Source organism: Macaca fascicularis, chromosome 9, assembly GCF_037993035.2.
Source record: "Macaca fascicularis isolate 582-1 chromosome 9, T2T-MFA8v1.1".
Lineage (NCBI taxonomy): Eukaryota > Metazoa > Chordata > Mammalia > Primates > Cercopithecidae > Macaca > Macaca fascicularis.
Window position 1 is genome coordinate 109,681,827 of NC_088383.1, and position 142,510 is coordinate 109,824,336.

The 142,510-nt window shown below is 50.2% G+C and overlaps 1 protein-coding gene across 22 annotated transcripts; it reads left to right on the top strand.

Moving 5' to 3' along the window:
- The first annotated feature begins 8,851 nt into the window (after positions 1–8,851).
- On the top strand, positions 8,852–102,632 carry PAX2 (paired box 2). 22 transcript variants are annotated; one of them, XM_045361387.3, is made up of 13 exons: positions 8,852–9,190; positions 19,608–19,718; positions 23,206–23,374; positions 24,154–24,351; positions 53,014–53,099; positions 54,748–54,867; positions 60,444–60,512; positions 79,883–80,058; positions 82,543–82,669; positions 97,682–97,783; positions 97,936–98,018; positions 100,035–100,121; positions 100,568–102,632. In XM_045361387.3, exons 1-12 carry the CDS (start codon positions 9,166–9,168, stop codon positions 100,119–100,121), a joined length of 1,353 nt encoding a protein of 450 aa, XP_045217322.1. In that variant the 5' UTR covers positions 8,852–9,165; the 3' UTR covers positions 100,568–102,632. The 22 variants fall into 22 exon arrangements, with proteins under 22 accessions (XP_045217322.1, XP_045217323.1, XP_015312069.2 ...); XM_045361388.3 differs by having other exon boundaries at positions 100,587–102,632; XM_015456583.4 differs by lacking the exon at positions 97,936–98,018.
- Positions 102,633–142,510: the final 39,878 nt, after the last annotated feature.

Sequence of the window (142,510 nt, forward strand, 5' to 3'; positions counted from 1 at the left end):
CTGAGGGCATCTTGGAGAGGGGCAAGACCTGACTGGGAAAAATCAGTCTCTCAACACAAAAAACACTTCTTGGCGTGGGGGCCCTAGAGCTTCCTAAAGGGCTGAGTGAGGGCTGGGGAGCCCTGCAGCCTCACAGTCTTGGCTAGTCTGCCTGCAGCAGTCAGATCTGAGTTATCTGATTTACAGGCCCTGGGCAGACAAAATAGCAGAGTGTGGAGGGAGTGAAAGGGGACTGACGCGAGGATCTGGAAGGCAGAGGGTGGAGGGCTCCTGTGTTTCACCAACTGATGTCCTTAAAGAGTCCTCTCAGCCACAGCCGGAATGGTTTCTTCCCCTCTGACTTCCCTCTGGGGACTAGGAGTATCTAATACAGCATATGCTTAAAGAGTGTAGGTTAGGGAGGCAGTAGGTGGCAAAGGTAAGATCTGAACCTAACCTTTGCCACCTACTCACTGTGTGATTGTGGGTAAGTTACTAAAGCTCTCTGTGCCTCAGTTTTCCCATCTGTAAAATGGGATTCATAACACTAGGTGACGGTTAAAGGAATTACTACTTATAAAGCACTCAGAACAATACCTGACATGCGGTCAGCCCTCAGACATGTTAGTTGTTTTGTTGTTATTATCATTAACTTTGCTCCAGTGGAGTACAAGGCCTTTCCTCTTGTTGACAACTTTTCCAGAGTATCACTACATTACTGCTCTTTGTACCCCTGACACCCTGTACCTGTGCAGGAGACAAAGCTCAATCAATGCATGAAGAAGTCCAAGGCTTGGGTGGGGGTAGGGAATGAAATAACAGGATGAAATGTGTTCTTTCAATGTGCCAGGAAGATAGAAACTTACTTAACCTGACCAACAATTCTATAAAGCAGAAATTTTTGTCCCCATTTTATAGATGTGAACACTTAGGCAGAGTGAGTGCCTAAGTGCCACGGGATTTGCCCAAGGTCACATAGCTGGTACATTTCAGATCTGAGAAAGGTGGAGTCCATCTCCAGACTGCTGACTCCATCTTCTACTCTTGCCTGCTGCTTTCTCAGATGTCTTGGGATTAGTGAGAAGTTATCATCTTCTGTAGTGTGCATTGTTCTATGAGACTGCCCGGTAAAGGGTGCATGAGGTTGGGAGAAAAACCCATTTGTCAAGTGAGACAGGACATGTGGGTCTCCACTTCACAACCACTACAGGTGAGGATTTGCAAGGGAAGAGGGTTGGAAGGTAGAGGGGAGGAATCAGAAATGAGATGAAATTCACCCAGAAACCTAGGTTGACCTTAATTTAGCATCTCACCCTACAACACACACACACACACACACACAATCTGTGACCATCTTGTTTCTGCCTGTCTCATCTAATGCTTCTATATCCCTTAGACTTTTTTGAGGCCTCACATCTGCTTCTGCAGACCACTCACTCAGTCTCTGATGCTCTCTCTACCTACAGCCCATTGTCCATAGAGTCTTTCCCTTCCAAATCAGATCTTTTCATTCCTCTGTTGAAAAAATCTCCCAGCAAGACATGGTGGGTCACTCCTGTAATCTCAGTGCTTTGGGAGGCCAAGGTGAGAGAATCACTTGCCTCTAGGAGTTCAAAGCCAGCCTGGGCAACATAGCAAGACCTCGTCTCTACAAAAAATAAAAAATTAGCCAGGTGTGGTGGCATGTACCTGTGGTCCTAGCTACTCAGGAGGCTGAGGTGGGAGGGTTGCTTGAGCTTGGGAGGATGAGGATGCAATGAGCTGTGATAGCGCCACTGCACTTGACCTGGGTGACAAAGTGAGACCCTGTCTCAAAAACAAAAACAAAACAAGCAAGCAAACAAAAAAATCTCTCAATTGTGTCCGTGACCTAAAGGAGAAAAGCAAAACTCTTAGCAAAAGTGCTCCTTGCTCTAGGCCTTGCCCACTTCCCAGCCTTATTTCCCTTACTTCACCCATATATTGGCTTCACAGAATCCTTTCTCCTTCCCCAGCTAGGTAGGCTGTTGCCCCGCTCCCCGCCCCGCCCCATGCTTTTATCTTGAGGTTCCTTCTGCCTAGGAATATTTCACCTGCTTAGCTCCTGCATTTAGTGGACATCTACTGATCTTGAAAAACCCCATTCCCTTTACAAAGTGTTCCCTGACACCCCCAATTGCCTTTCTCTGTATCCCCAGTCACCTTTATCTTGACCCTTTCCTAGAATTTATTGGTTGATAGCTCTGTCTGTCTTTGCAACCAGGTAATGTCTTCCTTGAAAACAGGGCCAGTGTGTGATTCACCTCTCTAGCCCCAGTGCCCTGATCCCGGTTTACTGACTGACTGGTGCCTTGATTCTCTGAGTTAGCCCAGCTCGGTCGCTGCCTTCCTACTTCCAAAGAATTCTGGTCTAGGCATCAGTTGCACTCTGTCTCCATGCAGAAGTAAGAACTGATTGAGCTACCAGTCTCCTTCCTGGACGTTTTTTCTGTTTTGTTTTGTTTGTTTTTCCACTCCTCTAGTCCAGCTCTGCAGCTGACCCATCAGCCAGTGCCAGAGGAGGGGACAGGAGAAGAAAGGAGGAGCAGAGTGGGTTGGACCAGGTCGACCCAGAAGTCTCAAAAGGCTGGAAAATTTCAGGGCGTTTGTCATCCCAGGGGCTGCCTAGTGGGCAGGGAAGTCTTCCACTCTGTGACCCCGGTCTTCCTCACACAGGAGCCTCCAGCGGTCCTGCTGGGGTCTCAGTCTTCAGCCCGACGTCCTGGAGGCGCCAAAGCACAGGGGCTCAAAATGGTGAGGCCGGGAAACTGGGCGCTCCCACCTCTGTCTACCCGGAGACCTAGTCAAACTGAAGAGGGAAAGTTCCCTAGCATCCTTAAGCCCTCCTTTTCATCTGGTCTGCATTTCCACTTTTCACTGCAATCTGCTTCTCTTCTGCACCGCCCCCTCCCCCCCCAACCCTTCTCCCATCCCTTTTCCTCCCCACCCCACTCCTGCCCCCGCTTCTTTCTCGTCTTCTTTCTTCCTCCCTACCCTCTGGCCTGGGGACACTGATGCCAGAGCAGACCCTGGGAGCGGGCAGAATCTGATCCGCGTCTCTGGGTCGCAGTGGGAAGGCAGCTCAGGAAATGCGCCCTCCGCTGGCGCCAGGTGGCGGTTCTGGCTGCGTTACTTTTTCCTTGCATCTGTGGCCCGGCGCGCCAGCCTGGACACGACATCCGCAAGAAGGGAGTTCTCCCAGGGCCGGCTGAAGAATGAGAAGTCCGAGCTGCGGGGACGTTGGGGTTCTATGATTAGCGGCCACAGCCTGCCCAGCCCGGGTTCCCGCCTTCCCACCTCCCTTCGCAACAGGGCTGAAAGTCCCAGGCGCCAAGAACGAGCCGTGAACCTTTTATCTATCCGTCCCCTTCCCCGACATGGACCCAGGATGACACCCCACACCCAAACACCACTCCTTCCAGGGGCAGATGCTCCGGCGCGTCCCGAGCCCGGAAGTTCAACTTGGAGTCCAGGTCCGCGCGGGACCCCGCCTAGCGCCCCAAGCGCACAGGCTGAGCGCCCCGCCCGGGCCTCCTGGGTCTGCGGCCTCAGCGCGAGAGCCCTGGCCCTCCCCGCCGCAGGGCGCGGTCGGGGAAGCGCGCCCTGCAAGGGAGTTTTGTAGATAAACAAAAGCTTTCGCTCTTCTGGTTTTATTTTCTTTATTCGCCTGTCCCTTCCTTCTTAATCTCCCTCTTCGCTCTTGTTTCTTTAACTTATTTCCCTCCCTCATTTTCCCTTTCTTTTCGTTCGCTTTTCCTTGTCACTCTCCTGGCTGTCTCCTGTCTCTGTATCTCCCTCTTCCATTTTGGTCCCTTCTCTGCCTTTGGGTCCCTCTCTTTCTCTGGCTTTCCCTTTCCCGGGCCCCTCACTCTTCCTGGGCTAGGGTTGCGCCGTTTCCCTGCATCATTTTTCCTGGCTCCGCCGCCTCTTTCTCACTTTTTCGTTCTCCCGGCGGCCACCGTCTGGCGGGCTTGGGTCCGGCTCCCCCGCCGCCGCAGTGATTTATTCGCCTCACCCGGCGGAATCAGGTGCTGAACTGAGCCCCGGAACGAGGGAACAGATTTCTCCCAGGAAAGGTTTTGTGAACTAAACGATACTAATTACAGGGTGGGGGATGCGCCGCCCGGGAAGGGGAGGCGCGCGGGGCCGAGCGCGGCCGGGGAGGGGAGAGACCGGGGATGGCCGAGGCCCTCCCGGGGCACCTCCCCTGCACCTCTCGCCCTGGCTTTCGCCTTTCCCTGGGAACTTTCCTGTCTGAGTTAACTATTAACCGCCGGCGAGAGGCAATTTTCTTCGGAATTCCAGCGATTTCCTTTTCTCGGTGGACTCAGATTAACATGCAAACGGTGAGATGTTCGGCTTGAGTCTACGCGCGGGCGAAGATGCCTCTGTCGCCCCAAACAGTGTCCTTCGCGACGGCGGAAAACTACAGCCCGCCCCCGCTCCCGTGCCTGCTCAGGAAGCCGTGACAAAGCCAGTGCCCGCCGGTGCCCAGAATGAAGGTGGAAAAAGCCGAGCGCTCCTGCTCGGGGGCGGGGTTGAGAGGGGGAGATTAATCCGGGCAAGCCAAGGGGACCTTAGACTTGCAACCAGGGCCGCCACCCGAGGAGCCCGCATGCAGGGACGCTCCTGAAGGCTTAGGCAAACCCAGGGAAATGCCCTCCCCTGCCTGCAGAATCCCCACGCCGTCTCTTACTTCCTCCCTCTTTGCCACTGCCGAGCTTACACGTGCACACACACACACACCCCTCTCTGTGACCGCAACAAACTTTGTGAAACTTGAACTGCTGGGTGCAAACTTCACGCCCTTTTCTCCTTTCCTCTCTTGCCTGGGCCGGCTCCTCCTGGAGCAGGGAGGGAAGAGGTTCTTGGCCTCCAGACCTGGGAGAGGAGTTTCGGAAAGTCAGGGCCCGCCTCGCTGTGACATTAGACCCTTGCCACCCCACCAGACCGACGGACACTAAACACATTCCTTGCCGGAAGGAGCTAGTAGTTGCAGCGGCCAGGCTTGGCAGGTCCCTGGCCAACCACCCCGCCACTGCCCTGGCCGGACTTTCCCAGGGCGTTGGTCTCCTGGTTCCTATTAAGTCGGGGCTGTCCTGGGCTTGGAGCCCAGGTTCAGGGCTGTCAGCCCCTTGCCAGCTGTCTGAGCTCTCTGCCTTTCTAGTTTATTTTCCCCCAGTTCTCGCCCTGGGTTAGCTCTCTCCCAGCCCTCCACCTGTCTCCGTCTCTGACTCCATCTCTGGCTCCATCTCTGGCAGGGCTGCCACTGTCTCTCTGTCTCTCCCTGTCTCTCTGTCTCTCTTGTTTGTTTCAGCGCGCGGACACTGATTGCGCCTTATGAAGTTCTAACTGGTTTTGTGTCAGGAAGATCTTTCTCGCTGCTACCCAGCCTGGCGTGACGGATTAAACATCAACTAGTTAAATAAAAATTAATATCAACTGCCTCCTAACTTCTAATGTCATGTTGTTTATAACTAATGAACTGATTAGGGGATAAACACATCACGAAGACATTCGGCTCTCCTGCCTGGGCTCTGCTGCCGCCTGGTACCCACTCCTAAGCATTGCCTGCGGGTTGCCAGGCCAGAAGCAGTTGGGGTAGGGGGGTTGCTGGAGGCAGGACAGGCTGGAGGGGCTGAGAGCTCCCTGGGGCTTGCTCCTCTTCCTGCCTTGGTCTCTTTCTTCCCTTTCTCTCTTGTTTTTCCTTCTCATTTCCTTCCTCTGTACATTTCCTCTTCTCAGTCTCTCTTGTTCCCTTCTTTCCTTATTTCTGTCTCCCTCTCTCCCTTTTTCCTCCTTTCCTCCCATCCATTTCTGTCCTCCTCCTCTGCCCTGTACTTCTCTGCCTCTGTCTCTGGTAGTGTTTCTCTCTCTCTGCCAGTCTGGGCCCTGAACCCTTCCCTCTCTGGTTCTCCTCTCTTCCTCCCTCTATTGGAGTTTCTGCCTCTCTCTTCCCCCTTGTTCCCCACCATTCGGATTCATTCCTCCCTAGCCAGTGCAAAGCATAATGATGACCAGTCCTTGTGACTAGGCTTCTGCCCTGCTACAAAGCGGGAGGCTGCAACCTCTCCCTAGCACCTTGGTGGAGACTGATGCTCCTCCCTTCTCCCCAGCTATTTAGGGGAGAAGGGAGGGAACTAGAAGAAGTGAGGGTCCTGTTTGTTATTTCTCCTGTATTTGATCTGGAACAGGAGTGAGGAAATAAAAAATGATTTTTTGAAAACTTTTGCTTTTCATCTTGTCCCAGAAGCAATTAATACAGGCTCAAGTGCTAAATTTAATTTTCAGGAAAAGAAAAACTGCCCTGACACCTCTCCTTCAGGGGCTTCAGCTCTCTCGCCAGCTAGCCCCAGCCTGACCTGAGCAGCCTCCTGCAGGGCCCTTTTCCTAAAGATACTTAAACTAAATCACAATTGTCATCATGACAACAATAAGGCAGAGAAGCCAGTAATCACAGACCCAGCCCCAGTGATTATTTTTTCTCCTAATAAGCTACAACATTTAAACTTGGTTTGCCCTGGACCTCAGGGTCTGACAAGACAATAACAACAGAAAAAGCTTTTAAAACCAATTTAGCACACGTGAAAATGTAATTCTAATGAAGAATCAATAGGCTGGCGGATCATTTTTCCTGGGACTCCTTGGAGAACCCGAGAGAGACTTTCAATCAATGGGGCGGGCAATGAGCAAGAGGGCCCAAGAGACAGTGCAGGACAGGGGTGAGGGCCAGGAGACAAAGAGAGGCTGAGCCTGAGGGAGGAGGCTGGAGGGAGTCTGAGGTACAGGGCTGGGCCCTTTGACTGACATCACTTTGCAGGCTTCCGGAGGAAGAGTATCAGAGCCAGAGGTAAGAAGTCACCTTCCTCTTCATGGCCCCTCTGGTACGCAACAGGCGACTTTGCACAATGGCCTCAGCTCCCTTCCCCTGATCCTAGGCCCCGGCCTTGGCACTGCCCCAACTCTGGGCCCTGTGCCCAGGTAACTGTGACCAACTGGCTCAGGAGCAGGCAGGGGACACTGAGTACGTGTGTTGTGTGTTCCCAGTTCAAAACACTGGCTCCCAGTGGGTGCTTCCCTATGTATGGGTCTGGTACATTGGGCCTCAGTTCAAGTCTCTGATAGAACAGAAGCAAAAGCACTGGAAGTATGTGTGGTCATACTTCACAATTTACAAATCACTTACACACATACTGTCTCACGAGAAACCTGCTAGAAGGGCAAGGATTATCATCACTATTTCAGAGAAAAGGCCACAAAAGGGCACAAAGAGCTGTGCAGTGAAGCTGAGACTCAGCAGGCCACAGTCCCTGTGTGTGAGTGGGTGTGGTTCTGAGTAGGTGACAGCGAAAGGTTAGTTACATGTGTGATCATCTCACATGTATGCAATGGAGGGACCACACAATGACGGTGTGAGATTTTTGTGTATGTAACTAGGGTCTCATGTATACATATTGCTCTCCATCCCTGTCCTTGGAAATGTTGCTCTGTGGATAACAAAGTGAAAAAAAAATTTTTTTTCGCTTCTAAGTATTTGTGGGCTTGGGTTGGAAAATCACTGTTTGATGAAAAATAGAAAAAAAAAAAACACCATGGTCTCATATTTTAAATCACAGATATTAGTAAGATGATAATTTGGCCACAATTTGCCTCAAAGGGTAAAAAAATCATATGTCTGTAGGAAGATATTTAAATTTTAAGTCACAGAACCATATTATAAGTCACAGAACCATTTGCCTCTGGGCTCTTGTGCCCTTCCGGCTTCCGTCCCTAGTTATACAACCTTTCTAGAGGAAGCTCAGCTGAAGTGGTGGGATCCCCTTTCCAATTCCTAAGGAAAGTTGGCCCAGTGGGCCTGGTGAACCTGCTGCCTGGCTTGCCTTGGGGCCTTCCTACCTGGGGCCTGGTGGGGTATGCTCAAGATGGGGCCAGCCCCAGCCTCTGCCTGCCCACGGAGGCTTGCCCAGCACTTTCCTTGATAGTCTCTCAGTGTTTCCCCGTAAGTGTGAGCCAGGCTGTGTGAAGTGGGAGGCCCATGGTAAGTGGGTAGGGGTATTAAGTGGAGCAAATGAAGAAGGGGAACCCTGGGGCAAGCAGGAGTGGGAGCTGTGGTCCTCAGGAGGTGTGTGTGTATCAGAAGTAGGAGTACAAGAGGGTACAGGTGAGCAAAGGGGGTGTGAGAGTTTTAGGGAGAGCTTGGGGCTAAGGTGTGAGAGGTGTCAATTCCAGGTTGAGAGGGAGTGATGTGGGGCAAAGCTAAGGTGGGCCTTTCATCAGGGTTGGAAGTGTCAGTGTGCTGGGAGAGGAGGGTGTGAGTCTGAGGATATAAGAGATTTGGGACCAGAATGCTGTGGACAGGCATGGCTCAAGCGGGTGTCCCTGTGAGTGTGGCAGGAGCTTGGAAGGGGTGAGTTCCTCCTTCCTTTCCCCCGGCCCTCGCCGTCTCTTTAAAGGCAAGGAAGCCAGAACTTTTTTCTTTTATTTAGAGTTTAAAAATAAAAAAGTTCCTGGAGCAGGAGAACCTATGAGGGATTTAGCGAGCACTTCCACACTGAACATAGTGGGGACAGGGCCCTCCGGAACCACCGTGTGGCCTGAGAAAGTTAGGGCACGTCTGTGGAGATCCTGGAAAGGGAGGCTGGGACTCGGGGTTGTGTGGCAGGCTGTGGAGCCTCACGTTCCAGAAAGTGGGATGAGGCGAGAGCTGAGTGTGGTGGGGAAGGGGAACCGCACAAAGTTGGGGAGTACGCAAGAGCCAGGCTGTGGGACTGGAGGGGGGCGTGTGACAGTGAAGAGGGGGTGGGGTGAGAGGGTGTGCCGGTGTCTAGTCTGGGCTGCGGTCCGTGGGCGCCTCAGGCAGCGAGGGTGGCTGCTTGCCTGCGGCTGGCTGGGGCCTCGGTGCGTGTGCGCGCGTGTGCGCGGGGCGGAGTACCCGGGGCTCCTCGGGGTGGCGGAGCCTCGGCGCGGCGGGGAGTGAGAGAGCCGGCGCCGGCGGAGCACACAGCCGAGGCGGCGGGCGGCTCGGGTTATCTGAGCCGCTTGGTCTTGGGTGGCTGCGCCCAGATCTCCGGGCGGCGGCGGCGAAGGCGAGACGCGTTGTCCGGCCGCGGAGAAGCGGGACAGCCAGACCCAGGCCCAGGACGCGGCGGCGGCGGCGGGGAGCCGAGCATGGAAGAGCGCGCGGGTCCGGCAGGTAAGAGCGGGAGAGACCCATCCGCGCCTCGGGCGAGGACGCGGGGAGATGGATGGGGGCGGTCAGGGCCGGGGCAGGCTCCTCTCCTCTTTCATCCCTGTGCTCAGTACCCAGCGGGCTACTGTGAAGGCTGGGGACTGAGGCTCTGCGGACTCTGGGGCCTCCTGGGCCGTCCCTCCCGGTATCCTCTAAACCTTCTAAAAACTTTCCACTCAGAAAACGTGAGTTCTACAACTTCGCCTGGGCTCTTTGCAGAACTTTGCTTTTTCCTTTCTGTTGTGTGTTTAGTACTTTCTCCTTCTACTTTGGGCGTACAGATATTTTGCACAACTTCCTCCAAGTTGGGAGCATTGGGAAGGCCTTAGCTTCCACTAAGAAGGGAGTGTGAGCTGGGCCTATGCCAGTGGGTGGGGAAACACTGTGTATACCTGTGTGTAGGGTCTTGTGTATTCGATTGTGAACACTAATGTAGATGAGCCTAACCTGTGTAGGGATAAGGCTCTGCCCGCTGCCCCCCACAAATCCAGGGCGGCATGGGGAGAGGTGGCAGGCCCCAGGGGACCCAGTGGGGAGAGGAATCTGAAAATGCTTACCCAAAGGGCTAAGAGAGTAGAGTGCTGCTCTCTTTTCCTTTCTTCCTTCTCCTGTCCCCCAGGGCTGCCAACTCAGCTCTGAACTGCCCTTTAGGTGCCCTGGTGGTGTACAGCGGTGGGAAGTCAGGCACCCAAGTTTAGTTTTGGACTTGGGGGAGGGAGAGGGTTGGATCAGGTTTCCAGAGTTTTCCAAATAATTCCAGAGAGGTCAAGGCCTAATTTGAGGCCTTTTTTTGCCTCACTCCTAACCTTTCCCAAATTTCATTCCTTGCTCCCCTCTCCCCCAGTTCAGATTCCAGTTGTTTCAGCTGATAACCCAGGTCCCACCCCCAGCCCTACCCTTGATCTAGCTTCTTGACCCAATCCCTGGGCTGTACCCAATTCCCCTCCTAGGGCCTTGTCCCCACTGGGAAATCTGAACCCCTGGAGTGTCAACCGTGGCCACCTGAGCTTTTAGGGCTCTGGGCACACCCTGTGCACCAGAAGTTTAAGTAGGGAGATCAATAGCAAACAGTTGTAATGATCTAATTAATTATGACAAAATTAAAAGCGAGTACAAAATCAATCTCTGATGGTGTTGAAGATGGAATTCAATTGAGAGCCCATCTGTGCACCCCCTCGACCGTATAAATATTCAGCCCAAGGACAGACCTAACGTCTGGGCCTTCCTGAGAAACTCTCTCCCCTTTCTTCCTCTCTGCACAGGGCTTCTCTCTCCCAAACTCTTTCTGAATCTATTTTGCCCCTTGATGCCTCCTGTCCCCAGCCCTCCTTCCTTCCCTGTCCCATTTGCTCAAGCTCCTGAGACTCCCACTTTTCCATTTTCCCTCCCGGCAGGCGCTCTGCCTGCATTGCAGGCCTGAGGTTTGTGAACCAGGTTCTCAGTCCCAGCAAGTGTCCCAGCAAGGCATCTAGGCCCCCTCCCCAGGACCTCGGGAAACAGAAGGCAGTGTGATGGGGGGGCATCCTTGAGTGCCTGTCAGGGTCCTTATTCCAAATTTCCAGGCGCTCAGGATACTCCAGAAGAGACCAGGGCACTCTCCACTTACCCAGGGACGCCTGCGCCTACTTGTGCCTGACGGGTTAGGGCAGACGCTCCCCCGGCGCGCGTGGCAGAGCGGCCAGCGGTCGGGTTCCGCACCGCACTCCCTTTCCCTTCCCTCCTTTCCCTCCTTTGCCGGTGCATGGCTCGTGTTCCAGGCAGCAGCAGCAGCTCCGGGAAAGGTGGGGAGGAGCTGCGGAGCTGGGCAGGAGACAGAGCTGTGTTTGGGAAAAGGAAACCGCACTTCGAGGCGGCCCCACCGAGTAGAGCTGCTGAGTCTTACGCCCTCCCAGCCGCCTTCTCTCTTTGCCTCTTTCTCTTTTCACCGCCTCCTTCCTCGTCTCTTCGTTAGCCACGTTTGGCCGGGGCACAACTCCCTGGAGGCCCTGCCTCCCCTAGACGGCCCTGAGCCCTTTTGGACCTCATCCGGCTAGTTGAAAATGACAATGACAGACGCGCGTGACCGAACGTGCCTGCCAGACGCCCTGGCGCAACTGCCGCAGCCGGGTTTGCGAAGGATGCGGGTTTTACTTAGTCTCGCTGAGCCTGTTTCGGAGCAGCGAAAACCATCAGGAAAGGGCGAGGGAAGGAGGAAGGGGACTGAATCAGCAACTAGGGCAATTGTGGCCTTCAGCTATCGCTGCCTATACCCCCAGAACTTACAAAAATAAGCCATTTTCTATGCCCTCCCTTTTTCTGTGCTGCCCTGTCCCAGCCGGATCTCTGGCTCCCTGACGCTAGTCCCCTGCCTTTGCCTTCTGGGGCCCTGAGCTCCCTCCCTGGCCTGTACTGAGTTCCCAGGTTTCTTTCTACCTTGGGAGACTTCTCCTCCCTCTCCCCATTCGGGCGTCAGGTCCTCACAGCCTGGGGGAGACACAGCCTGATGCCTCCCCGCCCTCTTTTGCCAGGCCTCCTCACCCCGTTATTAATTGCTGTGTTGACCTGCAGGATTGATTGGCGGCCCCGCTGGAAGAGGCTGCGGAGGCCTTGGCCTCGGAGCAGCCTCTGCTGAGGGCAAAGGGGGAGGGGGAGGTGCTGGATATGGGTCCCCAGCTCCCACCTCAGCCCCGCCTGGAACATAGCTATCTGCCTAAACATCCTTCGCCACCCCCCTCGCACTTTTTACACACCCTCAGAACACGCAGGCACACTCCCACGATCCCCTCCTCCAGACGCTCAGCCCCCAAAGAGACACATCAGAAATTCTCCTTAGTTGATTCAGAAATTGAAAGGGGCTTCCTGCCTCCATCAGTTTCTTCAATGTATTCGTTATCCGCGGGTCTAGACCTCCCAGCCGGTCTAGACCTAGCGGAGTGAACTCCTGGGACCTGAGTTTTTTTTTCTTTCCAAGATTTACTTTGCAGCTTTTCTTTTTTAGGAACAGTTACAGAAAGTTAAGAAATAATTCTGGATGCAGGTGACCCTTAAAGTCTCAAACCAAAGCATTTTTTTTTCCCAGAAAGAGACCCTGTCCTGGCTCCTGAGGGATTCGGTTCAGCCCTTTTGTTTCAAGTTCGGGAAACGGATGGCTCTGGGCCTTGGAGGGCAGAGGCTGGAGTCGCCTGGGGCAGGGGTCTCACCCTACAGCGAGGGCCCTTCTTCCCCCTTGCCCCGCGGGCCTAATCCGTCGCGCGCGCGCGCGCGCACACACACACACACACACACACACACACACACACATACACACGACCCCCATAGCCACCGCAGCTCCCAGCAACAGCCCTAGCCCCTACCCGAGGCCCCAAGACCGGCGGGCCAGGAACCCCCGGGACGTCCCGGCTCCAGGCTGGACGTGGGCGGAGGTGGCAGGAGTGGACAAACCCAGGCGGGTCCCACGACGCCACTTTCCTCGGGTCTCTCCCTGTCTCAGTCAGCCGCTCTCGCCCCTGGTCCCCTCTCCCCTGCGTTCGGGTCCTTTGTCTCCAGCCACCTCGCAGCCTGTCACTGCCTCGGCGGCCCTGCCCTTTGGGCCTCCCGGTCTCTCTGGCGGGTCCCCCTGCCTTACCAGCTCCCGGCTGTGGCCTGCTCTCCGCCTGCTCCTCACATCCACACAGCTGCTGGGAGAGGAAGCAGGGAAGGCGGGCGCGCCGCGGATGGATCCCAGACGGTAGATTTGGTGCCGACTCGCAACTCCCGGGAAACTCAGCCCGGGTCCTCCCGCCCCTCTCCAACTCTCCCCAGCTCCGCCGGGTCGCGCGCGCTCACCCGCGGGGCCCCTTCCTTTCCCTGTATCTCGGCTGTGGCTTTTTCGCTCCCTCTGGTCTCCCGACCTCTGGAGTGTGCTCCCCTGGCCCTGCGCTCCGTTCCCTTTCGGCTGCCCCTGGCTGTCGCGTGTCCCCACCCTCCGCAGGTCCCTCGGTCGCGGCGGCGATGACGGTGGCGGTAACGCCGGGGATGTCCTGGGTCTGCCTGCACCGTCTCCCTCGACCACAGCCCGATGAGGCCGCGGGCTCCGGGCCCGGCTGCTAAGAGAGTTAATCATTACTTCGCCAGCGACACTCAGCCTCCCTCCGACTCTCTCGCCTTGCCTAGGGGAGGAGGGGAGGGGACAGCTGGCCAGGTGGGGACTTCGGCTTCGCACAAACCAGCCTCTTCAGGCCTCCCAGAGACAGGTGGTGGCTTCTCAGTTCCCTCGGCAACTCTCTTAGGTCCTCTTTCTTCCCCTTCTGTCTCTCGCTCCTTCAAGCCTCCTCCCAGCCAGGCCTCTCCCCACCGTCTCCTGTCCGCTCTGGCTTTGACTGATTAACTGCAGGCCCTGGGAGGACCAACTTTCTTTGTTTGGAACCGGACCGGACGGGATTTCCTTCCCTAGGTCTCCGCCAATGGGCCAGCTCCTCCCGACAGTTTTGGCGGACTGGCTGAAGAGGACCGCGCCTGAGGCCACAATTAACCCGGCTGTTGGTGGCGGTGGTTGGGGGGTGGTCAGTGAGGAATTTAACCGATCCTCTAGCAGCTGCGCTGGTGCAGTTGGGAGGGGGGTGCAGGAAATGGGAATGGAGGAGTGGCAGGAGGGATAGACAGAGGGAAGAAGGATAAACCTGGACAGGTGTGGCATAACCAGTGGAAAGGGAAACAAACAAAATAAAACAAGAAGGTGGCGCGGGGAGGAATCCCCAGTAACCTTTATAGGATTGAAGTTGGGTGGAAAATGCCACCTCCTGCCCTGCCTAAGCACTCAGATCCCTCCTTTACCTCTTTGTGGAAGGGTAAGAGTTCAGAAAGCTGGGCATTTACTCCATAATCTACTATAGAAATGTCTGGGTTGCAAAATGCCTATTGATTAGCTCCATGGAGTAGACAAGACAGGCGTAATTATCCCCATTTTACACGTGAGAAAACTGAGGCTCAGAGAAGCAAAGGGACTGTGTATGTAGTGGCTGTTGCTTTTTCCTGTAGGCTGTGGGGTGAGTGGACCCTTTAGCTGTGCAGAGGTCCATGGGTATCTAGGGAGGGGATACAGGCTGTGTCCAGGTCTGAGCCAGGAGTACCAGGGCCTCATTGGGTTTCCAGCCCCTTTAGCTTGTTCTCTGTTGGACAGGACTTTCATTCTTACTTTCTAGACCTGCTGGCTGGGTTTCTCCCAGATTCACTGTTTTTTCAGTTCCCTAGTAGAGTGGCCCATGGGCGGCAGCCACCTGGCTGGCCCGTGCCACTAAGAGGCAGCTTTGGTGGCCAAGTGGCTTGCATTGTTGTTGCTCCTCAAAGGGCCTGTGAAGGGCTGGGCAGGTCGCAAAGACCTCTTGTGAGGGGAAGCTAGATTAAAGGGGGAGGGGCCCTGGAGGATAAAGGCTCAGCACGTGCGCCTGGACTCCACAGGACCAACAGACCGAGCGGGAGGGGCCAGCTGGGAGTCAGGCCCCCCGGGCTTCATGCAGGGAGCCCAAATATTGGGAACAAAAGCAGGAAAAGAAGAGTGAGAGCAGGAGGGAGGGAGGGAGCGAGGAAGCAGAAATTAGGGGGTCTTAGATGAAAAAAAAAAAGAAAGTAGCTTAAGGGGGAATGTGCTGTGGAGTGTGAAATTGCAGCCCATGGTGCTCCATATTGTACCAGAAGCTCTTCCAAAAAAAAAAAAAAAAAAAAAAAAACCATCCTCCAACGTGACCAGAGGGCCAGGCAGGGGGAAGGGCGGGGAGAGAATGGGGAGGAGGAGGGGGAAAGGCCGGGCAGGAGCCGGTCATGCCCCTCTGCGGAAGGGGCTGGGATGTAAGTTTCGGCTGCCTGGGATCTGACAGCCGAGGGTATGCGCCCTGGGGTGCGCCGGGACCCAGAGGGCGAGTGAGCCTCGGTGGCAGGCTCTGGAGTTCGGTTGTCAGAATAACTTTTATTTTTCTTTTTGGTGGTGACTTCCAAAAGTGGGAATAATCCAGAAATGAAGCTCAGCTGCGGAGCTGCAGCTCTGCTCTCCCTCTCTCCCCTCCTTCCTTTCTGCTTCTCTTCCCTTCGGACTAGTTTTCCCCCCTTGGTTCTAAACAGCTTTTTCCCCTCTGAACTTTAATGCGTTTAATTTGGTCCGCGCTGTGGGGAGCATTTCCTGGGGAGATGCATTTAATTTCGGAATTTCTAATCCCCTTCCTCAGAGCCTGGCCCTAGCTCCCCTAGCCGCTCCCCGGGCAGTGGAAGGAAGAAGGCAGTTCCTGGCCTCGGGGGAGGGGCGAGGCTGGGATGCTCCTGCAGCCCCCACCTGTCTCACCAAGGCCCAGCCGCCTTCCCAAGCTGCTGGAGGCCGGGTGCCTGGGCCCTGGGTCAGGGCCCTGCAGGAGGAGGGGAGGCAACCACACTTCTGCCTTTTCTCGCTTGGGCAGAAAACGCTGGGGCCAGGGAACTGGAAATCGGAAAATGGGAGAAAGGGTTTCTGGAAGGGAGCATGTGTGGGTGGCAGCGGGGCAGCGGACTGGGTCTATACTGGCACTTCACTTTTGCACAACATGCCCAGAAACGCATTTGAGAGCCCGGGAGTCGCGCTTGGCTTGGCTTGGGGCGCCGGTGCGTTGGTACACTCGAGGTGCGGGGTGCCTATCCGCCACCCCGACACCTACACCCAGGCAGAGCAGGCGCGGCCCAGCCAGACAGCCAGGCCAGCAGAAGCTCGGCCTGGAGGGCGGAGGCAAGGGTGGGGGCCGCCAGGCGCCTGGGCAAGCCTGGCAGGGAAGAGAGCCGAGAAGGCAAAGGAGCCGAGATCCACAAGGAAGATTTATTGGGCAGATCAGATGCACAGAGGCGGCTAATGAAGCAAATCCCGAGATGGGTATCAGAGCAACTCCCCAAAAGTTTATTTGCCTTTAAATTTCCGCAGGGAGGCGGGCGCCTTGTTTGAAGTGTAAATGCCCCTAGGTTGGGGGGTGGAAGGACCGCTTTGAAAACACCAGAGAGAAAAGGTTCATTTAGAGGCGGACGGGAAAAGCAACCAACCCTGACAGGTCGAAGCCCGGGTAGTGTTTGGGGTTGGCTTGTTTTCTTTCTTTTCCCCTTTCCTCTTCTTTCTTCCCTTTTTTCCTTTCTTCCTTCCCCCCACCCCTCTACTAGGCTCTAAAGAAGAAAGAGAACAGAAAAGAGGGAGTCAGAGGAGCAGCCAGTGACTGGATGAAGGCCAGCCCTTCATCCTGGAGCCCTAGGAGAAGGCAGAGCTTTGGAGAAAAGGGGTTCCTAATCACTAGGGAGCATTACTCTCTAGACCCAGGAATGGGCTGGAGCTAAGGAGGAAGCGGCCAAGATCCGGCTTGGCGGCAGAGTGAGTGTACAGCTAGTGCAGTGCTGGGGAGAGGATCCCAGGAGCAGGGGGTACTCTCAGGGACTACCTGGGAGTGGGACTTTCGGAAGTATCTTCACTCCTCAGAGGGTGCATGTGAAGGACAGGTGTGTGAGGACAACTTCCAGCACACTTGGTGCTTTAAGTCCCCTTCTCTACAAAATGGAAAATCCTTCTCACCCAACATGTGAACATGCTTGTTGTGGGCACCCACATTTCATGGTACTTGTAACATAGGCACATGCCTAGCTGGTTCTAGAAAAATCTGTCTCTGTGTGGAAGGGGGCTTCTACTCACAGCTTTGTTCCTCCAACAGTTGAGATGCCCTGAGACAAATTCCTGAATGACCAACTTGGAGGGACCTGGGGCAAAGGTTACTTTAGTTCTGAGCTCCTGTAAGTAAGAACCCTTTCTCAATGTTCCTTTCACCCCAGTTCTGGGTTAATTACGTCCCAGAGGGGAAATCCAAGGCTGTGCTAGCTAACACCACCTGAGATCCCCTGCACTCTGGCTTGGTAGCTGTTCCCTTTCGGCTGCCCGAACTGTTTTCCTTCTTCGCTCCCTACGCGAAGTTAGTGCGTGTTAGTGGGGTTGTGAGGCCAAAGCAAACCCGGGAGCGCCATCTGCAGGCCTCTAGAGGAAGAGACTGACCTTAGGGGCTGGGCCCTGCGCCTTCAACCTCTAGCCCAAGGGAACCAACCTGCCTAGCCACCCGAGGGAAGTGGGGTGGGGGCTGGGAGGGGCAGACAGGGAGGAGTGTTTTCCTCCCAGACTACCCCGCAGGTGGAAATAAGCTTATTGGGCTCTGGAGGATACAGGAGGGAAGGCAAATGCCAGGATCCCAGCGGACCCAGGCCCCACAGGAGTGAGGTTCAGAACCCCGTCCCGCTGAGCTTGTTCTGAACTCCTCCTGAGGAATAAGGGCATCCCGAAAACCCGGTACAAGACGCCCAGTAATAGTAGTCAGGCTGAGTCGGGCTGAGTCAGGCAGGTGCATCTCTCCCCATCCTATCTGCCGCCCAGGCTCCGGCCAGAGGGAGGGGAGCGTGAGTCCGCCGCGCTTCTGCGGGGCGCCCGGAGCTGCAGACAGGAGCTGGAGGAACCTCGGATCCCGGCTGCAAGAGCGCTGCGCAGGCTTCGCCGAGCCGCCCTTTCGCAGACCCAGGGAAGCGGGGGGAGGGAGCGAAGGAGGGGGAGAGAGTTAAAACATCAGCTGAAGTGCCAAGATGATTTATGAGACGAGGGAAAATATTTCATAAAGATCTCTCGGATATTCTGTACTTAACCAGTTAGGAGACAAAGGGCTTCTCCTGCCTGGTGCGAATCCCAGCGAGCAAGGGAGCGAGTGCTGGAGAGAGCTGCGGAGGCTCTAGCAGGAGTGGGGCCGGCCCCGTGCGTTGCGCCTCCTGCGCTCGCCCGGGATCCGCCGAGCTAGCAGCGGGCGGCGCTCAGCCGCGTCCGCAGCCTCCTCTTCTCCCCAGCCGGGGAGAGACAGCCTCGTCTCCCGCATCCTCTGCCGCCAGCGACCTGCCGCTTCGAACTGTATCCCTCCCTTGCCCCCGTCCCCAGTCACCCGAGGGTTCAGAAACCAAGTCCCCCGGCTCTCCCGCCATCCGCTGAGTCCCACCGAGGCAGGTGGGTACTCGCTGGAGGTCTTCAGCTAGATTCTGAACCAAGCGTTCTGGACTGCCCAGACCCGGTGGGCAAGAGGACTGGGGAGGCCCTGCGTGCAGTCGCATGGAACGGGAGGGGACAAGACAAACTGCTGGACACTTTTCCGTGGAATGAGAAGTGGGGGTGCGTGTGTGGGAAGGTACCTCCGGAGGGAAAGGCCAAAGGGAAGGACCAGAAAGAGAGGAAGAGCCGGGAAGGAACGGAAGGGAACTCAGAGCCGTGGGTGGTGGGATTGGGGTTAGGGATGCGCACTGGGCCCGGGGCCGCGCGGCCCAGGCGGGCACTGGCTGGTGGATGGCAGGGCTGGGCGAGTTAGAACTGAGAGCCCGGCTTCAGAGAGCAGCGCGCTCCAAGGCCCTCTGTCGTTACCTGAATATTCATTAGACTGGCCACTCTTTATCCTTATCTAACGTTTATCTTATCGGCGAGTTTCGTTTCTCAGTGTAGTTTTAATCCCGGGCTCCCATTCCCTCTCCCCCGGCCCGCTCCCCTCCCTCCCTCCTCCTCCGCCGGCTGCTCCCTCCCTCCCTCCCATTTCCCCCTCCCCTACCCTCCCCTTTGCCGGCACCGGAGTGACAGGCGCGGGGCCCTCCTCGCCGAAGCTCCGGGCTCCGGCGCTGGCGAATCACAGAGTGGTGGAATCTATTGCCTTTGTCTGACAAGTCATCCATCTCCCAGCGCGGGGAGGGGGAGGGGGTCTGGAGGGGGCTTTGCAGCTTTTAGAGAGACACACACCGGGAGCGGAGGCTCCAGTCTCCGGCCGAGTCTTCTCGCAGCCGCAACCCACCTGGGGCCAGCCCAGCGCTGCCAGCGCCACTCGGCTCCCTCCCTCCCTCCCGGCCCTTCGGCGGCGGCGGCGTGCGCCTGCCTTTTCCGGGGGCGGGGGCCCGGCCCGCGCGCTCCCCTACCGCAGGCGCCTGCTCGGACATCCCCGGGATTGCTACTTCTCTGCCAACTTCGCCAACTCGCCGGCACTTGGAGAGGCCCGGCTCCCCTCCCGGCGCCCTCTGGCCGCCCCCGCCCCGCGCGCTCTCCGACCACCGCCTCTCAGATGATCAGGTTCCAGGGGAGCTGAGCGAGTCGCCTCCCCCTCCGGGCTTCAGCCCTGGCTGCAGCTGCCGCACGAGCCATGCGCCCCCAGTGCCCCCCGGCCCGGCCCACCGCCCCGGGGCCACTCTACTGACCGCCCAGCCCCGAGCCCCGACGGTGACAAGTTGCGACTACTGCGGTTGCGAGCTCCGGCCAGCCCGGAGGAGCCCCCGCGGGGAGCGCAGTGCTGCGCCCCCCGCCCCCGCGCGCCCCGCAGCAGCCGGGCGTTCACTCACCCTCCCTCCCCCACCGTCCCTCCCTTTTCTCCTCAAGTCCTGAAGTTGAGTTTGCGAGGCGACACGGCGGCGGCGGCCGCGCTGCTCCCACTACTCTGCCTCCCCATGGATATGCACTGCAAAGCAGACCCCTTCTCCGCGATGCACCGTGAGTACCGGCGCCCGGCTCCTGTCCCGGCTTGGGGCTCTCCGTCCCAACCCCGTCCAGTCTCGGCGTGGCCCCGGCCCCTCGCGCTCAGGTCCCATCTTGGAGGCCTCCCTGGCTTCTCCTAGTCCCTCCTTTCGTTCTTTCTCTTTCCCTCGCCCGGTGTTTCTAATGCCTCCAGCTTCTCTCCTGCCTTCTGTCACCCATACTTACCTCTCTGCCTGCCTTCCTACCTTCCCTGGTGCCTATCACCTGTCTTTGCTCTTTCCATCCGCTCCTTCTTAGGTCATGGTTCCAGGGCTTCGGAGCCCTGGTTCCAGCCACCCTTTCCCCAGTCAGCCTCTTCCCCTGGGCTGGAGGACAAATTAGCAGGCAGTTTTCAGGGTGTTGTTTTGTTGTTTTCTCTTTTATCTCTTCCTCTCTTCCTCTGTTTGCCTCCCTCTCCTGTCTCCCCACATCTTTACCTTTCTCAAACTTAAGAGTCGTGGGGTCCAGGAGACTCCAATAGTGTTCAGCCTCAGTGTCAGGACAATTGGGCAGAAGAGTGTGGGGGTGGGGTGCCCCCTTCTGACCCTCATCTCTCAGCATCTCCAGGCCCTTCCAGCCCAGCGGAGGCTTCTTGTGGGCTGGTTGGAAATATTTTCTTCCTTTTCCTTTCTTTCCCACCCCTCTTCCCTTGCCTTCTCCTTCCCTTCACATTGGGAATCCCAGGTTGTCAAGATAGAATGGTCATCTTTCCCTGCCTCTGCTTGGGGGATGCTCTAAAAACAAAGAGGGGTTCCAAAAGGAAATCGAAGTCAGGGAGAGAGCCAGCAGCGCAGCCTTCCAGGTGGGCCCTCGGCAAAGTGCAGCTCTGCTCTCAGCTCTGGAGGCTCCTTGCCTAGACTTCCGACTCCCCATTGAGGATCGTGCAGCCAGCAACCTGGCCAGGGGGTCAGCAAAGAGCAAAAAATGAGGGGGAAAGAACAAAAGGAAAGCAAATGCCAAAGCTGAGGAGAAAGAAAAAGAGAAATCCAAACACAGGAAAGGAAATTAAAGAAAGAAAGTTGAAATGATGTTACAGAAGAAAAGGGAGAACGGGAGAAAAAAATAAAAGAGGGAATTATTTTAATAAAATTTGAATTTAATTTATACCATGTCTTTAGCTTGAAAAACTATTCTGAGATTTTTTTTTTTTTTTTGCAGGCTTTTTTTTTTTGAAAGATAAAATTCTAAATAGAAACTCCTCCCTATCTGCAGATTAATAATTAAGGATAATTTGTAACTTTTCACAAGGAAACTTTAGACCTGGCTTGGACCTGTGTTTAGGACAAGAGAGCCAAGGAGGGAGAGCTGTGTTTTTCGCTAAGCATATATTTAGCGTTGGGGGGGCGGGGGCCGTTTAAAAATACTCCTGGGATAAAATATATTTTCCTAAGTAATTTCCAAGCGCAGGAAAGCCGCGCCGAGGGCATCAGGCCGCTGCGGGTCTCGGAGAGCCGGCCGGAAAGCCTCGGTCCTTTTCGGGAGGAGTGGAACCGGGTCCACACGCCGTCTTCGCCCAGCCGGCCTGCCTCTCGGCCCGCTGCCACAGCTCTCGTTCTCCTTTTTTGCGGATTCCGCCGGGGATCCGCCGAGTCCTGGCTGCCCGCGGGGAGCCACTTTGAAACCCAAGGGTTTCTGCACCGACCAAGCAGAAGGTGGTCGGAGGGAGAGAGCCGCAGCGTGGGCCCGCCGGCCGGTGGACTGGCTGGTGAGACACCGCGGCCAGAGTCGGTGCCGGCGGCAGTGGCGCATTCCAGGCCCGACTCAGCGCCGGCTCGCGGCAGTCCCCCAGCCCTGGACTCCCGTGTCCCCTTCCCATCCCCACCCCTTAGATTGGGGCTGAGGGGCCGGGCCCTGAGCCCGGGGAGGCTGAATTATTCATCTTTAATCTGCCCGCAGCTGCCGCCTTTTCATACCGGTAACGCGAGTTCTCCCGGGGCCTAAATTATTGATGGTCGGGGTTTGGAGGGAGAGGAGGCGTGAGGAGTGGGGCTAGAGATAGGGAGATTAACGGGGTGGGCACGGGGGTAAAAGAAGAGGTGCCAGTCTCTCCCAGCAGCCCGATCAGAGGCCTTTCCCCAGGGTTTCACCCGAGCTTGCTCTAGGTACCCCCCACCTGAGAAAGGGACGGGAGGGAAATGAGGGGGGCACAGATGTCCCCGCTTTCTCCGAAACTCGCGTGAGGCTAGCGGAGCAGGGGCTGCAGGTTGCCAGCCTGGGCCGACCCGACTCGGCCTCTAGAAGTCTCTGCGCTTGGATTGCTCAGTAACTGCAGCTGCGGGTTGATCGCTCTGGGTGCAGGATTTCTAGACTGCTGTAGGCCAGGGAGAATGGGGCACGAGGAAGCACCCTGAGGCCTAGTACCCAGTGGCCACCTCGGCTACGAGATCGGGAGCCCGCGCTGGAACCGGGTTGGAAACCCCGTGCCCTTCTCTTTGCCCGGAGAGCAAAGCCCGAGCCGCTCGGTTTCCTGGGAGGCTGCCGAGGTCTGAGGGGTCAAAGGGACGCGAGTCGGGTTTGGGCCGGCTACACAGGGCGCCCCGATAGTTATTAACCCGCCGGCGCGGCCTATGCCGTGCTACCTGGGCAAGACGGTGGGCCCCAACCAAGCTCTGCGCGGTACGGCAGGCAAGCGAGCCCAAGCAGCCGGCATTCTCTGCCTGCTGCCTGGAGCCCCTGTCGGCCGCCTCCCTGTCACTGAGCGCAGCAGACCCCGGGTGCCTGCCTCATCCGCCTTCCTTGCTCCACTTTAGATACTAAGGAGGTGAAAGAGAGATACGGTCCCCCTACAGATAAATAACATTAGAAAAACTTCCCATCAAAAACAAACAACACAGGAAAAGAGGTAGAAACATTCCGATTACAATTTAATACTTTTTAGGAAAGAGGCAGAGAGCAAAGGTGTGTGTGTGTGTGTCAGGCACTTATCCCCTGTCTGTGCTTGGAGCTCGGATGAACAGTTAGCCGAGCCCCGACGCCCCCAAATCGTCCGCCTCCAAGCCTCGCACGCGCGGACAGCTCCCTGGTTGCCTGCGGCGCAGGCGGGATGCTGCTTCGCACTAGTCCAGTCCTCTGCCTGGCCCTTCCTCTCCTGTCTTTCTTACGCTCTTGCCGCTGGCATGAATTCCCCTTTGGCATTTTCTCCCCTCTCCCCTCTTTTCTGTCATCTGGTTTCTCTCCAGTCCCCCCTTCGCTTTCTACCTTGCGTCGCACGGCCTGAGTCGCCCTCTTGCCCAGCCCCCCAGTCTTCTGCCCAGCGTCCGCGCTTCCGCGTCTCTAGGGCCGGGCGGGTTCCAGTCCCCACTCCTCCGCGTGGTCGTGGGGGTCCACCACCTTTCTTCTGAAGTTCGGCAACATGCCCTTCCGCCCTGCCTGCTTCCTTCGCCCGTCCCGGGCCGCGGACCCTGACTAATGGCTGGTCCCTGCTGTGTGTGGGGTGTTGTGTTTTTTTCTTGTCTCTCCCCAGCAGGGCACGGGGGTGTGAACCAGCTCGGGGGGGTGTTTGTGAACGGCCGGCCCCTACCCGACGTGGTGAGGCAGCGCATCGTGGAGCTGGCCCACCAGGGTGTGCGGCCCTGTGACATCTCCCGGCAGCTGCGGGTCAGCCACGGCTGTGTCAGCAAAATCCTGGGCAGGTGAGGGCTTCGCAGCTGTCCCGTGAGACGCCTTGCCTACTTCCCCGGCCAGCCCTGGGCCTCCGGCCGGAGGACTTAGCCAAAAGTCCAGCCCACCAAGCCGGAGAGGGAGATCCCCAAAGGGGTCTGGAGAGGTGCTCCTTTTGGAGAGAGTATTCAGACGGTGGCCGAAGACCCAGGAGCGAGGGTGGAGCAGTGTCACCCAGTGCCTGCCCTGCCCTTGGTCCCTGGCGAGAAGGTCCCTGGTTTCCGGCTTCAGAAAGGGAAGGATGACTTTCTTAATGGAGTTAAGGCAGACGTTGGGTGCGGGACATTAGAGGAATGGGGTGGGGATGAAAATGGGTCCCCGAGAGGAGAAAAAGCAGCATTTGGGAGGCAGAAGGAGGGTCCTGGTTCCCATAGATGCTCTGTGCCCAGTAGGGAAGGGTTCAAGGTGGTGCCTCAGCCCTGGCCTCCCGGAGACCTTGCAGCGCTGTTCCTTTTGCTCTTCCCAAATGAAAGGCTGGGCTTTCACGCCCACGGGTGCCTATTCGTGCTGGTGCGCACCCAGCCCCTGGTGTGGCCGTCTCTCCGGAGGGATGGTACCCCTTGTCCTCCACTCCGCGGCACTCCTCGTCCTAGCTAAGCACCCTCAGGAAGTCAGCTCAGTCACACTGGGCCTTTTCCCTCCACTCCGCTGCCTCGGCGGGCGGGAGAGTGGCTCAGCAGCTCTGGAACCCGCAGCCCGCTGACCCGCCACCGTCCACTTCTGGCTGACCCCGCCGGCTTTCCCGGCGCAGGTACTACGAGACCGGCAGCATCAAGCCAGGTGTGATCGGTGGCTCCAAGCCCAAAGTGGCGACGCCCAAAGTGGTCGACAAGATTGCTGAATACAAACGACAGAACCCGACTATGTTCGCCTGGGAGATCCGAGACCGGCTCCTGGCCGAGGGCATCTGTGACAATGACACAGTGCCCAGCGTCTCTTCCATCAACAGGTGAGCAAGGCACCCGGGTTTTCAGGGCTGGACTCCAGTTCCTGGCTCCTGCCTGCAGGGGTGTCCCACACCCAGTCTGTGCTCTTTGTCCAGCCTCTGCCCTTTCTCCCTGCTGCCAGCCCAAAATCCTTCCGTCAGGGAAAGGGGACCTGTGAGGCAGAGAGATCGACAGACAGACAGGGCTGTCTGCAGTTCAGGGCTGGGTATTCCCTGCCAGGCTTCTCCCGCAGGCATCCTGGAAATGAATCCAAGTGTTTGTGGTAATTAAGACTCCAAGATTACAAGCATCCAGCCTTGGGATCTAGAGACAATCACAGCCTGCAGCCAGAGCCTTTAAAATGACCAGTGTCTATTCATCCCGCCAAACAGACTGCCCTTTCTAAAGGCTGCTCCTTCCCCAGGGGCAGCCGCTTGTCCTGGTTCCTCCACCCTCCCTGCCAGTTCCCACAAAGCTCACCTCCCAGGAGCCTGGTCTTGCTAGCCAGCTCCACACAAATTTCCGGCCTATAAGCACTGGGATCCGGGCTTGCAGAACAAATGCCAACCACCAGCCAGCAACTGGCAGGGAGTAGAGGAGCTGGACAAGAAGGGGGTGCCAAGCAGGGAGGGAGAACTCCAGACTCTGAGACTGAACCTTGGGTGGTACCCTCAACCACCTATGGTGCCTGTCTCCAGACTGTCTTTGCACTGATGACAGGCTCACACACATGAGGACACCACAGGGCTGAGTCAGCTTGATGTATAGGATATTTAGGTCTCCTGGTCTCCAAACCCCTCCAGCGTGCTCTCAGGGAGAACACATGTGCACACTCCATTCAAGTCCACACTAGCCAGTGTGCCAATATGCCTATCTGTGGTAGCTACAGAACATACAAGCAGCATTGGGCTGGTTTCAAGATCGCAGAACTGTACAAACAGACAGTTGTTCACAGAGTCCCTGCACAAGTCACACACCAGTCAGAAGGAAGTCCCAGACAGCCTTGGCCCCCCATATTAAGACACCCCAAAATGAAAAGAGGGCTAAGCATTTCATAACTTTGTTATTTTTTGCATTCTTCATAAGCTCATTATCAGGACAACTAATAACTCTGATGGTGCCTTATTCTGAAATTGGCATCACATATCAAGGATTTTAAAAATATTTTGCAAATGATATGGAATTATCCCAAATCATCCTGAAAACAGCAGGTAAAATTAGCTGGTAGAATGTACCTTGGCTAAAGAAGATTCCCTCTGCCACACTCATGCTGTAATGTACTGCGAGGCGACCCCAGAAATTATCCCAGTGTGTGCCATCTGTATTAAAATGGTTATTCAGATATGAACAGGGTAACATAATACTGATCAGCTAATTATACACCCTCCGAAAACCCTCCAGCTCCCTGGGCCTGGCTCAGCCAGGTATTGAAAGCGTAGCAATTTGACATTCAGATACCTTCCAAAGGAGCTGGAGAAAGACGCTGGGTGGTTTGGGAGAGGAATAAGCACTTTGCTTTAAAAGCCAGGAGAGGAGGCTGGGGTAGCTTTGGACTGAGGCAAGAGTGGCACTTCGGGAGGGGAAGGGGACAAAGCAATGTTTTACGAGCCATGTAGAGACTCAGTCTCTTGGCTGACTGCTGGTCTTGGGAGTGAGTTGGAACTGAGATCTCAAGAGAAGAACAGCCAAGGGCCAAGAGTGGTCCCGCTGTGTGCAGTGTTGCTGGGACTGGGTAGTAGTCTTCTGCAGAACATTTAAGAGAAATGCTTGTTGTCAGTAATAGAATTTGCAAGCCCTTGGAGAAACCCGAGTCATGTAGGATTTAGGTAATTTGTTTCTCTTGAATGGGGTAGAGGAGTGGCACAACAAGTCAGGTGTGGTGACCCTGTCCAACACCCCCTGCCACTCCCCCCGACAACATGCACTCCTCATTGGCTGAGATGATTTTGGAAGCTGGCTTAGGCATAAGTTTGGAAATGCTTTCATCCTGAAAAGCCATGGAGAGCAAGGGCCAGGTGACCCCAGGATCAAGCTCCAGAGGTCTTGAGGTGCACCCACCAGAATTAGGACAAAGTAGACAAATGAGCCACCAGTGAGATGAGGGTAGGGAAAGAGTAGCCTCAGCTTGACAGCTGTGACAGCTGTAGAACCCACCCAGCACAGAGCCCTGTCACCTGAGGGGCACACAGGCTTCCTTTGGGTGTGGAGAAATAGCCATCTGTGGGCAGGTGTTGCTGGAGATGGAGAGGGAGTAGGAGGAGAGGAACAGGTAAGCCACTAACCATATGGGCAGCCCACCCTGGGTCCGCAGTTAGGCTTTACGGCTGGCTTTGTCTATAAGGAGCAGGCAAACTATTCTCAATTTTGCTCTAGACCCGAATCCTCTCATGGTTCATATTTTGGAAAGAATTCTGGGGATTTCCCAGTGTGCTGCTGAGTTGGGGCTGGAGAAATCCACCTCGGGAACCATGCTGTCATCTTCATCCCTGTAGGTACTTTGCTCTGAAGAGGGAAGGTTTATCTGAGATGTGTTGTTTCATCCAAAAACCTGATAAAAACAGGATGTTTCTGCTGGTTATATCAGAAACTTTGCCTTTTATCAGTTTTGAGAATTCTCACTCACTGTAGGAAGAGCTTGGAGATTTTCCTGTGTGCAGAAAGTATGGTGCACCGGGGAATGGGTGGTTCTTGAGTTTAGAGCTTTGTTGGTTGTGACCTGCCCACTTGTGTTGGGTGCTTTATAACAGTTATGAGTAAGGTTGTGCATGAGCTGGTGATTGGCAAGAAAAGAAGTCCACACATGCTCACCCACCTGAGCCAAAGGTTTTTCAACTTCTCCTCCCCAAAACAGATGCTGTCGCCGCACTTGAAATATGCTGTTATGGTTATAAACTAAATTGCTTTTTCACTCTTTAAAAATGGTTTTGGCATTCTCTGATCCTGTTGCGATAAAGGCGTGGCCATCCAGCCTGTATTTTCCCCTAGCAAATCCTCAGAAATGCCTCTCTGAACCAGAGGACTGGGTCAGGAATGCCTCCCCACTCCCACAGACCACCGTCAAAATTCCCAAGGCTTGACTGGGCTCCTTAGCACGTGGAATTTATCTGAATCTTTCTAAATATTGGGTTACTGATGGCTGAACATGGAGTTGCCAGCTCTTTGGTTTGTACACCGCTGCTGTAAAGGGCGGGTGTTTATAAACAGGGGACTTTAGATTGAAACCTGGTGTGGGAAATGGCCTGGAGAGGGGAGAGGTGGAGGGAGATCCATGCTACTGAAAAAGGAAAAAGTCACCTAGTTACATCGCTGAGCAGTTGTCTAAGCAGGAGGGATTTTCCTGATTATATGCCAAAGTCTTCTGGTTTGGCTGTTACTCTGGGCAGAGAATACAGCTCCTTTGAAAGAACAGGCACAGACCCCAAACAGAGTCTAGGGTTACTGACGATCCCCTGAGGGTGCTCTTTTGGGAAAAGCCGACAATAAGGGTGTCACCTTCTAACTTTTTTAGCTTGCCTAACACTCTTTGGAGTCAGGACACTCTGTGCCCCTAGATCTTTGGAGTGGACCCTGCCAGAATCAGCTTCTCACGGATCTCCCACTATCCACACTCTCTCTTAGCCTGTTAGGCTCTAGGTGAGCACATTCATTCTAACAATGGCAACCTAGGGCTGTGTTAAGGAATTCCATCCTGTGTCATTTGGGTGTCCCTCTTCTGTCATTCTCAGGTCATTGTTCCCCTTGGGTCAGGCAGTGGGGTGACAATGGTCTACCAATTGTTCCTTCAGAGACCTTTCCAAATAATCTGGGAGCCATTCATCCTAGCCCAGGGAATGTTGAAGATATGTTCAGGGCTAGAGTCTGTTTCTCCCTCTCTGAAACTCAGGTTCCAGAACATTGCCTATTCAACTCTTGGACCTGTCTTGGCATGAAGCTGGGCCAGAGGGCGGTACTGCTCACTGCATCTCCATACCTTTGCAGCTGTTTGGTGGTTAGGGCTGTTGGTCTCGTGGCAAACAGACAGGACAAGTTGGAGAGTTAAGAAAAAGACTTCTATCCACACAAGAATGGGAGAAACAAGGACAGGGAACTCGCCTTCTGTGGCCTGAACCTATCAGATTGGGCCCACAAATAGCAGACCAATGCACCAGTTTCTGTCGGAGAAGCCTTGCTTACCTGTCTTTTCCCGGAGACAGTCCCCTACTGTGAGGTTGCCCATCATCAGAATAACATTTGAAACAGGCGTGATGGTTGAAATTCTCATTCCCTAAAATGAGCTAGAGTTGTCCTCCTGAAAAGCCTCTTTTTGTTTTTGTAGTTGTTTTAGCCTGGGCTTCCTGGCCCTCAGTCCTGTTGGTCTGACTGTCTCCCCGTTGGCTGGTTCTGTGGGTGTTCAAGCTACAAAAGGGGTTTCTGGTGATAGCAATGGCTGGTCGCCCTGCCTTCCTACCTCAGCTGGCGGCTCTCGAGAAGAGGCAGACAGGAGGCATTGGGCCTGACAACAGCTCCAGGTGCATTTCACAAGGTGATGCAAAGAAGAAAAGAGAGGAGAGGGAAAACCCAAAATAAATAAATAAATAGTGTCCCAACTGTTCTGAGAACTCAATAAAACAATCACATCAAATATGAAGCGGCATAAATCTTGTGTCTGCACAGGTAACCTACTCAATTGCTTTTATTATCGCTCAGGCTGCCTCCATTTATTACCGTTCATGGCCTGGGCAAAGGAGGCTGCATGGAGGGTGGTCTCCAGTGCAATCCTACACCCTGAGAGGCAACAATCAGCCCATACAGCCAGGGATTTCGATGGGAGCCCAGGAAGGGCCCATCTGTCTGCATGAAAACCAATCAATAACTCTGTAACCAGAGCCCTTGTCACAGGGAAATGGACAACACAACAGTTCAATAGAGGGGCCACAGGGGGAATTAGCCAAGTGGAGATGGGGCCAAACAGGAGCAGACCTTAGAGAAGGGAAACAGGGGTGCCTGGAATAGGGGAGATTAGGGAGGGAGTGGGGATGTGGCAGGGGAGAGCAATAGCTTCATATGCATGTTGGTATTAGATGGGGAGTATTGTGCAACATAGACCCAGGGAATGAGAGGCAATGTTGGAAGTTGAGGTGGTAGGGAACATGTGTTTTAGGCAGCATTTGGGAAATGGACTTGTTCTGGTGCACATGGGATAGTGTGACTATGCATGATGGTATGTGCTTGCGGACTAGAATGTTATAGCTTCTACAGAAAGAGGAACAATAATAGTAACTGGTGTGGAAGATTAATCACACTTCCCACCCACTAACACCCTCTCTGAAAAGGGGTTTTCCTATGATCCCACATGGGATAGAGGTCCTGCTTCCCAGTCTTCTTAGTAGGACTGATGAGGGAGCCCTATTGTTGGCTCCCAGCTTCTTAGGTGTCCAACAATAGCTACTCTGCAGGTTGCCTCTTAATACTCAGGTCTATCTTCAGCCCCCTCCTTGTGTCTACCTGGAATTGGAGTTTTTATATTGAGAGGAAAACGATGGTGTAAAAGTGATGTGCATTCAGTAGAAATCATACTTCAAGTACCCAAACAACCATTCTGTTTTTCACTTTCAGTACAGTATTCAATAAATTGCATGAGATATCCAACACTTTGATATAAAATAGTCTTTGTGTTAGATGAGTTTGGCCAACTGTAAATGTTTTGAGCATGTTTAAGGTAGGCTGGGCTGACCTATGACGTTCCATAGATCAGATGTATTCAATGCATTTTCAATGCACAATATTTTCTTTTTTTTTTTTTTTTTTTTTTTTTTTGAGACGGAGTCTGGCTCTGTCGCCCAGGCTGGAGTGCAGTGGCCGGATTTCAGCTCACTGCAAGCTCCGCCTCCCGGGTTCACGCCATTCTCCTGGCTCAGCCTCCCGAGTAGCTGGGACTACAGGCGCCCGCCACCTCGCCCGGCTAGTTTTTTTTTTGTATTTTAGTAGAGATGGGGTTTCACCGTGTTAGCCAGGATGGTCTCGATCTCCTGACCTCGTGATCCGCCCGTCTTGGCCTCCCAAAGTGCTGGGATTACAGGCTTGAGCCACCGCGCCCGGCCAATGCACAATATTTTCAATGCACAATATTATCGAGCCATTGCCTTATTGTAAGTTAAGGAGCATCTGTACGCTGAAAAGAATTTCTTTTTCACTTCCTATTCTTTAAAAGAATGTGGTATAAAGGGTGCTCATCCGACCTACCAATTCTCTGCATCCCTGCTGTTTCTTCTTACACTTCCCCCACCCCTCCAAGCCAGGTGTCCAGAGCTTAGATTCTTGCAGGGGAAGCAGCTTCAGGTGCAGCTATGCCCACTGCAGCTCCCCAGCCATGCAGGTGAGTCTAGAGAAGGGGAAAGGGCTCCTGAAACTGAGGAGTAGGAAATAGAGTCTCACAACCAATGCCCAAATAGCAAGTGAAATATTAGACAGCTGAAAAATTAAATCATGTTTGGCTTTTCTATCTACCACTGAACTACTAGGTTGAGATGGTTTTCTCTTGTGGAGCAGGCTATTTGTTTTGGGGCTAGCAAGGCATGGCTTGAATATATTCATGATGGTTTGCAGTGTAGAAGTTGATATCTTCTGTGTGTGTGGATTTGTGTGTGTTTGTGGGTGCCTACCTAAGTCTGCTTTTAAGTGAAAAGGCTCTGAGGCCAAGAGGAGAAAAGGGAGGAAGACTCACAGGACATGACCTGCAGTCACAGGCAAGGCTGGACACCTTGTACTTGTACTGGACACCTTGTAATTGGCAAGTAGTCATTAGGCCACTGGGCGAGGTGGCAGCAGCAATAAGGCTAGGCTGAAGATTCCTCATTTCATAATCTAGGCAAATTGGAGCCTCATTTTTCTTCAGTTATTTGCATTGTAACACTCTGTAGTCCAGTTAACCCCCGATAAGAGGGGCTTTGCTACAGTGATGCCACCTTTGTGATGAAGAGCTGTGCAACCAGCTGTCCATCCTCACTTTGACACTTGGGTCCCAGCCTTGTTGGCAGGATTAGTTAGGGACCAACTGCATAAGCAGCCAAGAAGATGCTCTTCCCAGCACAACCCTTCTCCAGAGCTGTGGTCCCGCCGTAGGAGGCATGGCAGCAGCACTGGGACACAACGGCAGGCAGAGCTCACACCAGGGCCAGCCTGCAAGTCTTTCCTCAGTAATCCAGGTGCAAGGAGCATAGGGAAGAGGCTTACTGTTTGTGAGAAATGCAGAGCTGGCCACTGCAGAAGGCTTGGGGTGTAGGTGAGACATGATGTCAGAGGCAGCCGCCTCAGACCTCCTGAGGAGGGCTGGGCACAGGAGAGGTGTTGAGGGTATGGGAAGCTAAGGAAGAATGGTCTGGCCCTACAGGAGAGGGAGCAGCCTCTTGTAGGCTGGGAACTCTCAGGTAAGAGAGGAAGTGTGCAGGAAAGAGTAGACAGACAAGGCTGTAGAGCCAGGGTCCCCTCACGGCACATCCGCGACAACCATGGGAGGAATTAAGCCCTTTCTTTTGCTTTCTGAGAGACAATATAATGAGAACAGATTCTGTGTCTTCCAAGAGAGAAGGAAAGAGAGAGAAAGAGAGCAGGGCAGGAGGAGTGAGTCAGGTGCCATTCTATTCTAGAAAAGTTCAGATTTATTGTAGGGATGTTGGGGAAAGGAAAGCAGTGCACAGAAGTCCAGACTGGGGTTTGCCGAAAGCAATGATGGAGATGGGATGGTTCCAGGAATCATGAGCACAAATGACTCCTGGGCACCAGCGGAGAGAGGTTCCAGAATATAAGATGAAAAGTGGCGAGAACTGGACAAACAGCTGGAGCACATGGGCCCAGTCTACAGGCAGTGATGTAGGAAGACTGGATTTTTAAAAACTCTGTGCTGACCGAATAAAACACATCTTTGGGCCTGATTCCGTCCAGTGGCCAGCATTCAGCAGCCTTTGGTGGACCTGACTGGATGGACTTATCTCTCTGCCTTAGACCAGGGCAGTAACATCCGTGCAAGTGGAAGGGGCTGGGACATTTGCTGGGTCCCTTGGTCCAGAAGCTCCTGGGGAAGGGAATGGAGGAGAGATTATGACTCTCTATAGCCAGAGGAGGAGAGGTGGGGTATGCGTAGGGAGGGGCAGAAAGTGAGGATGAGGACTGGGAGAATAAGGCAGGAAGCAATGAAGCTGAGAGGTGGAAGGGCGCTGCCTTGGGCTGGACAGGGTTGTTCGGGATTGGAGCACATGGCTGAACAGAATGTAGCACTGCAGAGCCTGCAAGGGGAGCTTAGATCTGCTCATCCAAGCTGGGACCTTCGGTAGCCCTGCAAGGTCTTGGGGGTGGTGGGAGGAAGCCCAAGCTCCAGGCAGCTGGTAGTACAGGCTGATGGGCCCCGAGGAGAGGCCCAGAGGTGATGAAGGAGAAAGGGGAAGAGGAAGGTGAGCAGGTTTCTGAGAAGAGTGTGGAGCGAAGGAAATGGCATGGGAGGGAAAGCGGCCTGGCTGGAGTTATGCAGCCCTTTCTGAGAGGGAACCTCGTGAGTCTGCCACACGGCCTGGCTGTAGCTCCTCTCGGCAGGCTGTGAGGTAGGGCAGCAGTGGCTCCAGCCTGGTCCCTGGCAGGCTGGAGAGGGAGAGTTGTAGAGCAGCCAAAAGGGAGGGAGGGAGGCCCCTGCCTGCTGGGGGTTCCAGATTCTAGAGCTGTCTCCACCCAGAGCCTTTGGCCGAGTTGCTCTGGACTTCCTCCTCTGCCTGCCGTCAGTCCTTCCTGAACCACAGATTTCTCTCTGCTGCCACTTGGAAACAGAGCAAGCCAGGAACAGGACCCATGGCTCCTGGCAGGGCTGAGGCAGGGCAGCAGGCTGGGAGGACAACTGTGTTCACCCTGTAGGCACAGTAGAGTCAAGCAATCAGAGAGGAAGGATTGAAGAGGACTGGGAGAGAGGGGAGCAGACAGAAAGGGAGAACAAAAGCGGCCCCTGAGCATGAGCAAATGGGAGTGAGCCCTGGGGGCTGCTCTTCCTGGTCCTGGTGCTCCCTCTTGGCTTTGGGGTCTTTGCTCAGCCCAACTGCCCAGCCCATACCTGGCAGGCAGGTGATAGAAGCTGAAAGGCATGAGGATTCTGCAGGCAGCTTCTGGCCTGCTGGACATGGAGGCAGTCAGGAAGGAGACACTCATATCGCCCCTTAGTCCAGAAGCTTTCATCCTAATTTTGAAGGTCAAGCAGTGGTGCCTGCCTTAGCGTGTTGTCCCAAGAGAAGTTAGTGATGTGTTGGGAGCCTCTGTGCACGGCTCTGCTTTGGAAAGACTATGTGTGCTGGTGGTGTCTAGCTAAGCCTGCCTTCTATGCCCTGGGAAGCTGTCTAAATGGCTCTGGCTCCCAGGGAGCTCTCGAAAGGAGTCAGTCTTGTCAAACTGGGAATTGGTGGTTTGCTATTCAGAAGGCTTCCGGCTAAAGGGATTGTTTGGTCCCAGAATGAAAGTCCCTGCTATCACTGCCTGTTTGGGATGCTAGTGAATGTTCCCTGGAGAGTACATGGTTGAAGGGACAGTAGACATCCTGATGGGTCAATGAGCAGGGGTCCTGAAAGATACACACAAGGCCCCGACACATCTGGTCTGTGTGCATGCACATGTTTGGGGATGTGAACGCTTGTGAGCAGTGTGCATTTGCTCTGCTAGATGAGTGAACCAAGATGTGTATGATGGCCAGGGTGGAGGGTGCGTGTAGTATCGCACTAGGAGAACTGGAAGCACTTGTTTCGTGTGTGTCTGCTGACGTCCTCAAAGGGAGCATGTGTTTAGGCAGAGACAAAGATCAAGATAGTTACCTCCTTTTATCATTTGCAGAGTGGATACCACACTCCCTTCCCCTAGTACCTTACTTTTCTTCCTCTTTCTCCTCCTCTTCGTTCCTCAGGTTAGCTGGTTTGGGTTAGGGGGCCAATCTCAGAAGACTCTAATTAAAGAGTGAGGAGAATCTGATAAGATAAGGAAGGCCATCTTTCCTCTAGGAACCAATGGAGGTTTCATGTTCCCCACTCCCCGCTGCTTCCCCGAGGAGCTGACACTAGGGCAGGCAGCCTTCCGACTGTGACTGTCTGGAGTCTGGGGGAGCCAGAGAGAAGGAGGTATGACCGGGGTTGGGACTCGGGTTCCTTACCCCATTTGCAATGGTCCTGGAAGGGAAACCCTAGCAGACTCCAGATGAGAGTGAGGGGAGGGTAGAAGAGACACGGCAGAAGACGGGAAGAGAGAAGTGGGAGCCAGATGTGATCAACACAGACATGCCCCGCTAAGGCCTAGTTTTTGGCCACAGAAATGGACTGTACAGGGTGGGGTGTGGTATCTTTTTTTTTTTTTTTAATTAGGGAGGGGGCTATGAAGTCATTTAGCCCGTCTTTGGGGCTGAGCACTTAGCTCCTGCACAGGGTACAGCCCTGGTAAGGTTTCAGCTCCTCCTAGAAACAATGCTCACCGGCACTCTCGACCCTCTGCCCTCCCACCCAGCACATGTACTTTTCTTCTTCCCCCACCCTCATTTCCCCTGAACTTGGCTCTGTGGATCAGGTCACTCCTGGCCCCGTGGAGACAACCAGGAAGGCCATGCAGACTCCCTTAGGAGATGACCTCCCAGGGTGGGTACAAAAAAAGTTGAGAGAAATTCATTTCATGGCCAGTGGCTGCTTAGAAAAGGCGATTCCAGCATCCGAATGTGATAAATGTTAACTGAGCATTAATCGCATTAAAGAGGGCCCTATAAACTTTTCATTTCTAATTAAATTCGTCCAGTGATGCTGCCCAAGCGAGTACTCTGGGCCTTTGTTTATGTGGAAAATTAAAATGCAAATACAATGGGATTTATTTCCAGGAGTGGAGTGATGGTCTGGCCCCTCTGGCTACTGGTCTCCAGGCCTGTCAGGTCAGGTGACTGCTTCTTTGGAGGTGCTGTCCCCCTGGTGACAGATTCTTGTGTGAAGGGAGAGGCCAGAGTTCAAGGTCAAATAGAGTTAGTAAATGGGGAGAAGATGTGGAAAGAATTGAAGAGAAGGAGAAAAAGGCAATAGATTACTAGAAATATAGGGAGTCATTGTTCTGGTTTCCCACCCTCCTTCCCCACCAGCTCACACTTCTAGGAGTATAACCCCCAAAACCGTAATTGTGAATATCACCACAAGCCTCCTCTGCAGCTATGAGATGAAGGGGTACATGGGAGAGAGAATTTGGAGGAAGCAGCCCTGCCAGGCTCGGCATGATGGCTCACACCTATAATCCTAGCACTTTGGGAGGCTGAGGCAGGAGGATCGCTTGAGCCCAGGAGTTTGAGACCAGATTGGGCAACATAGTGAGGCCCATCTCTATTAAAAAAAAAAAAAAAAAAAAAGAACTAAGTGGCCATCAGGAAGGGTCAAGGGCCTGGATTTATCTCCAGCAGTTTGAGGGTCAGCTGCCGTCCACATTAGGGTTTCACTGGGCTCTTCCTGCCAGTGCCAAGTGGCATTGACATGGGGCAGTGAAGCATAGAGGCACAAACCGAGGAGAACATTGTGCATGCGCGCCTGCACGCACGCAGCCTTCTTGCACATAAGGAGAGCCAGTTTCTCATAAGAATAAACAAATGTCCCTTGCAAGGAGTCCTTTAGTGCCATGATCTCTTTGATAAAAGTGGTAATCCTAAATGGTACTGAATGGAACAATCTAAAGTTCCTATTTACTAAAAACATAAATTAAATCGAGGGGAGAGAAAACCTGCATAAGAAAAATTAGTTGGATATATCAGTTAGAGACACTGAAAGATAGCTATGCTGCTTTCTGGATAAGGAAGTTGTAAATAGCATTAAAAAGTCAAGCAGGAAAGGAAATGGAGGTAGGAGAAATGATAAAAGACAGAGCACTAAATCACAAATAGGGGTACATGTACAAAGTCACAAACCGGCTTTATGCCAAGCTTTGCAGAATCCACAGCTTGGACTGACAATACATAGTGATGTTAAATGCACAGGCACGCAGGCTTCCAGAGAGTGTCAGTATGCAGAGGGTGGACTGGTCGCACCATGGGCAAGCTGTTGTCTGTGCTGGACTCTGGGATTGATCCATCGGTTCCTCCATGCAGGGATCTGATTGGGTACAGGTCAGTAGGCAGTCGAAGATACAGCTGTATGAGGTTTTTAAAGGTCTTTAAACACATGAGTCTCTTGTGAGCTGGATCCACCTTCTAATGGATCTCCAAGGTAGCAACCCATTCCCAGAACACTGCCTGCTTGACTGGTTTTGTCAAATAGCTGCTACCTCTCTCCTGTTTTGTCTGTTTTATTCTGGGCTATTCTTTTCCTTTTTAGTGTTCACTTATGCCTCTTGGAAATGCATGAGCACTTGCTGACAAACAGGTTAATGACTGTGGCAACTCCCAAACATCTGGATGGAAACCAAAACTTTAGTCAATCATCTATAAAGGTTGTCGATATGATGCCAAAGATCTGGCGATTTAGAAATGTCCACATAATTGATTGAATTTCTCAGTTTTTCATCCAGGCACAGAATCAACACATTGGGAAACACCTGTTTTCAGAGAAAAATATTCCAGGAAACAAAGTGTTTTGGTTAGAAAACATCTTTGATGTGTTTGAGTCTGATTTCTGGCTTGAAAGGAGGCTGGGCTGGGCTCTAAGTCAAGTGGAGATCTGGTGGTTAGAGTTGTTAGTATTGGAACGAGCACAGCTGGTGAGAGGTTTCCTTCCCCGAAAGTCGGGGCCAGGAGGGCAGGTCCCTTTGTCCAGAAGCTTAGGCTGTCTGTTAGGCCTGGTTTCTCTAAGGGACTCCACTTTGCCATTTTAAGGGAGACTGTCAGGTTCTTAATACATGTGACTTTTTCTTCATTTATCTTTTCATTCATCCATTCAGAAGCAAGTAGGTGCTTAGCAAACACCTACTATGTGCCAGGCAATTCACATAAAGCTATGTGGCATAGTGTTAGAAAGCAGGCTCTGGGGAGAAACTGCCAGAGTTTGAAGCTGGCTTCCCTACTCACTGGCTAGAGGGTACTGGGTCCATCTCATATCCTCTCTGGTCCCCAGTTTCTTCACTCATATAATGTGGCAGATAATCATGTAGGTCTCTCGTAAGTTCTCGTGAGGGTTAAATGAGTGAGTCCACATAAACCTGCTTAGAATTGCACCTGGCAAGTATTAAGTGCTCAATAAATGCTAGTTATTATTATTGCAGTAGTAATCATCAAGTCTGTATTTCTTGTTATGTGTCTGTTTCAGTGTGTATGCATTCTGCTTTGTGTATACACACACTGAAAATTTTTTTTTTTTTTTTTTTTGAGATGGAGTCTAGCTCTGTCGCCCAGGCTGGAGTGCAGTGGCGTGATCTCGGCTCACTGCAACCATTGCCTCCCGGGTTCAAGCAATTCTCTGCCTCAGCTTCCCGAGTAGCTGGGATCACAGGCACCCGCCACCACGCCCGGCCGATTTTTGTATTTTTAGTAAAGACAGGGTTTTACCGTCTTGGCCAGGCTGGTCTTGAACTCCTGACCTCAGGTAATCCGCCTGCCTTGGCCTCCCAAAGTGCTGGGATTACAGGCGTGAGCCACCATGCCCGGCTGAAATATTTTTAAGTAAAAAAGTTTGAAGAGCCAAAAGGATATTCTGTGAACAGAATTGTGTATCATGAATGCCAGTGAGAATCGTAGTCTCTCGTGAGCCCAGATGGATTTAGAAAGAGGACCCACTCAGTGTGTTTCCAGAAAAAAAGACCCTCTATGATTCAGTAATCTGACCATTGAGCAGAATTTAGTCAGATAATTGTCCCTTTGTCAACTTTGAGAGCCCAGCCCTTGTGTGTGTGTGTGTGTGTGTGTGTGTGTGTGTGTGTGTGTGTGTGTGTGTACTTCATATAACTGCACACTCCTTCTCTTGGATGAGCCCATTATTGCTTGAGGAATTGAAAGTTAGCATTTTCTGGGCTTCATGGCATTTTTGTAGGTTGTGGCGCTTTGCATTTTGTAGGTTTTTTAAAAGATAAAATGAAATGGTAGTGGGGAAAAATCCTTATTTGATGCATTTGAAGTGTTCCACTGGTTCTTAAATGTCATAGAGGGGAGAGGAAAGGGAGGTAAACAGGAAGAGGACGGGAAGAGAGGAAAGAAATGGAGATAAGACAAAGGAAGAAGAAAGAGGAAAGGGAGAAGTGAGCATATATTTAACAAATTCAAACCAAATCTGTCTATTCTTGTCTGGCATGTCTGGATATTCTAAGGAAGCATGGGAGTTTGACAATCATTGCAGTTATTTCCATTGCTAAGGAGTAAAATTTTTTAAGAAAAAAATTTCAGGAAAAAATTACTTTGGGCTTAATCTATTTGATGCAATGGCTCCAACTAACTGGACAACTGCAAATTCTATTTATTCTTTGCCTGACAAGAGTAAAGATGAAAACCAACGTTTCCCAAACTCCCAACTCCCAAAGATGTGTTTCTCATCTTTATGGGAACTTTCATGGAACAAGACTGAGGTGCGATCCCATTCTTGCCTCAAGTTCTCCCTGCCCCCTTGGCTTAGTTAGGTGACCAAGTTCAGCTCAATGGCCATAAGACCCACACCCAAATACCTAAACAGTCGCTTATCTGATACCTTTTATACCTTTTGCATCGTTCTCAAATTCATAGATTTCATTATTCCTCATTTATGCCTATTAGCTGGTAAAGGTTCTGATTTTAAAATTAGAAAGTAAATGTTTTTAATGAACAAAATTAGAATCCTGAAAGCTCAATCATCCTTACATTTTTCTTGTAGTATGAAACAAGTCAAGGGTTGCCTATTCATTACCGGATGCAGGGCCAGATGCTGCCCTCTGTGTGGGCATGGGCAGTGGTGAGCTCTGTAAACCCCCAGCCCCTGCCACTGCCCAGATGGCAGAGAGAGAACTACCCTCTGCCCCTGTGCTACTTGGCTGCAATTTTTGCACTTCTCTGCTTAAAACACACACACACACACACACACACACACACACACACACACCTTAATTTGTCTTAGGATTTTATGTACACTAGCACATATGTGTACATGTTTATACACATACATAGGTCAACCTTATGGCTGCTTTACTCAGAAAGCCTTTATATTTATCATCATTATCATCATCGTAGTGGTTAGCAAGTGCTTACTACAGTAGGAACTATTATAAGCATGTTACATGCATTAATTGATTTAAGCATCCTAAACAACCCCATAGGGCTTTATAGGATTGTTATAGATGAGGTAGCTGGAGTACAGATAAGTTAAATAACTTGCTCAAGGTCACAGGGTAAGTAGCAGAAGTAGGATTTGAACCCATGCAGTCCTGGCTCAAAACCCACATGCTTATCCCCTATGTCATACTTCATATCTACTTTGGATCAAGGGAAGTGCAGGCATAGGCAATCTCTTGGGGAACTCTGTATATTTTGCAGTCTCTTACAAGCTCAAAACAGGGACCCTGCACCCTAGCAGATGGTCACACCTCTGTGTGTCTCTGTAGTCTTCCATGGTGTGTGTTCCTCAGTGCAAGTCACTGCTGAGCCACGTCATCTGGAGATACTGGGAAGGAAGAAGATGCTAATGGCTAGAGCCACAGAGTAGAGTGGAATGGGGATTCTTAGAACTAGAGTTTATGCTGCTGTTCCCATTGGGATTGGGAAGTTTGCCCCCATCCATCCTCTTCTAACTGCAGCAAGGATCTGGACTCTCAATTGGCATAAGGTTAGGTCTAGGGGCTTAACTCTCCAAATCAGGCAGACCTGTTCTCGTTTGGTAAAGTCATAACTGTTCAGCAGAGCAGGGACATTTGCTTCCAAGAAGAAAAGAACCGTATTTTTGGTCATCAAGAAGATATTTGTCCTGCATCTCTAGAATCTTCCTTCTGAAAAGCAGCAGTGCAAATGACCAGGCCAGAGTAAGCTAAAAGAGCTAAAGGATGGATCCTCTCACCCACAACCGCACCAAGAAGGCAATTAAAGCAATTACCGAATCGTACACCACCACCCAGATCCAGCATCGTTACTCAACCCACATCACCAAGGAGACATCCATTAACCTAATCTCTAAGACATACATTAGGGAAAAAAGATGCTGATATGATCAATGAACACAATAATTCAAAGCAGAAACACAGACACTGCCACCAAACAATACTCACATTCCTCCAACTCAGTGTTACACAAAGTGCAGCCACCTCAATACAATACCACAAAACACCAAGTAACAAACATTAAGCCAGCTGCCGGAATGCGTCAACACAATGCAACAATACAAGATAATGCGCAACACAATTCAAACTCTGCATCCCATAGGCACACCCATACCCACAGGCTGAAATCATGTGGCCACTTGAGCCACGTGGGCAGGCACACACAGAGAGAGCCAGTAGCGCAGCACCCAATTCTCCTGCACACCCAGCAGAAAACGATCGCAGCTGCAGTCCTCCCAAGCACAATGCAGCCTGCCAGAAAGCAGCAGCACCATGCCGTTTCTCCAGCAGGTGTATGTGTCCAGACCATCACCTCTAATAAGGCCTCTGGGCTCTCATTGCTAGTAAGAGAGTAAACTGTCCCCTGAGCCTGCTTCCTGAGACAGGACAATTCAGTTCTATCTTGGTTGGGATTTAATAAGACTTCACTGTTACTGAAAATGACAGAGCTCCAGGGATAAAGGGAAAGGTGGTGGTGGGAGGAGAGCTCACCAAGCTGGGTGCAGGAATCTCCCTTCCTCTACCCAGCCCTACCTTCTGTGGCCATTCCAGAGCCAAAGCCCTCTTGCTGGGTGTTCATGGAGTATCGATTCAGTCTGCAAGCAATTTTAATATTTCTTCAGGGACTTTCCAGCAACAGCACAAGTCATTAATTCACCCTCCCAAATTGCTTATTCAATAGCAGGAACATGGCTCCTGAATAAAGTCCCAGAATTTATGTGACTCGCACGAGTCAGGAGGTCAAACAACTGTTATGGAGCGAAGTTAAAAATCCAAATAAAATATTGACACTTTTTTGGGGAGGGGGAGGGGGGGAAGCAAAGGTATTTAAAATAGGTTTTTGTTGCAATGCCCCCAGGATAAAGAATGGAAGGAGACTGAAGACAAGTTGGAGTTTATAAAATCAATGGAATTTATTGCACAGCTACTTGGCATTTAATAATTCTCTCATTTCCACATCCCCCTCCCCCACCCCATCCTGGCCATAGACAGAGAGATACACAGGTATACAAATGCACATTTATGTACATCAATACTGGTGCATGGACCAATATAAAAACATGATTGTGATGTGAAAATCTCAAACACCCCGGGAAGGGAACAGTGATGGTGTAGTCTCGCTGTAGTTTACATATTTGACAGAAATGGGCATAACTTGGCAGGTATTCATGAAGTAGGTTTTGATAAATATATCCACTATTATAAATCTTAGATCAATGCATTGGAGCAGACCTGAATATAAAGATACACTAATCATAGAAATGGATCCTCAAAACAGAAATTGAGAAACATCTATATGTAGTATCATCATGCAATCATGTACATGATTTGGAAACTAGATAGGTGAAAATAATTTGGAAAATTTGCCCCCCAAACCTACCAGTGCATATAAAATTCACTGAAGCCTATAGCCACTTAATCTAAAATTGTGGTTTGTTTGTAACGCAGACATGATGCTTATCAAATACAGCTATGGCACATGCATGGGAGAGAATAAGCATGTTTAAAATCACAGCTACATGTGCTCTCTGTTAATTGTCTACATATATAATTGCTCAATTTTCCAAAATCGTGGATATGAAAAGGCTGAAGGAAAAATTTGTTCATGTCCAAATAGTTAATATATATATGTGTGTGTATATATATATGTATATATATATAAATTTCCCAAAAAGGTCAAATGGTTCATTCTACAGACATTGAAGTCACAAGCCTGGATCCAATGTCTGGCTCTTACCCGATGCACATGTATAAATAAAAAAATAATTGAAAAAAAATAAAAACCAAACAAACAAAAAAATTCTGGCTCCAGTGCTATTAAGCATGTGACTTTGGGCAAGTTGCTTGGCCTTTCTGTTGTTTCTTAGGCAAAATAGAGAGGATGGTTATTTGATAGAGTTATGGTTGAATTCGAATGAGAAAATACATTCATTATAATGCCTGTCATACAGTGAATACGAAATAAATGATAGTTATTGTTTTTACTATTATTAAATTCAGCTCTTCTATTCAGGCCTAGCCTCTCAGAGATTCTACCATCTGTTCTTGATATGACTGACTTATTCTATTCAATGGTTAGCAGCATAAGTTCTGGAGTGAGACACTCAGATTTAAATTCTGGCTGTGTTACTTAACAGTTGTGTGACCTTCTGTAAGTTACCTAACCTCTCTGAGTCTCAGCTTCACACCTGTAGGTTATGGACAATAATCTCATAGGTACTTGTGAGAATTAAGTTAAATAATCTGCATACAGTGCTTTGCGCAGTGCCTGGTACATAGTAAGCATATATTGGCCCACTGTGTCCCTTAAGATTCTGTCATTGTTATTATTGGCCAGGCGCAGTGGCTCATGCCTGTAATCCCAGCACTTTGGGAGGCCGAGGTGGAAGGATCACTTGAGGTCAGGAGTTTGAGACCAGCCTGGCCAACATGGTAAAACCCCGTCCCTACTAAAAATACAAAAATTAGCTGGGCGTGGTGGTGCGCACCTATAATCCTAGCTACTCGGGAGGCTGAGGCAGGAGAATTGCTTGAACCTGGGAGGCAAAGGTTGAAGTGAACTGAGATTGTGCCATTGTACTCCAGCCTGGGCAACAGTGTGAGACTCCATCTCAAAAACAAACAAACAAACAAACAAAAACAAAAAACAAGAGCATATTATTGTTATTGTTAATGATATTCATTTGTTATTGAACAAATAGTTATCAAGTACTTACATTATACCAGACACCATTGCTAGGTGCTGGGGAAAGACAGTCATGAGAAAAATAGCAGTGACATCTGCCCTTGCAGAGCTCAGAGTTCAGGGAAGGACTCTACTATGTGAATTGAGTAAGCAAGAAAACAAGGTTTCAGCTCTGTGCTAGACCCTGAGAGGAAGAGGGAAACAGAGAGAAATAGATTGGAAAGCTAGGATAGAGCCAGATTAGGGAAGATTTTGAAGGCTGGGCTGAAGAATTCTGAATTTATCCTACAGGTGATAGGAAGTGATTGTAGGGTTTAGCCGTATCACATTCTTTCAAGAAGAGACAGGGAAAGACTGATGGACTGTTTTTGAATGCCTAAATAGGTGAGAGGTAGGAAAGGCTAGAGGTAGGGAGGCCAGGCAGTCACTATCAGGCCCTATATCTGCTCCTGCTCAGGTGACTGCAGAGGGAGGTGGGCATGCCTGTGGTGGGACGGGAGTAGGTGATGGACAGGTGCAGAGTGGGAGACTTGATCCCAGCAATGAATCTATAGCAGTACCTTGTTCACCTTATATCAAGCAGTCTTCAAGCCTCTGGAGCTTCCCAAGAAGGACCATGGGGGTGGACAGCTGGTAGACTCCAGCTCTAGCCAGAAGCTCTGACAGATGAGGGCAGGGCCAGTGGTGAGAGAAGCTAGTCTGATCACGCTCTGGGCTTGGCATGCACCGCAGACTGGTTTCCAAATGGTTAGTTAAACACATTGCCCCTTAATTTTTAAACCTATGCATATCTTGAAGTTAAATCAATCCATATGCTTACCATTCATCATATAAACCATCACTATTGCCCCCTTGGGCCAGCCCCATGGCCCATCGAGCCTGGTAAATTGTCTCTGGCCTGGGCTTTCAGGGGCACGAGGTGGAAGGATAATCGCCCTCAATGCCAGTCTTTGAAGGCTAAGTTGATGCAGAATATATGCCTGGTATCTAAGTAACCTACTTGGAATTTGGAATTTATCATCCTGGAGTGTACCAAAAACCATTTTGAAATTATTTCAATTTTTGGCCGGGTGCGGTGGCTCAAGCCTGTAATCCCAGCACTTTGGGAGGCCGAGACGGGCAGATCACGAGGTCAGGAGATCGAGACCATCCTGGCTAACACGGTGAAACCCCGTCTCTACTAAAAAATACAAAAAATTAGCCGGGCGAGGTGGCGGGCGCCTGTAGTCCCAGCTACTCGGGAGGCTGAGGCAGGAGAATGGTGTGAATCCGGGAGGTGGAGCTTGCAGTGAGCCGAGATAGTGCCACTGCACTCCAGCCTGGGCGACAGAGCGAGACTCCGTCTCAAAAAAAAAAAAAAAAAGAAATTATTTCAATTTTTAACCTATGGTTTTGTTTCCACAGAGCAACTGATAGCTTATTAAATTTTGGTGACTATGTCAGCTGGAGTCAGGGTAAATAGATGGAGAGAAACGTGGATTGATAGAGTATGAGAAAGGAAATTTCTTAACTCACTAAGACTTCTTCCCAACTCTCCCAAGGATCCCCTTGAGAAACCAACCAGAAGGATGGTTTCTTCACCTCCTGACTTAAGCTAGTCTTCTCAAATAGAGTTCAGAAACTCTAATTCAGGTCTGAGGTGGGACCCGGTGATTTGCATTTTAGCAAGCACCCCGAGGGATTCTAATGCAGGTAGTTCAAGGGCAGTAGTTTGAGGAAACCCTTCTGCCAGCTTTTTGGTAGGACTTTCATTTCTTGGAGCTCAGCTATGACTTCTGAGAGTCAACAAGAGTTGACACATTTGGGAGGAACCGTGGTAACCTGGAACCCGTGTATGCCAGCAACATCCTGCCACAGCCAGAATGGAAGGTCCTGCCCACAATTCTGAAGAATGACCTGACCCTTATCAGTGGCCATGTCCAGAACCCTGCCTGACATATGGTCAGTTATCCAGACTGAAACTTGCAAGGCATGTGAGTGAGCATGGGCAAAAAGACCTCTAAACTCAACCCAAACTGCAGCCAGAGGTTACAAAAACAGAGTGTGTTAAGTGATTCAGGCCTGCCTTAAAGGAAGCCACGTGCAGAGGAGATGCTGTTTCCTTTGTGTTTCTGTGGAGAGGAGGAAGTAAATTTCAATTTTTCAGTTCCTGGGGTATACAAGGGGGGAGATTCTAGCTCCTTAGGGTTCTCAGGAGTAGGGACCATTTCCAGGAGAGGTAAACACTTCCTGGGTGATCTAAGATATCTCACTTAAGGTTCTGCTGTGAAAAGTCTCCCGCTGTTAGTGTTGCTGACTTGCCTCGGGGCCAAGCCATGGATACGTGCCTGATATAGGCAGCTCTCAAAGACTTGAGTTGAAGCGATAACCACTTGCATTAACTGGGCAAAATATCCCTCGCTGAAGCAAATGTCTTCTTTTTTTTTTTTTTTTTTTTTTTTTTTTTTGAAACGGAATCTCACTCTGCTGCCCAGGCCGGAGTGCAATGGCACGATCTCTGCTCACTGCAACCTTTACCTCCAGGTTCAAGCAGTTCTTTGCCTCAGCCTCCCCAGTAGCAGAGATTACAGGCACCCACCACCACGCCCAGCTAATTTTTGTATTTTTAGTAGAGACAGGGTTTCACCATCTTGGCCAGGCTGGTCTTGAACTTCTGACCTCATGATTCACTCACCTCAGCCTCCCAGAGTGTTGGGATTACAGGTGTAAGCCACCACGCCTGGCCACAAATATCCTTTTTAATACCTTTTTTTTTTTTTTTTTTTTTTTGAGACAGAGTCTAACTGTGCAGCCCAGGCTAGAGTACAGTAGCACCATCTCGGCTCACTGCAACCTCTGCCTCCTCCAATCCTGGGTTCCACTTCACCATTGCAATCGTGGGTTCAAGTGATTCTCCCACCTCAGCCTCCCGAGTAGCTGGAACCACAAGTGTGTGAGACCCTGTCTGGCTAATTTTTGTATTTTCAGTAGAGATGGGGTTTCACCATGTTGGCCAGGCTGGTCTCGAACTCCTGACCTCAAGTGATCCACCTGCCTCAGCCTCCCAAAGTGCTGGGATTATAGGCATGAGCCACCACGCCCAGCTGCAAATATCATTTTGTTCTCTAAGATGATCGAGTTTATAATGCCCAGGCTGCCTGAGGCCACTGGCAGAGGCCCCCATGACCACTTGTCTGACTTAGTGGGCAGTGGGGCCAGCTAATCTGGCACATTCTCTACCCTGGAGTGCCTTTGATTTACTGAATCAGGAAAGACTCTCCCCATACCAGGGATTAAATATTTTCTGCAAAGACTCTAAAGTGGGCAGTTTACTCCAGGACAATTTAAGCTGATTTATACATGTATATAACACATATATCCAGATACTTGACATCTTGTTCCTAAGAGCAGCCTGCCCCAAGCCTGGTCATGTCACTGGTTTGTTCAAGCTCTGCCAGGAAGTAATTCTAAAATTGGGAAGCAAGTCTGTTCTAGACAGCAGGAAAGGATTTCATGGCGACAAGCTTGGAGACCCAATGTACAGGGGTTGTCAGCAGTTGGGTCCAGCAGGTGTTATTAGTCCCATTTTCTATTGAGGAAAACTGAGGTTCAGGGAAACCCCTCACCCTTCATTTCTCAGAAGGGACTGAAAATAGGAGTTAAAATATGGGGCCTTTGGGTGTCTCTCTCCTGCAGGCAGTCTAATTTATCAGGTAAGGGATTAGTCCCTAGGATTAGTCTACCTGAATTCAAATCCCAGATTTGCTATTTATTAAATGGGTGACTTTGGGCAAGTTGTAATAAGCCTTGTGTGCAAAATGCATTGTTGTGAGGATTAAGTGAACTATTTATTTGAAGTACATAGAACATTGCCTAACATGTAGTAGATACTCAGTACACAGTTTTTTGTTTTTGTTTTTAAACTAGAGCCTCTCCTGAGGAAGCATTGCTCCTAGAAATCCTGCCCAGCCTAGTCCTGTAAATGCTGCCACCTTACTCCTCCCAAGGTGAGCTGTCTGAGGTCACCTCAATGCTAATAGGACCTCTTCTTGTCTCCACCTCAGGGAGTTTTTGCACACCATTTATTATCATATAATATAATACAATATAATATCAGACATAACATAACATAATATGATGGGTAGGTTAACTTGGAAACCCTGAGGCGGACTGTGGATGGATGGATAGATGAATAGATACATTTGTACTAAGTATACATACATTATATCATTCTATTGATTTGTAAAAAGTTCCCGGTCTGCCTGGCTGTAATGAGATTTTTGAACTTTGCGTGGCGATCAATGAGAGGAATATTATTGGCCTGGAGAATTGATATACCTGCTCTCAGTGGCTTGTTCTGCTCCCAGGCTGCCCCGGCCCCCCAGGTGTACGATTCCAGCAGACACTTAACCTTTTTTACAGTGTCATCAGGCTAAAAGGAATCTAATAGTGACACAGGACTTGTGCTCAGCACTCTGCCACTATTGCTTTCCTGTCACAAATAATTTATAGCCTTCTATTTCCATCCATGAGCCTGCACCCCAGCCCTGCCTCCTGCTTTCCCCCAGCTCCCAGGAATCAATAAACTCACATAGCCACGTTGGGACTTCAGGGTGCAAGGAGACAGACAGACATACAAAGAGAGGGGAAGTGGAGAGAGGAGCAGAGAAAGAGAAGAGAGAGACAGAGAGTGAAACACAGAGAAAAGAATGGGGAAGGAGGAGGAAGAGAGAGAGCAGAACTAGAAGAGGAGTAGGAATGTCTGGTGCTCTCTTAAAAGGTGGAGGGCTTCTCTCTTTCTTCTTGAGTCTAACGCAGTGTTAATAGGAGTCTCATACAGGGCTTTCATTCTTACTCACAGAGCCTGAGATGGTGTTGATATCCAAGTTGGTGAGAGGTGGGGGTCTTCCAGGAATTTAACCAATGAGGGAGTGGCCTCCCCACCTGCCCTGTCATCCTTTGCTCTGAAGTCCTGCCACGACCCCCTGCCATCCCTTGGGTACCCTGTGGATCCTTGCCAGTGACCCCAGTGGGGCTTGGTCCAGTCCCCAGTCTGTCTTCTTCAGAGTCTGACGCAACCTCCTTTTGGGTCGGATGTTGCCACCGCTGCTGCAGTTTCTTGTCTTCTCAATGCTCTTCCCAGGGTCTCAGTGGCACCTGCATTGACCAGTCTGGGGCATACTGGGTAGGGAGGTCTCCTGCCTGCATCTGGCTCAGCCCCTAAATTGAAAGCAGCTGGGCCTAGGGGTCACCCGTAGGAATAATAATACTGGTCATCATTGTTGTTATAGGTAGCATTTATTGAACCAACCATCATACTAATCAATTTACATGGAGTGTCCTATTTAGTCCTCACTACAGTCCTATGAAGTGTATGGTAGTATTATCTTCTTTTACAGAGAAGGGAAAAAGAAACTGCCAGGGGTTTCACAGGCAACAAGTAACAAAGCCGGGATTCAGACTAAGGCAGGCTGAGCCCATAACCCATACCCTTCTTCCTTTTGCTGCTCTCACTCCCTTGGAAGTGTGGGAGACTCTAAGTGCCTGGAAGTCCCCATGCGGGGCCCTGGCCAAAGCCCTGGAGATCCCCAGGAAAGGGCGAGCTCTCATCAGAAATGGTGGAGGAGAAAGAGTATCTTGTGAAGGAAAGAGAAGTGGGGAGCGGGCACCCTGGCAGGGCAGTCTCTCTGTAGATATGGAAAAATGACACCTCCCAGCTTCTGAGCAGAGCTGTGTCCTCCAGGGTCCCGGCTGCACCCTCCAGGGATCTATATCCAGAATTTGACCTTCCAGGCTAAACCTGCCCGGGGCCATGGAGGTTTGGTGTGTGTCTGGCTATCTTGTGAGGCCAAGTATGAAAAAGAATTGGAGAAGGAGGAGGAACATGGGGAAATGGTATCAGGCCATCATCATCAACAACTACTTTACTTCATTCATCCTTTAGCCCCGAGTGAAATTGCCATGAGTTGTTGGGTTGTCCTATGGGAGACAGGAGGACAATGGATGACCATCAGATTTCCACGATCCCAGTTCTTAAATTCTCCGAGATCAGCTCTAGGTACTGGCAAGTGCCCATTGCCTGAGGTCATGGATGGACACCAAGAGCATTAGTAACTCACAGCAGGCACCCTGCCCAGCTCCTCCTCCATGCACCACCAAGCCGCTGTCAGGGAGTAGTGATTTTCCATCACTTGCTGCCTCAGCTAAATTTGCACCAGTGCCCTAGGGGTCAGAGGCTCTGGGTAACAAAGACAGAAACTCCCCAAGCCCATCCAGTTATCTCTCTCAGCCAGCCCCACCCCTGGGGTTCCCTTAGTCAAGAGCCCATCAGCCCTCAAGCCAGAGCCACCCACAGGCCCAGTGAACTCACAGAAGCTTTTGCTGCAGTAAACTAGGAGCAGCTACTCTGAGCTGCTCAGCATCTTTCTAGACTTTTCTTGTAGGTGATTGTACACCACCTCTCAGCTACTATCCAATCTTTTCCATTGTGATCATACTCCAAACCTTCCCTCCAACTCTTGGGAGATGACCTTGCCTTCTGCTTTGCTGAGAGATAAAAACCGTAAAAGCTCCTTTTCAAAGCTTTGGTCACCTGAAAATATGCCATCTCTGGCTAACACTTCCCTGGAGTCTGCACTCCATTTTTCCTTGTTCTCTCTTGCTCTGTTAATCATCCACAGTCCCTAAGGCAATTTCAGTCTCTTCCTCTTCACTGGTTCTTCCTCCTCAGTCTACAAGCTTATCCAGGTCTTTCCTACCCAGGAAGTCCTTCCCTCCACTTAGCTACCCATTCCATCCTCCACCTTCCACACTTTCCTGTCCTTTCCTTTTCCAAAAACTTCTGAGGCAATACTCTCCGTTTACCGCCCTGCCTCGCTTTCCTCCCTATGCATTCCCTAACCTTGTTCTGTCTGGCTCCTGCTCCACTTGCTTTGCTGAGACTCCTCCTCAAAGCCATTAATGGCCACCAGAATCCCAAATCTGTGCCTCTTCTTGTTCCCAATTCCTTTCAGTCTCCACGTTGCTGTTGGCACTGCAGGTCATGTTTTTCTTGAAACATTCTTCTCCATTGACTTAGGTGAAACTGACCTATCTTGGTCTGCCATTTCCTGTGCAACCAATTCTCTGACTCCTAGGCAAGGTCAGTTTCTTTTCCCAGTCCCTGGAAGTAAATGTCCTCCAGTATCCACTCCTTAGGCCTCTTGTCTTTTAAATACTCCTTTCCCTGGTCCTTGACAGTCTCCTAAATCCATACCTCTTTGCCTGCTGATGCAGGGGCATTGCACCTGGACGCTCCTCTTTCATCTCAAATGCTGTACATCTAGGACCAACACTACCACTTCCCTCCAACACCAGTCACCTCCCTACAGCCTTATTCCTGACCTGCTGATGTAAACTCCACCAAGCTTCCAGTTACACAAAACTGAGGTTGTAAAGCCATGGTTGACTCCAGTTGGTTGCCAAACTCCGGCCATTCTGCCTTCCTCTTGTCTTGCAAATTCTTCCCTTTCTTTCCTGAGACCAGCTCCATATCGCCTCATGCCTCATGTATATGTATGTTGCTTTACTGGGATCTGTTTGTACAGATACCCCTCATTTAGAAATCACTCATGGTTTAAGACCCTCTAAACCTGGTTCCTACATGTTGGGGGCAGGATGACAAAGTAACAAAAAGCATAGATTTTAGAGGCTGCGTTCTGAGTCTGCCCTAATTGGTACCGTGATATTTTTTTGAGACGAGTCTTACTCTGTCACCTAGGTTGGAGTGCAGTGGTGCAATCTCAGCTCACTGCAACTCCTGGGTTCAAGCAATTCTCCTGCCTCAGCCTCCTGAGTAGCTGGGATTACAGGGGCATACCACCACGCCTGGCTAATTTTTGTATTTTTAGTAGAGACGGGGTTTCACAATGTTGGTCAGGTTGGTCTCGAACTCCTGACCTCATGATCTGCCTGCCTCGGCCTCCCAAAGTGCTGGGATTACAGGCATGAGCCACCGCACCCAGCCAGTAGTGTGATCTTGAGTGAGCTACTTAAACTTGTCTCAGTTTTGGTTTTCAATTTGCAAAATGAGGGTAATAGTCTCTACTTTGGAGGTGGTTGTGCGAATTAACAGTAATATATATAAGTCATATAAATTGTGTATAATATTGGCACATAGTAGATGCTCAGTAAGTGGAAAATGGTGATGGTTCTCATCACATCCAAGTTTTTACCCTTGTTTCCTCTTAGTCCTTTGCCTGCCTCCACTCTTTCTGGCTGACCGCTCTGGGCATTAACCCAGAAGGCAGCAGGTTCACATGGCTTCTGCTTCCACCAGCTTGTGATGCCCTCCCCTCTACTTCTTTGTTCATCTTAGGATCAAGTTATTTTTTACTGGGGAAAGAGACAGTGGAGATCCTGTAGTCCAACCCCTTCATTTACAGCTGAAGAAACTGAGGCCCAGAGAAGTTGAGAGATGAGACCAAGGCTATGTGGCTTCTTAAATGCAAAATCAGAAGCAGGACTCAGGGCCCCTGCCACGTAGCCCAGTGTCCTTTCCGCCATCCTCTGTGCCTCTGATTTCAGCCCTACTCAGCTTTGAAGATCTACATCAATTTCCCTGTCTTCAGCGACTTCTTCCCCAGTTCCCTCTCCTGCAAGGGGAATGGTTCCTCCGCTCCAACTTTCCAGCACTAACTACCTGATTCCCTCTGGTAACTTAGCTTTTTCAGGGGTTAAGTCTCCCCTCCCCACCTTCATATCCAGCACTATGAGCTGGCTTATCCCAACGCCTGCAAGTGTTCAGGAAAAGCTTTTAGAGCTGACTTGGTTCATGGCTTGTGACTCACCTGGCTGGTTGAGGTGAGCTTGGCTCACATGCCTCTCTGTGGGGAAGAGCAATGCTATCAGAAAAGTGGCTTCCAAAGGCCCCTCATTTGACCAGTGGGTTGGGGGAGCATTCCTCAGTCTTGGCCCTGGGACTGGTCTTTGGCATCACTGAGCCCTGGGTTTTTCAGATCCCTGAAAAGTAGGCTCCTGGAATGTTTGATTTGGCCCCTTCTCCCCAAGATGTACAGGGAGGGTACCAGACCTTTCAATCAGGCTGGCGAAGAAGCCTCAATCCAAGTAAGAACCTCAGAAAAGGAGGCCAGCAAACCAGCCAGCCATATGGGAACAAGGCTCTGACTTGTTTGAGGGCAGTAAGTGGGCTCAAGAGGAGGTTGTTCAGGACCTGACATCTGGCAAGGGGATTGTGTGCTGTGTTGGAGTCCTGGGGACAAAAGGGTCACCTGTGACCCAGCCCCTCCCTGGCTACTTCTCATTCTTTCAGGATATGGGGAAATCTCATCCTCTCAACTCTGAAGGACTGTGATACAGCCCCAAGTAGGAAAGCCAGCTCCAAAATGATCTCAAAACCCAGGAGGTCCTGGTACCAGGAGGAGATGCATGTGTGGTTGAGGAGAGAAAGATGGACAACAAGCCACCAGGGCAGTCCTCACCCTGCAGAAAGAGAAAGAATGCTGTGCTCACTGGGTCTGCTGCCCTGATCCTTGCTACCAAAAATCAAACAATAATTTGGGTGATGCACATAGCAGGACAGAAGGCAGGCTGCATTCACCCAGAGCTACATTAGGTTGGATCTGCAGAGCCAACAGAAGGAAAACCCTGTGCCTTGCAGCAGTCAGTGAGGGCAGGGACGCAGGGAGCAGATGGATGAGGAAATCGCTGAGGAACTTGGGAGAGAGCCCCTTTGCAGGGCTGGGCTGGAATTGGCCGGGGTAGGAGTGGGCATATGATGTGTGATGCTGTTGTGACGCTGTTGCAGAATCATCCGGACCAAAGTTCAGCAGCCTTTCCACCCAACGCCGGATGGGGCTGGGACAGGAGTGACCGCCCCTGGCCACACCATTGGTAAGAGGGCTCAGGGAAGGGGAGGAAGCCAGATCCCACCTAGAGAAAGGCAGGAAATGCAGCTCCATCCCTGGGAACTGCCTGCCCGGTTGAGGTCCAGGGCCCATCTTATTTGCCAACTCCTCTCGCCTGAACTCCTGTCCACATAGGGTCTCCCTGAGAGATACTGGTTTACTAGGATTGTTCTTTGCCTCCCACCTTTGTCACCTCCCTCTTCCCCGCCTTAGGCAGTCCCTATCCTCTCCCCTCCTCTCATCTCTCTAACTGTTTTCCTTCTAGCATTTCTTCTTCTTTTTCTTCTTCTCCTCCTCCTGCTTCCCTCTCCCTCCTTCTCTATAATCTTTTGTTTTTATCTGATTCTGTCTCCCTACCTGTGCCCTCTTTCTTTCATATCAACTTTCTTATTCCATCTTTGTTTAACATTCCATCTTGTTCTTAACATTGTCCTTCTGTCTTCTCCCCTTGCCTCCTCTTCTTTTCTCCTTCTGCCCTTCTCTCTCTTCTCTCTTAGGTGTAGCTCTGGCTCTGTTCTGTCTCCCTCCTTCCTCATGGCCTCTTTCCTCTTGGCCTTTCTCTCTTGATTGCTCAACCTCTGTCTCACCCACTCTGTATCTCTCTTCCTCTCTCCATCCTCCTGATTCTTTGAGCCATGCTTAGGGCCTCTCGGAGACGTGACCCAGGCCTACTAGAACACCTGCTAACACTCCTCCTCTGTCCCCAGCGCACATAGACTAGCTTCCCTCTGGCCCAAGGAGAAACTTGGTGCTACTGTAGCCATAGATGAGGCCTGGGGTTTGAGGGGCTGGGATGTGGTTACATTTTTCCTGCTGCTCCTCTTGGCAGTTGTCCCCTTCTTTCTTGACCAGCAGGTAATAGAAATGGCTAGTTCCAGCCCTCCAGGAGTTGGCAGGAGCTGTTGTTTACTAGGCCAGTGTTACAGTGTGTGCTGGGAGGGAGGGTTGGGCCAGGCTGTACCTGAGTTGATCACCATGGAGTGAATGGGTTCACTAATCTGTGCCCTAAGGGGGAAATTAGGAGTTTCTCAAGTGATTTCAAGACCAAAAGCAGCTGAGAAAGAGAATTGCACACTCCTGGGGAACATCAGGACCAGTCTTGTGTCCCCTAGAGAATCAGAGACAGATCTTAGAAAGCCACAGACTTTAAATCAGGATTGGTAAAGACTCAGCCCAGGAGACTGAGAACAATGAGCTGGGTCTTCATTAGAAGGGTTTGCCCAACTCCAGGGACTGGATGAGCTGTGCAAGGGGGTATCCAAAGAGCTGTGCTCTCTAGAGGACCATGGAGGTGCTGCCTAGATGGAGACAGCTTTGGTGTTTCCTGGGCCTGTACTTCATCCGTCTTTAGGATAGTGAGTTTGAGAACCCCAGTGAAATCCACAGATCTGCAGAGAAGGCCTGGGGTTGACTGGGCACCACTTACCTCAGGGCTGGACAGAAGTGAATAATAGCCTGTACGTGGCAATGCAATCCCCTCTTAAATAGACCCCAGAGGAAGTAGAGGAACAAGAGGAATGTGGGCTCCTTATCCCTCCTTATGTCCTCTGCTTCTCTCTGCCCCCGAGCCTTGGGGCTTTGGCCTACGATCACAACTGCTATCCTGATGCCATTTCCTCCTTCCTTTCATCCAGTTCCCAGCACGGCCTCCCCTCCTGTTTCCAGCGCCTCCAATGACCCAGTGGGATCCTACTCCATCAATGGGATCCTGGGGATTCCTCGCTCCAATGGTGAGAAGAGGAAACGTGATGAAGGTAGGGAGGAGGGAAGAGGTGTGGCTTCCCCTTCGCATGCTTTGTCCTTGGACTCCAAGCTCCGGTTTCGGCCCGGCCTCGCAGCTGCTCTGCTGTAAGATCAATTTTAGTAGCAAAGCCCAGGTCCCCCAACTGCCCTGCTGGCTCCTGGAGAGAGGGAGGGTGGCTGCTGGTGAGGCCATCAGCTTCACCATCTGCTCAGCAGCCCAGGCTGCCTCACCTGCCACTAGGGCTCACCCTGTTGATCCCTGTGGGATGCCGGGAGGAGAAGCAGGAACTGTTTACCTTGGGAAGGTTTTGGAGTTGGGGGAACACCTGGTCTCTGACCTGAGGATGAAAGGCCAACCTACCTTGTCCTTACATGATCCCAATCTGTCTGGAGGTGAGGGAGTGATGTCATGTGCAGCCAACCCTGGTGTCCTTTCTCTTTAACACATGCACACCACCCCCGGTTCAAACCTCACAGGGAGCTGAACATGGGACCCCTCTCTCCTCTTCTTCTCCATGAGTAGAGATGCCACTCCAAATCCCCTGGCCCTCTCCCTCACCTCCCTGGAATGCCTCAAGGTGCAGCCAAGCTGTTAGGAAGGGTGTCAAAGGGAATGGGGAAGGAAGAGGAAGAGGAGAGAAGAAAAGACATAAGGGGGAGAGTGGTGGGGATGAGCCTGGGACAAAGTGTTTTTCAAATGTCATGACATTGGGGGTCTCTTGGTTACCATCTGGTTCTCTTCTGATGCGTGAAGCTGGGGCACAGAGCTGGCAGACCCAGACCAACAGAGACACCAGTGTCTCCGGCCTGCTTTCTGCCCCCATTTTCTCATGGTTCCCTCTGGAGAAGTGGTAACCTCCTGGCCTTCAGAGGATTTTAAAGACATCTCCCAGGAAAGAGACAGAATCCTCAGACAATGAGCGTAAAGGGGTGACCATCTATCCCATTAGCCCAGGACAGTCCCAATTTATGCCTGTTGTCTCTGCGTCTTGGCCAGTCAGCATCTCAGCATCTCCCTTTTCTCTTAGAAATGTCCTGTTTGGACAATAAATTATCTGGTCATTCCACACATAGACAAACCCTCGGTAGGGGAAGCCTAATGGAGTGAGGAGCAGAGAAAAGGGACAACGCTGAGCTTGCCTGGGCCCACAGTCCAAGATCCCCCGGCCTAGGCTGAGGGAAGAGAAGGGAGAAGCCTGGCCCCCAGCGGAAGGGACAGCGTGGAGGGGAGGCCTAGGCCTGGCAAGACAGTGATGACCTGGTGCTGGCCTCCTTCCAGAAGCCCTAATGGCCTCGTTTCACAGGGAAACAGCTTGTCTGGCTCTATTTCTCCTTCTTCCAAAATATCCAAACCGATTTGGCTGCCACGGCCTTTGCCATTCACTAAATTTCATTGTGGTTGTTTTGGCAGCAGCCTCTGATGGGCAGGGGGAGGTTGTGGGAAAGGCCCTAAGTCCCAATTCTCCCTGAGGCTCCCCATGCTCAGGCCTTGGCCAAGGACCTTGGCACCCCGAGTTCTTTGATAGAATCTGCCTCAAACCCTAAAAGTCTCTCCCTTAACCAGCAGCCCCTGTGTTTTTTAGGGGGTGAGAGGCCCAGCAGCCCATGGGAGGCCACAGATGCCCCTCTGTAATCTCCCTTTTCAGTCTGAGGCTGTGGCCAAGTATGCCAACCTTGTGGCCAAGTATGCCCTCTGCTGCATGGGCTCCTGTGGGGCAAGAAAGGCGGGGGGTATGGAGGCACTGGCATGAGGCTGTGGTCACCCAGGGCTGCACCTGGCTGGCCCAGAACAGGGTGCACTCCTGAGCGGTTGATCGCCTTCATTGTTTCTAATCAGTTCAGTTCAGTGAACCTTTCCTGGACATCAGTTTCAAGAAAGGCTTGGTACTATAGGATCCCAAAGCAGAACAAGATATGATTCTTGTCCTTAAGGAGCTTACATTCTAGTGGAGCATGTTAAACATGTGAGCCCAAAGAGCAGATAGGCCCATCAGATACCCTGTTGCGATGGAGGTCTAGATGGCGGGCCACAGGAACTGGGCTGGGGAGGGAGTACATGGCCAGGAAGGGCTGCTCTTTGAAGAGGGGCCTGAGGGATGAAGAGGAGAATGTTCAGAGACAATGGTAACCTGAAATTCTATCTGATAGACTGAGCCTTGTGACCAGAAGGCCCTTTGACCAACCGCTGCAGGGCAGCTTTGGCAGGGATAGAAGGCACAAAGAGATGTGGCGGACAGTAAGGCTGAGGAGACAGGTTAGGGCTACAGGATAGCAGGCCAGGTCTAGACCATAGAAGGAGTTTGGGCCTTTTTTTTTTTTTTCCTGAAGGCAGGAGTAGTCTGAGCAGGAAGGGACAGGAGCAGGGCTGGGTTTGGGAAGCTCATGCTCCAGCAGTGTGACAGTGACGCACCAGGGCCATGTTGCAGGAAGCAGTGGAAGTCTTCAAAGCAAGAGATTATGGGGCCCCCAAGTTTCCTCTGAAACATTTACCTGCTGAGCCTATCCAGGTGTCAAGAAATATCAGAGGCTGCACTTTTTTTTTGAGAGACAGTTCTCCTCCTCTTACCAACTCCTCTTAACCAACCCCAGGCCAAATGGAGCTGTATTTTCCCTGGTGGAGGCCAGGCCTATGAGGGAGACCAGTTCTCCCTGACCTCCCCCTCCAATCCTGATCCACCAGCCCCCGGTGGGAAGGGAGAGGAGAGAGCAAAGGTAAAGCTGTGGCAGCCCCTCCTCCCGTTTCCCCCACTCTGGTTGCTTCTAAGCAGCCAGGCCCAGTTTGCATTAGGGAGCAGCTCAGATGATTAAGAATAGGGGAGATAATTATGTGTCAAGATGATGTAGCCCAACTCTGCAGTCAGGCCAAGGTAGCAAAGCAGCTGGCAGGCCAGTCACAGAAGGCAGCCTCGGGCATGGGCTGCAGACACCCAGGTGTGTCCTTCAGTGACTGGGCCAGGACTGCAGCAAAAGAGAACACTGACGGGGAACTGAGGGGTGTTGGGATGGCACTGAGGATGCACATCAAAGGGCTAGACCCTAGAGGGAATGGAGGGGCTCATCTCCCTCCAGGAGGACCCTTAAAGACCCTGCCAGACTGGCCCTCCTTTGGCCTCAAGCACTGTGGCATCTTCCTAGGAGTGTCTTACCCTGAGGGCAAGCTGTGAACCTCTTTGTCCTCCAGGAAGCTGCTCCTCTTTTGCTCTGGGTACAGTTCGGCCTATTCTTCAGCTCTAACAATGTCACGGTGATGGGCATTAGTGAGGACAATCACTGCAGTGCGTGCTGGCGTTATGGAGACAATCTCAGCAGTAGTTATTGGTGCTCACAGTGATAATGCCCAGAACATTATTGGCATTGGCACTCAGAATATGGACAGTGTTATTAGTATCTGCAGCCATCATTTCCCTGGGGATATTAGGAAAGGACTGATCAGCTGTGACTCTGGGGAAAAACTGGCAGTGACTGTGAGCCTGTTTGAGACCCCTTCCCATGCCTTGGCCTTTGAGAGTATGGAAAACACCCCCTGACTTTCCTTTGAGAAATGTGCTGGTCAAGAGGCTTTGACCCTCATCCCAAGAGCCCAGGAGCTCCCAGAATGAGACAGGTAGACAGGCCAGATGGATGAGGAAGTTATATTCTGAAGCACCCAGAAGACAGGCTGTCCATCAGTCTGAGAAGGTAGAATCCCCGTTCATATCATGCAAAAATCCTCACTTCTTCTTAGCTGTAATTATGGGTAAGCATGTTAGTGCTGGATTCCCTGGGCCCTTCGAAGGAAAGCCAATTCCCTGAACACTGTGTGAGCTGGTTTATGTGGCTGGAGGAGAGAGATTCTTGTATTTCCCTATCTGCAATCAGGCTGAAAACTGAAAGTCCTTCGCCTTCACTCAGTTGCTTTCGGCTGGGGCCCAAAACGTTGCTGTTCATCGGTGGTGGTGTTGAAGCACAGGGCAGTTACATAACTTGTCCAAGAATCCAAATGAAGTCATATGGTGAGAGTCTGCTGGTCTGTGTGAGGGAGGTGTGTTGGGATCATCCTTTGAGGTGTGAGATTGCAGGGGGTCATGATACTGCATTCCATTAATTAGGTGTACAATGAATTGTGCCGTTGAGTGGTGCCAAGCTGATGCAGTTGTGCGTTTGCAGGCAGGGCAGGCTGCATGGCTGCAAATGGCCGAGTCCTGTCACTGCCTTTAATAGCTCCCTTCTGCTTTGGATGAAGCTATAACTGGAAGAAGCAGTTTATTTCCTTAGTTAGCTACCGTCCTAGAGGTCCCCAAGAGTGTTGCTCAGGTTAGACTTGGAGCAAATGAAGGGATTAAGCCATGGAAATGAGAAGACCTGCCCTTGTCTGGGAGCCTGGCTTGAGGCAACAGAAGGCTGCCGAAACTCCCACCAGGAAGGAAGGCACAGGGTAGGAGTGAGCATGCCATCCCTAGAGCAGGGCATGGATGGGCAGTGGGGCTCAGTGGGAACGAATGTGGCCTCTGGAGTGAGCATAGCGGGGTCTGAATCCTGTTGCCTCTCACTAGTTGGGTAAGTCACCTAACCTTCATCAGCTCAATCTTCTCCTCTGTAAAATGGAGATGGTAATGGCACTTCCTTCTTGGGGACTATGGAGAGGATTCCATGAGGTCATGAATTTAGTGTTGAGCTGACTTCATCTTGGAAGATGCATCCTTGTGTACCTGGGAAATAAAGCCTAATTGGCAGGTTTATGTTTCATGAGGAAATGAAGTTGTGTTAGAAAGAAATTTATCTGGGCACAGGTGCCCTAACCTTGGTGCAGCTCCTTGTAACTAGGGCAGTCTTTAGTGGATGCTGGGATTAGCTAACCTGGATGGGACCAGTGCAGTGGAGGAAAGGCGTCGTCCTCACACCTGGGATTGGGAGAACCTTTGTCCATTTGATCTGTTCATTTACTCTGTGGTTACCCACTTGGGCCACATGTCATCTTTCCGCCTCCACAGGCATTTTAGGTGTGTATAAATAAATAAATATAAGATCCCCTTCTTTTTCTAATATGTGGGCATCTCTCCCTCTATTCATCTGTGTACATTTCTGCCCCCACATGCAAGTTTATTTATTTACCTTGGAAAATGTATGTTTGTTTTATAAATCCAAATGTAATTTTTTACACAGTTTATGCCAGTGTGAGTATGCCTGTGTTCTACCGCTCTGAGATCTTTGGGCGTAAGGGGATGGGAATGTCATGCACTGGGAAGGTATGCAGTTACCTGGGTAGTGTGCATGCTTGAAGAGAGTGCCAGGTGTGACCGTGTGATCAGGGAGAGCTCTAAGCCAGGCCTGAGTGTGTTGGGCGTCCATGGTCCTGGGCACAGGCATCACCCTACCTTCTGCTGATAAATGGAGGTGCTGTCCTGAGCCTGCCTCCAGGGGCGGCCTAGGGCCCAAGTCTAGGGAGACTGAGGCCCTTACAGCCAGGCTGTGTGGGAACTGCAGCTCAGAACCCTTGTAACCCTTAGAAGGGGAATCTGGTCTCCCGATCTTGGGGTCCTGCCCCCGATCTTCTGCCTTCCTGTCTTTTGGGATCTCTCAGTGTTTGTCTGTCTCTCATTTGCTCTAGTCGAGGTATACACTGATCCTGCCCACATTAGAGGAGGTGGAGGTTTGCATCTGGTCTGGACTTTGAGAGGTATGAGGGCCAGAGGGAACATGGTGTGGGGGTCAAGGGAAATAGCTTGGGGGTGGCGGTTAGAGAACATTCAGAGAGTGGGTTCCTGAGGGCCAGAGTGTGGAAAAGGAGGAGTTGGCTCAGGCTTCCACTGGGAGACCAGGAGGCTAATAGAGTCTCAGGGCCTGGATTACTTCTGCCATGGGCCACTGATGGGGTTTGGGGGCTGAGGCCCCGGTGGCCTGGAGGGTCAGGCACTCAGTGGATGGGGGGCACTTTTTCCAGCCCTTGGAAAAACAAAGAGCAGATCGGGTAGTAAAACAAAAGCAAAGGAGACCTGGAAGCACCTGACAGCCCTAATTCATCACGGCCCAAGTTTTTTCCTGTGTTCCCATTATATTTGTTTGTAAAAGTGGAAATCAATTTTGAAGGTAATTTTCTGGAAAGAATGGAAGGGAGGTGGGAGGGCCGGATAAGGCAGAGATGGTAAAAGGAAAAATTTAGGCCAGGCACAGCCCAGGGGCAGCTCTTGGCAAGGTGAAAGAAAATTGCATATTCAATCTCCATCCATGAATCTCCCTCACTGCTGCCCGCCTCCTGCTTGAAAACAATGAAGGCTTTTTCCCAACGCTGGGCAGGGCCTCGGTATCAGCCTCACTTTAACTTCAGGGTCATTAATTCCCTGATTATTGAAGGAGAAGAGAGGGTTGCAGCGTTGTCAATTCCAAATGCACACCCCCATGTGATCGGGCGCTGGCTGGGGTGGGGTGGGGGGCACCCAGGGCAAAGTGAGGTGTTGTTTGAGAAGGGTGTGGGGAGAGAGGAAATGGGGGAGCCACTGGACTATGGGGGAAGGAAGCCAGGAGGGTGGAAGAAGGCAGTCATTACTGCATACCTCTGTTGTGTTGTTATTGCAAATTAAAAGTAGCATGTTCCACTCCACAGCTATCTTTGGGGAGGGAGGGGCACCGAGGGAGGTGGGGGATCTTATCATTGCTTCTTCAGCAGACCAGCCGTGGTGTCACCGTGTGAGGTGACATTTGAATTTACAATTCCGCTGAGAAAAGCCATTAATTCACAAATTAACATTTCTCCCTCTCCCTCTCTCTTTAACACTCTCTCCCTCTCTCACATGGATGTGCAAGCAATTGAAAAGACAAAGGAAATAGCCTTAAGGAAGAGACTTTACTGCTAGTCTGTCTGTGCTGAGATTGCTCCCCCTGCTTCCAGATAGATAAACCAATTACCTGAGCAGCTCTGCTCCTGGCCACCCGCGATCGCCTCCTTTTGTAGACTGCCTCCATGGCTGGATTACACTCGCTGTATCTCATTAATGTAAACCAGGCGTGCCCTGGTCACCAAGCTCTCTTCCCCACTCTCCCTCTGGAGGGGCAGCGGGAGGAGGGCTGGGGTCAGAAAAGGCAGGCAAGGAGGACCCCAAGGAAGACCAGAGGCTGCCACTGCCCGGCTTCCCAGGCCCTGGGCACTCGGGTGCAGACTGCTGTGTTGACCGAGGCTGATGGGGGAAGTCGGTGGGTGAGCGCTCCTTGGTAGGCTTGCTCTGAACTGCAAGGACTGGGTATGGCTGGGGGCAGAGGCAGGAGCCAGAGCCTGACTCTCTCAGTGGCATTTTGGTCCAGATGCAGGGCCTGGCAGAACTAGAGAGAGATCTGAGTGCTCCCTGCGTAGGAAGAGTTTGGGGAAGTTTTGCTGAGTACACACTTATTTTAGTGGGATGAGATTCAGCCTGAAGGAGCTTGGAGAGAGGCTGAGGAGGGCCCAGAAGATGTGGCGAGGTTGCACCATATTGGGTAAACAAAAACCCAGCACTTGGGCACAATTATGTCTGTTTACCACCTAATTCTTGCACACACACACACCGACACACATACACGCACACAGACACACACACATGCACACCCAGCCATCCGACTCTTTTCCTAGAGAAGACAAGGGAGAAGGAGTGTGCTCCCAGGTTTCTAAAGTGAGCTTACATCCTGGGTAGGGAATTGCAGGACCTCTCTGCTTTTGCTCTCCTCCCAGACCCTAGTTCAGCACTGTAAGAAGACATTTTTGTTGGCAGAGGGCAGCTGAGCAGAGTTTGTGCTTCTCTCTCTTTCTTTTTTTTTTGAGATGAAGTTTCACTCTTGTTGCCTAGGCTGGAGTGCAATGGCACGACCTCAGATTACTGCAACCTCTGCCTCCCAGTTCAAACGATTCTCCTGTCTCAGTCTCCTGAGTAGCTGAAGTTACAGGCGCCCGCCACCATACCCGGCTAATTTTTGTATTCTTAGTAGAGACAGGGTTTCACCATGTTGGCCAGGGTAGTCTTGAACTTCTGACCTCAGGTGATCCACCCACCTCGGCCTCCCAAAGTGCTGGGATTACAGGTATGAGCGACCGCGCCCAGCCTGAATTTGTGCTTCTCTAAGGAGAGGTGCTCTGTGGATTATTGGTGGGGTTTCATGATTTCACACACTGTACTATCTAGCACATCACAGACTCTCCCCTCCCTAGAAGATAGGCCCTATGACAGTCCAGAAACCAAATCTATATGATGGCAACTGCCTGTCTAGAGAAGTGCCTGACTTTAACTGCATTGGCTCAACCCATGTTCATTTTCCAACTCAAACTCAAAACCTGCCTAATGTTCACTCAGTCCAAGAAAGAGCTGAGGTTCAAAGGTCAGCACTCACCAAAACACAGGGAAAAAAACTCGTTTATGAACACACATTCATTGCTATGATTATATCTTCCTAGTAACCAAGGAAATTAAACTGCTCATACCTGAGGGGGCAGGTTTTCTGTCTTAGTTGGATCACATATTTTAGCCAACCTCTGGGTAGAGTTGGCAGTGAGCCTGTTGAATATTGACCATGCCGTTATCCAGAGGTAGGTGTAGGTTCTGTCGATGTTTTAGAAGGACCTTTATCTTGAGCCCTGTGCATAGGTGATTTGTATGTTTTTGTGGGGAAGTACAGGGGTTTAGCCCTGGCTGTGTGGATCGACATAGGTATATGCATCTGCATATGTCCTTGCCTTTATATCAGAGCCAGCAGCCAAATCACCAGCTACCTTTGCTTCCCAACTAGTTAATGGTGTTATGTGGATGAAGAGTTCCATCTGGTTGTTTGGGGAAGTATTTTGAGATTTAGCACAAAAGAGTATATATTTGTTCACAGAGTGCCAGAAATTCAGAATAGAGAGGTCAGTTCCACCCTACCAGGAGAGAATGTACAGAATTGCCCCGGAGGGGGCTGTATGTGTCCATCCACCACTGGAAATAGGGGTGGGTGGGTGCAGGTATACCACTGTCTCAGCAAAGGCTGTCAGGTACCCAAAACGTGCCCAGCTCCACGTTTGCACCCTCGTGGATGAGCACCCATCTTGTCAGAATACATCTTCAACTTCCTAGTCTTTCACTTGGCAACTACCTTCCAGCCCTGCAGACAGGCATTGTTCTCCTTTCCCACCCCGCAAGGGCACCAAGCAGGAAATCCGCTGCCTCAGCTCTGCCCTTCTTCCCCAAGCACAAGCTATGGAAGCAGGAAGAAGGAGATGGGCACCAAGGCTATCCCCAGGCCCTGCTGCTCCTGAGTTCGCCTCCCTGCGTTCCTCTTCCTCTGCAGACAAGCAGGCAGCTGAGAAGGGCAGGCAGCTGGAAAAAGGGTTGGAGAGGACGTAGGCCGGGGAGAATGGTCCTGGCAGCCTCCTTGACCATTGCTGCCCCCCACCCCCGGAGCCCAGAGAAGGACTCCTCCTGCTCTGCCTTCCTCAGAGCCATGGTGGCCTTAGGGCTCTCTGGGACCCTCTCCATTTTGCCCCGTTGGGGTGGAAAGGCATAGAGGGTTGGGGGAGGGCTGGGCCTGGCTCAGGGGCTGTGAGACAGATCACGAGCCTCAGAGCCGAGTTGCAGTGGAGCCAGTAATTCAAACCATCCTGACCCTTCAGTGAACCCGAACCTGCTGACCTTGACAGCACTAGACAAGAGAGGCCTCACAAACCTTAACCTGCACGGAGGCCTGGCCTTCCCTCCCTCCCATTCTTGGAGCCCTGTGGCCCATCCTCCAGGTGGCTCCTAATTTGGCTGCCCCCGTGAAATGTCAGCATCCCCTCCCTCCCTGAGGCTCGGCCTGCCTGCTTCAAAGCACCCTTTGTGCTCATCACTACTGGAGACAAGTGTGTGGGCATCTCCTGGGGGCCTTTCCAGGACTGGGGCTGGGGCTTTATCCTGCAGCCAGAGCTTTTACACCTCGCCCTTCTCCTTCTGCCCCAGGCTTCACCTTTTTCAGGAGGACTGGCTAGCGTGTGTGTGCATGTGTACGTGTGTACTTGTGTATGTGTGTGCATGTGTGTAAGGTTGGGGTACACACAGGGGCAGGGGTAGAATGTGATCCAGACAGCAGACAAGGGGAGGGAAGAGAAGTCAGAGGAGAGCAGCTCCAGGAACCTGCATTAAAGTAAATGCAGTTTATGAAGTTTATGCTTTCCTCCTAGGGAGAGCTGGATTCCATCCAGCAGCCTCCCAGAGCCTGCCAAACAGCTCCTGAAGCAGAAAGTGCGAGCAGGAGAGCAAGTAAGCCAGTGACAGAGGGGGAGATGCACAGACACACTCACACACACTCGCTGGCTCACACATATCTCCTTCGGCCCGGGCAGCCTGGGAAGCCTGGGATGGAGGGATGCAGACAGTAGATTTGGTAGGGGTGACTCCAGGAGCCTTTCTTTCCTCCTCTCTTCCCTCCTCACCTGCCATCTCCATCTCTTTAGGCAGAGTGCCCAGCATGGGCACTTGGGCAGTGTGGGCACCTGGGTGGACTGGTGGTGTGGGGAGCTGAGGGCACTGTGGGCCACCTGGGGCAGCCAGCTTGCAGGAGCCGCCTGGGTGAGGGACAGTGTGGGTGGTCTTGGGCAGTGGGTATGTGGCCTAGGCAGCAAAAGGGACCAGAATGCTATACAAAGGAACCTCTAGGGACTTGCTTTTTCTTCTGATGCTGGGGATCCATTTTTCTCTGGCATTTTGGTCTGAACTATGTGGGTGCCTTACAGCTACTGAAAATAGCTATTGGAGTCTTTTAAGGAGAAATAGAGACCTTATTTGTTTCCTGGTAATTCAAAGGAAATAAGTGGTTGACAATGTTAAAGTATGAAAGCTCACAGAGGGGCTTAAAAGCAAGTTGGAGTGTTGGAGTATCTGTTCTTCTGGACTCTTCCTCACATGCACAAGCACGTGGGTTCATGCATGTGTGCACTAATAATGTGTAAGTGGGCCAGGACCCTTGACTTTAGATGAAAAGGGAGTATGGGGGAGAAAATGCCTGGAGAGGAAGTCCGCAACATAGGCCTTTGCTCTGGCCTGTGGGCTTGGCACCATCATGTTGCTTGCCCCTGTGGCTTCCGCGACATACCTCAGCTGGGGTCAGACAGTGACAAGTCTATGTCCCTTTTCTTTCTGGGAACTCCATGTCTCTATGCAAGTTCTGCCAGGAACTGAGACAGAGGAGGATGATAGAGGTAGAACCATCCAGAAGCAGAGGATGGGGAGAAGAAGAGGGCAGAAGGATAGCAAAGGATGCTCAGAAATTGCTGACTGTGGAGGACGCCTTGGGAAGCCAGGAGGTGCTAGGCACAGGAGGCAGACACTGGCCAAGGATGGCATTGGTCCTTTCTCCCCCCTGCGCTCTCCCTTCCCCTCCCTCCCCTCTTCCCTCCACACATCTTTATTGGTTCTGGTAATAGTGTTGATTTGCATGTCAGGCAAAGCCTTGCTACACACACAAAAAGAAAACCCTAGCCGTGGCGGTGTGGCAGTGTCAGCTCTCGCTGTTGTTCGACAGTGTAAAATTAAATTAATAAAGCCCCCAACACAGGAAAACATAACAGGAAATTAATGGCCTTTACTGTCGCTCTGATGCAGTCATTTGCAACCCTGCTTTCCGCACCAAAGACTTCATAAATGCAAGCAGTTTCTCTAAACAAGCATACTTAGGGCGGCCTGGTATGTAATTTTTCGCCTTGCTTGTGTCCTTTGAGCTAACAAAGCCCCCTTTCCTCTTGGCTCCAGAGATTTCTAACTGGTTCTGGTCCCTGCTGGAGCCAAATGGGGACAGCACTAGGCAGAGGGCCCCACCCCCTCCCTGAGAGCCCAGGGAAGGCTGAGGAAGGGCTAGGGTCCCAGGAGCTAGACACTCAGTGAGTCCTCCTTCCCCGCCAGCCCCTGCAGCAGGCCAGCAGGACTGCACACCAGTGCTCCCAGGTGGGAAAGTTGATCTCCTTGGGGAATTCCCTAAATCCACTGGAGGCTCTCCCCTCTCCTTCCTCCCCTGGTTCTGTCCTCCCTCTCCCACAACCTGTGTGTTCCCTTCTTGGGGCCTCTGGCCTTCATCTCCCTCCCCCTTGTCGGTACCCACTCTCCCCCGTTCCACTTCTTCATACATGGGTCGCATACATCCAGGCTGGCTGTGACTTGGCAGTGGGTGCCATGCTTTTCTTCTCCACAGGTAACCTGGGGGCTTTTTTTCGGGGGAGCTAAGTTATTTAAAGTGAGGAAAGTAAATGTGCTGGTACATTTCCCTGGGGTTCTAGGTTTCCTCCATATCTCCCTCTTCTCTACAGGTTGGTTAGGAAATGCCAGGGCCCTAAGGGGCCCCTCAGATTATCCCCCTGTTCTTGGACAGTTTTCAGTGAGCCAAGAGTCCTTGACTGCTTTGGTGTGTAAATCGGTGGGATAGTGAGGAAACTGACACCTTCCTCTCTGGCCTCTCTGGGGATCTTTGTATCAATGTGGGCCCAGGTGCCCACTGTGTTGGGAGGTATGAGAGGAGCAGAGAACCAGGATGTGGCTCTCAGGAGCTTACAGCCTGCTGGGGAAGGCAAGGCTTTTGCACTCAGACAACTGGCTGTTTGTTAAATGCCCAGACACGTGACTGTGTGTTCCGTAGGAATCTGGGTAAATGGACTAGAAGGGCAAGCAGAAAATGGGGCTTGAGCCTGGGAGCCTGGGAGTGGCTGAGATTGAGAGACCTTGGCTGGGCTGGATGGTGACAAGGCAGAGTGTCAGGTTCTTAAGGGTCATCCTGTCTTATCTGCCACTCACCATAGAACTCTTTCCTCCAGTAGTTCTGCCTGAAAGGCCACAGCTCTGCCTGGACGTATGTCAGAGATGGACAGTGGCCATTGTTTGTTTGCAGCACCACTTTATACTGAGTCATGCGGGTTGAGGGAAGAGCACAGGATGTGGGATCCAAATGTCCAGATGTGGGTCCATCTCCACTCCCTACTTGCTCTGGGACCTTTGACTGATTACATAATATCTCTGAATCTGTTTCCTCATCTTTAAAATAGAGGTAATGGAATTTGCCACAGAGAATGGTGGTGGCGGTAAAGCTCTCCATTTGATACCCTCCCTTTCCTTCCCTCCCTCCCTTTCATCAATTCCACCATATTTACCGAGCTCTTGGCAAATGCTGGGCTAGGTCCTGGGTAGATTTCAGATTCTCACATGATACGGTTCCTGCCCTTGAGGGGGTTCTCTCACCATCCTGGTTACCCATCTCAGAATTCATTATTGAAGGCTAAAGTTCCTCAGAAATGAACACTGAACTCCAGAGACAGTCTAGCCAATGCCAGGCACAGTAGAGCCTTGCCACTCTCCCATCTGGAGACTCTACATCCATAATATAGCCTAAGATTACATTCGATTTTTTAGCAGCCGTGTCAGACTCAAGCTCATATTTAGTTCGTGGTCAACTAAAATCTCGAGATCTTTTTCACATCAATTGCTATCAAGCCAGGTCTACCCCATTCTGCACTTGTGTAATTGATTTTTTTTTTAACCTAAACATAGGGCATTCCATTTATCCCTGCTGAATTTCATCTTGTTGGTTTGGGTTCTTAATTCTACCCGATTAAGGTCATAAGGATGTCTTCTATATCATCATCCAACTAGTTTTTTTCAAAAGAGTTATTTTCCTTGAAAACACAGGAAAGCCACATGGCCCACCGATGGAGACCTCCTCCTAGCTGCTATAAGTGAATGAATGCTTTGGGAACTACTGAGCCCAACAGCCATCAATCATTTTACTTGTTTTCACGTTGTCCATTATGCTAGGAAGGAGATTCTTTGTCAAATGTTAACATTCACTACTTCCACAGAATTTCGTTAATAAATTATTTTTAAAAATCCAGTTTACATTGATGAGGAAATTGTGCGCCTGCTATGTACAACATATGGCAGGACTGATTTACAAAGGTAAATAGGGCACAGTCCTTGACCTCAAGAAACTTACAATCTAGCAGGGAGGTAGACAGACACATCATTATATAAGCAGAATGTGATGAATGCCATGATCAAGGCATGAAGTCATATGATGAATGAAAAAAACAAAGGATCAGTTGCTTCCAGTCAGGGCAACTAGGGAAGTGTTTATGAGGGAGGTATTTGATCTAAGCGTTGATATCGAGTAAATATGCCACAACTTATTTTTGTGAGTGCATGCAAGCTCTGGGGTATCACCATTTCCTTTTCTGTTGGCTGTAATTAACTGTATAATAATTTCTTTTAAAGGATTTCCAGAACCTGATCCTGAATTTATGATTTTGAGTGTCATTTGCATACGTGTACTTCTCCCCCCTTTTCTAACAGACAGGCTGGCATTGGGCTTGTCACTGCCTCACCCTTTCTTTGCGACATCTCAGGGATTATCAGCAGCAGTTTTAGGTCCTGTCTGGACCTGGGAAAATTCATTGAAATTGCCAGAGGTTACCTGCCTGGCCCCTCCCTGACCAGGGCACCAGTGCCCTCCTACTGGGCTCAGTTTGAAGATGCTTTCCTTTGGTGAAGACAAAAGCAAGCTGAGGATTGAGAAGTTCTGCCTTCTCTCTCAATATCACATCCTCTTCCCTAGGACTGAGCCAAAACCTGCCTTTCTTTTCTTTCTTTCTCCAAACATAGCATCCAAGGCCCTTTTTTGTTGTCTCAGCTTGTTCTGAGCCTTTGTCTTCCTGACAGGCTCATGCCACCCTCATATCCATCCTTGGTTATGGTCCCCCCCTTCCATCTGTCATGTATCCTGTAAAAGAGGAAAAAAAGTGACTTCTATGATCATAAGTGGAATACATGCTCTTTGGGAAGTACTTGGAAGAGATAGTAAATTTTTAAAAATTCCCTCACAATGTCATCACCAGGAGACAACCACTGTTGAATTTGGTAGATTTTCCCAGTCTCTTTCTTTTTTGTGTATATATAATTTTTTAATCAAAAATTGAACAATACCATATAAGAAGCTTCATGTCTTGCTATTTTCACCTAACATTACATAGGACCATTTTCACATATCATTAAATATTCTTTGAAAACACGATTTTTTAATGGCTGCATAATCTTCCGCTGTTCAATGTACATGTCCTTTTAAAATCTGGGATCATCATAATTTAAAGCTTATCTGTGTGCAGCAACAGTGATTTTCCTTAAATGTCCTTCTTTTTTCACCCCCTCCCCCACTCCCACTCCCTTTATGCTGTCAGGTTGATTATATGAGCTTATAGAAGCAAAATTTCATTTTTAGAGCATCCCGTCCTCGTGGAATTATGGTCTCTTTTAGAATCTCTTGCCATGGAATCCCCGGCATGTCTTTCCCCCAGCATGGATCATTTTGCTTTCTTCAATTCAGATTCTGCCCAGCACCCCCTTCCTGAGCTACTGTCAACTCTAGACGTGCTTGCTTTCTCCCTGCATCCCCACTATTTCCCTTTCATCAGTCTCTCTTTCTTGGTCAGAATTAAGTGGCCTGCAATAGTGGAAAGGGCTCTGAGCTAGGAACTTCAGTTCCCATTCTTATGACAACTAGCTATGTGACATGGGAAAACTACCTGATCTCTCTGAGCCAGGCTTTTGGGTTTTGTCTAAATTTTAAATACCTAAGAGGGAATCCAGTTAAATTCCCTTCATGATATTTTCCAGCTGTAGAACGTGAGTGACACTGAATTCAGAGTAGCATTCTCCTTTGTTGCTTCTTTTTCCTTCTAAAAGGTAAAATGTTGAGCGTAGCAAGTTAAGAACTGATCAGTCTTTGCTTTTGGAATTCTTGTCAATAAATCAGTCAACATTCGTGATCACCTTTTCTACTTGAAGTTTAAAGTTGAAAACTATAGGACCCCTGCCTTCAAAATTCACAGTTCAGAGGAGAAAACAAACATTAAAAAATAACTATGATATGAAGAGATCCTAAATTTGGCTCTGCCACTTACTGGCTATCATAAGTTGTTCTGGGTAAATTACCTAGTCTCTCTACCCCTCAGTTTCCCCTGGTTCGGAGGCATGTTGCCAGGGTTGAGTTCTTACTCCTCCGTCATCCGTGAGGCATGTAACCTTGGGAAAGTTCCTTAATCTCTGCACTTTCATTTCCGCATCTACAAAATGGGAACAATAATGTTTAAGTTCTCATGAAAATTGTGATGAATTAATATATGTAAGATTATCAGAGGAGTGCCTGATATATACTAAGCACTTAATAAATGTTAGTTGCTGTTATTGTAAGGATTAAATCAGTATATACGTGTTAAGTATAGTGTCTGGTATCCAAGTAGAAACTGGATCTGTTTTAGTTATTATTAGTGCTATTTCTACAATAAAGGTTTGGATAGATGGCTGTTGGAATGCAGACAAAGGAGAAATTAATGGTGAGGGAGGAGCTAACAGCCCTCTTGTATATGTCTGAGGAAACTCAATCCTGAAAAGCTCAGGAGATTTATAGCAAGTGAGCAACAAAACTAGGATTTCAACCCAGGAGATGTTACTTCTGGTGCAGCATTGTGTTAGGGTCACCAGTACCATTAGTGTCCATAGAGGCTGGTGGGTGTGAATGGGCACAGCAAGCCTGAGGTCAGGCAGGCCCACAGCTACCCCAGCCTCTCCCTGTTCATGAACTCACTGAGTGTTTAGAAGCTGGGCTTAGTCAAGTACAGCAGGTAGTTTCCTAGGGCTAGACGGCTGGGCAGAACCTGGTCTTGTCCCTAGCCAAGGTTTGGGCCAGATTTCCAAAGCCTTCTTCATGTCCACCTCTTTTTTTTTTTTTTTTTTTTTTTTTTTTTTTTTTTTAAGACACGGTCTCACTCTGTCTCCCAGGCTGGAGTGCAGTGGCATGATCTCAGCTCACTGCAGCCTCCACCTCAGGGGCTCAAGTGATCCTCCCATCTCAGCCTCCCAAGTAGCTGAGACCACAGGCACATGCTACCACACCCAGCTAATTTTTGTATTTTTAGTAGAGACGGGGTTTCACCATGTTGACCAGGCTGGTCTTGACCTCCTGAGCTAAAGCAATCTGCCCACCTCGGCCTCCCAAAGTGCTGGGGTTACAGGAGTGAGCCACTGCACCTGGCCCACTTTATGCCCACCTCTTGAGCTTGGCTTGGGAACTGTGGCCAGGCCAGACTCAGTGAATGTCCAGTTTAAAGATGGAAGGCAATGAGGCGTATCATCCATCTCCCTGGACAAGCAGTGTCACCATAGCTCCTTCCCAGCCTGGCCCTCTGGAGCCCCTTCCCTCCCCTCTCCTTTTTCCTATCTATTCCTCCCTCACTGCCCGAATCCCACTTCCCCCTCATCCTCTCTTCCTCCTCCCATCTCCTATCTCACTTACCTCTCTCTTCATTCTGGAACACTCCTTCCTTTTCTTTCCTCCTCCACTCTCCCTTGTGAACCCTCACCCCCCCAATCCATCAATCCTCCCTCCTCTACCAGTCTGGACAGCACCTGACCTCTGGGGAGCCACCCCATTCCTCAGCTCCCAAACCTCACTCCCTGTTCCCAGTTGGACTTCCATCTCCCTGGTTCTGCTGTGCTGCCGTGGGGGTGGGGCTGGGGCTGCACAGGCGGGCTGCCCTGAATGACAAGCGGGGATATTGATCGCGTTCTGAACTCAGCCCAGCCGATAGAAGGTAATTAATGACTCCATTTGCCTCACTACCGAGGAGAACAATTGAGTTTGAAACTGCAACAACTGGCAGCTGAGAAGACTGGGGGGCAGCCTGGGGGTGAACCCCTCAGAGGCGGAAGTAATGTGTGGAGTAGCTAGGCAGAGAGAGCACCGTCTGAGCAGAGGCCACCATCAGAACGGGCAGAGCCCCATCCCCAGCACAGCTGGCCCCTGAGCCCCACTGCTCCCCCAGCCTTTGAGGCCTGAGGCCCATCACCCACTGTTCCCGCTGCCTCCACACTTTTCTCTTTTCTTCCCATATCACTTTTTGAGGTCATTTTCTGCCTGCGGATAAAGACTCCGTTTCCCCAAGACTGCTTCTTGCCAGCTGTGCAATCTTGCACATATTTTGAACTCTCCCTGAGCCTGTTTCCTCGTTTGTAAAATTGAACTAGCAGTGTCACTTTTCCAAGTGTTCTGTGAAGACTGTGGATAATGTGCATAAAGTACCTTGAGCCTGCCCAGAACACAGTAAGTGTTCGGAAAGTGATGATGGATCCTTGACAGAGAAGGCAAACGTGGCAGAATGGAGAGAGCTTCGGAGTCTGACGTCCCTGAGTTCACATCCAGGCTCTGCTGCTTCCTACCTTTGTGGTGTTGAACAAATAATTTTGCCTCTCTATTTCCTTTTCTAGAAAGTGAGAATAATAATAAGCACCTTGTAAAGTTTGAAGAGATTGATGAGTGTAGGTGAAAGCCCTAATATCATTACTTTCTCCATAGACAGATAGATGTTTGTATTTGAGCTTAGAAAACTGAAGTTAGTGCAATTTTTTTGTTTGTTTGTTTTGTTTTGTTTTGAGGCAGAGTCTCACTCTGTCGCCCAGGCTGGCACGATCTCAGCTCACTGCAACCTCCGCCTCCTGGGTTCAAGCGATTCTCCTGCCTCAGGCCTCCCAAGTAGATGGGATTACAGGCCTCCGCCACTACACCCAGCTAACTTTTTGTATTTTTAGTAAAGATGGGGTTTTACCATGTTGGCCAGGCTGGTCTCGAATTCGTGACCTTGTGATTCACCCGCCTCGAGCCTCCCAAAGTCCTGGGATGACAGGCGTGAGCCACCGCACATGGCCAAAGTTAGTGTAATTCTTTGCTATACTTAAATTCTTTTCAAATACCTCATCTTGCTTCCTGGGATTTGATGGGCAACCCCATTCATACCATCCTGATTTTGTAGACTTTGATGAGCCTTGGTGCTTTCTGACAGAGGAAATGACATCATTTCATTTTCATTTTCTTTCTTTTTCTTTCTTTTCTTTTCCTTTTTTTTTTTTTTTTTTTTTTTTTGAGACAGGGTCTCACTCTGTTGTCCGGGCTGAATGCAGTGGCACTATCTTAGCTCACTGCAACCTTGACCTCCCAGGCTTAAGCAATACTCCTGCCTCAGCCTCCTGAGTAGCTGAGCCACAGGTGCATGCAACCATGCCCAGCTAAGTTTTTATATTTTGTAGAGATAAGGTCTCGCTATGTTGCCCAGGCTGGTCTCACACTCCTGGACACAAGCAATCTTCCAGGCTCAGCTTCCCAAAGTGTTGAGATTGCAGGCGTGAGCCACCATGCCTGGCCCATTATTTCATTTTATCTATTACCACCACCCCCAACTGTCTCTTGTCCCTTGCAGTGACCCTTCTGTCCCTAGCCCTGCTCCCAAGACAGTGTTCAGGGAGTGTCCCCCTCCCCAAGCTGCTGAGACCCCACTGGACAACTCCATTCATGACTGGCCAGTACCAGGGCCCTGACCTGGGGTGAGAGGTGTGAGATAGGGCCCAGCTCCAGGGCCACCCAGGAATAGACGGGGAGTGAGTGGCAGGGCTGAATGAATGAGGAGATGAGATCTTTCAGTTGAGGAGTAAAGACATTTTTAATAGTGATTCTAGAAGTAGCACATACTAATTGCACAAAGCCTGGACGATATGGAAAAACTTAGATAAAAAGAAAATAAAAATTGCTTGTGATCAAGAAGTAACCACTGTCACCACACCAGCAGCTCTCCTTCCAGTCAAGTTGATCTTTGGTTTTGGAGTTCTCTTCGTTTGCCTGGAGACTCGGGTCCTGCTGCCAGCAGCCCCACACTCTGGGCTCTGGCTGGGCAGGCAGCCACTCTGTCTGTCCGTTTAGTCCACAGCTGTCGGGGCACCTGCCCTGTGCCAAGATCCCCAGTAAATGTTCCCTTGAGCCAGCCACTTGCCCTGCACCTTATATACTCTGAGCCTCAGTTTCCTCCCCAGTAAAAAGGGATTAGAATCCCTACTTACCTTGGAGAGTGGTTGGGAAGACCAAATACCCTAGATCTATGAAGACCTTTTGTTAAATGCTAAGCAAATATGAAACAGTCAGAGAAGAAGACAATATGAGCTTTGTTATCCTTGAAAGAATAATCTATGTCAAAGTTTTGACTCAGCAGTTTGTTTAATTGAATTAATTTATTTACATACTATCCGTGTTCCAAAAAGACCTGTGGCAGCTCACCCCCTTGAGAGTGCTCATGCCACAGTGGACAGAGCACCTGGAATGGCCCAGTCCTGGGAGTCCCATTCCCCAGTTGTGTGACTTTGGAAAAGTCACGGCCCACCCCTGCTAGTTATGGTAACATGAAGAATTTGGACCAGACATCCCCTAATCATCTGGGCACAGTCTGCACTCAGCCAGCACATGTGCCACAGGCTGTAGCCTCCATTTGGGGAGGGTGCCAGGCAGAGAATGAGGGATGCCAAGAGGGAGGCTGTGCCCTGGATGGAGCCAAGTGGCCTTCAACTGGGCCCACTGTGTTTGGCACCCAGGCTGCAGAGTGAAATGATTTCGAGGGCAGGCTCTGTACTCAGACCCGGATTCAAATGTGGCTGTCATTTACTAGCTGCATGGCCTTTGACAAGCTACTTAACCTCTCTTTGCCTCAGCTTCCTTATCTTTAAAATGGGTATCATAGTACTTCCCCCACAGGTTTGTCGGAAGGATTGAATGAGCTCTGTAAATAACAGCAATGGCATGTCATGAGTTCTTGATACTTGTGAGCTGCTGCAGAATGGGAGTTGGGCAGGGGGCAGACGGAGAATGAGGCTGAACCCTCCCTCTATGGAGACTGACTAGCACAGGGTCCCTTCCTTGCTCTGTTTGGTCTTATTAAATCCACAGCCACCTCCAGACCCAGTCTAAAAATGTGACCAGAGAATGGGGAAGAATACTGGAAATCAGAATTGCTCCTGAACGTGCAGGACACATGACCAGCAGCCTCCAGCCCTCTTGGTGCAGGGAGCTCAAATGTAGATGCGTTCTCCAGGCCCCAGTCTCAAGCAGCCTCTGCCACCTGCTTTGGATGGCAGCTCAGAAGCCCCAGGGTTAAGTTCTGCTGCTCACCAGGAACACAGTGTTGTCTGTGCGTTGGTAGAGGCACCAGAGATGGGCAGGATGGTGTTTCTGAGAGTGGGAAAGGCCTGCGGGTCAGAGTTGATGCTGTTAGAGGCTAACAAGCAGTGGGGATAGCAAATCTGCTAGCCAGGGATGTGTGGGGCTTGCCTGATGAGAGACTGGGTGTCCTGTGGTGCCAGGCCAGTCAGGTGGCCAGTCCCAAAACCTTCTGCCAGAGGTATGGCTTTGAATACCACCCAGAAGAGTCTGAGTACCTACTCGGGGCTATTCCTGATGCTGGAGCTGCAGAAATGCATTAGTCACGGTCCCTGCCACAAGGTGCTCTTAGACTGGCTGCTGGGCATGGGGGCAAAGGGGCTGTTGGGTAGGGGATCTTCTTTGAAATGGATGCTGTGTAATCACTTACGCGCTTTCCTTCCCTGCTTACTAGATTAAGATCGGCTTTTACGTCCTAGAAACCTAGATTAAGATTGGCTTCTGCTTCCACCTCTGTTTCAGCCCAGCTCTGCCAGACAGCCCTTCAACAGCTGGGCCTAACAGGGGTCTCTTTCTTCCTCCTTGCTGTCCCATCTGAGACTTTGCCCTTGGAAAGCCCCATGCTGAGCTCGCTCCCCATCTTCCCCGGAGAACCCTCTAGGTGGTCAGCACTGACAGCTGTCTTCCTTCTTTCCTTTTTGACTCCTCCTCCTTTACTCTCTTCTCCTTTTCCTCCTCCTCTCCTTCCCCTGGAAAGCCACCCTCATCCAGGCCCTGGGCACCAGGTAGCAGGACACCCAGGCCCTGGGCACCAGGTAGCAGGACACCCAGGCTTCAGCCAAAGCAGAGCCAGCTGGTTTTGTTCCTGCAGTAAGTGTCCTCATCCCAGCCGGGCTTCCAGCTTCTGGCGCGGAAGGCTTTTTCCCTTTCTTCCCCTCCCGCTTTCTGCCCTTCCGTGCCTCTGGGCTTCCTCCTTCCCTGAGTTTCTCCTCCTTGGACCTTCTGATCCAGGGCTTCTCCCAACCCCCTTTCCTCCTTCCCTTCCTGCCTTCTCTCCTTGGCCTCATTCCTCTCTTCCTTCCCTAGCTGATGGAAGGACGCCACCCCCTCCTCTGGAAAGAGCCGGGAGAGCCTACTGGACGGACGTGTGGTGGATTTGGAGGGCTGGCTGGCTGTCCCCCATCAGTAATGCCGCTGCCCTCTCCCCGGCCCTGCGGCTCACCTCCCTGCTCCACATAAGTTTCTTTGTGCTCCTTCGCCATTCATCATGACTGCTGCCTTCCGTCTCCTACAAGAGTTCCCGCAAGCCTCCTCCAGCCTCTCTGCGGGGCGGGGGTTCTCTGCATGCTTTCATCACACCACTTTGTTTTCCTTCTCCTCTAGCACCTCCTTTCTCCTCCCCACTTCCCTCTCCTCTGCTTCCCCGCCTCCCACTGCCACCTCTTCCAGTAGCAGGCTTCCTTAGCCTTTGCCTCCCTTCCCTCCCCCTTCCCCTCCGTTGCTGCCTCTGTAACCTGTCTTACCACCAGGGCCTGAGTATACAAAAAATAAATAAATAAATAAATAAAAAGGTCAGTGAGTGGAGGGAGCAGCAATAACCCCTAAAACAGTACTATCAGTGGAACATGATTGATCAATTGAATTCCATAGCGGCTGAAAAATGTGGGATTAAGTAGTGTATTATACGCACAATGAGTTGAGGCATGATGTTCATTTCAAGTTCATTTCGCCGGCCTCTGCCACCAGATCAGGCAATCAATAGGGGCAGCAGATATCATATATCACCTCTCTGCGGGCCGGGGAGAGAGCACCATAATCTCTCGCAAATTTAGAGTGACAGATTTGTCAAGATCTGAAGGGCCCCTGAATAAATGAAGGCAAAGAGACTCCTCCAGCCAGTGACCTGAGGACAAAGCTTCAGTTCAGGCCCTACATACACACACACACACACACACACGCACACACACACGCGCACACACACAGTGAGCCAAGCCACACACAGATAGGCATATACACAAATCTACACAGAGGCATGAGGGGAGTCCTGCCACACATGCACACACATAATGTGCGAACACACGCTCACAAATACACCCTCTCTGCCCCTGCAATAACCATATATGAAGACACTTGATGCCTTCCTCAGCCCTGAGACTCTGATTTCCCCAAAAGGTAGGAGGGCTCCAGGAAGGGAGAATCAGACACAATAGGACATGCAAATAGCTACAGGGAGTGAAATGAGGATGATGGCACATCCTGAAAAAAGAAGCAGGCACAGGAGAAATGGGGCATGTGGCCTCACGGTCCTCATGCAATCACACACAGACACACACTTCCTTCCAGAAAGCTTCTCATTCTCATTTCAACACACGCAGACCCTTGTTTATCTGGATGTTTATTTGTGTACAAGTGCATAGACACACAATACTCACACAAAAGGGAAAAATAAATTCACCACACTCCAACTTTCAGCTCACATGTTGATGCACACATCCCATAAGACTGAAATGATTCCAGAGCCTTCCACTGAAAAACCACAACCACCAAGTTTTGTGTCCATGGGAACAAATATTGAAGCTGCCGCTGTCTGTCTGCTTCAGATGTGGTCCTGGTCTTGATCTCTGTCTCTTTCTCCCTCTCTTTCTGTCTCTCCTTCTCTCTCTCTCTCTCTCTCTCTCACACACACACACACACACACACTCTCTCACACACACACACACGCACGCACTTTCTTTGCTTTCCTACCCCCTCCAGAATAGATATGGAGGGAAGATGAGAGGTCACATTAGGAAAGCAGACCCCACGCTCGGTCTGGGAGGCCAGCAAGGGAGGATGGCTGCAGGTTGAGTTAATCAATATGTAATATTTTCTATGGTCTCCTGAATGATACTGTACGGTGTTACTGTATATAATGCAATATTGATTATATCATATCGTATAATCACCTATAAACTGATACATATAACAGTCCCAGAGGAACACCCTGGGGCCTCCGGCTTGGGCTGGCCCCAGGCCCAAGGCTCTTCAGCTGGTCTTGGGCTGAGGAGAGCCCAGGAGTGACCAAGTTGGTGTAGGGTTTGTCGGGGAAACCCCACTGTGGGGAGTTGCAAGGTGTGGGTTAAGGGAGAGGCTGCAGAGCAGGCACATTGCCTACTGTACACCTTGAAAATGCCAGGGAACCGAGGCTAGAGGCAGGGATAGGGAAGGGCTGAGAACACCTGGGGAAAGGGGACATGGAAACAGGACTGACCGGTAGCCTAGGGGGAGCGGGCACCAGTGTGACAAGTCTCTGCTCCCTCTGGAGACCTGCAGGAGGAACCAGGTAACCAAGAAACTGGCTCCTGTAGGAGGCCTAAGCCCAGGTCCAGGTTGGAGACAGAGGCCGAGAAGGTGGCTGGGGCACAGCGGCATCCACGGGGGCCCTTCTGTGGGCTCTGTCCAACTGGGAGCTTTGCTGCTCTAGCGACACCTCTTTCCTCCCGCTTGGCTTCCCTCTGGCCTCAGTCCTGGCCCAACCCAAGCAGAGTGCCTCAGCTCTGCCTCAGAGCCCCTCCTCCCTCAGGGCGAAGTTAATTACTTCACCCAGTCTCCAGGTTACACTCGGCCTTGGAAATTTGATGGTTTTCAACCCTTGGAATCAGTGGAACTGAAATTCATCTCGGAGCCGAGTTCAATTCTCCACAGGCTCAGTAATGCCCGTCTGAGACACCCAGCTTCTTTCTTCCCCAGGCCGGCCCTGGTTTGGGGGCAGGGGGTGGTTCAGGGAGACATGCCCTGGGGAGCTGGCTCCTGGAAGCCCGCTGGCTCCACCTCTGGCTAATCCTTCCTGACCCCACAGTGTGACCACTCCATCTCTTACCAGGTCCTCAGGTCCTTCTGTTCCCTGGGCTTCCTCAGCCAGGTCTCTGAGGCAGGGCTACCCTCTGGTGTCAGCCCCACTGGCCTAGGGCTGAGAGTAGGGGGTCCCATAGGGGTGCAGAGCTCCAGGGCCGGGTGCCCACCTCTCTGCCCTGCACTGTTCCTGTGCCTCTGCTGGCCTGGCGCTAATGCCCTGAGTGTCCATGTGTTCTCCAGATGTGTCCGAGGGCTCAGTCCCCAATGGAGATTCCCAGAGTGGCGTGGACAGTTTGCGGAAGCACTTGCGAGCTGACACCTTCACCCAGCAGCAGCTGGAAGCTTTGGATCGGGTCTTTGAGCGTCCTTCCTACCCTGACGTCTTCCAGGCATCAGAGCACATCAAATCAGAACAGGTGAGGAGGGAGCTTTCTGCTTGCAGAAGTAGAAAGGAACCAGCAGAGCAAGGCCTCTCAAGAACTCATTCACCAAACACCACGTGCATAGCCAGCATTGTATGTGTTACACACGTGTGTTCTGTGTGTGTGCAGTGTGAACAGGCTTACACGAGACAGTATAGTATCGTTAAGACAAATCTTTATGGTCTGTATATAGTAATTAGAAATGATGAGTTCTGGATGCAAGAGTATGGCCTTGGGTAAATCATCTCTGTTCAGAGCCTCAATTTCCCCATCTATAGAATGAAGGGCTTGGATGTAGGATTTGTCAAGTCCCTTCTAGCTCCACTTCTCCGTGGTTCTGGCATGGAGTACTCAGGAACATCCTCTTGCTGTGTCCCTTGCCCACAGCCCCTCAGGTCCTACAGAAAATCTATGCTAGCCTGGGGAGCTTTCCTTGCCCAGTGTCAGGAGAGCCCACCTGTGCCTGCCTCCTGCTCCCCAAGCCAGCCATTCGATGGAACCCTAGGTAGGCTGGCAGCTTACCACTTACACCCAACACTCTCTGCAGACACTGAGCAGCCCAGGACACACAGCATGGGGCACAGCATACAACACACCAGCAAAACGCACAACGCAAAAACCGCCTCCGAACTTTTCCATGTGCTGGTGTGCATGTGTTCACACTCCACCCACAGCCCATGGTACTGTGCTCACACTCCACTGTCCACCTGCTCCCCCACCCGCAGCCCACGGTACTGTGTTCACACACCACTGTCCACCTGTTCCCCCCAATAGCCCACGGTATTGTGCACACTCCACCGTCCACCTGCTCCTCCACCCACAGCCCACGGTACCGTGCTCACACACCACTGCCCACCTGCTCCCCCACCCACAGCCCACAGTACTGTGTTCACACACCACTGTCCACCTGCTCCCCCACCCACAGCCCACAGTACTCACAGCTAGTCCCGGTAGCCGCATGGAGCCAGTGGGTGTGTGCTGTCCCCAGATTACCAACTCAGTATACCCCTAGCATATGCCTCCACCCACATACGCTGGGTAGAGCCCCCAGCACACCCGCTTACACACAGGGGCACACTCCCATCCCTGCTACACATGCGGCCCAGGCCAGGCCCACGGTCGCAGTACAACACAGCACTGCTGTGCTTGCACGCACGCACACACGCTCCCACACATGCACGTCAGTGCAGCCCCACAGCCTCGCACGCTACAGTTCCACTCTAAGACTCCAATAGCTCCCAGCCACTCGCCTTTCTCCCCGCCCGTCCTTTTATCCCATAAGCTGTTTGTCTTCATAAAACAAAAATCAAAAGTCTTTTTAAGGTGCCCTGAGCCATAAACCAACAAAGGAGGAGCCGGCCGAGGCGGGCGGCTCGGTGCACCCTCCCTGAGTCCCCGGCTGTATTACAATGAATAACCTTTATTTACTTTCATTAGACTATTAAACACCAGCACAGTCATTTTTCCCCCTGAAACTCGGAGCAGGGCCCATAAAGCAAATCCGAAGCCTAATTGAGTTCATTTTAATTTCTCTCCGATCACAGCGAATTACTCTGGTGATAAATCAGGGGGCAGCTTCACCCCCAGTAGAAGGCCTAATTTGCAGCTAATTACAAAACTGATTTCTACAGGAAGATCAATACGAGAAGGAATTGGAAATGACGAGGCAATCCCGTCCAGCCATGGAGGGGAGGGGGTGCTCTGGGGGGGCCAGGAAGCGGAAGGGAAAAAAACGGACCCGAAAGAGCAGAAAATCAGTTTTAATTTAACGTAATATTAATCAGAGCAACTTTTCCTGCTTTGTGCAGGCTCCTGGTCTGCCCAGCTCTGGGGTCTGGCTTGGCCGTGGCTACAATAAAAAGGCAATTACCCGAGTGTTTCGGGCAGGACACCCTTTCAGAGTCAATGACTGCCCCCCTCCTACCCTTCTGTTAGCCATGTGGACTCTCCCCCTCCCCAATTTCATACCCCAGTGCACAGGCAGAGAGCGAGGGGCCCATGGGGCTGTCATTGTTTGTTTTTAAAAAAGGGGCGCCCATACCGGAGCAGCCGGCAGTGCCAGGCTGAAGGCCCCACTAGGCCCTTCCCCCAGCTACTGGTTCTGCCAGTCATGCCATGGTTCCCCCTCCTCCCCAAGGTTCCTCGACATCCCGTGTCTCTCAACAAGGGGATCCCCACTACTACACCCTACCTTCGGGGGTGCTTAGGCAGGAGATGCTACAGAAACATAAAGGGTGCTGGCATAACTGCCCAAAATGTGTAAAGGGTGCTGCGCCTCCGATTTCACCAAGTCAGGTCTGCTCCTACCCACACAAAGCTTGCCATCATCCGCCAAGCCCCCCCGCATCTCCCCTCTGTCCCACCATCTCTTTCTACCCCATCTGGGAGGGCTCCCCGTTCCTCCTCCCCATCTGCACACCAAGCCCTTTCTCTGTGTGTGCATCAATAGAGAGCTGTCACTTTTCTCTCTCCTCCCAGGGGAACGAGTACTCCCTCCCAGCCCTGACCCCTGGGCTTGATGAAGTCAAGTCGAGTCTATCTGCATCCACCAACCCTGAGCTGGGCAGCAATGTGTCAGGCACGCAGACATACCCCGTTGTGACTGGTAAGAGGGCTTCCAGGAGGGTGGGGGCACCGCGTTCAGTGGAGGGTGCCTCAGCCCATGCCATCTGGGGCCCAGTGTGATGAGCAGATCCCCCGCCATGATATTTACAGAAAGAACGAGGCTTCTAAAACTAGGGTGCTTCCTGAACAGGTGTGTGCAGATGTGGGGAGAAAAAAACTGGGGTCAGGGTGTCTGTGGGCTTCAACCTGGAAAGGCTGATGCTAGGAGGGGCTGTTGCCAGTTCTTCCTCCTGTCCTTCACCTCTCCCTTTGCCTGTTTCTCTTCCCTCTCCCAAGTTGCCCAGAATCATGAGCCTCTTGTGGAGACATCTGCAGAAGGCAAATAAGTGAGGCTGGTGAGAGTGGAGCATGGGTACCCAGTGTCCAGCCTCCACACGTGTGTCTGCAAGGCTCCTGGGGGACCCGCTTCCCACTCCCTCCAGGCAGTGTGGGTGACCATGGCTTTGGGCTTGAGGGCATGGAACCCAGCTCTGTGGAGTTTGAGATGAGTACAATTATTCCAGCCTTCCTCCTGCTTCCCCGAGAAGTCACTGACACCAAGGCTTGATTTCAAGGCCAGGTAGGATCAGGGTTGGCCCACAATCAAATGCAGAGCTAGGGGCGCCATGGCCAGGAGCCCCTACAGATGAAGAGCAGCAGAGCCAGTTAGTTTGGAAGGGGAGGTGGGGTCCGGGGAAGGCCGCAGAGCTCCAGCCTGTGGAAGGCGCGTGCCACTGCAGAAGGGTTTCCAGGCCAGGAGACTGCCCAAGTGGGAGAGACACACATTGAGGTGTTATTAAAATTCACCTAATTATTCTGGAGACACTAAAGCCAATGTGCCGTTTGTTCCTTGGGAGACAGGATGATTGAGAAGGGTCTCGGTGGGGACTGGGAGACACTGAGGCGTTACCTGCAGAGCGAGGCAAGCGGAGGCGGCCTGGGGACCCGGCAGTGGGGCTGCACAGCCAGCAGCAAAGACAGGGAACAGGCACAGCGCACTCTAGGACTGGGCCCTGGTTCTGCCTGGGAGCTGGTCTGAGTGCAGCTGCACTTGAGCCTGAGCTGGGCTCAGTGGCCACCCAGCCTCCACCTGGGGGTTTAGGAGAGCCCTGTCAGCTTTCCCAGCCTCTCCCTAAGGGGCTGTACTGGTACAACTGTTTCCAGCCTAGATCTTTGGCTAGGGAGTCAGAGGCTGAGTTCTGGAAGTGTTGGAGACCTGGACTGGGCTTTCGGGAGTGACGACCTTAGCTGGGTTAGCTGGGCCAGGACATAGCCCATGACCGAATGGCCCTCAGCAGGAGCCACTCTTTGCCCAGCTGGGAAGCTCTCTGACCTGCTAGGTATTCTGACCCAAGGCAGAGGCCACCTTTCTTCTGACCTGCTCAGAGGTACAGTGGTCACTTCCCAAAGATGGCCACTCCAAGCACTGGTCAAAGAGAACCTGGGAGACTTCTCTAACCCCATGTGCTGCCCAGTGCTCAGGCCATAGTCCAGAAGGCGAGCACTTCCTGGGGTGGAGATATGGATCTTCAGGGTAGGGCTCCTGCCGTAGGAGACCCAGAGGCTGGTGCAGAGAAGTGCCTCCACCTTGAGCAGCCCCCACCCGCCTCCCCCCCATGGCCCTGGAACAGTCCCAGCTCAGCCTGGGAACATCTCCGGCTGATCCATCTGGATCCAAGTGTGAGAAAAGTTCATTTCAGACCCAGCTTGACATTCCCAGGTGGCAAGTTAGCACTAACATCTCAATCTGTATGCGACATTTCAATCAAGCGAGGAGTAACAAAAGCAGAACCATTAACATTCGGAGCTGTTCACCAGTGGTAATGACGGGGAAACTCTCAGAAACTGGAAATTACCAAAAAGAAAGAAGTGTGTGGAGAGGTGGGGGAGGGAAGATGGGGATGGGGTAGGGAATGATTTTTCCACACTTAGGCCAAGATCCAGTGTTTGGATTAATAGCGCCATTACCCAAGAAAGAGCTGCAGATTATGCTCATTCTTAAACTGTTTTTGCTGGCAATTAAACTGCTGCAGTTATTGATCTTTGTTGATTTTATGTCCTCCTAATTTGCATAATCTATTAAAGATGAATGATTTATGATGTGTTTATTATGGGGACAAACAGAATTTGCTAGAGGTACTGTCAAGGTGAGCAATGGGGCATTGCTCAGACTCCATGGGCCATCTCAGCAGTGGGTCCAGCGTGTTGGCCTTCAGGCCAGGATATTGTGGGTAGTAGTGAGCAGTGATGCAAGAAGAACAGAAACAGGAGAATGGACTTTGGGTGAGTTCTTCTAGAAATATGTTGGCATCTGTGAGAACCGGGCTCCAGGTAGAACTGGTGTTTGAGAGAGGTCCTTAGTATATTTGTGGACATTGCCCTCAAAGAGTCTTTAAAAACTTATTTTTTTGGCAAATATTAAGGGCTTTGGTGGGAGAAGAGAAAAGAAGGCTCTTTCAGGTGGGTAGGTGATGCTGGGGAGGTGTGTGCTAAAGGTAAGGGAGCTGTTAGGTCACCCTGTGCCCATAGCCTGACTTAGGAGTGCCAAGGTGTTCAAGGAGCCCTCTTCATCCTCCATGTCTCAGGTACCCTGCTCATCTTCTTTCCCAGGACTGGCAGCTGCGGCTGCAAACCTTAGGGGATGAGGGAATGCCCTAGCCCAACCTGAAAAGCCAGACCTTATTGAGATTCCTGCCACCTCCTGGCACTGGAGGCTGATTTCAAACTTCACCAGCCACTTGATGCAGCTATTCCACAAGGTCAGGACTGAGAGGACAGAGGAACCTGGACTATTGTGTGCAGGGGAGAGTGGGGCCCAGTGGGCCAGGACACAGCTAATCACATTGCAAGCAAGGGTGGCTGCCAGAGGCTAGGGCTCAGCCCCGTAGCCTCCCCTCCCCGCCTTCCATCAGGGAACCAAGGAGAGAGACTGATTTTGCTGGGTAGTGTTTGCAAGTTCTGCCGAGATTTTAATTTCACTGCATCACAACTCAGCAAGCTGCCAAGTCAAGCTGGTTATTTAAATTTATCACCCACTTTCCCTTCCGCCGCTGGGCTGCTCTAGCTCAGCGGCATCTCTTCTCTCCAGCCCACGGCTCTAGGCTGCTGGTCTGGAACGGAGCCGAGTCTCTCCTAAGTGATAAAGAAAAAGGGACCAGCTACATGAGAGAATGGGTCAGGGGCATTCTGGCCCCAGGCTTTTTCAGGTTGGACGGCTGTGGCTGGTACCTTTCACCACCTTCTTGACCCTCCAAAGGACCCCAGGGGGCTGCCATCCACCTCTCAGTAGTCCCAGGGCCCTCTGGGTCAGAGCATCTGCAGTGAGAACTCTGGCTCCAGCTACACGCTGGAGCCTTCATTCCTTAAAGTCTCCCTTCCCTGGTAGAAAAGATAGCCCCTGTTCCCCATGGCTTTCTCACCTTGCCTCCCTCCCCATGCCTGGCCGGGGCTGCAGTGACAGAGGAGCACCCAGAGATGCTGGCAGTGATGTTGATCTGGGAGGAGAAGACGAGAACTTACTCCAGGATTCCCAAAGTCACTGGGGATGTTTCTGAACATGAGAGAGTCCCTTGACACAGTGTGAGTCCACCCTGAAGGAGAGAGCCCAGATGCAAGGGACAGTGCTGGGGGAAGTCAGAGATTGTGCAGTTCTATGCTTTCTAGAAAATGGTTGGCCAATCTTTCGGCTTCGCTGGGCCACTTTGGAAAGAGAAGAAATGACTTGAGTCACACATAAAATACACTACCACCAAGAGAGCTGGTGAGCTAAAAACAAAAACAAAAGTAAAAAACCTCATAATGTTTGATGAAAGTTTACGAATTTGCGTTGGACCACATTCAAAGCTGTCCTGAGCAGCATGTGGCCTGCGGGCTGTGGATTGGACAAGCTTGCTCTAGAAACTAGGCAAAACACCAGCCCCTGGAGCCACTGCACCCAGCAGGCTTCACTGGCCTCTAGTGGGCATTGCTGCTGCACACTGGCCGAGCCTTGGGCAAGTGCAGCTCTCATCGCCCTTGTTTTAGTCACAGAGAGGTAAAGGAGGAAGGAGATTGATGGTCTGGGACCCAGGCAGGCTAAACTCACCAAAACGTAACTGAATAAAATATAACAACAAAAATGTTAATACACAGCAAACCTCATTCTTTGGTGCCAGAAATCGAGGGGAACTCAAAGCCAGATCAGTATTGGAGAGGCTGTTGACATTACACTGAGGGAGACGCCGACTGGGAGAGGATGGGGTTGTAACACACCAGTCAGGGAACGTGACTTTGGGAATCAGGAAGCTAGAATTGAGTGTCATCCTGCATAAAGCAAGGGACAGAACAGGGATCACATTGTCCGTGAAAGGCAAACACATACACTCATCCCAGTAGCCCAGAGAAACAAGGAAGCAGGGGGCAACAGGGAATGTCACCATGAGACATGGAGACCCCAAGCCTGATGCCAGATCAGAGTCTAAATTTATACCATGAGTATGTCACAGGAAACCCAAGCCAGGAAGTTACATAAAAATTTGTCCAGGATAGTTACCCATTCTGAAACCCCACCGGGAGCAATGAGAAACCTTCTTTGTAGAGACATTCTACAATCCAGGGCACATGGGACTCCCACAGGGTGGGTGGGGGGAAAACCCACCGCTAATGATGAGCTTACTATGAAAAAGTACACATCTCATGTGAACACAAACTTCCAAAAGGGAAAGTTAGTAGAAGCAATAAACAGAACAGTTAACATCCCCCAAGAACTGAAGACAATAGAATAGTCCAAAAGCGCTGTAAACTCAGCAAGTTTAATATTCTAAAAAAGATGAAAGGAAGTATCAGTTGTATCTTTATCACAGATCCAGATCCCCTAGTCCCTTCCCACCCCTGCTCACCAAATTGTCAGATAATGGAGATCAAATAGGGCAAAGAATGAGGACCACACTTATAGATTATTGGTGTGGGGTCCAGGAGGCATGGAAAGAGCTGAGCCTCAGGCAACTCTGAAAGTAGAGCCTGTTCCAGGCTTATCCAGGCTCCCAGACTGCTAAGCCTCAGCAGAAAATCTTATGTTTTCTTTGGGAAAATGTCTGAACATTAGAGAGTTAGAGATGGGGACAGTACCTTTCTCCCCAGTGGGGTGGGGACAGGTGGGAAGCCTCAGTAGCTTCCCCATCCTGGTTGGGGGAAGGTGGTTTTATTCAAGAGCTTGGGAGAAATGACTCTTAATTCCTGAAGACTGCAGTTTTGAAGGAAGCTGTAACTAAGATCCAGGAAGAGATGTAGATGCTGCCCAAGAGGGAAGTGCCCAAGGCAGGAAGATGGAGCAGAAGAGGCTGGTCTCCCAGAAGCTGGCTCATTTGAGCAGAGGTGGGGGAGGCCAGAGAGGCAAAGTTCACAGCTGGACAGCAGCAGGACCAGTGTGAGTAGTGTGGGTGTAGCTTCTGAGAAAGGGTTGCCAACTCTCAGAAGCTCGGCCTCCTGGCCCACATCTGAGATGGTTAGCAAAGTGGCCTTTTAGCAGATAGAGGTGTGGACCCTGGGAAACCTCCTCCTCCTACTCAGGGCATCCTGAGGACCTCCAGGAACTGCCTCTTTCCTGTAGTTAACAACCCCCTTCCAATGCAACTGCATTTCCCTCCATAAAACAAACAGCTTAGCCCTTGGCCAGCCCCTAGGGGAGGAGAGTGCAATAAAGACTGAGAAATGTTTCTGAAGGAGGCTGAGTGTCTCCTAGTCTTGTCTGTCAGCTCAAAGCCCCTGATTAGCTAGAGGAATTTAGGGCACAGACATCACAGTTCCTCTCCTTGAAAGGAGAGGGCTAGGACAACTTCAGACATGTGGCAAGTCAGAGAGCCCTTTAGTGTGGAGGCCAAAACAAGCCAGAGGGCTGCTCCTCAATGCTCATATGCCCTAGACCCTTCCTTTAGGCTGTGAGGGTCCCAAGAAAAGAGGCTAGCCTCCTCCAAACATCCCTGAGTCTGCAAGCCACATCCCCAAGGACCTCCAACCCCCAACCTCAGCTCTGATTTAATTACAGGGGCATTTCCATAGCAATGAGACATTGACGGATATGTGGCTGCTCTGGGCCTGCAGCCTAGGGAGTCATTGGATCAGGCCTCTTTCCCTTCCTCCTAGTCCACTGCTAGAGGTAAAGGATATGGAAAAGAAGAGGCACTAATCCACTCTTGGGATCAGAGTCAGGCCAAATTTGACCAGAATAAAAGCTGTGCCACCTCAATCCCAGGTCCCAATCCCATGTCCTTGTCTTTGCCTACCAGCCACCCTGTGCTGCTGGGCTGCCCTCCCCAGAAGGGTGCCATGGCAGAAGTACCCAGGCTGAGAACGGGGCTGCAGAGGGAGGAGCATCGATGGGAGGGTGACAAAGGTAGGAAGGGTTTGGGGTGTCTTAGCAAAGATATAGTTCTGGTGTTTTCTACGCTGAGCTCAAATTTGGCCCATAACCTTGGACCTTTCTTCTTACCTCCTCCCTTCATCTCCTCCCTCTGTCTGTGAGGCCCAAAAGGCTGAACATGCCAAATGGAATGCTTTTTCCTCCAAGGATGGCCTCACTTGATCATTAGAGATCAGAGAGAGAGAAAGGGGCCAGTCTGAATTTGAATCAAAATATTTTCTAAGAAATCAATGATCTTGCTATCAAGTGCATGACAATAGCCAACTCAGGCCAATAAAGGATTGCCCAGTTGAGAATACTGGCCACGGCTTTCACGATTCATTAGGTTACTGGGACCCTTCCAGCTTCTGTAGATGTCATTTAGATGCTTGATGTGTCCCACAGGGGAATTCTCCAAAAAAGGGATCTCCCAGCACTAAGCTTTTTAGTCCGTTATTTGGTACTTTTTAAGAAGAAAGTGTTGGCTAAGTAAAAGTAAGGTCAGTCAACCCAACATTTTTTGAATGACCAGAAATCCTAAAGACTGCTGTCCCAATGAAACAGGCATGTATTGGTACCAAGGGCTCAGAAATGTCCCAGTGGCCTCAAAGCCACCTAGGCAAGACCTGAAAACCTATTTCTCCCAGAGGGCCGGTCACCTCCAAGGTGACAGGAAGACCCCCCACTCCTTTCCCAGGGTAGCCAGAATCCCTTCCACCTCCACAATTAGCTACAGCCTCAGGACAAACAAGCCAGTGCTTTTGCAACCCTGAGCTTTGGGAGACAGGCTCCGTCACTATTGTCACTTCTGAGAGGGCTTTGCGTGCCTTCAGCCTGAATCCTCCCCTCTTCTCCCCAGTGGTGGTGGTGGCTGGGCTCTCAGGCAGGGAAGGAGGAAATCCTGCAGGGCTTGGAGAACAGCCTAATGCTGCAGAGGCTTAAGTGGCCGTTTTCCTTGGGATTAGGGTTTCACTTACACAGAGCGCCTGAAAAACACTGCGCTTTCGGAAGGATTAGAGCTGACAATTCAGTGCTCTCAGAGAACAAAATAAAGCCAGAGAGGAACTGGGAGGCCTGGAGTATCAGAAGACTGTGCAAACAGGCTTAACCTCTGCCCACCCAGCATGGGGGTCTCTCATGCTCTGAGCCCATCTGTGAGCCTGGGCCCAACCTCTTGAGTGCCAGCCCCTGCCCAACTCCAATCTTCATTTGTGATTCGCTCATGGAGCCAGAGAAGTCAACGTAGGGACGTGAACTGGGAAGAGGACCGAGCCTCAGTTTCCTCCTCTGTAAAATGAGGGAGTTGGACTAGAAGATAGCCAAGTTCCTTCTCAGCCCTTTGAAAGTGTGATTCTCCCCAACACTCCCTAGTGTTATCCTAGGATGCTGAAGCTGCATTTCCATCCATGGTCCAGCTGAATTAGAAGGAAACCGCCTCCTGTGAGGCCCTGAGCCAACAGGCTACACAGCTCAGAGGAGGGCAGGGTGCTGGGAGAGGGAATGGAAACAGCATGACTGGTTGTGTCCAGCCAGTTGGCTCTCAAGGTGTAGACCTCACTAAGCCCCTGCAGATCTGGGTAACATCCCTGCCTAGGACACACCAGGGACCAGGGTCTCATGGTGTCAGTGGGAGCTGAGATCAGCTGGAAGAGCAGCCACCCTGAGTTGTAGGCACAGCCCCCTCTGCTGGAACCTGGAGCAGGCAAGCCTCAGGTAGGGTATGGGGCTGAGGCAGAGCCTGGTGCTGTGGGCCGTCCCATAGTCCCTTCTGCCCCAGAGGATAAATCAAATCCTGGGAGGATTTGGAAGCTTGGGAAATAAGAAATGAAAGGAAATATGTAGATAATTCTTTTCCTCTCCTTTTAAAACATCTTGTGTGGATTTAAAGTTTGTTACTTTAGTGTAATAGATATAAGGTGAATTGGTCATAAGGTGCTCATAATTGTTATAGTAAATACCAATTATGCATTTATATATTTAGGCAGCAATTACAAATTTAATAACTGTGTATTCCTGTAAGTGTTATAAATGCCTATGTCAAATGCAGGCACAGACTGCCAGCCTTGAAGAAATCTAATGTCTTCATTTTCGCTACCTTATGAGAAGCAGACAGAACTTGAGGATAGGGTAGTAAAACAAGAGTTATGTTTTCTGGCCTTAGGGTCCTCCACAGTGTCAAGTGGGTAGCAAAAGTGCTTATTTTCAGAGAAAGATGCTGAGGAAAAGCATCTCTGAACTCCTCGATAGAACTTTTGCTGTATAAATCTATGTCTAATAAGTCTCATCTGAGCCATCATGAGCAGCAGTTTCTGCTTCTTTCGTGGCTTCTTTCTTCTATTTCCTTGATCTTCTGAATGCTGACATTTTCCTTGACTTGAGATAAACCTCCCTGCTACTTCACATGTTATTTTGCTGTGCTTTATATCATCTTGTTTATTGATACAATTCAAGTAGTTGCAAACAAATCAGTGTCTTATGCCAAAGAACGGGGCTCTTTTGCTTTTTTTTTTTTTATAAAGAGTGCTTATTAATCTTTAAGCCATATTTTTTGAGAATATGATAAAAGTCATATACCATCTACACAGAAAGATACAGATATATAATGTCTATAACATCTTATATAGAGATTTATATAGACCCCTTGAAGTGATCTATGGGTTCCTAAGGCATCAGTTAACCCCAATTTAAAACCACCACTGTAAAAAAGTGGAAGAAATTGAAACATAAGAAACAAGAAGTGACAAGATGTTCTGTTATAGGAAAGATTCACTTAGCATGATCCCATATTACTTTCCTGGACCAAACATCTATCTGTTTTCTGGGTCTGCACTATTTGAGAATAGTATCAATAATAATATCATTGGGATCAGTTCCCAAGTATACAGCCCGTTCTGTAATCCAGTTTCTGCCATCTACTAGCAGTGAAATCTTGGACATTATACTTGGCCCTTCTGAGTTTATTTATCATCTATAGACTGGGGATTAAAGGCTGGGCGTGGTGGCTCACACCTGTAATCCCAGCACTTTGGGAGGCCGAGGTGGGTGGATCACCTGAGGTTCGAGACCAGCCTGGTCAACATGGCAAAACCTCGTGTCTCTACTAAAAAATACAAAAGTTAGCTGGGTGCAGGGGCAGGCGTTTGTACTCCCAGCTACTTGGGAGGCTAAGGCAGGAGAATCGCTTGAACCTGGGAGGCAGAGGTTGCAGTGAGTGGAGATTACACCACTACACGCCAGCCTGGGAGACAGAGCAAGACTCTGTCTCAAAAAAAAAAAAAAAAAGGTGGGGGAGGTTAAAAACATATCAACAGCCGGGCCCGGTGGCTCACGCCTATAATCCCAGCACTTTGGGAGGCTGAGACAGGCGGAGCACCTGAGGTCAGGAGTTGGAGACCAGCCTGGCCAACATAGCGAAACTCCGTCTCTACTAAAAAATACAAAAATTAGCCAGACATGGTGGCAGGTGCCTGTAATCTCAGCTACTTGGGAGGCTGAGGCAGGATAATCACTTGAACCTGGGAAGCGGAGGTTGCAGTGAGCCGAGATTGTGCCACTGCACTCCAGTCTGGCTGACGAGAGCAAGACCCCGTCTCAATAAAAATAAAAATAAAAACATCAACATCATAGGGTTGATATGAAGATTAAATGAGATAGTACATCATATAAAATATGAAGGACACTGCCCAGCATATAGTAGGTGCTCAATGAATGCTAGCTAGTCCTGGCACAAGTAGAAACACAGCTCTGACCTTGAATCTTAGACCTGATAGTGAAAGTAGCGCAAATTACCTGATGACTACAATTTTTCAACTTTCTTAATAAAGGCTTTCACTTTGCTTTTCTCTGTACTTGAAAGAGGAGCTGCACTTAGATTCTCCAAAACAGTTGATTTGATCTGGCCCATTTGGTAAGGAATGTCTGACAAAAGTGCACTGTCTGATGCAGATGTAGTGATTGCTGTAGAAATTGGCTGTAGAATCTTCAGGGACTTCTGCAGTTGAACTGAGAAGATATCCTCATCAAGTACAGTGCTTTGAACACTTCTGGGGACTTTAAGATTCTCCACTACCACTGTTTCTTGAAGACCCTCTTTGTTTTTCAGAAAACTCTCGCAGGAAATTAATACTCCACCCCATGGAGTTTTATTACAGACTTTTGGCGTCGGGATTTTGTTCTCTGAGTCCTTTTTATCAACAACCATGACGATATGAGATTTTTGTTTGTCAGATGACTTCTTTTCCTTTTCTTTGGCTCTTTTGGGGAGTATCTGGCTTCATGTTATTAAAAGGCAGTGTGGTAGAAACATGGCTTCAAATTTTGGCTCTGTCATGTATTAGCTGTGTAGTCATGGTAAAACCGTGATGCACCTTTGTGCCTTCATTGTCTCACCCTTGAAGCAAGGAAGTTACCTCATCATCTGGAAGGCTCTTCATCTTTAAAAACTTTGTAACCTTGGTCAGGCACGGTGGCTCACGCCTGTAATCCCAGCACTTTGGGAGGCCGAGGCAGGCAGATCACTTGAGGTCAGGAATTCAAGACCAGCCTCGCTAACATGGTGAAACCCTGTCTCTAATAAAAATACAAAAATTAGACAGGCATGGTGGCACACACCTGTAGTCCCAGCTACAGGCTGAGGCATGAGAATCACTTGAACCCAGGAGGCGGAGGTTGCAGTGAGCCAAGATCGCGCCACTGCACTCCAGCCTGGGCGATAGAGCGAGACTTCATCTCAAAAAACGAAAAACAAAAAACAACTTTGTAACCTTGGAAAGCAAGCGTCCAACATGAAATGCCCATCCTCTTGTAATAGTATGTGGGTTTTTGTCCATTTATAATTTCTGATGCTGTTTTTATGTTACTGGCCATTGTCAGTGAGCAATGAAAATCCTCTACTGCTTTCTGTTGGGTGGCACGTATTTTATAACTGATGTATTCTGTCACATAGCTGTTTTCTCCTTTTTCTGTGCTTTTGCTTGTTGGTATAACGGAGGTGGCTGTGCTGTTGTACAGTTTTAGAGTCTGTCTGCACTCCTATTTTTCCACCCATGTATAGTACAGCAAGGCCCAGTGCTCTGTCGATTCTTGCTTGCACAGATTCCGTTACCCATTCATATTCTTTCACTAAAAGAGGCTTGCTCAAAGAATGCTGCTGGGCAAATGGTATGACGGTCTTAGTAATTTGAAAACTTCCTGCAGTATGTGTTTTCCATTATTGACAATGGTGTTCCAGAAAAATATATGGCTCTGGCAAGAGTTTGGTCAATTTTTTCTGCTCTTTAGGTGTCACCTGTGTGCTAATGAAGCAATTGAGAGTGCTTTGTATGCAGTGGCCAGCACCGTTGGTGGCTCAGGGGTCCTTAACAGGGTACCTCTTTGTGGTGATACTGGTGTTATAGACTCCGCAGCAGCAGGTGCACAGCTGTATGCAGAACACGAGGAAGCTTGCCTGCTTTTTCCTAGTCTTGGGACTCTTCTTTCACATTTTTAAAATTTCTACATGGCACTGCCCAGCTTCAGTTTTCTAAATAGAATTTGGCAATGTGCCTTTCAATCAACTGTCCAGTGGGTGACTTTCAGCATGCGAAAGTTCCTACCTGAGGGAAGTTGCCATTTTGCAAGAGAGAAAGCCAGTGGAAATAAAACTTTCCGATAAGACTGCATCCAGGTTAGCTGGAAACATCTTTCTAGTCATCCAGCCTTTCTTCCTTCCTCCTGAAATGAGGTAGGAGATTTTGTGACAAAACCTTAGATTATAAGGAATTCATGGTGATAGGTTGTGGGAATCATGCAACTGAAAACCGGAATTAAGATGCATTTAAATTCCTATTTATTAAGAAAGAGGTACACCCCTTTTCCTGGCTGCTTTGCAGACTTTATGATGACAGGGAAGGAGGAATTAGGTTTCTTTATCTGTTTAGCTTCAAAACCCCTGCATCTTCCCTAACTCGATCCTGTCCTGGGCCTTTTTTGACCAATAAGTGCCATATTATTAATCTCTCTAGGAATTGATTTTGATATTGCTGTCATTGTCTACTTCAGGTCCACTCCACTAAGAGACAGTCAGGAGGAGTGTAGCTTTCATTGACAACAGAAGTCAATAAAAGAAAACCCACATCAAGGCAAACACAAATCCTTTCTTCTGTCTCTCTAGGAGTCAAAACTGATCTCGTGTTTGGCAGTTCTACTCTGCTTGTTCTCGAGTTTTAGGAAATGTAAGATATTGGCTATATTAGACAGGTATAGAGGAAAATCATTCCATTGCATGATAAAGTCATAATATATGAGTCCCTCACTGTAAACCTCTCATCAGCTTATAAAAATCATAATCTATTGTTTAAATTGTTTTTTAAAGAAAAAGCATATTCTAATATTTACATTTTATCCCAGCCTTTACTTCTTTAAGGAGACCAATATATATGAAACAACAAAAAAATTATAACCCATCAGGAATTGGCTGTTAAGTGCAATAGATTGATGGAGGATTAATCAACAAGTGTTTATTGAGCATCTACCATGTTCTCAACTATGCAGGATAAAGCAGAAGACAGGGTCCTGCCCTCAGGTTGCTTATGATCTGTTTGAAGAAGCAAGCTATGATATCGGGGCTGATGCATTATGATATATAATGGCATGGTAAACCATGCAGCACAGATGCTGTGGAAGTTTAGAAGAGAGAAATTTCCTCGGTGGGTAGAATGGTAGGGATTTTAAGACTTCGGGGGGAAGGAGAGGAAAACGACAAGGAAGAAGAAAAGGTCATGGCAAAAGCGTAGGAGGTTCACATCACACAAGCCAATAAAAACAGTCAAACTAAACCAGGAGGGGTGAGAATCTTAAGTGGGGTGGAGAGAGTACCTTAGCAGCTTTAAAAGCCACAGAGTTTCATTTCAAACTATAGACTACGGGGAATCAGCGACGGTTTTTACAAGAGAAATGGTGTGATGAAAGCAATGTTTCATGAGGACTAGCCAAGCAGCCACATTTAGGATAGACAGGAGGGGAAGAATGTGGAGGCAGGGAATGCAAGCAAAAATACTGTGTGGCCAAAAGAAGGTGCTTAAAAGCTGAGCTATGAAGGTAGTGGAAGAAATGGAAATAGAGCAGATGTAACAGACATTGCCAAGGAGAATTGACAATACTTGGTGACTAACTTCATCTAGAATGAGAGGAAGAAGGCTATGTCAAGAAGGACTCCAAAGTTTTTGGTCTTATGATCTTCAAGATCATAAGAACCGACGGAGGGAAGATGAATCTGTTTTTATTCCAGTTAGGTTTGAGGTGACAGAGGGACAGCTAAGGAAAATGTTCAGCAGGGTGCTAGAAATGCAAAAACCTGAGCTGTAGCTCTGTATAGCTAGGGAAGGATGGATCACTCAGATGTGTCAAGGAAGGGGTGAGGAAACTCATACATCTCTGGAATGCAGGGAGGTGAGGCCCTCTTCAAAGGGAGTGTAGCAAAGAGAGAGAGATGCTTTGGAATAGCCACTGGGAGACTAATGACTATGGTCCAGCTGACGAAAAGAAAGTGAATGGGCCCGGATATGCATAGTTTTGTGACTTTCTGCAGCCATGCCTTGCCTTCCCAAGGATGGACAGAGGCATTAGAGTGGTAGAGTGGCATTGGCTAGTGAGGAGGATAAGGGGAACTGGAGGGGTTAAGGGGGTTCCAGGAGGTCCAGGAGAGGATGAAGGGATTATAGCAGAGGGGAGAAAGCAAATTATTATTAAAGATCAGAAAATGCTAAATTGCAAAGGGAGGTGGTGACCCCTTCATAGCAATGGAGGGTGCAGGCAAGGAAGGGAGCCCAGTCATGTGCAGCTGTGTCCCAGAGGACATGTCTGTGGACCAGGGGTAGCACTCTCATCTTGACTCGCTTTGTCTCCCACCCTCCAGGCTCTAGCTGGAGAGCCCTCCAGGGACAGAAGTCCAGCAGCTGGTGGGGGAGCAGATTTTGCTCATTGGAACTTTATCTGGTCCACTTGCACTGTTGGCTCAAAGCTCCTGATTCACTTCAGGGTGGTTTTCTATCATGTAAATGCCATAAACACTAACAGCAAAATAGCTCACTGGCTGGCCCCCTGCTCTCCACACCTGCCAGGCCCAGCACCTGCAGCTCCACTTGGAGAGGACAAGGAATAGCCATCACTCCCTGTAGGGGTGATGGTGGGGTGTCCTCCAAGCCTGAAGGAAAGATGGGGTATTAGAGAGAGGAAAGATAAGCAAGATGATAGAGGTCCCTTTGGCTACTGGAGAGACCACAGCTGAATATCTTGCTGAGAAGGAGGAGTAAAACCAGGTCATCTCCCTCCCATCTCCATCTGGGTTTGGAATGCACAGAGACACAGGCAAAGGCAAATACACACACACACACACACACACACACAAATGCACAGAGACACAAAGAGCTATACACAACAGAGATGCATACATACAACTGATCATAGATATTTAGCTTAGACACATGCAAAGGCACACTCAGACTTGCGCATTCAGGTGCAGAACGGCACACGTACCCCCGCACGTCTGCACAGAGCTCTTTCCTCTCCAAGAGTTTCCTCTCCATGCAGTACCCTGGTGTGAGTAGAGACAGGCCCCTTTCTTCCAGGCCTCACTCCTTCCCCTTTGTGTTTTTCCAGGTCGTGACATGGCGAGCACCACTCTGCCTGGTTACCCCCCTCACGTGCCCCCCACTGGCCAGGGAAGCTACCCCACCTCCACCCTGGCAGGAATGGTGCCTGGTAGGTGACAATGCTGCAGCTGCCTAATCTAGGTGGGGGGAACTAAATTGTGGGTGAGCTGCTGAATGGTCTGTAGTCTGAGGCTGGGGTGGGGGGAGACCCAACGTCCCCTCCCTGCAAACCACTGCTATTCTGTCCCTCTCTCTCCCTAGAGGCTGCAGTTGGTCCCTCATCCTCCCTCATGAGCAAGCCCGGGAGGAAGCTTGCAGAAGTGCCCCCTTGTGTGCAACCCACTGTATGTCATGGCCCCTCCACAGCGCCCACCCACCCAAGTCTGTGCCCGAGGAGCACTCAGCCTCAGCTCCACCCTCAGTGCCCAGCCCACCCCAGCCAGCTGACACTGCTTGGAAGAGCCTGCCCTGGTTTCCATGGAAACTTGGAGCCAAGAACCATTTCCAGGGGCATGTCAGTCACTCAGACAAAGCCACCCTGGTCCACACCAAGACACAAGGGAAGACCAATGTTGAGAACCAACGCCAACCCAGAGGCAGGAGGGAGCTAGTCCCTAAGAGGAATGGAGATCAGGCTGCGGCAGGAACCAGGGAGACTCACTGCAGCGAGACAGGCTAGAACACCCCTATACCTCTTCAGAGGCACCCAGCCTTCCATTGCTCCCCTGGGGCTCTGACCCATCCCTGATCAGAGGAGTTGGGTTTGGGTTGTTTGGATCAGAGAGGCAGAGGCTCTATTTAACGTCTGGTGACTGCAGCTGGAGGTTGTACTATACCCATCCCCAATCCCCAGATTGGGAGCAGGGGCTTGAAGCCAAAGAGAGCTGAAGTTCCTATGCACACAAACACCAAAACACTCTTGTCTTAAGAAGGGTTAGACTCACTCAGCCAGCAACTCAGTCCCTCTGGCCGCCCTCTATATGGCCTTTCCCTGAAGTTCAACTCTCATTGGTATGGGGAAGGGGGAGGATAGAAGAGAGTGGTTGGCCCCATCCATCCAGGGACATTTAGGGATAATCATGGGTAAGCAGAGCTTGGGGTGGGACAGTGGCAAAGAGGGAGATTGCTGCTGGGTCTTATAGACTAGGGGCTGAAGGGAGTTAGAGGTGTGGGTAAAGGGATTCCTGCCCAGATTTAGGGGAAGGGAAGTAGAAGCCTTATTGGGGGGCAAGGAGATTTTAGGCAGAAGCTCCCAGCAGTGAGCAGGTGGGGGTTGGAGGAGGTTTTAAAGAGGTGGGGGTGAGGGAAGAGTGGGGAAGTGGGGGCAGGGAGTCTGCAGGGAGGTGGGGAAGAGGGAGCCGCAGAGAGCTCGTGGTGGTGAGGGGGGAGTCGTTAAACAGAATCTAGTGCTGATGAGGAAATTACACTTGTTTCATTAGCGATGGGGAAGGAGATAGCTCAGTTCCTCTTGGTCACAGTTGAGCTCAGAAGCTCATTATCCTGCTGCACGCATGCTTTCCCTCCTCGTCAATAAACAGGCTTTCCAGTGGCTGCATCCCCCACCCCCACCCCAGCTCCCTCTCAGAGAGGGGCCCCTTCTCCTCTACTTAACCCGCGGTTAGGGATCACTGTAAACAGTCTGGGGTCATCACACAGGAGAAAGGGCGAGGGGGAAACCTGGAGGCCTGGCCTTTCTCCCGCAGAGGGAGGGAGGCAGCTTCCGACGGCTCCCAACCCACGGGCCCTCTGCTCACCGCTCGCGGACCAGCGGGCAGTTCACCTGCTTCCTGCCGCCTCCATCCCCTGCCGCGTAGCCCAAGCAACCAACCTCTAGAGGGAAAAGCGGGAGGGCGGTGTCTCCCAACAGAGCCCCCACCTCTTGCGTTGGCACCGCGCATTGATGCCATTCTTAGGACTTTCTGGGAGAAAGTGTCCCGAAGGCCTTTCTTCGCCACCGTCCCCCACCCCCATTTCCGCCCATTGGGGGCCATGCCTCCTAGAACTGGAGTGGCCTCTATAAAGCCCTGGCCCCCGGCGCGACAGGGTGCACGCGCCCCAGTACAAACCCTTCGTGGGTGGCCGCGAGCACCTCCGCTGGGAAGCCCGGGGCGGGCACTGGCCCACAGGGTCCACCCGTGGGTGTGCGAGCGCGTCGGTGCTTCCCGCCTCCCCGGGCTCTCCCCACGCGGACGCGGTGATCGCCCCACCTCCGCCCGGCCCACTCGCCAGGCTATTACCCTGCCCGCGACACCTGCGCCTGAGACCCGGAGGGAGGAGCGGGCGGAGAAGCCACCGGCCGGACTCGTGGGGTCCGCCCCGGCGTGCACGCGTCTGATCCCCACTCCCCGACCCTCCCGCAGGGAGCGAGTTCTCCGGCAACCCGTACAGCCACCCCCAGTACACGGCCTACAACGAGGCTTGGAGATTCAGCAACCCCGCCTTACTAAGTGAGTACGCCACCTGGCTGGCCGGCGGCTCAGCGCGGCCGCGCGGCTTCTGGGCACGGTCCCACTCCCGGCGACCCGATCTCTGGGGGCTCGGCCGGGCCAGGGGGACAGGTTTGCTAGTGCAGTACTGAGGCCCGGGGACCCCGTGAGGACGCCCGCACCTCCTGCCCTCCCGTACCCTCCCTGGTCGCTCGAGGCTCTGCGCCGCCCTCGCCCTCGGATCCCCTGGAGGGTGCGCAGCCGGGCTTCCCCGGATCGGGTCCCTCTCAAGCCCCGTGAACGCAACTATTCTCCAGGGCAACTGGCTCCACCGCCCAGCCAAGGTCTCCCAGTCCGGATCCCGCTGGACCCCAGCCAGGGGAGGTCTTTTCTTTGCTTTTCTTTCCTTTTTTGTTCTCCTGTTTGTCCTCTCACCCAGCCCATTCTTCTCCTGTGTTAACTTCCAGGTTCCCCTTATTATTATAGTGCCGCCCCCCGGGGCTCCGCCCCTGCCGCTGCTGCCGCTGCCTATGACCGCCACTAGTTACCGCGGGGACCACATCAAGCTTCAGGCCGACAGCTTCGGCCTCCACATCGTCCCCGTCTGACCCCACCCCGGAGGGAGGGAGGACCGACCCGACGCGATGCCTCCCGGCCACCGCCCCAGCCTCACCCCATCCCAGGACACCCGCAACCCTTCACATCACCCCCTCGAAGGCCGGCCAGGACGGGTGAAGCCGCGGGCGGGACCCTCAGGCCCGGGCTCACCGCCCCCAACCCCGCCCGCCGCCCCTCCCCGCCTGCCTGGACTGCGCGGCGCCGCTAAGCGGACTCGGCCCAGCTCGCCCCGGCCTCGACCGAGCCAGCCCCGAAGCCCGCCAGCCACCCGGCCGGACTCGGGCGCGACCAGCCGGCGCGCGCCGTAAGTTTCTGTGACACACAATCAGCGCGGACCGCAGCGCGGCCCAGCCCCAGGCACCCGCTTCGGACGCTCGGGCGCCGGGAGGCTTCGCTGGAGGGGCTGGGCCAAGGAGATTAAGAACAAAACGACTTTCTACTGAAGTAGGAAGAGCTCGCTGCCGAATCCTTGGGGAAAATTCTTTACCCCCAGTGCCAGCCGGACTGCCCTCGCCTTCCGGGTGTGCCCTGCCGCAGAAGGTGGAATGAGGGAGTGGGGGTCCCGCTCTAGGAACGGGCTTTGGGGTCGTCAGGTCTTTCCAAGGTTGAGACCCAAGGAGCGAGGGGTCCAGCAGCCCGCACCGACCGAGCTGGGCTCTCGGCTCTTCACTGCTCCGCCTGGACTGCCTAGTTCCCCAGGGCCCGGCACCTCCTGCTGCGAGACCCGGCTCTCAGCCCTGCCTTGCCCCTACCTCAGCGTCTCTTCCACCTGCTGGCCTCCCAGTTTCCCCTCCTGCCCGTCCTTCGCCCGTCCTCGACGCCCTGCATCCTCCTCCCTGACTCGCAGCCCCATCGGATGCTCTTCCGGGACCGCCGCAGGACCAGTTTCCATAGGCTGCGGACTGGGATCTTCCTCCAGCAGTTACTTGATTCCCCCTTCCCCGACACAGACTCTCAATCTGCCGGTGGTAAGAACCGGTTCTGAGCTGGCGTCTGAGCTGCTGCGGGGTGGAAGTGAGGGGCTGCCCACTCCACTCCTCCCACCCCCTCCCAGCCTCCTCCTCCGGCAGGAACTGAACAGAACCACAAAAAGTCTACATTTATTTAATATGATGGTCTTTGCAAAAAGGAACAAAACAACACAAAAGGCCACCAGGCTGCTGCTTTGTGGAAAGATGGTGTGTGTTGTGTGAAGGCGAACCCCGGTGTACATAACCCCTCCCCCTCCGCCCTGCCCCGCCCAGCCCCATAGAGTCCCTGTCGCCCGCCGGCCCTGCCTGTAGATACGCCCCGCTGTCTGTGCTGTGAGAGTCGCCGCTCGCTGGGGGGGAGGGGGGAACACAGCTACACGCCCATTAAAGCACAGCACGTCCTGCGGGAGGGGGGCATTTTTTATGTTACAAAAAAATTACGAAAGAAAAGAAATCTCTATGCAAAATGACGAACATGGTCCTGTGGACTCCTCTGGCCTGTTTTGTTGGCTCTTTCTCTGTAATTCCGTGTTTTCGCTTTTTCCTCCCTGCCCTTCTCTCCCTCTGCCCCTCTCTCCTCTCCGCTTCTCTCTCGCTCTGTCTCTGTCTCTCTCCGTCTCTGTCGCTCTCGTCTGTCTGTCTCTGTTCCTTCCTCGGCCTCTCTTCCCAGCCCTGGCCCGGCCGCCCTGTCTCCGCAGGCTAGATCCGAAGTGGCAGCTCCAGCCCCCGGGCTCGCCCCCTCGCGGCCGTGCCCCGCGCGCCCCGTGCGGCCGAAGGCCGGGCCGCCCCGCCCCGCCCCGCCCCACCCCGTAGTTGCTCTTTCGGTAGTGGCGATGCGCCCTGCATGTCTCCTCACCCGTGGATCGTGACGACTCGAAATAACAGAAACAAAGTCAATAAAAGTGAAAATAAATAAATAAAAATCCTTGAACAAATCCGAAAAGGCTTGGAGTCCTCGCCCAGATCTCTCTCCCCTTCGAGCCTTTTTTATTTGAAAAGGAAAAAGAGAAGAGAATCGTTTAAGGGAACCCGGCGCCCAGCCAGGCCCCAGTGGCCCGAACGGGGCGGCGAGGGCGCCGAGGTCCAAGGTCCGACTCATCCCAGTCCTGTGGGGCTGGCCGGGCAGAGGCCCCGGACCCAGGCCCAGGCCTAACCTGCTAAAAGTTCCCCGGACGGTTCTGGTCTCCCCGGCCACTTTCAGCGCGTTGGTTCGTTTTCATTCTTTTTCTTTTGTGCACATAAGAAATAAATAATAATAATAATAATAAAGAATAAAATTTTGTATGTCACTCCCCATGGCTCCAAGTTTGTCTCTCCCTGTCTCTGAGATGGGCCTCCCCTCCATTGGTGGATCCCCAAAAGTCCCTTCAATGATCCTCCCAACTACACTCCCACTGCGACCTCCAACTCCTTTGCGGAGACCTCCTTGGCGGCAGCTGAACCACGGTGGAGGCCGAGGCAAGCCTGCCCTTTAGTAGCCACCCTCCCCCGTGCACCCTGGCCCTGGGACAGGAAGTTCTTACTCTCCGAAACTTCAGAATAACTCCCAGTTAGGCGCCTATACTAGGCCAACTCTGTGGTCCTATCAGTACACCTGCATCCAGATTTAGGGTGCTGGCTCTCAGAACCCTACGTCTGAGGCCCTCTCCACGTGGGTGGAGGGGTGGTCGTCTGTCCTATCTCCTCCCTCCGTTCCCCATCCAGTGCAGTTGCGCGTGGGCGCAGCAGCAATTTTATCCCTGGAGTCTGCAATGAGATGCGAAGACCGCACAGGCTTGCCGCAAATTTCCTCGCTCTGCGTTTACTTCTGGGCCCGAAGAATGCCCCGCAGAGGCCCCGGGAGCTGGTTCATGGGTCTTCATGCGCCTCCAGTGTCTTGCGGAGCCCCGGGCCCCAGCAAGAAGCGGCTGAAATTGGTGCGCCTTGTGCTGTGGTCTGGGTGTGTCCCCGAGAGAGCACGCAGACGCCTATGTCTGTCGCGGGGCGGTCGGCGGCTTCCTGCATAGGTACGGCTTTCTGTTCATCTATGTGTTCGTCTATATGTCCCTGGTTGGGTCTGGGGGTGTGGTAGTAGGAGAATTGTTTTATTTTAGCCATCCTTGCTGTTCTTGTGTCCAGGTGCCCAGTGAAAGATCTGTATGTCTCCACCTCTCTGTTCTCTGTTTGGGAGGTGTTGCAGGGGTTGGGGGATGTGGTGACTGTCCAGGATTGTTCTGCTGCATCAGAGATACTTGGGAGGGTCTCCTTTCCATCCCTTCAACAGCTTCCCAGCTCTGGCCCTCCCACACTCTTGCCAACACAAAGGGCCCAGCTTCCACCTGGAAACTTTCCTTCTGTGCCCCTGGGACTCCTTCCCAGCTCAGCTTCTATCGCAGCTTCCTCCCACTTGAAAGGCTCTTGAATCTCTGAGCTGCCAGGGATGCAAGCAGGACGTTGGGGCAGACTAAGAAGTGACCTTCCCCTTTGGTTTGGGACAGTGTCTCCTAGACACCTCCTTCCCATGAGAATCCCAGAGACCTTTCTTTCAAGCCAATCTGCCCAGGTTCACCCACATCATGGCACTTCTGGGGGATGTGCAGGACCCTCTACAAATCAGCAAACCCTCAATCAAGTCCATTCCCTTCCCCCTCCCTCTGCACCTGTGTCTCCCCGCTATTCTTCATCTCAGCAAATGGCAGTTGCACCCTTCGCCCTGCTTGGTATTGGCTCTCTTGACCACCAGCCTCCTAGAAGAGTGGCCTTCAAACTTCTTTGGTCATACACCCTCTCAGCCAAAAGAATTCTGAATGTGTACTCCAATATAAGTATATTTACTGATTTACAGATTTCATAAATATATTATTGGACTAACATATCATGAATCTTGTAAAAGGTAAAATATTAAAAGAACGAGATTGGAATATGTAAAAATAGAAGTTCTGATGTTCTCATACCCAAATGGATTATCTTGCACTCCCTGGAAGATGTGCACCCTTGGAGATCCTGGTCATAACCCATGAAAACCCAGCATGGCAGAACTCCTGACTATTGCCTAGTGCCCAGCGAGTACATTTCTGGAAGTTGCCAGGGCACTGGCTTGGGCCAGGGCAGCCCAGTGAACACTGCCCTCATCATATATAGCAGGTACCAGACCCCCAGTGCCTGGCTTTTCTTCCAGGTCCACCCCAGACAGGGAGCCTTGCCCTGCCCAATCCATCGATTTGGGAGCCATGGCCTCATGTGGGTCTCACTGGAACCTCTTCTGTTCTATTTCTGGTCTCTCTCAGACTGAATTGGACAGCAAACATTCCACTGTTTACAGTAAGCACCTCTGCCCAGAGGCTTCATGCGGTGTCCCTCCTAGAGTGCTGATTTGGGGCCTGAGGGCCCCAAAACATGATCTATCATCCTTGGCCAGTTGCAGCCCCACTCACCCACCCCAGACACAAAAAGGGCCTGTTCTCCTGCTTCAGTTCGTTTTCTCCAGAAGTCATGTTGACTCTGCTGGCTCTGTCCCCATCCCACCCCTACAGAGTTCCCGGCTGAGGCACACCAAGTATGACAGTTAGAAACAGATGAACAGAAGTGTCCTGGGTTGAGGGAAGAGTAGGAGCAAAGACAGGAAGTCATGAAAATACGCTAGATACAATGTGGCTGGAGTATCAAGTGCTGGGGGAGGGGTGGGGATGGAGGGAGTTGGCAGGAGATGAAGCTACAAAGGTAATCAGAACACTGTCGTGGTCATGCCAAAATGGTACCTGTCACACACACAGCTCCTCTAAGGAAGCTGCCCTACCCACAGTCACTTCCTGCGTATGTAGACAATGTATTTGTACCAGCGACTCTGTTACTGGTACAGAATTGGACTGGAACACAAATCTATGCTGAACCAATCAATCCTCCTCTCTGGGGGGGGTCGGGGGTGGGGAAACTAGGAAGTATGGAAAGAAAGAGGCCATTAACCATGAAAAGAAAAGCCCAAAGGAGGCCCTAAGGGCCTTCCCTAGTCCTCCTCATCTCAGTAAAGTATAGCTCCATTCTACCGTCACTCAAGTCCCAAACCCATATCTTCCCTGACTCCTCCTGTCTTTTGCATCCCACATTTGATTCATCAGCAAAACCAGACAATTCTACCTTTAAAATTGATCCAGAGCATGACCTCTTCCAACTACCTGTACTGGACTATCCAGGATCAAGCCACCGTGGTCCTTCACCTGAGCTTGCAAACAGAACGTTCTAATTGGCCTTCCTGCTTCCATCTTAGATTCCCTCCAGCAGCCAGAATGGTCCCCCAAAATGTACGGCAATCCGTGTCCCTCCTTTGCCCAGAAACCTTCAGTGGCTCCCCATCTCTCTCAGCGTCAAAGTCAAAATCCCTCCCCATCCCCACCACTACCTTAACTCACCTCCCATCACCTCCCTTGGCTCACTGTGCTCTCTGAGCCTGATGGTAGGAGCCCTCAATCATGTGAAGAGGAGGATGACCCACAGAGAGAGTAGCTGAGTCTCTAATGAGGAGGACTGAGAGGGCAGATGTTCCTGCCTCTCCTGCAGTGCAGAGGATTGAGACTCAAACTGCACTAAACTCCTCAAATAACTCCCACCATTCCTTGGGGACTCTCTGTTCCTTACAACCCAAAGCACCTCCCACAGTCCCCGTGGGGGGCATCAAGAGTGCATCCCTCCTTCCCTTGGGAAGCTGCCCCCTACCATCCTGTGTAGTTCTCGTGGGACTGTCAATCACAGTACCCCATCAGCTCCTACCACATATTTGGGCTTGTGATGCTCCTCCGGCCAATGAGGAACCCATGTCCCTGGCCACAGCACAGAGATAAAAAGTTAGAAACAATGGGAGTTCTCTCACGAGCAGTGTTATGGAGTTCTGGAAGAGAGGAGGGGTTTTTGGACTGTGAGCTGCAATGATAAGGGCTTGGGACTCCACTATGTGGAGAATGTCTGCCCGAGGGTGAAGTCATGCTCAGAGTCAAGCAGAGACCAGCAGAGCTGAGAGGTAGAGGGAAAAAAAAAAAATCTAGTACTATCACTCAAACCTCTGGAGCCAGCTAGGCCCGAAGCAAGCCCTGTTTTCGGATTTCCAGGGTCAAAATTCAATACCTTCTCCTTGTTTTGGCTAAGCAAATGTGCTGGGTCTGTCATTTGCAACCAAAAAAATTCTGATTTAAACAGTTCTGGAAGACACACATGCCCTGTTAAGAGCTTTGGATTTTTCTTCCCCTTAGAGGCAACGTGAGCTATGGAAACTTTTTGAGCAAGAGAGAATAGCTTAGTAAGTCGCATTTTTGGAAGAGTGCTCTATCCATAATGAAGAAGTGGAATACAAGGAGAGACAGTGGGTACAGGAAGAACTGTACGAGACCACTACCATGGTCCAGGCAAGAGATAATGGGAATGTATGCTAATGACTAGATTAGCTCCTGAAGGAAACTGACAAGGAAGCATGACACGGTTTTATTTTTAAGTAGAAAAGAAAGACAAGTGCAGATCAGAAGACCTGCTGTATGAGAAAGAGAAAATAAGAATCTTTCTTGCATTTGCTTATATACACATAAACAGAAAGATAAAATGGTTGTCTCTGAGCTGGGAACAATGTGGACAGGACAGGGCAAGTATAGTCATTTCTGTGACTATAATTTTTTAAAACCTAATTTTGACTTTAATGAAAAATAAAATTTCAATTAAGAAAGATAAAGAGACAACCAGGTCCTTGACACATATAACCATAATGCATAAGCCAAATTTGGCTTTTCTTGATGTTCTATGGCGAAGGAAAGGCCATTTGATTTGGAGAATAGCGGATACCTGGTGACCTCCAAGCTAGTGTTTTCTACAGATGGAAGTGAGGGGTGGCTAAAATGTAAGGATGAAGAAAGGGGCACAATGTAATCAATTCTTTTCAAATATTTGGAAGGGAGCCGAACAGGAGTGGGGCCTGGTGATGGTATGGTCTGTGAGCTCAAGAGAAGGTTCTTTTTGGCCAAGGGCTATGTGGACAAGCCCGTGGCTGAGGCAGAGGGTGAAAGGCAGGGATATGAAGAGAAGCTGCTCATGATGGACATGAGGGGCCTGAAAGAATGGGGCACAGGCATGTGGGGAGGGCTGGGGAGGAACCAGAGAATTCTGCTTGGGAGAGGAAGATCTTGAAGGGACAGGGTCCACTAGATTTGCTTGGAAAGATTGTAGGAGCCACAGCTGCCGTCTGCTGAGAGTGAGGGGAGCAGGACTGGATCCTGCCTTGAGCGGGTAGAGAATTTTGGAAGAATCTCTCCTGGGGATTCAGAAGGAAGTTGTGAGGGCAGCAGGAGCACATGGCCAACAGCAGCAGGAAGAGTTCACACTGTGGGGAAGTCCTAGGCTCCATCCTTCAAGACACAGAAGCCAGGCCCCCAAAATTACACTGCCCTCCTCCCGAACTCCATCCACATCTCCCTTCTCCAGGGGCCTCCCTAGCTGACTGAACCCTGGCAGCACCTTGAGCCCATGCTCATCGTCTGATCTCTGTGACTGTTCATCCTCAAGTGCCCACGTGTGGCCTCAGCTGCCTTATGTGGGAAAGCCACCACCTGCCCCGCAAGGAATACCCAGCATGCAACCTACAGGCAGAAGAAAAACCATGTGTGTATGGAGGCATCTCCACGCTGAGGGCAAAAGGGACCCACAAGAGAGTCACAAGGCTGGCTCACAAGGTCACTATGTGACCTTCAACAAAGCTCACTCTCTCTCTGTGCATCAGTTTCCTTGTGTGTAAAACCAGATGATCACTAGGGTTCCTTCCCACTTGGACATTCTAGGCTTCCGTAGTTCTAGACTGTAGGTGCTCAGGCAATCTCTGTGACCAGAAGGAGTTCGCCTAAACTCTGTAGAGGTGAGGTGGGTGCACTCAGATGGGGAAGGGGATGTGGGAAAGTTTTTTAATCTACAGAAGGAGGAGGCATGGATTTATTTATGTGTTGCCACCTTCCCTATCTGAGAGTTAGGACTGCCTTTTCCTATTTCTCTTCCCACTCTCTGCCCAGAGGTCCCTGGGATGGGTCTCTGTAAGCATTGAGGCAGATGAATGGCGATCTGAGGGGACCAGTGAGGGTGCAGGGTAGGGCACTAGGGGAGGGAGACAAAGGAAGTTGCTCTTTGGGGCCAAGAACATTGCCAGCCTCCCCCCACACCTCTGCATGACCAAACCATTCCAGTACCCTAATTAGCCAGTCCCTTAGGCCCCTGTTAGGCAGGCCGGCTGAGCGCCCAACTCCCTGGGGACCAGCCCCTTTACCCCGCAGACTAATCAGTTCTTCACTCCTTGAGTGCATGAGTGTCCTCATCACACACGCATGCGCACACACACACATACCCTCCCTTATTCTCACCCAGAACCCCAGGCCCCATTCCAGCCTTACGAGTGTTAATGTAGGGTGGTGCTGAATTTCCCCAGTGACCATATTCCCATTTGGGTTGATTGAAGAGTTGGAAAGAGACTAGACAAAGTCTGGGGACTCCTCTCCAATTTGAGGTTTTCTTTCAAACTTGTGGGGTCAGGATGTGTAGCCAAGGATGAAGCCACAATTGGGGTGCTCTATGGTACCCCAAGCCCTTGCACTGGTACCATCTAGGGTCAATATTCACCCTAAATCAAACCCCCTCCTCCCCCTCATCCTGTCTCCCCAGTCCATATCCCCACCCCCTACCCCCGACACCCGCACTGTCAGCCCAAACACATGATAAATTGCCTTGTCAACAGAATTCATTCAGGGACCAATTAATTCCACAGAAATGAACCAGGAGCCATCAGTTGCTGAAAAACTCAGAGTGCAGGGAGTGCAGGGAGGGGGTGCAGGCAGAGGGTGGGTAGCAGGGGAGGGGATGGGGAGGCTGGGGAAGTTAGTCTGACAGAAATTGGTCATTTAATGCTTAAGTGCACGCTAGACAGCCCTGTCATCGCCTGCGGCCCCCGTGCGGGATTAATTATCGGAGGAGGAGAGGGCAGCCCAGCCCAACCTAGCCGTCTGTCACCAACCAATGCTGGAGTCACCCAAGCCTTGGGCCACCCTGGGTCCCCTTCCAAGTCTCCAGGCCTCCTGCTCCTCTGACTTCCAGGTCCCCCCAGATCCCAGTCCTAGGCCCAACCTCCTATCTTGGCCCCTCAGCCACATTTAGTCATGGCCTTGCCATCAGCTAGTCCAACCAGGAAGACTTCTTCAACTCCTTGACTGAGTGAGGCCCAAACTCCCCACATTCCCCTGTCATTATTCTCAAACATCCTAGGTGAACACGTGTGCAGAACCCAAGGCATAGTTTTGTCCCATGCATTGATCCTAATCTGAGAGAACAGCACCATCATCCACTCCATGGCTCAAGCCAGAATCCCATCATTATCCTTGACTCCTCCCTCTCCCTCATCTTCTCTCATCCAATCAGAATCTAAGTCCTGGGAGTTCAGCCTCCTATAAATACATCACATCTGGTCCACTTGCTTCTAGCTGTCTGCCACCACTCAAGGTTGAGCCATCATCTACTCTGCCTGCTATCCTGATTCAGGCTCTTGCTTGAGGATAATGTTATTTTTTTTAGACGCAAATAACATCCTGTTGCACTGCCTCCCTCCCTGATACTAACACCCAGCTTAACACTCTTCTGGGGAACATCATGGTCTGCAAGAGATCAAGTTCAAACTCTGAACTTGTCTTACAAGCCACGAAGCTTCAGCCTCTGCCCTGGCCTTGCCTCCAGCCTGCTCCTTGGCTCTCTCTGCTCCAACCCCACTGGCCCTCCCTTCTGACCTTTGCACAGGCTGTTCTCTCAGCATGAAGTACTCCTACCCTACAACTCCCAAGTTCACTTGACTAACCCCCAATGATCCTTAAGATGGGAGATTAAATGTCACCTCCACCAGGAAGCCCTCCCTGACTGCTTGATATACTTTTACAGCTCCTCAAACTTTTTCATTCACCAATGTGTCATCTGGCAAGTACTTGTACATTATCTATCTTTCCACCAAAATGTTAAGTTTCACAAGAGTGGAGTCAATGTCTTTTTTCTCAGAGGTTGGCATTTAATGGATACCAGAATAAATGTGTCGAATGAAGAATTGCCTAGCCCTGTCTTGGCTCTCCTGCTTGTCTGAGGCCAAGTTCCCCGATGTCAGAACTCTCCTGAAAGCCCAAGACAAGCTGGGTTGGCTGGAGAGCTGAGAAACCCTCAGAGAATACTTGTGAGCCCATCAAACTGACCCAAATCAGCTGTGCCATGTGGGCTCAGACCAGGCGGCTGAGAGCTGGAGAGTAGAACGGCAGAGAGAATGGTTAGGACTTCCTAGAAGAGTAGGGAAGTGAGGTCTGAAAGAAGCAGGCTCTGTGCAAACATGAGCTGGCTGAAGCATGGGATTGTTCAAGGGAGAAGTAATAGTTGAAAATACTGGGTAATAGTTGGAAAGGGAACTTTTCAAAACTGATATTCACATATTTACTGGAGGCTGAACTGACAAGACTTGGGTACTGACTGGATGAGAGAGATGAGGGCCAGGGAGACCAGTTTGTGAAGGGCAATGAATGTCAGACCAAGTTTGACCATTTTCCTATCCTTAACTGGGGGGAGGGCACTGACTGCTTCTAAGGTGACCTGATGCAAAGTTTTATTTACAAGTTAATTCTAGCTGCCAGACAAGGTGGTTGAAGGGAAAGTTTGAGACAGGGAGACTATTAGAGGCTAGTGCAATGATGAGATAGGGGGATGGAGATGGAGTGAGAGCAAGAGAGAGAGAGATAGATGCAGGTTGACCTGTGGAAGGAAGGTCTGTCCCCTGAGGGACAGAGTGGGACAGGTAAGCTGGGTGGGCTCCATCTCCAAGTGTCTGGCCAAGAAGGCCTACTGGTAGCCTCACTGAGGTAACATATCTAGACTTGGCTGCCAATTGGTTATGAAGGCAAGGAGGAGAGACAGGGCAAAGATGATTGCCTCCAAGGGTGTTCCAAGAGCCTGGTGGCTGATGGGCCACCAGCAGAGGTAAGAAGAGAGGCTGACTTGGGGCTAGAGATCGTGAGATGCCTTTGTATACTGAGGATTTGTGCCTGAGTTTGACATGCCAGGGCATGATGGCCAATAGACAGAATTACAGGGAAGTAGCTCAGGGGAGTAAATTGGCCTCTGGATGTAGAATCAGGAGATATACCCTCCTGCCCCACTCTCCTAGTCTCCAGTTTTGCATTGCAGTTTGGATGGACCAATTTAATTCTGTAACAAAGCAACAGTATAGTGTTAACCCCAAAAAATCCTATAATACCATATACATGTGACATATTCCTAGACATACTTTTTTTAAAAGGTCAATATTAAGATGGATAAAAATATGTGTAATGGGCAATCGTTTAAAAAAGGATGGATATGAATATATGTTCTTATTTGCTTACATTTCTCGAAATGAAAAGATAAACAAAACATTTTAAAAATTATTATTGGAGAAAGGAGAAAACAAAGTGAAGAGGATGGGGTAGAAGGTAGACATCACTGAGTATAAATTTTCAATAGATTTTTAAAAGCAGATTAAAACCATATAGATACCTTATATAATAACACAATAAAATCAAGTACATAAATAAGTAATCCATAAAAAATCAAAAGCAAAGTGAAACAAATGAACTTATCTACTGAGTTGGTATAATACTCACATAGAGAAACTATTTCAAGTAATTTAAAATCCAGTAATTGACTCTACATACATCCCTAGTGGAATATATACCAATAAAGCAAATAAGTAATGAGATTGATATTCTTAGAGTTTTTTGGTAAGGGAGAAATAAACAAACAAAAACAGGTGGAAGATCAGTGGTGATTAGTAAAATCCCCATAGTCTTGCATTTGAGTTGGATGTATCAGTAATAACTGTTGACGTATTTTATCTTTTAAAAATGTATTTCCTGGCTTTATGCATTGAAAAGGACAAGAAACCAACAAACTCAGGAGCAATAAGCACCTCTAGTCTCAAGACTGTGGTCTTTAAATACCATTTTGCATTAAAAGGAACCAGGGCTCTTTGGGGGAAATGAAAAATTTCAGATCTGAAACAGGACATGTACAAGATCATTCTGGAAATCTTAAACCAGCAAGCAAGGAAGCTATGAAAGACTACTAGGATCATATCGAAAGGACTTGTGCACTAATTAGAGGCTCCCATTTGCCAAAGATGATACAATTGAGCATCCGCGAGAATAATAGCTGCAATTGATTGAAACTCATCTGATAAATTTAAATTCATGAATAATCATTATACTTAAAAGAGAAACCTTACTAATCTTCTTCGAAGGATGGTAGAGAGCCAACTCATTATTTGGTAAACTGATCAGAGAAAAAAAAAAAACAAGCACATCTACTGCCTTTCTTATATGAGCTAGTATAGACCTTGGTAACCAAATTGTGAGTAAAAGGAAATTTCTCTTTATAGAAGTCTTATAGGCAATACATGGAAAAGGAATTGATAGAATCAGAATATCACCATTTTGCAACCTCTAATGAAATAATGGACCTAGGTAATGATGATCAGTGGCTGTTAATTTTGCCTAAAGAGAGACAACTGAACATTAGATGCTTCACGGAGAATATACAGGACAAAACAAAACTCCATAAAATAGTATTTCCAGGCTGGGTGCAGTGGCTCATGTCTGTAATCCCAGCACTTTGGGAAGCAGAAGTGGGCAGATCACTTGAGGTCAGGAGTTCGAGACCAGCCTGGCCAACATGGTGAAACCTCGTTTCTACTAAAAATACAAAAATTAACTGGTCATGGTGCTGTAACCCCAACTACTTGGGAGGCTGAGGTGGGAGGATTGCTTGAATCCAGGAGGCTGAGGTTGCAGTGAGCCAAGATTGCGCCTCTATACTCCAGCCTGGGCAACAGGGCGAGACTCTATGTCAAATAAATGAATAAATAAAGTAGTCTTTCAAAAAAAAATCTAATCTAAATCTAATCAAGCCTCTAGATGTAACTACTATCTTGCAGAAAATACTGTCAACATAGGAACCACAAGGATGCAATCCAAAAACTCCAGATTATGAGTGAATATCCCGGCTTCCTCAATTAAAAAATCAAAAGAGAGAAAAAAATGGATAGACTAAAACAGACTTGAGAGATATATCAACTAATTGCATTATATTTGAATCTTGCAAGTAATTAAAAGGAGGAGAAGGAGCAGGAAGAGGAAGAGGAAGAAGAGAAAGAAGAGTAGAAGATGTTATGAGGCAATCAGGGATATGTAAGCACTGCATTAATTGGACACTATTACGTTTTTAGATATGCTAGTGATATTATGGTTATTTTTAAAGTCATTTTACTTTAAAAATATAAACAAATATTTATAAATTAAATGATGTACTATCTGGGATTTGCTATAAAATAATCTAGGGGGTAGAGTTGGCTGAGAAATACGTAGAATAAGACTGGCCATAAATTGGTAAACATTGGAGCTGGGTTCATTATACTACTCTCTATTTTTATATATGTTTGAAGTTTTCAATAATAAAAAAAGTTTAACCCATGTTATACTGAAATGAGCTGGTTAAATCTGGGGTGTGGCTATCTCCCCCATCTTCAATTTCAGAAAGCTGACAGCTGTCTTCCATTGTTCAGCCCTCCAAGCTGGAAACTGAACAAACTGACCAGCCCTCCAAAAAAGACCTCTAAATACTGACAATCAGAGTCCCCCCACAAAACATCCAGGTCTCCAACTGATCATTCTTCAGTGATGTCCACTAATCAACAGGTCCTAAAATTAGCACAGAGCTTTCAAGCGGTCATTTAGTGCCCTACCTTTGTGTATTGATGGACAGGAAAATATGTTAATGATTTAGGACACGTTTCTAACATAAAAGATAAAGACCAGGCCGGGCACAGTGGCTCACACCTGTAATCTCAGCACTTTGGGAGGCTGAGGTGGGTGGATCACCTGAGGTCAGGAGTTCGAGACCAATCTGGCCAACATGGTAAAACCCCTACTAAATACAAAAATTAACTGGGCATGGTGGCAGGTGCCTGTAATCCCAGCTACTCAGGAGGCTGTGGCAGGAGAAATGCTTGAACCTGGGAGGTGGAGGTTGCAGTGAGCCAAGATCGCGCCATTGCACACTCCACCCTGGGTGATGAGAGCAAAATTCCGTCTAAAAAAAAAAAAAGAAAAGAAAGAAAGAATGATAAAGACCAGAATTAACAACTATAAGAAAAAGAACTAGAAGGGGCCAGGCACGGTGGCTCACACCTGTAATCTCAGCACTTTGGGAGGCTGAGGTAGGCAAATCACTTGAGGTCAGGAGTTTGAGACCAGCCTGGCCAATATGGTGAAACTTCATCTCTACTAAAAATAAAAATTAGCCAAGCATAAAAAAATTAGCCAGGTGTAGTGGCAGGTGCCTGTAATCCCAGCTACTCAGGAGACTGAAGCAGGAGAATCACTTGAACCCAGGAGGTGGAGGTTGCAGTGAGCAGAGTTCACTCCACTGCACTCCAGCCTGGGACACAGTGCAAGACTCTGTCTCAAAAAAAAAAAAGAACTCGAAAGACCCAAAGAATATTTAGGGATGAAAAGAAAACTTAAAAACCAAAAAAACCAACAATTAATAGCCTCAGAGTGGTAAAAGAAACACACCCATGAAACAAGGACAGGGTGTGTTTTTAAGGTATATTTAGAGAATAATAACTGTTAAAACTCCTGAAAATGTATACACAAGTATACATATTATATATGAAATATATAATATTAGAGGTAAAACATTTAATAGAATATTATAAAGTTGAGAAAGCCTTGAAAAAGGAGAACAAATAGCCACAGAGAAAACTAGAAAAGAGAACATAAGAAAACTAGATGATAAGCCGGGCGTGGTGACTCGCACCTGTAATCCCAGCATTTTGGGAGACCAAGGCAGGTGGATTACCTGAGCCCAGGAATTCGAGACCAGCCTGGGCAACATGACAAAACCCCATCTCCATAAAAAATACAAAAATTAGCCAGCATGGTGGCGAATGCCTATAGTGCCAGCTACTCAGGAGCTGAGGTGGGAAGATCACTTGAGCCTGGGGAGTTCGAAGCTGCAGTGAGCTCTGATTGCTCCACTGCACTCCAGCCTGGGCAAGAGAGTGAGATTCTGTCTTAAAAAAAGGAAAAAGAAAACTAGATAATAAATACAGAAAGTATAGACATCCAACTAGAAGTCTCAGAAAAAGAAGACCAAAAAAATGAAAGTGAGAAAATTATCAAAAAATAATTTCGGAAATCCCCCAGAAATGAAAGACTTGGCTTTCTGGATTAAAAGGCCCTGCCAAATACCCAGTACAATGGATTGACAATCCTTAGTTCTTATACTCTGTCAAGACTGCCAATTCACAATCCTGATGAGGGGTTGCATCAAACCTACAGGAAGAGGAATTTTCCTAATTGGTCTTCCCAGAAGCAGCACTATTTTATAATCTGTCATTCCACGAAGCTCCTTCTTACAGTTCATCTGTTCAGATGGGGTGTCTTCTACTAACTTACTCAAAAGGACCATTTGTGTTAGTGGTTGCCCTGAATGGAAAATTTTAGATCCAAAAAGGATGCCACCTATTTAAAAAATAGTAACAATAGATTATAAAATATGTTTGACAAAAATAAAAGAAGCTTCATACTTCTTTTGGAAATTTGGAGATGAATTAGTAATAAGCAGCCAGAAAATTTAGCAAACAACAACAAAAAACCTGAGGCAAGTATTAATTCCAAGAAAAAAAACAGTAGTTATACAAGAAAAGAAATGTGATGGAAATCACAACATGGCTCAGGTGTTAAAAAATATTTACACACTTATATACATAAATGTGAAATATTGATTTTTACCCCAAATTATGATATAAATATATTGGGCCAAAGGTAAAATGATTATAGGTGGTGACATAAGAGATCCCAATTCTCATCTTCTATAATAATTAGTTAATAGCCAGGCGTGGTGGTGCATGCCTGTAATCCCAGTTACTCAGGAGGCTGAGGCATGAGAATCACTTGAACCCAGGAGGTAGAGGTTGCCGTGAGCCAAGATTGCACCACTTCACTACAGCCTGGATGACAGAAACTTCGTCTCAAGGGAAAAAAAAAAAAAAAGAACTCAAAAGAATCAAAGAATATTCAGGGAAGAGAAGAAAGCTTAAAAAAACAAACAAACATACAATTTATAACCTCAGAGAGGCCGGGCGCGGTGGCTCACGCCTGTAATCCCAACACTTTGGGAGGCCGAGGCGGGCAGATCACAAGGTCAGGAGATTGAGACCATCCTGGCTAACACGGTGAAACCCCGTCTCTACTAAAAATACAAAAAATTAGCTGGGCGTGGTGGCGGGCACCTGTAGTCCCAGCTACTTGGGAGACTGAGGCAGGAGAATAGTGTGAACCCAGTAGGCGGAGTTTGCAGTGAGCTGAGATGGCGCCACTGCACTCCAGCCTGGGCAACAGAGCGAGAATCCGTCTCAAAAAAAATAAAATAAATGAATAAAATAAAATAAAAACCTCAGAGAGGTAAAAGAAACACATCCATGAAAAAAGGACAGGGTGTGGTTTTTGTTTTGTTTTGTTTTTTCTGAGATGGAGTCTCACTGTGTTGCCCAGCCTGGAGTGCAGTAGTGCGATCTCAGCTCACTGCAATCTCCGCCTCCCAGGTTTAAGCAATTCTCCTGCCTTAGCCTCCTGAGTAGCTGGGACTACAGGCGCGTGCCACGACACCTGGCTGATTTTTTGTGTTTTTAGTAGAGACGGAGTTTCACCATGTTGGCCAGGCTGGTTTCGATCTCCTGACCTCGTGATCCACTCACCTCGGCCTCCCAAAGTGCTGAGATTACAGGCATGAGCCACCTCACCCAGCCAGGGTGTGTTTTTAAGGTATATTCAGAGAATAATAATAATTAAAACTCCTGAAAATGTATATATATGTACACATAATATATATGATATCTATAATATTAGAGATAAAGTGAAAAGTCAAAAATAGCAATACAAACATGATATAGCCACAGAAGTAGGGAAGTACACATCAGAAGATATAACTAATCAATTTCAAAACGGTTGCCTATAGGGACTCAGTAGAAGACAATTATAACCTTGTATTTGGTTGCTTTTTGAGCTATGTAAATACAGTTGACCCTTGAACAACATAGATTTGAACTGCATGGATCCATTTATATGCAGAATTTTTCAAAAAAAGTTACTCTGAGTGTGCTTGCCTTTCCTGCCTTCTGTTCTGCGTCCTCCACCTCTTTGACTTCTGCCACCCCTGAGACAGTAAGACCAACCCCTTTCCTCCCTCCTTCTCCACAGCCTACTCAGTGTGAAGACAAGGATGAAGACTTTTATGATGATCCACTTCCACTTATTGAATAGTAAGTATATTTTCTCTTCCTCATGATTTTCTTAATAGCGTTTTCTTTTTTCTAGCTTACTTTATTGTAAGAATGCAGTATATAATACGTATAGCACACAGAATATGTGTTAATGGACAGTTTGTTATTGGCAAGCCTTCTGGGCAACAGTAGGCTATTCGTAGTTAAGTTTTGGGAGAGTCAAAAGTAATAAGTAATTTAAAAAACATAGATTCTGGTTTTTTTAATTACTTATGTCCATAGGTTTTGGGGGAACAGGTGGTATTTGGTTACCTGAGTAGGTTTCTTTAGTGGTGATTTGTGAGATTTTGGTGCACCCATCACCCAAGCAGTATACACTGAGCCCAGTGTGTAGTCTTTTGCCCCTCACTCCTTCCTGCCCTTTCCCCCTGAGTCCCCAAAGTCCACAGTATAATTCTTAGGCCTTTGCATCCTCATAGCTTAGCTCCCACCTATGAGTGAGAACATACAATGTTTGGTTTTCCATTCCTGAGTTACTCACTTAGAATAATGCCAATCCCATCCAGGTTGCTGCGAATGCCATTAATTCATTTCTTTTTATGGCTGAGCAGTATTCCATCATATACGTACCACAGTTTCTTTATCCATTCATTGACTGGTGGCCATTTGGGTTAGTTCCACATTTTTGCAATTGTGAATTGTGCTGCTATAAACATGTGTGCAAGTACTTTTTTGAATAATGACTTCTTTTCCTGTGGGTAGATACCCAGTCATGGGATTTCTGGGTCAAATGGTAGTTCTACTTTTAGTTCTTTAAGGAATCTCCACATTGTTTTCAATAGTGGTTGTACTAGTTTACCTTCCCACCAACAGTGTAGAAGTGTTCCCTTTTCACCTCATCCATGCCAACATCTATTTTTAAAATTTTTTTTTATTATGGCCATTCTTGTGGGAGTAAGGTGGCATCATATTGTGATTTTGATTTGCATTTCCCTGATCATTAGTGATGTTGAGCATTTTTTTCATGTTTTTTGGACATTTGAAAAGTTACACACAGATTTTCAACTACACGGTGGGTCAGCACTCCATCCCCTGCATTGTTCAATGGTCAACTATATATAACTTTGTTTTTTTTGAAACAGAGCCACAATCACGGCTCACTGCAGCCTTGACCTCCTGGGTTCAAGCAATCCTCTTGCCTCATCCTCCCAAGTAGCTGGGACTACAGGGATACACCACCATGCCTGGCTAAGTTTTTGATTTTTTGTAGAGATGAGGTCTTGCTATGTTGCCCAGGCTGGTCTCAAACTCTTGGGCTCAACCCATCCTCCCGCCTCAGCCTCCCAAAGTGCTGGGATTACAGGTGTGAGCTACCACTTGCGGCCAACTATATTTAATTTTTATTTATTTTTATTTTTTATATATATTTTTTTGGAGACAGAGTTTTACTCTGTCATTCAGGCTGGAGTGCAGTGCTGCCATCTTGGCTCACTACAACCTCCACCTTCCAGGTTCAAGCAATTCTCCTGCCCCAGCCTCCTGAGTAGCTGGGTACAGGCGCCTGCCACGATGCCCAGCTAATTTTTTTTGTCTTTTTAGTAGAGACAGGGTTTTGCCATGTTGACCAGGCTGGTCTTGAGCTCTGACCTCAGGTGATCCATCTGCCTCGGCCTCCTAAGTGCTGGAATTACTGGCGTGAGCCACCGTGCCCAGCCTATATTTAACTTTTAATGAAAAATTCAAATATACACAAAAGTAGAGAAAATAGTACAGTGAACTCTCATATTCTAATCCCTCAGATTTAGCAATTTATCAAGATTTTGCCACACTTACTTCATGTAAGCACATTACTTTAAATTTAAATTTTTTTCAATTTTAGAAATATACACAATAAATTAATAATATGGCTACCTCTGAAACATGTGACTGATATAGAGATGGGAGAGGTGAGGAAAAGAAGAGCTTTTTTCTTTTTTAAACAGTTTTATTTTTATTTGTATCTTACAAACTCATGCCATGCACTGCTCTAAACACTTTACACTCATTTAATCCTCATAGCAAATTGATGAGGTATGTGCTAGTTTTATTCTTATTTGATAGACGAGAGTTGTTTATCATTTGAATTTTTTTCAGTGAACAGGAATTCCTTTTTAAATATTTATTTATGTGTTTGTTTTAGAGACAGGGTCTCCGTCTGTTGCCCAAGCTTCACTGTAACCTCAAACTCCTGGGCTTAAGGGATCCTCCCACTTTAGTCTCCCGAGTAGCTGGGACTACAGGCAGGGGCTACCATGCCTGGTCAATTTTTATTCATTTATTTGTTTTTAGAGATGGGCCAGGTTAGTATTGAACTCCTGGCTTCAAGTGATTCCCCAGTCTTGACCTCTAAATAATAATTTTTTAAAAGATAATGGACCACAAAAATAAGTTTCCTGACTCATATATAATACATAATAACTCTTGGGTTATTTCTTCTCCAGTATAAAAAGTCCCAGTCCCTCCAATGATGCCTCCAAGGTAGAATGATGCATTCTAGTTATTAATAACACTTTCACTCCCAATCTGTCCCAGTTTAGGTAACAACTTGAATGACCACCCTACTTTAAGGCTTTGTGTTTAGGGCTGGACGCAGTGGTGCACATCTATAATCCCAGCACTTTGGGAAGCCAAGGTGGGCGGATCACCTGAGGTCAGGAGTTTGACACCAGCCTGGCCAACATGGCAAAACCCCATCTCTACTAAAAATACAAAATTTAGCCAGGCTTGATGGCCAAGGCGGGCCGATCACAAGGTCAAGAGTTCAAGACCAGTCTGACCTATAAGGTGAAACCCTGTCTCTACTAAAAATACAAAAATTAGCTGGGTGTTGTGGTACACGCCTGTATTCACAGCTACTCGGGGGGCTGAGGCAGGAGAATCACTTGAACCTGGGAGGCACAGGTTGCAGTGAACCAAGATCGTGCCACTGCACTCCAGCCTGGGCAACAGAGTGAGACTCCATCTCAAAACAAAAACAAAAAGACTTTGTGTTTGTTTAGATTCTTCACCATGGGGATTGTCCTCCTCAGGACTTTGTTCTTAGGGGTCCCCAGGCCTGAACCTAGCAAACTATGGGGCCCAGTGGGAACACTGACCTTTCTTCTTCCAGGTTTCCTGCATCTACCAAGGCGGCCTGGGAGTCAACAGGCTCCTGGTAGTGCCACACAATCGACTCACAATGAATTAGCTGTCAGATAAACTTTGTCTTTTTCCTGTGATTCATTTCTAAGCCGAGACTCCTGGCCCCACAGTTGCACTTCTGATCTTTTTAACCTGCCTGCAGGACTCTACATCCACGCTCTCCAAATGTCATTTGCTCATGTTGGATGATCATTCCAGCCTGCCATGATCATTTTGAACCTCAATTCTGTCAGCCAATCTATTAGTAAGCCTGTTCCTCTTTGTGTCATCTGAAGGTGTGATGAGCTGGACACCTACATCTTCATCTGAGTCACTGATAGAAACATCACGTGCCCAGGGCTGAGTCACAGGCTCAGAGACGTCCTGCTGGCAAGACAGAAAACCTGTCATCACATCTCTTTGGGTAGAGTGAGTCAGCAGCTATGAATCCTCCAAGCAGGGCCATCATGCAGCCCACATTTTCCCATCACATACACAAGAATATGATGATAAACTGCTTTACGCCCTGCTGTAAGTATAAAAACAGTGTCTTCTACATTCCCCTAACCTCTTCATTCTGTATCCTTATCAACAAAAGAAGCATGATATCCTGTAGTTTGGTATGTGTTTGTAGAGACCTCATGCTGGCTTCTGCCAAACATCGTTCTCCTTGCTGAGCATTACCAGACCCCATATATAATAATCATTTCTAGAATTTCGCCAGGAATCAGCATTAATTTGGACACTCTTTAATTTCCATATCCAAAGCCTACTGCTTGCTGGTTATGATGGCAGTATTCATTCAACTCCACCCCATAGCACCCCTCCCAGTCTCCAGGATCCCCCGAAGTCACTGACAGCAGATTCCTGATTACACATCATCTTGACACCTATCTGAACCTTTTTACAATAGACTACTCTGACGCCATTCACAATATTGGTATGGATTGCAGAGCTATATTCACTGACGCTAAAAAATGTCCACAATACATTGTTAAGTGAAAAATAAAGTTTACAAAGCAATACGATTTTATAATTCCATGTTTGTAAAAAAACAAAAAGCATTCATTATGTGCACATAAAAATAAAGTCCAGAAGTCTACATACCAAAATATTAACAGCGGTAACATGGGCGGAAGAATTACAGGTGAAGTTTTATTTCACACATCTGAATTTTCCAGTTCTTCTTCAATTGGCATTCATAACTCATGTAATGAAGGAAAACAGGTTTTTTGAAAAAGTCAAGGTTGACTTCCTGGACTCTGGTAATTCAGAGCTATCTTAGAGCACAAATAACATTCCTCCATATGCTTCTTTCTTCTCCCTGAGAGTTTCATTTTCCGGTCATATAAGAAGGAGGGAGGGGAGAGAAAAAGAGGTTGGGGCTGCCATTTGTAGGCACAATGCCACGCCGCGGGCAGGGGTTTTATCTTCGTCTCTGCATTAAATCCTCACAACTGAGAGGAGTAAATGTTACCAATAATATTGACTCTTTCAGAAAGTTGGGTGATGAAGGGAAAGGAGACCATGAGATCCTGGACTGGGGAGAGACAAGGACAAAGGAAGGTGAGGTGAAGCTAACCCCATTTTACAGATGAAAACACTGAGTTTCTAAAATGACAATCAATCACGCAGCTGGTAAATAAAGCGAAATTCAAACCCAGGTCTGCCTGACCCTAAAGCCTTCCTCCTTTTATGACACCACAGCAGCCATCACACCTGCCGTCCCCGTAGCATCCAATTTTAAAGATTTTCTGGATTTTTCCTTCCCTGACACACCATAATCAACTTGCTGTTTAAAGCTCTTTTAATCAGGCAGCAGGTCTCTTCTTAAAACTTCTCCGACTACCCCTGCACAGTGCCTAAAAGCAAATCCTCAGTTTTAATCTTCAGAACCATCTTCTTTTGTTTTTTTTTTTTTCTTTTCTTTTCTTTTCTTTTTTTTTTTTTTTTTTAGGCAGGGTCTCACTCTGTCACTTAGGCTGGAGTGCAGTGGTGCAGTCACAGCTCACTGCAGCCTCGACCTCTTGGGCTCAAGTGATTCTCCAGCCTCAGCCCTCACAAGTAGCTGGGGCTACAAGCACAACCACAGCTGGCAAATTTTTTAGATTTTGTGTAGAGATGGGATTTTGCCATGTTGCCCAGCTGGTCTCAAACTCCTAGGCTCAAGCGATCCTCCTGGCGTGGCCATCCAAAATGCTGGGATTACAGGTGTGAGCCACCACTTGAGGCCTTTAGAACCATCTTTAAGCTCACAGCTCAAATGCCTTCTTCACCTTTCCCTCCAGAAGCACGAACTCCAAAACCAGAAAAAAATGAAACATCATTTCCCACACACCCTATTGTACCCAAATTTCATCCATGTCTTTACCTAGTGCCTCAAAGCTCTGCAGACAGCATATGGAATGATGAACGGGTGTGGACAGAGTTCAGCCAGACCTCAGAGGCAGACCATAGAAGGTCCTGGGAGTCACTGCTGAGAAGCAGCCTAGAACTCCCTCAGTTCCCAGTATTACTTTCCTTTCTGCTTAATATAGAATGGGTGTCTGTTTTCCTGTGACTGAACTCTTAATGAGAAATAATAATAGTAATAACTTCTCCCTTTTGAGTTCTATGAACCTGACGCTATATAACAGGTTAAATATCTATCACCCCATCTAATATGCATGGCAGTCACATAAATTAGGTATTATTTTCCCAATTTACATGTGAGGAAACCAAGGATTGGAGAGGTTGCCCAAGAGTTCATCATCAGTAAATGGCTGAGCCTTGACTCAAATGAGGGTTTGCAAACTCCAGAGCTTGTGCTCCCAACCCCTGTGCATCCCACCTCTCACATGGTTCCTTGTGGAAGGGATGAACCTATGTAATGGACATAATGGACAACATCCTCAGCAGACTTTGTGGAAGATACAGAGATTATTTTATTTTCTTTTTTTTTTGAGATGGAGTTTCGCTCCTGTTGTCCAGGCTAGAGTGCAATGGTGCAATCTCTGTTCACCACAACCTCTGTCTCCCGGGTTCAAGCAATTCTCCTGCCTCAGTCTTCCGAGTAGCTGGGATTACAGGCATGTGCCACTACGCCTGGCTAATTTTGTATTTTTAGTAGAGACGGGGTTTCTCCGTGTTGGTCAGGCTGGTCTCGAGCTCCCAACCTCAGGCAATCCACCCACCTTGGCCTCCCAAAGTGCTGGGATTACAGGCATGAGCCACCACGCCTGGCCTCAGAGATGTTTTAAACCCTAAGTCATGCTTTATAATGACTCTGCTCCAACTATTCTCCTCTCTCTCTCCACTGCCCCTTCCCCACCTCTACCCTTCCAAGTGTGCACGTGTGCTCACCTCACCATCCCTTGACCCCCACAGTCCAGGACCCCATAGGCCCCTTTCCCTTCCTCACCACACTTTCTGGAAGAGTAGCCCACACTTGCAACTTTCCTCCCTGCCCCTAGCCCCATTCCCGTTGTCACCTGGCTTCTGCCTCCACCACCCCAGGGAAGCTGCTTTAGCTAAGGTCTTTATGTCCGCCTGCTGCACATCTTACAGCTTTCTGGGGCGTCATCCTGTGTGACATCCCTGCAGCATGTCATGCTGTTGCCCACTCCACCGTCTTGAAACTCTCTCTGCACTTGGCTTCCTGACAACACTCTCCCCTGACTTTCTTCCATCCTCTCTGCTGGTGATTCTCTGTCTTGATCATTGACTCCTCTAACTCCACCTGACCCTCAAATGCAGGTGCTTTCCAGGGTTCTGCCCTCAGCCTTCAGCCCAACCCTCTCCTTCAGGCCCCAGTCTCCTTCTTACAGCTGCAACAGCCCACTTACATGCAAACAGACAACTGCCCAGGCTGTTGTCTTTAGCTCAGATCGCTTTCCCACAGTTTAGACTCACATTTCCATCTGCCTAGCTGACACCTCCACCTGGAAGTTCTCCTGAAAACCTTAATTCAGTGTGTCTAAAAACTAAACAGTACAATACACCCCCCATAGACAGATCCACACACATGTGGGCAGTAGGGTTACAGGCGTTACTGTATTTTGCATATCTCAATCTAGTTTTTCCTCGATTAACATTTATAACCCATATAATAAGGGGAAACAACTTTTCATTTTAATTTATTTATGCATGTATTTTAGAGACAAGATCTCTCTACGTTGTCCAGGCTGGTCTCAAACTCCCAGGCTCATATGATCCTTCCACCTAAACCTCCTGAGTGGCTGGGACAACAGGCATTCACAACCACACCCAGCTAAGGAAACAGCTTTTAATAAAAAGTCAAGGTTGGCTTTACAGTATCTCTGTAATTGTACAGAGATACTTTGGAGCACAAATAACATTCCTCATGCTCCCTCTCTCCTTGAGAGTTTCAGTCCACATAAGGAAGAGGGAGGTAGGGAAAGAGGGTGGGACTGTCATTCCTAGGCATAATGCCAAGCCACGTGCTAGCGACTTCCTCCATCATTTATTTTATTCTATTTTTAAATTTTTATTTTATTATCTTTTTTAGAAATGGGGTCTCGCCATGTTGCCCAGGCTGGTCCTGAACCCCTGGCCTCAAGTCCTCCTCCTGCCTTGGCCTTCCAAAGTGCTGGGATTACAGGCGTAAGCCACCGCACCCAGCCGCAGTCCATCTAGTTATATTTCATCCTTATAACTAAGGGAGGTTAGATATTATTTGCCCCATTTTACAGATGAAAAACTGAAGCTCTGAAATGATAAGCAATCGCCTCCAACCATGCAGCTAATAAATTAGATAACTAAAGCAAAATGCAAACCCAGGTCTTCCTGACCCCAAAGTTCACACATACACACACACACACACACACCAACATTTCTCTCTTGAAGTACCTCAGTACTTGCTTAAAAATTTCCACCAAATCTCCCTCTCCTCTTCATCACTTCCTGTCAAAGCCTGATGTGAAAGACCAGAAGGCAAGCACTGGGCGGTCACACGCACCAACATTCCTACTCACTCCATGAGAACACAACTGCCACCCTTATTTCTCTAGAGGAGCCCATTATTCGCTCAATGGCTCTGTACTCTACCTTTTTTTTTTTTTTTTTTTTTTTTTTTGAGACGGAGTCTCACTCTATCGCCCAGGCTAGGGTGCAGTGGCGCAATCTCAGCTCACTGCAACCTCCACCTATCAGATTCAAGCAATTCTCCTCCCTCAGCCTCGTGAGTAGCTGGGATTACGACACCTGCCACCACATCTGGCTAATTTTTGTATTTTTAGTAGAGATGAGGTTTTGCCATGTTGACCAGGGTGATCTCAAACTTCTGACCTCTGGTGATCCACCTGCCTTGTCCCAAAGTGCTGGGACTACAGGTGTGAGCCACCGTGCCTGGCCTGTACTCTACACCTTCTATGTCTATGTCTCAGACAGAGACCACCAGGCACTGGAGATCCTGCAGTGAACCAGACAAATGTGGTTCTTGCCCTCATATAGTCTACATTCTGGAAAATGCATTATTAACAATGCATGGGCACTAAATAGAGAATATTTATGCACAGCAGTAACCAATGTAGGTTCACCAAGAACCACTAGTTAAAATGGAGAAAGGTATTGAAAAAGTAGATGAGTGTAAGCTCAAAAGGAAATTTCTAGGGTTCTGTTGCATGACTCCACCCTCAGTTCTTCCTAGTTCCTGTTTTTGTTAATGACCTCCAGTCTCATCAGATCATCAGAAGATGTAAAACTTGTTAAATGGCAGAGGACAAAATTAGGGCCTCACAGGCAGCTTGGAATAATGGGTCAAAACCAACATAATGAAATGTAAGGGATAAATGTCCCTGAATTTGTTTTACAAATCAATTGCCCCAGTGCACAGTAAGGGAGGCCTGGCTGCCGTGGCTCGTGTGAGAAAAAGCAGGTAATTCTGGTGCCCGGGAGCTCCATGTGGGTCCACGAAGCCAACTGGCTACTAGAACGCTAGGATGTAGGTGTGGGCAGTTCTGAAGGAGTCCAACACAGCATGGAAAGACATGGTCCTTGGGCTGCTCTGAGAGGGCCCTCCATCCACCCAGAGCCACCAGGCAGGCTGCAGGTGTCGAGAAAGACGGGCAGCATCTCTGCATCATCACATATCAGGGCTGACCACCTGGTCCATCTCCTTCATTTACAGAGCAGCCAGCTGAGTCCCAGAGAGGAGAAGGGGTCTACCTTGTGGGGTCAGCAGGTTTGCAGTAGAACTAGGGCAGCTCTCGACTATCTCGAATGAATGAACAAATGAATGAATGAATGACATACATAGATAAGGATCAAGTACATAGAGGGACAGCAGATGAGATTAGAGACATCCATTTCATCTTCTTTGAGGCATCAAAGAGAAATTAATGAAAGTGCTAAGTCTTGCCCACACCAAGCCCTACAAGGCTCTGCCTTGACCCCCACATGCTCTCCTCCCTCCCCCAGGCAGTTGCTGAAGGCATGAGAGAAGCACTTCTCAGCTCTTGCCCATCTTCTGGGTTTTCTTTCCTCTTTCCAAGATTCTTCCCCCAGGAAGCCCTCCTGGATTGGTGAGGCAGTGGTGCTGCCCTCCTGCCCAGTCAGAGAGCCCTGCCAGCTGCTGCAGCCCCTACTCAAAGCTCAGTGCTGGGCAGTTATCCTGAATTATCCTAAGGGGACAGGAGCCTAGAACAGGCCCCCTATCTTGTACTGTTGCACCCTGTCCCCTCATATGTTTCTGAGCCCCAGGCCCCTCAGCCCCTCACCCTCACCATGGCCGTATCCTCAGATCCATGTCTCCCTCAGACCCCAGACCCCCAGTTCTGCTTCCCTCCCCCAAGATTCTCTGTCATTATCTCTGGAAAGTGAGGCTTGTGCATCATCATTAATGGGCTAAACAGCAGGGTCAGCGAGGCAGGTAGCAGTAAACGCAGCAATTACGGCCGCGCCTCCATCCGAGCGCCTTCGCTCCCAATCCATCTCCCCTCATCACCAGGCGGTGCTGAGCTGGCCCTGCCTTCATTACATTAATCAGGTTAATTCCAAGTTAGAGTCCACATTCTAATCAAAAGGCAGTCAACAGGGCGGGACACTGGGGGAAGAGGGAAGAGCTGTCCACCCAAGAAATGAGGGGTTGATGGAGGGCCCAGGCCTAGACACCTGAGAGCCTAGCCTCCAGAGCCCCATCTTTCCAGGGGCTGCTCCCACTTTGTCTGGGCCTTCTTCCTGAAAGCTCTTTTGCATCCTGGATTCAAGCTAGGGCTGAGACTCTAGCTATGGAGTTAGAGGCAAGGGAGAGTCCAATTCCCTGTCTCTCTAAACAGACCAACCAGGCCATCATGTACTGTTCACAAGGTTGTGCACTGACAGTGCTAGGAGGGCACCACATTCATATTGTAGCCTATGTGAATGATGCCCTTAGAGCTGTGCAGTGTACAACCAGCACAACAGAGCAGAGCAGCCCTGTAGGTTACCTCCTAAGAAACCAAGGTCCTGGGGAAGGTCAGAGGATACTGGAGAAGGCAGGGTGGAGGCTATGGAACCAACACTGGAACTCAACAAGCTCATTAAGATGAAACAGAGATCAAGAGAACGAACCTCCAGCAGCAGCAGCTTCTGCATTGGCCTCAACACTCTGGCATCTCTGCAAGGTTCTGTCCTCATCCTCTGCTAGGAAATGTCATCTGCTTCCCCAGCTTCAAATATCACCATGTTGATGAGGCCCCCCCTTCCCCCAAAATCTTTCCCACACCCTGACTTCATATTCCATTTGGATAGCTCCACATAGAAATCCCTCCAGTTTCGCAAAGAACATGGATGAAATAACTCAGAAGCCGCTTTCCCAAATTTACTTCTCTTCCCTTTCTCCATGAATTCCTCCTCCCTCTGTGGCCCAAGCTAGAAATCTTGAAAGTTATTAGAGAATCCTTCTTGGACCCTTTATTAGCTTCTTATAGCTGCTGTAACAAATTATTACAAACTTAGTGGCTTAAAACAACATGGATTTATTATTTTTCAGTTCTGGAAGTTAGAAGTCTAACATGGGTCTCACTCTAAGCTCAGATCAAGGTATTGACTGGGCTGGTTCCTTCTGGAGGCTCTAGAGGAGAATCTACTACCTTGCTTTTTCCAGCTGCTAGAGGCTGCCTGCACTCCTTGGCTTGTGGCCCCTTCCTTCATCTTCAAAGCCAGCATGATACATCTTCAAGTCTCTCTCTGATTCTGAGCCATCTGAATTCTTTAACTTGTAAGGACTGACCCTTGTGAGTACATTGGACCTCCTCAGATAATCCAGGATAAATCTCCTGGAGCTGACTGGCAGCCTTAATTCTCTCTTGCTCTGTAATATAACATATCCACACGTTCTTGCAATTAGGACATAGACTTTGATATATAGTTAAAATGTTCCCTCCAAATCTCATATTGAAATGTGATCCCCAATGTTGGAGGTAGGGCCTAGTGGGAGGTGTTTGGGTCATGGGGATGGATCCCTCATGAATGACTTGGTGCCCTCCCCACAGTAATGAGTGAGTTCTCCCTCTATTAGTTCATGTAAGAGCTGGTTGTTTAAAAGACTGTGACATTTCTCTTGCTCCCTCTCTCACCATATGACATGCCCATTCAGTTTGCCTTCTACAGTGAGTAAAAGCTTCCTGAGACTTCACTAGAAACTGAGTGGATGCTGGTGCCATGCTTGCACAACCTGCAGAACCATGAGCCAAATAAACTTTTTTCTTTATAAATTAAATTACCCAGCCTCTACACAGGTATTCCTTTATAGCAACACAAGACAGAATAGTACACTTGGGAAGCCATTATTCTGCCTGCCATAAACCCCAAATATCAGATTGATCTTCAAGTCCTGTTAATTCTATGCCTCCAAGACAGCTCTTCTATCAGTTCCTGTGTTCTTTATCTTGGATTGTCTAGACATTACAATAATCTATCTTCAACCTCTCCCTTTCCAATTTACAATCATCAACTTCCAATCTCTCCCTCTCTAATCCACTTCCCAAGAGACTGCCAGAATGAGGCAGATGCTTTTATTGTTCCTAGCATCTCTTCCTCTTGGCCCACCTCGGATTTCAGTGCAGCTAGCCCAGGAAAGGAAATGTAATAGGCCTGGCAGCAACTGTCAACCAGTAGGGACCTCTTTCAAGTACCCAGTAGTAGATAAGTACCCAGCTTCCTGTCCTTCAAAGGGACAATTCTGAAGTGCATTCTACCCGATTCTTCAGAGGATCTCCAAGGATCGCTCTTCGGTTGCCCATAGAGACAACCAGATTTCTTCTCTGTTTCACTCTCCCCACTCCCTCACTACCGCTCCCTGTGATCACCTTCCAAATAAACTGCCTTCACCTAAGTCCTTGTCTCAAGCTCTGATTTAGGGGAAAAACAAACTAAGACAGTGTGATATCTCTAAGATGAAAATCTGATCAAGTCATCTTCCGTATTAAAGACAGTAAACAACTACTGCCCTCAGGTTAAAGTACTAACTTGGAGGTTGGTATTCAAAGCCCTACACAACCCTACCCACTTCTCCAATCTCATAACATTCTACATCCATCGACTCATCCTATTCTCCAGCCATGCAAGATTTCCCCCATAAACTGTCACATCCCCAAGCATTCACTCACATTAAGAGCTCTGAGTTCTAGATCCTGCCCACCTCTGCATGGATGTCTCATAGCAAACCTCAAGCTCGACATGTCTAAAAATGGAACTTGACTTCTCAACAATGTTCTCTTTTCTCTACCTTTCTCTCAGTTTTCCTTTGTTTTGTCTGACTCTTCACCATCTTTCCCTGTTTCTTTTTCTTCCTCCAGTCTCGTATACATGACTGATCTCCAGGCTTTTGTCCTTGACCCTCCTCTTTTCTTGATCTCAACATTTTCCCTGAGTCGCCTCATCCCTTCCTAAGGCATTATTTACAGCCTACACATGCAGACAATTCCATCTCCAGGCTGGACTTCTCACCTCTCTGCTAAGCTCCAAACCCATATTCAGCTGTCTACTGGATACCTCAACCTGGACGTCCCATAGCAACTTAAACTCTACATGTTCCAGACTGAATCGTCCCCCAACTTCCTCATCCTCTAATATCCCCCTTTATGGAATCACCGACAACATAGCTGTTCAGAAATGTTCACCTCCTTTTGCCCTGCCCCCTCCCCAGATCGTTCCATTGCCTTCTCCAGTCTAACCTCCACACAACAATCAGCGCAATATTTGTTGTTGTTGTTGTTGTTGTTATGGAGTCTCACTCTGTCACTCAGGCTGGAGTGCAGTGGCATGATCTTGGCTCACTGCAACCTCCACCTCCCAGGTTCAAGCGATTCTCCTGCCTCAGCATCCCGTGTAGCTGGGATTACAGGTGCACCCACCATACCCAGATAATTTTTGTTTGTTTGTTTGTTTGTTTGTTTGAGACGGAGTCTCTCTCTGTCGCCCAGGCTGGACTGCAGTGGCCGGGTCTCAGCTCACTGCAAGCTCCGCCTCCCGGGTTTACGCCATTCTCCTGCCTCAGCCTCCCAAGTAGCTGGGACTACAGGCGCCTGCCACCTCGCCTGGCTAGTTTTTTTGTATTTTTTAGTAGAGACGGGGTTTCACCAGGTTAGCCAGGATGGTCTCAATCTCCTGACCTCGTGATCCGCCCGTCTCGGCCTCCCAAAGTGCTGGGATTACAGGCTTGAGCCACCACGCCCGGCCAATTTTTGTATTTTTAATAGAGACAGGATTTCACCATGTTGGTCAGTCTGGTTACGACCTCCTGACCTTAAATGATCCGCCAGCCTTGGCCTCCCAAAGTGCTGGGATTACAGGTGTGAGCCACCACACCCAGTCAACAATCTTTCCATCACATATATCTGAGAGTTACCTCCCACTCAGTACCCCCTGCAGGAAATCCTACATTTCTTAGCATGTTCCAGAGTCCTTCTTCTCGGGGTCTGCCCACCTGAGCAGCCCCAGCTTCCCTTTATGTGACCCATACTGTTTGATCTAGTTGCGATGTGCTTCCTATACCACGACCCCATCAACACCTTCTCTACTTACAGACTTTCTTATCTTTAAAGCCACCTCTTCTTGGAGGCCTTCCAGACAGTGTTCCCAGGGCAACCCATGCAGCGGAGTACTCTAACTGTGACGCATATTTACCAGTCTTTCTCCTCTGTTAGACTGGGGATCCTTGAGGTCAGGGACTCCATCTCGGTCTCCTTTGCCCCACAGCACTGTGCCTGCTTCTTAGCACAGATTCATTCAGTGCTTGCTAAACAAATGGATGAATAGGTATGCAGCTTCACACACAGCAAAATTCTTATTTATGTAATGACACACACACAGTCACTGGATTCATGGTTACGCAGACAGAGACAGCCATCCTCCCTCACACTGTTGTTTCAATGTATGAGGAGTCTTCAACAGTCAATCACATGCCTCTACCGTCACTTACCTACAGCCATATACCAACATTCACCCACACACCCACCTCCATGTCAACCAAGGCACTCATTGTCACACCCACACAAACAAGCACATCACAAACTCCCACGTGGCCCCACACACAAACTCACACAGAGTCATGCATACAGGGCCACACACACAGCTCCAAACACCTCGAGGGCACACTTCATCTCCAATTGTGAGCAAATGCTGTTGGTTTTCATTAATCTGCAGGCTCTGTGTTTGCCAGTCTCTCTGGCTCCCCCTCTCCCTCTTCCCCACTCTCTCTCTTTCTGCTCCGAGGCAGGTGAGCGCATCAATTTTCTCCTCGTCTGTGGCAGTTAAATTAAATGGAATCAGCCTGATTGCTGAAAATCAAAGGGAAGGCTGATAAAGCAATTAAATCCCTCTAATTCCTCGTCCTGAAAGGTGCAGCGGCTCTGAAGCTAATTAACTTCATAATGAAAATCCTTCTTCACCCTTTTAGGCTCTTCTCCCCAGGTCTCCTCTCCTCTCCTCTCCTTCTGGGGAGAAGCTGGTTACTGAGGAAGAGCTGGATCAGCAGCATTAAAAGTCAGAACCCTGGAGAGGTCTCAGGAGGGGACTCTCTCCTGTGCTCCTGTATTCAGCTCCCTCCCCTTCCCTCCCCTGCTCACCCCTTTCTCCTACACCTAGTTACCCGCCTAGCTCTCAACACCACATTTGTAATGTCCATCCCCCCTGCAAACACCCCACACTACACCAACACCAGATCCACCCCTACTACATTCAGCCCACCTCCCACCACCTACCATAACACCCAGCTGTTACCCCAAATGCCAAGGCTTCCTTCACCCCACATCAGCCCCCTAAAACCAGCCTTGTCTCTAAAATCGGCCCTGCCCAACACCTAGCCCACCTGCCCCTCCAGCCTGATCTCAACAGCAGCCTGCCTTCAGTGCACAGTTTATAATCCTGAACACCTAATATGTGCCCAGAACTATGCTAGGCACTGGGGTGTAAAGATGAACGAAAACAAAACAAGCCATGTCCTAAAGGATCTCCTTATCTGGAGGTAGAGAAAATAAGGCCTTCCTAAAGAGAACCGTCTTAGTCCATCAGGCTGCTATAAGAGAATACCAGAAACTGGGTGGCATATAAACAACAGAAATTTATTTCTCCCAGCGCTGGAACCTGGGAAGTCCAAGATCAAAGTGCCAGCAGATTTCATGTCTGATGAGTCCCACTTCTCATAGATAGTGCCTTCTTGCTGTGTCCTCACATGGTGGAAGGGACTAGCTTGCTCTCTGGTGTCTCTTTTTATTTACTGGCTTGTTTATTTTTATAGCAACACCAGCCTGAGAATGGGGTCTCCACCTTTACAACCTAATCACCTCCCAAAAGCCCCACCTCCTAGTACCAACACTTTGGGATTAGAATTTCAGCACAAATTTTGGGGAGACATAAACATTTGTGCCATAACAGAAACCTATGAGAGGAGCCTCCAGTGAGCTCTGGCAGACTAGGGAAGGCTCCAGATAGGAAGCACTGGGGCTAGGTCATTAAGAGTTAGCTGGGGCAGGTTGGGCATGGTGGCTCACACCTGTAATCCCAACACTTTGGGAGGCCAAGGTGGGACGATTGCTTGAGTTCAGGAGTTGGAGACCAGCCTGGGCAACATAGCAAGTCCTCGCCTGTACAAAAAAATTAAAAATCAGCCAAGTGTAGTTGTGCATACCTGTAGTCCCAGACACTTGGGTGGCTGAGGCGGGAAGATCGCTTGAACCCAGGAGGTCGGGGCTGCAGTGAGCTGTGATCATGCTACTGCACTCCATCTTGGGTGACAGAGCGAGACCCATCTCAGAAAAAAAGTCAGCTGGGTTGACTGGCTTGGAGAAGGAGATGGGGTCAGGAGAAAGAGCATATGCAAAGCTTGGAGGTGGGAGAGAGCAAGAGCTGATCAGATTGGGAGTTTGTTTGCAAAGGTAGTCCCTGGACAATGTGGGAGGCTTGGCTGCAGATGAAGCTGAGTAATTGGGCAGAGGCCAGACCATGAAGGGCTTTGAAGACCATAGCAAGGAGTCTTGGTTTCTTTTTCTTTTTTTTAGACAGAGTCTCCTTCTGTTGCCGAGGCACGAGTGCAGTGGCTCAATCTCAGCTCACTGCAACCTCTGCTGGCAGGGTTCAAGCAATTCTTCTGCCTCAGCCTCCAGAGTAGTTGGGTTTTGTTTGTTTGTTTGTTTGTTTTTGTTTTTGTTTTTGTTTTGAGACGGAGTCTCGCTCTGTCGCCCAGGCTGGAGTGCAGTGGCGTGATCTCGGCTCACTGCAAGCTCCGCCTCCCGGGTTCACGCCATTCTCCTGCCTCAGCCTCCCGAGTAGCTGGGACTACAGCACCACCACCATGCCCGGCTCATTTTTTGTATTTTTTAGTAGAGACGGGGTTTCACTGTGTTAGCCAGGATGGTCTCGATCTCCTGACTTCGTGATCCGCCCGTCTCGGCCTCCCAAAGTGCTGGGATTACAGGCTTGAGCCACCGCGCCCGGCCCCGAGTAGTTGGTATTACAGGCATGCGCCACCACACCCGGCTAATTTTTGTATTTTTTAAGTAGAGACAGGGTTCCACCATGTTGGCCAGGCTAGTCTGGAACTCCTGGCCTCAAGTGATCTGCCCACCTTGGCCTCCCAAAGTGCTGGGATTACAGGCGTGAGCTATGATGCCCGGACAGTTTATTTCAAACGATGTCAGGTGCTAAATAGGATTTACACGTCACATAGAACCAGAGTTTATTGAAATTCTTTTCCACTACCCCACATGTGGGGGCAGGGCAGGCACAGGGAGGATCGCAGACATATGTGAGTGGCCATGAGCACACTGGCAGGAGCAGGCCTGGGGAACAGGGACCCCGGGAGACATCCAGTCAAAGCGTGTCTAAGAAGGTAGCAGAGCAAGCCCATGGGGTGGCCTTCTGTGATTTGAGAGCAGGAAGAGGCCCTCGCTCTGTGCTGCCCTGCTGCCAGCCCTGAGATGCTGGCATTTTGGCACGTACCTCTCCCCTCCCTCTGTAAAGTGCATCCATTCCCATGGCTTCAGATCTCACCTCTCCACAGGGAGCTGTGAGCCACACAAGGGAAAGGTGCGGTCTGTCTCATTCACTGTTGAATCCTCAGCCCAATCTATTATAGATATCCAGTAGATATTTTTCAACTAATACAAAGAAATGAACAAATCTACACCCTCCAGCTCCAGACCTGTATATTCCACTGTCAACTAAACTTTTCCACTTGGACGTTTCCGTCTCACACTTAACATGTCCCAAAGCAAACTCATTCCTGCCCGCATGCCCACCTGAATCCCGCTCCTCTACTTGGTCTCCTGTTTTAGTGAATGGCACCACTAGCCACACAACTGACCAAGCCCAAGGCCTGGGCTTCATTCTCAGCCCTTCCTTCTCTACCACCCCTACCCCCACATCGCAGCAGTCTCAACTCCCATTCATTCTGCCTTCCCACTGTTTCTCCTCTTTCCTCTCCCACTACACCATCCCTGCCACCACCTCTCATGCTCTCTCAGTGATTTCCCGGCTGGTCTCTCTGCTTTGGGTCTCCACCACTTCCAATCCATCCTCCAGAAATGTTCTGAAGTGGAAAATAGGAACACATCACTCATCTACTTACTACCCTCACAGGCTCATCATTCCTTATAAAGCAAAGGTCAGCTCCTCACCAAGCCCACGGAACCCCAGACTTCAGCCACAGCTGACTTCTTACAACAACCAGATGTCCCAGATTCATGTTAGGGTGCCTTGTTCCCTGCCCATCTGGAATGCCCTTCTCCAAACTCCACTGGACCCCAGCTTCCTCCCACCCCCAACCACCCCATCATCTTTCAAGACTTCCTGAAATTTTTTTTAAAAGTTCTGTTTTATTTTTGTTTACCTTTGAGCTTTTCTGTGCCTTCTATACATTCTGCATGGAGCAAATATTACTTTTGTAACTAGAAAAAGAAAACGTTTCTAAAGTTGCTGAGAACCCCCTTCTCTCTAAAGCTTCTCCCCAGGCTTCCATATCCCTACCCATAGAATTCTCCTTCCTTTGGGCCTCATTGGGACTTCTCTTCCACCTGCTGGAACACCAGTAGCCTGATATGTTTGCATACTTGTCTCCCTTACACGGTGAAGCCCTGGAGGGCAGAGCCAATGGGTGTCCTCCTGATCTTGGCTGGCACAGTGTCAGGCTTATCAGATTTGCCCCATGATTGTTGAACAAGTGAATGGCCAAGCAGCCTGAGAGAGAGCTGAGAGTTTGGTCAAACCACAGGGAGACGGTGGTTCACACCTATAATCCCAACACTTTGGGAGGCCGAGGCGGGCAGATCATCTGAGGTCAGGAGATTGAGACCAGCCTGGCCAATAGGGTGAAACCCTGTCTCTACTAAAAATTCAAAAACTTAGCTGGGTGTGGTGGCAGGCGCCTGTAATCCCAGCTACTTGGGAGGCGGAGGCAGGAGAATCGCTTGAACCCAGGAGGTGGAGGTTGCAGTGAGCTGAGATGGTGCCACTGCACTCCAGCCTGGGTGACAGAGCAAGACTCCGTCTCAAAACAAACAAACAAACACTACGACATCCTATGGGAGTCCGAGTGTTGAGGGCACAATCTGCGGGAAGTAGAGAGCAACCAGCAAGGCCAGCCCTGCCACAGGGCCCGGTAACATTCCTGAAGAATCCTGCTGGATTGGGGAAGATGGTAATAGAACTTCCCATGTGGAGAGGGTCAGCATAGGTCCCCAGCCCAGCCCAGCCCTGGTCTCCACCTTCAGAGATCCTCAGAGGCATAAGGAGAAAAAAGCAGTGGGAGGGAGAAGCAGAGATGTGGGAGAAAGGCAGAGACAGAACGAGTGGCAGAGGGAAGGAATCCCTTATGAAGTCACAGGGAGACAGTGGCAGAGACTCCGGAAGGGCAGATGGGTGGCAAGGCCCCCAGCACAGCCCAGGAGCCTCCATGCACACAAAGCCCGTGCTGGGGTTGGGGGACGGGGTCCTGGGGATTGGAGAGAGGACAGCAGGTTCCTAACCCTCTGCAGGTGCCAGCCCCCATCCTGGGCCAGCTCCCCACCCCTTTCTGGAGCCAGCGGGTGGCACCCGGCAGGGGGCAGATGAGGCTTCGACGTGAGTGATGGGCACCAATTTAGGCCCAGATTTGCAACACTTGTGGGGTCTGGCACAGCTCTGAGTCCAGGAGGAGGGGTGGGCAGGCCATAAACAGGCTGGACTGGCAGTGGGGAAGCGGGGAGATCTCTGTAGGGAAGAGCCAGACTCTTTTCTCTGAGTGCCCAGCAGAGGCCAGGTGAATGGCGATTGGGAACCACAGCCAGAGAACTAAGAGGGGGCACTCTGCACAGGGCTTGACTTGTTTGCAGAGAGTGCAGGGCGAGTCCCCTGAAGGGCCTGGACACACACACACACACACACGTCATTCCCCAGTCCGGCATTCACACCCAGAACAAACCTCTGTGAGGCACGTACTTAGCACACTGCTGGAACGCCTACTGCGCGCCACAGTGTGTCGGAAGCACCCATCCACTCAGTCACACCACAGCAATCTCAGTCCACCAACACTCATTCACCTCATCCCAGTCGCTCAGAGTGAAAGTCAGGCAATTTGCACAGACAGAACTCATCACACAAGGCACCTCTTGGTCTCCCAGACGTCCTCGCACATACACACAAGCAGGCAGACGTACATGGATGCACATATGTGTGCACACACAAATTGTTAAATTTGGCAGAAGTGATGGGGATAGCTCCAGGGGTCTGGGTCTTGGTTTTGAAGAGAGAAAAAGACAGTGTCAGGTCACTGGGCTCATGGAGGCAGATCTGGGCCACAGCCCTAGCAGAGTCCAGTGAGGTCAGCCATAGGGTCCAGGTCCCTTGGGGACAGTCCTGTCCATCCTGGCTGATTCGGCCCCACCCACACTGTCTCCAGATGCCCTCCTCCGCCCTGCCAGGGTCCAGTCGCCTTCAGTCCCTGCAGTTACCCCCTCCCTGGGCCCCCTCCTGTCAGCTCATTCTCTTTCCATCTGCATCACTTCTCCTCTCCCCACCGACCCCCACCATCCCCGCCCCCCCAGCCTCGGTGATAAAAGAGCCAGATTGGAGCGGGTGCCACGCAGCTTCATTCCCCACCATATGGGCCCAAAAGCCAAATCGTCAGCTAAGCGATTAAATCAAGTATGTCGAACAAAATGTTATGAACTGACATTATGGGTATATAATTTTATGCCATTTGTTGCCATCTGTTTATCTAAACAGCCCCCATTCCACACAGACATACAGACTCACACCTTCCCTCCCATCCCCTCCCGTCAGGATCCCCCCACCCCCAAACAGGGCCAGAGGTCAGGGACAAGAAGATGTGTGCCAGGTAGTTGAAGAACCAGGGGCTCCAGGGTTCTTGGGAACTGGAAGGAACTGGGGGGCCAGTAGTCCCAGAGAGCTGAGGAATAGGAGAGTGGGGGTCAAAACTGCTCATTGGCCTGAAAGGGGACAAGACCCTTGGGGAGCAGGAGGTTAGGGAACCAGGAGTCCCAGGCATAAAGACTGTAGCCAGGGCCATGGCACAGGGCCATGGACCAGGGCCAGGAGAGCCTCGCTGGCAAGCCTCCAGCCTGGCACGTGGCACGTGTGTGTGAGTGTGTGTGCAGGGCAGGCACAAGAGCCACAGCTGTGCACATCACAGAAAGCTGTAGGAGCTTGCTCTCCCTCTGCCCCTGTCTGTCCTGGGAGCCCAAGGCTCTCAGAGCCTGATAGGAGGGCTGGCTCCTCTCAGGACCCCAGGCACAAGTCAGGGGGCCAGAGGCTTAGACCATTGTCACTCATGTCTCCTCAAAATACGGTCACAGGGCAGGTGCCCCATCAAGCCCAGAGGATAGGGAGCCCTCATCCCTACACCCCTCCAACCCCAAACAGCTTTGGAGTCTGAAATAGCCCCCTTAACACCAGGCCTGGGTTTCTGTGAGCTTAAGTGTGAGCCCCCCAGCCACAGACATGTGACCATCCCACCCTCTTGGGCCTCTCTGCTGCCTGGCCCGACCTGTGTCTGTCCATGCCTGTGGTCTCTCTGTCTGACCTCCCCTATCTACCCCCTCTTCCATGGTAAGTGTCTCTGTGTGTCTCTCTCACCTCAGCCTCTTTCTTTCTGTCTCTGGCTCTGTTTTGGCCTCTGACTCTCCTGGAGGTGCAGGCTTGGGCCTCAAAGATGTCCAGAGGGATAGTGACTCCACAGAGGAGTACAGAGGTGGGAAGTGGGTTGGAGGAAGTGGGCCAGAAACAGAGCAGAGCAAAACATGACACACAAGGACTCAGATGGTGGACAGTCAGGTGACCCTGGGGCATTGGAAGCTTTGGGGCCACTCCAGGAGCTGGAAGGAGTGTGGCCTGTGGGTGAAGAAGTGTGAGGAAGATGAGGGAAGCTTCAGCGTAAGGGAAGGACGCCCCAGCCAAAGGGTGCATGGGAAAGACGGCAGGCAACCTCTTGTAAGGTTTATTAAAACACTACCCCAAACACACACACACACACACACACACACACACACACACACACACAAGACAGAGAGAGAGAGAGAGGTCCCAGGAGCCCATCCATGCCCACACACAGGGCTCGATGACACTTGCCATAGAAAGACCTCAAGGTCACTGAGTGTGCGCCCTCACCATCATGGACAGTGTTGTCAGCAAGTCAGGCATTCCAGTGCCCAGCATCTCACAGGGCTCTGCCAGGAGTGTGTGCACAAGCGTGTCCTCCAGGCTTGGGCTCACCCTCCACTTCTCCACACACAGCGTCACACAGCCACCCAGCACCACAGAGACACATGTCTCTGTCTCTCTTGCAGGAAGAGATTAAGCACTGCGGAGGAAAGCCCAAAGTGAGCGCTGGAAATCCAAATAGGAGGAGGAAAAAAGCAGCCAGAAAGCCTCAAGAAACGAGGCTGAGACAAGACGGACAGAAAGAAACAAGGAACCAGACAGAAACAGAGACAGCGGCCAAATGACAGAAAAAGAAGGAGAAAGACAAAGAGAAGAGGAGACTTGAAGACCGGCGAGGAGGAAGCGGGACAGCAGCAAGAGTGAGGGGACGCTGCGGGCGGGCGGGCGGGAGGGGGCGCCCAGGACGCTGAAAGCCAGGAAGGCACGGGTGGTGGCAGCGGCTGAGGCTGGAAAAGCTCATTTTGCTGGTAATTTACTCTCCTGCTTTTGGGCCGCTCCGCCTGCCGCTGTCGCCCGCCCGGGCTGCCTGTTCCAATATTAGATATAAACAAGTAAACTGTGTAATGGATCACATTAAGCAGGCCTTGCGTCTTGAGGCAGGATTTAATTTGCATGGCAGATTAGCTTGTCTTCCCAGCAAGGCACCCCGGGGCACCCCGAGCTGTAATAGGATCCCGCCTCTTAGAGCCCATTAAGGCAATTGAGAGTGCCTCCTAATCTCCCTCCCTGCCCTGCACCAGAATCCTCTCCTGCCGGACCAAGGAGGGACTTGTGATAGCGGGACCCCCATCTTCTGACCCTGTGTGGTGACCCCATCTCAGGCCCCACCTTGCCCTTAAAGCAGCAACCCCAAGCCCCATGGTTTGCCCCCTTTCCACCTCCTTCCTTGGCACCCAACCTCAGAGAACTTTCCCTCTGTGCACCCCCAACTCTGCTTCAGAGCACCCTGACTGCCCTGAACCCACTTTCCCCTATTCCTCCAAGTGTCCCCAAACTCCAGGCCCGTGCTCTGACCCCCAGCTTTCTCCATTTCCTGCCTGGCTCCCCCAGACCCTCCAGCAATTAGTGGGCTTCCTAGCTGAGGTCAGGGGTTAGAATGTCTTCCATCCCTTTCTTCAATTTTTCATTTAACAGACGTTCATCGAGCTTCCTATGCCCTTAACAATATCATTGTCGGGTTGGGAATCAGAGCAAGACTCAGAACCTTCGTGGAGATCGAAGTTCAAGTTACAATTTGGTTTCAAAGTGTGGCTGAAGTGAGGGATTATAACAACCCTCTTTTGTGGGGTGCTTTAAAGTTTATGTGTTATATCTTTTAGGTCATTAATCCTAACCCTCAGAGAGGAACCCTTTTAAATCAGCCCCACTGGGCCAGGCATGGTGGCTCACACATAATTCTAGCACTTTGGGAGGCCGAGACAGGAGGATCACTTGAGCCCAGGAGTTCAAGACCAGCCTGGGCAACATAGGGGGACCCCATCTCTACAAAAAATACAAAATTAGCTGGGCATAGTGGCACACACCTGTAGTCCTACCTACTCAGAAGGCTGAGGTGGGAGGATCACTTTGGTCCAGGAGGTCAGAGCTGTAGTGAGCTATGATCACTCCACTGCATTCCAGGCTGGGCAACAGTGCAAGACCCTGTCTATAAAATCCAAGAAATTAAAATAAATAAATAAATAAATAAACCAGCTCCATTGAAAAGATGAGGAAACAGGCTCCGAGAAGAGAAATGATTTGCCCAAGGTCAAACGGTTGGTAAGGCGAAGCTCCAGGACTCCACCCAGGTCTGCCTGACCCTAAGTGCAGAAGTCTTTCTGATATACCACAGTACCGGGGTCAGCACTGGTCTCCGGAGAGGAGCGGGGCTGGCTTAGGGTGAAGGCCCATACCAGGGTCCATATCAGGATCAGGCCGACATGGGTATCCATCCCCTGCCCCGCCACTGGACCAGGGTGAGTGGAGGCCACAGCAGGGATCAGCTTCCCCACTTACTTAACCAGAGGTAATCCTACAGTGGAGTTACTGAACACTTGTGAAGGGGGCCAAACAACCAAAGACCAGTGGCACTGGAAACCAGGGCGATTAGGGTAGGTAGAGAAAGACCTGCAGGCTGTGGGAGCATCCCCCAGCCCAATCCCCTCAGCATTGGCAAGCCCCTGAGCTGGACTGGGCTGGGCTGGGGATGGGGACTGTGG

What these genes read in the sequence shown, in the direction of transcription:
- PAX2 (XM_015456582.4), top strand. Translation starts at nt 9,166, where the DNA reads ATGGAAGAGCGCGCGGGTCCGGCAG. An exon ending in CCCCTTCTCCGCGATGCACC is followed by an intron (nt 19,719 to 23,205) that starts GTGAGTACCGGC and finishes GTCTCTCCCCAG; the next exon opens with CAGGGCACGGGGGTGTGAAC. An exon ending in AGCACATCAAATCAGAACAG is followed by an intron (nt 80,059 to 82,542) that starts GTGAGGAGGGAG and finishes CTCTCCTCCCAG; the next exon opens with GGGAACGAGTACTCCCTCCC.